Source organism: Labeo rohita, chromosome 5, assembly GCF_022985175.1.
Source record: "Labeo rohita strain BAU-BD-2019 chromosome 5, IGBB_LRoh.1.0, whole genome shotgun sequence".
Lineage (NCBI taxonomy): Eukaryota > Metazoa > Chordata > Actinopteri > Cypriniformes > Cyprinidae > Labeo > Labeo rohita.
Window position 1 is genome coordinate 14,652,033 of NC_066873.1, and position 142,939 is coordinate 14,794,971.

Below are 142,939 nucleotides of genomic sequence, written 5' to 3' on the forward strand. Positions count from 1 at the left end.
AATTATTCTTTTGTTCATCATTTGCAACTTTCAAGTGTAGAATGAAAGCATCTTTCACTTTCTCTTTCTCTTTATATATATATTATTATTATTATTATTATTATTGTTGTTGTTGTTGTTGTTGTTGTTGTTGTTGTTGTTGTTGTAGTTGTTGTTGTTCTACTATTTGTTTTTACACTTTTAGACACTTTTAAGGAAAAAAAAAATATTATATTATATTATATTATATTATATTATATTATATTATATTATATTATTATGTATAATACTACTAATAATAATTAAAATTGCCTCTGAAATCATTAATAGTTGTTTACTACTAGTAGTAGTAAAAAACAACAATACCAGCATTATTATTATTATTATTATACTATTTATTTTTGCCAGACACTTTTGAGAAGATATTATATTATATTTATTAAGTATAATACTATTACTAATAATTACAATTTCCTCTGCAGTCATTAATCGTTGTTTACTACTGCTAGTAATAACAACCCCAGCAATTACTATTATTATTACTATACCATTTGTTTTTGCCATACACTTTTTAGAAAATATTATATTATATTATATTGTTATGTATAATACTACTACTAATAATTGTAATTGCCTCTGAAATCATTAATAGTTTTTTACTACTTTAAGTTTTTTTTAGTACTACTTAAGTAATAAAAACAACAATACCAGCATTATTATTATTATTATTATTATACTATTTATTTTTGCCAGACACTTTTGAGAAGATATTATATTATATTATGTATATTGTATTATATTATATTATATTTATTAAGTATAATACTATTACTAATAATTACAATTTCCTCTGCAGTCATTAATTGTTGTTTACAACTGCTAGTAATAACAACCCCAGCAATTATTATTATTATTATTATTATTATTACTATACTATTTGTTTTTGCCAGACACTTTTTAGAAAATATTATTATTTTATATTATATTATTATAATATTATATTATATTATATTATTATGTATAATACTAATAATAATTACCTCTGAATTAATAATAATTACCTCTACTAATAATAATTATTAGTAGTAATTATTAATAATAATTACCTCTACTAATAATAATTGGCTCTGAAATCATTAATAGTTGTTTACTACTAGCAGTAATAACAAGACCAGCATTATTATTATTATTATACTATTTGTTTTTGCCAGACACTTTTGAGAAGATATTATATTATATTATTATATATTTATGTATTAAGTGTAATACTATTAATAATAATTACAGTTTTTTCTGCAACATTAATTGTTGCTTACTACTACTAGTAATAACAACAACAATAGCAGCATTATTATTACTATGCTATTTGTTTTTTGCCAGATATTATATTATATTGATGCAAAATTGAATCCACGTCACAGACGGGTGGGTTGGAGAAGTTACAAATTTATTCAAAAGGTTTCAGAAATGCAAATGAATAACAGAATTATTAATAACGTAAAAATGAGAGTCAAATTAAGTTTCACTATGTTCAGTACATCTAATATATGATTCTTATGAGTTATTAATACAGAATAATATAAGAATAATTCATAAACATTTGCATAATTTGTTCATAATACATAACTTCTCATATGAGTATGCAAATGTCAAAAATCCCAACACATCATATATTATATTATATTATATTATATTATATTATATTATATTATATTATATTATATTATATTGTATTATATTGTATTATATAATATATTTATGTGTTAAGTATAACACTACTACTAATAATTACAATTTCCTCTGCTGTCATTATTGTTGTTTACTACTATAATAACAGCAATGCCCGCAATTATTATTATTATTATTATTAATACAAGTTCTCTTATGAGTTCTAATAGTTACACTCTAAGCCTAAAAGCATTATTTTAATTTTTTTATTTAAATCATTTTTTTGCCAAAATTGTAAATTGTATGTATCAAGTGTGTACAATGACATATTGACTATAAGAGAAATTGACCTCTTTGAACCATGTGTTTATACACAAACAAACAATAAATAAATATGTATGATATGATATATGATATGACATGATATGATATGATATTGTTAGCTATGTGATATATGACAATGTCAAGAAATGTTAAACAAGAGGTAAAAGTCACAGCATAACAGGTTTAAACATAAAGTACAGGCCCCTTTAAACTGTCAGTTTGCAATGAATAATAAAGGACTGTACGTAATACAATCCTCCAGTGCAGACTGCTTTTCTCAACACCTGGCTGGCACATAAAAGAAATAAAAGGCTACTCTCATAACTACATCCACATTTGTGAATACAGGATGTACCACAAGGATGAGCTGTGAATTATAACTTGTCAAACACAGAGTTGTGCCAGCGCTCGTCACAGTACCTGCTTCATTTCAATAGAGGGTGATGTTACAGGCTTTCCAATCATTTGATCATGCAGGGCTGTATCCACCTCCTGACGCTCATAATTAATTTACACCAGGAAGCTGCAAGCATACACCAGTCCTGCCAAGTCACCATGGCTGCAGTAGAAGAGGTGAAGGGGAGGGGCCTGGTGTCTCTGGGGACCTGCTGCTGAAAAAGACGCACCAAAAGAGATGCCTCGCCCCAGACGCGCACAGCACTGCTGCAGGGAAACGGCACTCTTCTCCATGGCTAATGTCAGACATCTCATCTTACTACTCCTCTACTGTGATGGGATGAACACAGGTATGTGCATGTCTGCTTTTTAGTGTACTGCAGCATTTATGAGGCCTTGTTGTTGTTTTTTTCAAGCTCTGACCTTGTTATCAGTTAGTCTGTATTTAAGTCTCCTGATCTGTTGGTTTTTCCAGCATTTCTATGGGATGTTAAAGTGATTGTACAATTTTTGTAAGTAATTGTAAAATCATTCCTCATTGTTTTTAATATTAAGCTGAATTGAGGCTTCTAAGTAATACAAGTTTCATTTAACCTTGACTAGGCCCGTCTCTGTAATTGAATGGTGAGTTAGCAGTGTTGTTTTATTCAGTGCAACATCATATGGCATGTCTTTTTTTTTCTCTTTTTTTCTTTCTTTCTTTTAGAAACAACCCCTTCCCCGCCGTCTGATCCTGTATTTACAACACGAAAAGCTGTATCGAAAGGTATGGTTATCCTCTTCATATCTTATTAGCCAGCACAAGTATTCATTTGACATTAATAGATGTATTTATAAGTGTACAAATTATACATTTATTACAGGAGTAGCTATCCAAAAATGAAAATTTGCTGAAATTGTACTCACCCTCAGGCCATCCAAGATGCAAATGAGTTTGTTTCTTCATCAGATCAGATTTGGAGAAATTCAACATTATTTCACTTGCGCACTAATGGATCCTCTGCAGTAAATGGGTGCCGTCACAATTAGTGTCCAAACATCTGATAAACACAATAATCCACAAGTAATCCACAATTAACATCTTGTGAAGTGAACCGTTGCATGTTTGTAGCAAACAAATTCATCATTGAGGCGTTTTTAACTTCAAATTCTTGCAAAATATAAGCCCTCTAACCAAAATATTTGCTTCTCCAGTGAAAAAGTCATCTCATCGTACAGATCAAAAACCCCAAAGCTCATTATTTTTGTCTTTTCTGAGGTAAATCAATCACATGGCTAATCACAAGCTCTTTTACTGACGGCATAAATGCTTGGAAATAATATTTAATGTTTTCAGGTCTGTTCATCAATTGTAGCGCATCAACCACACAATAAAATAAAATAGTTTAGAGTTGGGGTATAGGTGTAGATGTTAATAAAACGATATAAAGAATTGATTTAAACACAAACTCATGATTCAAATCCAGTTCTAAACGAAAATGTTTGTGGATTTTGATGTGAGAGGATAACAACTTGTCCACTGCAAGAAGCGTTATGGATAGAGTAGTCAGCCAGAAGTTGACGGTATGAATTTCAAAATGCTTAATAATGGATTTGTTTTATACAAACACAGCTTTTCGCTTCACAGAATATAAATCAATGGAGCCATGTGGATTACTTGAAGAGTTTAGATGCAAAAGCCCCTAAATCCATCTGACGTATTTCTTTAAAATTAGCATTTCTTTCTGGCTACTTTGTATAGGTTTCTATGTAAGTACTGGTACTTCTGATTGGGCTGAGGCTGGAATTTAGCGAGTTTAAAGTAAAAGTCGGGAGCATTCACTCACTATCATTATCTCAGTTTTGACCGAGATGGCTTTTAGCTGGTTTTGCATCTGAACTCTTCACTTGTAGATTACTGTGATATTTTTATCAGCTGTTTGGGCTCTCATTCTGACGGCACCCATTCACTGCAGAGGATCCATTGATGAGTAAATCGTGTAAAGCAAAATTTCTCCAAATCTGTTCTGATGAAACAAACTCATCTACATCTTGGAGCATAGCATGAGGGTAAATAAACATCCAAACATAAACAACATTTTTTTTTCCTTTTTTGGGCAAATTATTTTTTTAAAACATGAATTTATCATTTTATAGTAAGGTTATCAAAAATAGCTTAATTTACTAGAGACAGTTTATTGAATTGTACATAATTACAGAGGTTTGTTTTGCTGATTGGGCTACAATTTCTTGGCATGCAGGTCAAAATCAAGTCATTACTGAAGAGCTTGCAATCCTGACACCCCAAAATATTGAGCTTTTATGTAACCTAACTGATATTCCAAATAACCCTCCAAACATTACTGGATATTGGGCTAAAGATGGACAAGAAATTGAAAACTCTGAAGAAACTGTAAATAGAATCAATGAACAGTATGTCCTTAAAAAGACGTAAGTGGATGCCTATTTCAGAAAATAATTGTGTGTAATTTCTAATGTCAAAATAATGCAAATAAGACTTGTTAAAGAAGTATAAAATTCAGCAATTCAGTATTACTAAACAATGATTTGACATGGTTTTAACTTGTTTAACCTTCTTCGTAGTTTCAGTATACAGGCCAGAGACCTGGGAAATTATTCATGCATCTTCAGAGAAAATAAGGCACAAGTAACATTTGTTTTAGATGGTATGTTGTCATTTTATGCACATATTGTGTTGTTTTATATGGTGTATATAATCATATTTATCACTTTGATTTATCTTAACCTGATGTATTTTGCGTTTGTTCTCAAGTTCCTGTAATAAAGGACAAAAGAGACAAGCCGGTAGTGAGCTACACCAGAGATTCAGTTGTACTGGAGTGTAAACTCAAATACACACCAAACACCTGGAACTGGTACAAGGCAAACAACACTGAAAAGGTGAAGGTTTTTTTTTTTATCTAATATAAAATATATTTTAGAATTTCATTATCTGAGAAATGATTTTTAATAGTTGTAGTTAAAGGGAACATCAGATGCAAAATTCATTTTTACATGGTGTTTGCATATACAGTTGAGGTCAAAAGTTTAACTTGCAGAATCTGCAAAGAAGGTTCAAATGATCACTGATGCTTCAGACAGAAAAAACGATGCATTAAGAGCCTGGGGTGTAAACGTTTCAACAGAATGAAGATGTGTACATTTTTCTTATTTTGCCGAAATATCATATTTTTTTCATTTAATACTGCCCTTCTAAAGTTACAGAAGGTGCAGACATGTTTCCTAGAAGACAAAATAAGATAAATTTACCCTGATCTTCAAAAGTTTTCACCCCCCAGCTTAATGCATCATGCTTCCTTCTGAAAGGAGAACTCCACTTCCAGAACAACAATTTACAAATGATTTACTCACCCCCTTGTCATCCACGATGTTCATGTCTTTCTTTCTTCAGTCATAAAGAAATTATGTTTTCTGAGGAAAACATTTCAACATTTTTCCCCATATAATGGACTGCTACGGTGCCCGATTTTGAACATTTCTAAACTGCAGTTTAAATGCGGCTTCAAACGATCCCAAATGCTGTTGTAAATGATTCCAGCCGAGGAAGAAGGGTCTTATCTAGCGAAACGATCGGTTATTTACATTTACATATTTTATTTTCAAAAGCTCGTCTTGCCTTGCACTCCTTGAACTCTGTATACTCTGGTTCAAGACAGTTAGGGTATGTTGAAAAACTCCAATCGTATTTGTCTCCTTCAACTTCAAAAATCATTTCAAAATCACCGACCACCAATCACCAAGTCCCGACCCAGTCTTTGCAAAGTGAACATGCAAAGATGATCAAACACCCTTAATAAAAAAGGTAAAACAGCGATATAGGACGTTTTTGATGTTGAGGGAGAACTCGAGATGGGAGTTTTTCAACATACCCTAACTGTCATGAACCGGAACAAAAACAGTCCAGGCAGAGTAAGACAAGAGGAGCGTTTGGCATTAAAAAGTATAAAAATTGTATTATTTTTATTAAAATAACCAATCGTTAAGCTAGATAAGACCCTTCTTCCTAGGCTGGGATCGTTTGAAGCCGCATTTAAACTGCATTTTGAAAGTTCAAAATCGGGGCACCATAGCAGTCCATTATAAATGTTTTCCTCAAAAAACAAAATTTCTTTACGACTGAAGAAAGAAAGACATGAACATCTTGGATGACAAGGGGGTGAGTAAATTATTTGTAAATTGTTGTTTTGGAAGTGGAGTTCTCCTTGAAGCATCAGTGAGGAATTTAACTTAAGTATGTTGCAGATTTTTCATGAAGACCCTAAAGAATCATACCAGCAACTTGTGGAAAATAGGCATCCGATGTCCTCTTTAATATTTAGTCAACAATAACACTGTTCAATCTTTTTCTCTTCACAGGAGCTCATCAATGTTACTGCAAACCCTCTGAACTATAAGATCTTTAATAATGGAAATCGAACAAAACTGACTATACTGAATCTGTCTGAGGAACATTCTGGAAAGTACATATGCAGCGCTGTGTTTGATATCAAACCCAGCGAGTCTTACATAGAGCTAAAGGTCTTGTCATACACTGAGCCTCTCAAACCCTTCATTGCCATAGTGGTTGAAGTCATTGTCCTGGTCACACTGATTTTGCTGTGGGAAAAATGCAGCAAGCCACAGCATGACAGCTCTTCTGCAGGAGGTACATTTAACTTACATGAATAAGCAGAACGTATGAGGAATAATTGTGCATATTTCAAAATTAACAATTTACTCATTTGCAGAAAATGATGTCTGCTCTGAACAAACCACCAAACTGTAAGTGTTCAGATCAGTTCATATGATTTTAAAGATTCACTAAATATATTTGGTAAACATTAAAATAGTTATACTTAATTGGAGGTTCTTCAGACACTGGCATTGACGGTGTTCATTTTTGTTCTAGCACTCGTGACGAGAGCAACGGAGTGGAGAACAACACAGCAAGACGAAGAAAACTGGACGACTGAGGTTTTCATTTTAACAGATGAAAAAAAAAAAATGTGTGATGCATATCCCTTTTATTCTGCTTTAGAAACTTGTGGCTTGAATCACAGTAATAAGCAATAAGGATTTTTGCCTAAACTAATTCTGTCACATATCATATATATTCTTATATAAGTAGAATATAAGAATAAGGCATCTAAATATAACCGTATAAGGCATGTTTTCATAATATTCAATATAGTGTTATTGTTAAAGTTGAAGTGTTCATATGACCTTTTGAAAATCAATTTAATAAAGGTCAACTATAGATAAAACTGATTCCTTTTCTGATGACTTTATTAAAAGACTTAAATCGCTTCATATAATGTAATAATATAATTTATCTTTTATTCATATATAAACATTGATTAACACAGACACAGAGGTCAAAGGAAGCTCAGCATTGCTTGATGCATGAGAGCCAATGAGGTTTTTCTATCATATGAAGCAATCGTACATCTTCAGAAGATATGAATCAAACTGCTTGATTCATAAGGATTACCTTAACTTTTTTGGGGTGAGCTATTCCTTTAAATACAAAAATGACTGCATTGTTGATTTTTCAACAATCTTTTAATTTTCTGTTCTATTTTTGGCACTTAAGTTCTTAAACTTAAATGAAGACAAAAATAACATGCAGCTGCATATATTATGTTTATTGACACGCAGAACAGTCAAATCATATTTCCATTCTTCAGCATTTTCAACACTGTGGTTTGTTTAATAAAAACTGCAGCAGCAGTTTAAGAACGGCATCATTCAAGCCCACTATGTCTCCGTCTGTGATTCTCTCATACAGACGCATACTTTCTGTGCCCCAGCATAAGTTCTTCCTGCTATTGTTGACATCAGCCCTTGGACTCAAAGCCAGAGTATTGAGCTGATAGCAGAAAAATGAGAAGAACTGCCCATCCGTGATGACAGCCTGAGACACGAATGGCCTGCTCACATCCTCTTCACTCCAAAAACCTGGGCAGAACAAAACCCATTTAGTTATTAATGAAGCATGCATGAGTTGATTGTGAAAACAATGAATCAGTTCACTTGAAAAGTGCTTTTAAAGGAGAAGTCCACTTCCAAAACAAAGATTCACATATAAAGTACTCACACCGCCTTGTCATCCAAAATGTTCATGTGTCTCTTTCTTCAGTCGTAAAGAAATTATGTTTTTTGAGGAAAACATTTCTGCATTTTTCTCCATATAATGGACTGATATGGTTCCCCCGATTTTGAACTTCCAAAATGCAGTTTAAATGCAGCTTCAAACGATCCCAAATGTGGTTGTAAACGACCCCAGCCGAGAAAGAAGGGTCTTATCTAGCGTAACGATTGGTTATTTTCATTAAAAAAAAATAAAATTTAAATACTTTTTCATCTCAAATGCTCGTTTTGCCTTTCTCTCAGAACTCTGTGTATTCTGACTCAAGACCTTTAGGGTATGTCGAAAAACTCCATTCATATTTTCTCTTTCAACTTCAGAAATCATGTCAAAATCATGCTACATCACTGCAGCAGTACCGACACAATCTATGCAAAGTGAACATGCAAAGATGATCAAACACCCTTAACAAAAAAGATAAAACAGCGATATAAGACGATTTCGAAGTTGAGGGAGAACATGAGATGAGTGTTTTTTGACATACCCTAACTGTCATGAACCGGAACAAAAACAGTTCAGGCAGAGTAAGACAAGACAAACGTTTGGTATTTAAAAGTATGTAAATTGTATTATTTTTATGAAAATAACCGATTGTTTCGCTAGATAAGACCCTTTTTCCTTGGCTGGGATCGTTTACAACCACATTTGGGATCGTTTGAAGCCGCATTTAAACTGCATTTTGAAAGTTCAAAATCGGGGCACCATATCAGTCCATTATATGGAGAAAAATCCTGAAATGTTTTCCTCAAAAACATAATTTTATGGCTAAAGTAAGAAAAAAACATTAACATCTTGGATGACCACAGGGGTGAGTAAATTATTTGTAAATTGTTGTTCTGGAAGTGGACTTCTCCTTTAACCTGTTCTTTGGGACAATTCTGTCACCATTTTAAAAAAAACCCCCAAAGCTTACAGAAACACTAACCTTGATACATAGCCTGTGCACCCGTCCATGCGAACAGGCTGGCAATACTGTTGGCTCTCAGTGACACCTCAACCTGATCAGAGAGGCCTCTCTTGCTCATTTTGTCCCTGCGGAACCTATCAGGGACCATGTGAAACTGTGTGTGACCATAGTCGCATGGATCTTCCAGTTTGGCACCTGTGGGGTAAAACAACATGCACTTAATTTCAGCGTAATGTCATGGATTTAAACTACAAACTTCTGATATACCACTAGCCACAAGAGGCTGTACACTACAGCAGCTGCATTTTAATTTTAATATTAATACTTATTTTGTTAATATTTAAATCATTTTTAAAGATTTATGAGGGTCCTTTGGATGATTGATGGGGTCTCCTACTGCCCCCTGGTTGAGTGTTCTTATCAGTTGCTTTTGTACAACTGGCAACAGCAATGTGATACAAGACCAATGCTCAAAAAAATCTTTTATTTTTATTAAGGAACTTATATTTGAATTTTAATAGCAAACACTTCTTTCTCTACGTAACAGTTCATTAGCCTAAATTTACATTAAGTCCTTACAGTTACCAAGCAACATGGCGACTTTCTCCATAATATAGAATGTGCAGCAAATATGAATGTGGCTCATCCAATCGGAATTTAAATATCTGTTGCATCATGGGAGCAGTGTTGATTCTGTTAAAGGTCCAGTGCAGCGCTTTGAAACACATTATTCTGTACCAGACTTCTTTCTTCCAATGGAAAGCATATTTACACTTTCTGAATCTGTCCCTTTCCCCTACATAATAAACTATGTGCCATTCACCATACAGAAAACATGAATTCTATGAACAAGTGACCGATTTTAGCCATAGCTTTATCGTCTATTTATAGTGAAGGGGCGGGACGCTTTGGATTCTAAAGAGCATTTGATTGGACAAACAGTTGAAGCGCAGGGTGATGCCATCAAAATCATTGATTCATATTGGCGAAAGCTAGAGACTGTAAGTTTTGAATGCTTATATCTTGTAAATGCAAATTTTGTAATTGTTTTGAAACACACTAGCTTATAGATAAACTTAAGACTAAAAATGACAAAAAAAATAAAAATAAATAAAAATTACATTTTGATTTCATGGGGGCTTTAACTAAAACTATTAAAATAATATCTGTTAAAACTAAAAGTTGAAATAAAATAAAATATAAACATTTGATAAAAATAACATGAAAGCAAAAATTAGAAATGTTGTTTTGGCAACTGAGACTAAGTACTAAAAATGAAATATAAATACATTACAGCTAAATAGAAATGCTGCACTGCTAAAACTTAAATGAAAACTAAAAAAACGTAAAAGTATATTTAAAATATTAATAAATACTATAATACAATATAATAAAAAAAAAAAAAAAATGCTAAAAACACCAGAATACACCAACCTATGAAGATGTTGTTGTCATACTGTCTCCTAAACAACGGGAGCTGGTCAGGAGCCAAAGTGATATCAGGAACTTCAGCAGAGATCTCTGCCTCAAGAGGAACAAACTGCAGGAAATGACATCACCATTAAGCATATAATCACACATTAATGCTATTTATAGCTATTTATTCATGTCACACACTTACAGCAATGCAAGAAACTTTCCTCCACTTACTGCTGGTTATTTTCACATGGTTTGCATTCAGTAGTAATGCAGCAAGACACTCATAATAAAAGACCAAAATCAGTATAACCTTATTGGTGATGCATACTTTGTACAGGCAAGCTGATGAATATAAACGCAAAGTGCAAAGTTTCACATTAAGCGTTTTCCCACAGAAAAACATTATAAAGCAAACATTAAGCATTTAGCACACTGCGTTCATATTCCGGGCTCATCTGCTTGCCTATATATAATAATGATGTTAAGTTCTGTGCTGGGGCTTTTGAGTGTGTCGAAATCCCAGAAACTTTCAGTGAAGCATATATCGAGGCTTGTATCACTTTAGAGCAATGATGTCACTGATGACGTCCAAAGCCTTGCTTCCCCTCTGACTAGCTTAGGAAGCGGTTTGTATCTTGCAAATTCACAGTCCTCTGCCCAGTTAAACTGAGCCACTTTCCAGTGTAATATAACCTAACCTAACCTAACCGGGCTGTCAGTTTAACGTGTTAACTTAATTAATTAGTTATTAAAAAATTTTGATTAAAAAATTTTAACGCAGTTAATGCACTAGCCCCCCCCAGACCCTGTACATCATCTTATATTTCATATAGTTGACTGTTGACAAATATAACACAGGACAACAACTCCATAAATGCAGTTATGCCCTAAAATTGAATACATTGGTGCAAAATAAAATTGTGTGTGTGTTTGTGTGTAAAATATTCCTTTCTAAAGCTACAATTTTTATGTTTACTTGACACGTTCTCATTTAACACAAGCCTTTAATCTTTTTTGGGCATTTTCACAGTCAAATTTATTTTGCAATTAAGTAATCGAAACATCATGTTCTTAGATTAAAAATTTGAATTGACTGACAGCCCTAATAATATATTTACAAGCCTTAACTGGTGCAAAATACAGCGCATAGCAGATCACATCAAGTCTTCTGTAATGCACCGCTTGTTTTACACTCTTCGGCCACCAGGTGGTATTGTGAGCAAATGAAGCCTCGAAAAAGAGAGGGGGTTCAATCTTCAACTGGCTGGCGGGAGCCGTCACTGGCAGGTCACGTGACCTGCCAGTGGCTGGTGGCAGCTGTCAGTCTGATTTTGGGCGGGCTGACTGGCAGCTGCCAGCTGGCAGTATGCCTCAACAAGTTTCAGCAACAACAGATTTTCGGCAGATTTTGTGTTTTGTGCTTAATTTCTTATTGTGAAACTGTTCAGTTCTTTATTTTTAGCGCGATTAAAAATAAAATTAAAAAAATAAAATAAAAATAATTTGGTTAATGCAGCTTCTACTGGTCGCTCAGTCAGCCGCGAGAGCGCTCCGAGGTTAACGCGTTCTCTGCCACTCTTGCTACAAGGAAATATATAATTTCACGATCATTAATATATTCTTATGGGTCTAGTCTTTTAGTTTATCAACATTTCATGGAGTTTTATTATGAATAAAGTGTTTAAATGGCCGTGGTTTCAACTGGCAGCTTATTGTCGCTTCCACTTCCAGTTCAGTCAGACAGCCGCGAGAGCGCTCCGAGGTTAACGCGTTTTCTACCACTCTTGCTACAAGGAAATATATAATTTCATGATCGTTAATATATTCTTATGGGTATAGTCTTTTTATATGCCGACGTTTTATGCAGGTTTCTTACAAATAAATGGTTCAAATGGCCGTGATTTCAACTGGCAGCTTATTGTAGCTTCCACTGGCAGCTCAGTCAGCCGCGAGGGCGCTCCGAGTTTAGGCGAAGCGTCAGTAAGCAACCAGTCGCGATCACGTTCATTTGACCGCTTTAGTTGTGGAAAAAAAAACAAAACTAAAACGTCAATCATACTAAAGAACAGAGTCATAAGAATACATTCATAACAATAAAATAGTGTATTTCCTTGCAGCGAGAGTGACAGAGAAGGCGTTATACTCACAGATCTAAAGCGGTTGAGACTGCCAGCCACCAGCCCGCCACTGGCAGGTCACGTGACCTGCCAGAATCAGACTGGCAGCTGCCACCAGCCACTGACAGGCAGACTGGCAGCTGCCACCAGCCACTGACAGGTCACATGACCTGTCAGTGGCAGCTCCTGCCAGCCAGTTGAAGATCGAACCCCTACTGTCGAAAAATGAACCCTTGTATGAAGCACTAGGCTGAAAAGCTTCAATGTTTTATCCACCTCATTTTTCCCATAAGAGTGGGTCAGCCATTTGTACATTTTGTGTGTTTGGTTTCCGGTCTCATCCACTTCCAGCTATTTTTAGCTGCACAAAAAAGCTTGATATTGCAATCTGGTGTGTCTTACCATATTATATATGTATATATGTATTATCTTAATTATTAACACACGGGTTTGTAGTGCAAACTGTTTTGCCGTTTAATGCACTTCGATATTCTTCTCGTTATTTCTCTATGGTGAATTATGAACCGGACGTCTAACACATTACCAGAAAACAGCTTACTGCCGCACTGAAAAATAAGGCGGATAAGTCTTCATCTTGCCACCACTACTATATAAACTACACATCATTAATAAGATGTAAACTGAATTTGATCTTTTAATACATTAATGCACTTTAAGTGTTTTGCACATTAAACGTTTTAGAACGTCCTGCTGTTTTTAGTGATTGAAATGTTGCAGAAGGTGCTTTATGAGATTTGCAAATGGCCAAAACTTGAACTTTGTTCACAAATCTTTGTTTTTTTTTCTTTTATTCATTATTTTGAGAGATGATCTAAATATGTGTATATTGGAAACAGAAAATTGACAAGCTTGTGCTACAGTTCTATGGATTCAGAACTATGAATTCCTTAAGTGTTGCATGACAACATTGCAAAATGTGACCCTGGACCACAAAACCAGTCATAAGGGTCAATTTTCTCAAACTGAGATTTATACAACATCTGAAAGTGGAATAAATACGCTTTCCATTGATGTATGGTTTGTTATGATAGAACAATATTTAGCCAAGATACAACTATTTGAAAACCTGGAATCTGAGGGTGCAAAAAAATCTAAATATTGAGAAAATCACCTTTAAAGTTGTCCAAATTAAGTTTTTAACAATGTATATTACTAATCAAAAATTATTTTATGATATATTTACAGTAGGAAGTTTACAAAATATCTTCATGGCACATGATCTTTACTTAATATCCTAATGATTTTTGGCATAAAATGAAAATCAGTAATTTTGACCCATACAATGTATTTTTGGCTATTGCTTCAAATATTCCCCAGCGACTTAAGACTGGTTTTGTGGTCCAGGGTCACAAATAACATCACCACAGACTTTTACATTGTCTAACAAGTACATTTAAACTGCCTGCAGTCATGGTTAAAATAATGCGCACAAAATAAATTCATCATAAACCAGGGGTGCTCAACCCAGGACCTGGAGATCAACTTTCCTGCAGAGTTCAGCTCCAACCCTGACCAAACACACCTGAACCAGCCAATTAGGATCTGAAAGAGCCCTTGATAATTACAGACAGGTGTGTTTGATTAGGGTCGGAACTAAACTCTGCAGAAAGGTCGATCTCCAGAAACAGGGTTGGGCACCCCTGTCCTTAACAATACCCTAAAATTACAGCACTCTACCTCAGGAAGTTGTTGTGGGATTCTGATCTGACTGTGAGGTTTGTCATCAATCTGGAACCTCATAGGCTCGACCCGTCCTCTTCTGTGGCCCTCTGGGATAGTCCTTTCTCCCCGTAACCAGTAATAGTTAACTTGGGGGTCAAAATCTTCAAACAATAAACAAAAATAAATAAATGCATACATAAAAACCAGAAAACACATTATATAAGCAATATAGGTCAAATACAGGTCAAACTCACCTAAACTAGACTGACTCAGCACTGAGTTTTCTTTGGCCAGAAGGTTTTTCAGACCACACACAATGTTCCTTAACAACGGAGTGACGAATTGCTCTTGCTGTTTATGGGTGAAAGCCTTCCCTTTCTTCACGTACCAGTGTTCCTGTAAGAGGGAGTCGCAGACTAAAGATTTCACCTCAGACAGCACAGACTCACCAACCACCGCTGCCGACTCCGCATTTGTTGACGCGGTGTATTTCTCGGGCAGACCGCTGACATATGCCGTTTTGGTGTAGTGCTGATACCATTTGTCCGCGTTGAGAGCAAATGTCTGTGGGTAAATCACGTACTTCTTGCGCTGAACGCGAGTGAGCGCTCGGATCTTCTCCTGTGCCGTGCACGCGCGCAGCTGCTCGAAGAACTCAACGGCCACACGCCTCTTTGCAGACTTACTCTTCGCGGTTCGAGAGGGCAGAATGGGTGGATACAAACTCTTAGCTGTGGAAGCTTCGACCTGGACATTTCTGTTACAGACGAGGCGTGCTGATGTACTGGAGAGGAGAGGATGCAAGGGCAACCTGCTGCAGGACGCCATGTTTCTCCCACATGTTATTCTTCTGTCATTCAGTGCCGCTGTGTGTTTGTCTACTGCCGTCTGCTGGAGTGGATGAGAGGAGAAGATCAATCGTATGACGGCGTTAATCTCTTATAAACAGATTTTTATTCAGAGTAAACCAGTATTTACAGAAATAAAAAAATTAAGATAGACTAAAATACGTTAATATAAACATATTTTTGTAATAGCTATCATGAAACTGTGTGCTATACAAAAAATTTATTAATAAAAATATACATTGTTCAAGACCTCTCTCACTTTTATGGGAAAATAAACTTGAATTTTCTAAATATATTGAATATTCGAAAAAAAAAAATGAAAATTTTATTAAATTAACCCATCCACTTTATTTTTCAATGCGTAAGCAAGCCTGTGGGCGAGACTTCCGGTTCCTTAGCCACTATAATAGCGAGAAGAATAACAACGTGCAGCAAACGGTAAAACTGTTTGCACTACAAACTAGTGTGTTCATAATTAAGATAATACATTATAATATGGTAAGACACACCAATTTGCAATATGAAGCAGCAAAATGAGCTGTTTTGTACAGCTAAAAAGCTGTCGATATTTGAAAATAAGGTGAATATTTTAATTACATTTACATTTACATTTATTCATTTAGCAGACGCTTTTATCCAAAGCGACTTACAGGTGGGGAATACATCAAGCGATTTGTCATAAAGAGGCAAAACGACCTACGAAGTGCTCAAATTACCATATAACAGGCATTGTTCAAATAAGTACGGGAAAAGAGTAAAAAAAATAATTTTTATTTTTATTTTATTTTATTTTTTTTCAAGTAGTGTCGAAAGAGATGGGTTTTCAGCAGTCGCTTGAAAGTTGTTAGGGAGTTGGCTTTCCGGATAGCGGTGGGAAGATCATTCCACCAGCCAGGAACGGTGTAAGAGAATGTTCTGGAAAGTGATTTTGTGCCTCTTTGTGATGGTACAATGAGGCGTCGCTCACTGGCGGATCTCAGAGTTCTGGAGGGAGTGTAGATTGGTAGCAGCGAGTGGAGGTAGGCGGGCGCTGAGCCTGCGGCTGTTCTATATGCAAGCATCAGCGTCTTGAACTTGATGCATGCTGCAATTGGGAGCCAGTGCAGGGTGATAAAGAGAGGTGTGACATGGGCCAGTCGTGCTGCTGCATTCTGAATCATTTGTAGAGGTTTGATTGTGCATGAGGGAAGACCGGCTAGAAGAGCATTGCAGTAGTCCAGCCTGGAGATGACCAGGTTTTAAGTTTATTAACCTAAACTTAAACCGCACATTCTTAAATGCATAAAAAGTTTACTAAAATAAATAAATACATACATAAAAACCTTGATTTAGGTTAGGCTCTACATAGACAGTATTAGAAACTCTTGAACATGAAAGGTATACAGACGTTTGCAGACGACACCACACTCATCGGCCTCATTCAGGATGGTGAAGAGTCTGCTTACAGACAAGAGGTTGAGCAGCTCGCTGTCTGGTGCAGTCTTAACAACCTGGAGCTCAACACGCTCAAAACAGTGGAGATGATCATAGACTTCAGGAGAAACCCCCCTGCACTCCCCCCTCTCAGCATCATGGACAGCACTGTGGCTGCAGTGGAGACATTCAAGTTCCTAGGGTCCATCATCTCCTGGGGCCTGAAGTGGGACACTCACATCGACTCCATTGCAAAAAAGGCCCAACAAAGGTTGTACTTCCTTCGACAGCTGAGGAAGTTCAACCTGCCATAGGAGCTGCTGAAACAGTTCTACTCAGCCGTCATCAAATCTGTTCTTTGCACATAAGTAACTGTCTAGTTTGGCTCAGCTACAAAATCAGACACCAGAAGATTACAGAGAACGGTTCGGACCGCCGAGAGGATTATTGGTGCTCCCCTGCCCACCCTTAAAGAACTGTATACATCCAGAGTGAGGAAAAGGGCTCAGAAAATCACTCTGGATCCCTCACACCCATGCCATCCCCTTTTCGAACTTTTGCCATCTGGTCTGCGCTACAGAGCCACAAATACCAGGACAGCCAGACATAAGAACAGTTTCTTCACTCGGGCAATATACCTAATGAACAGTTAAATGTTCCAGACCCCCCCCCCAATTGTGCAATAAAAATATGTGCAATAACCATTATTTGTTACCACCTTCATCTCAGTACATCCCGGCATCTCATTCTATTCTACTCTACTCTAATCTATTCTGTTCTTTTTCTATCATCTGTAGCACAACTGTATATACAATTTATTTATTTTCTTAAATCTTATATTGCAATTTTTGTCTATTTATATTTACATATGTGTATTTTTTTATTCTCAACTTATATTATTTTCTCTGTGTTGTTGTTGTCGTCTCTGTACACTGGAAGCCTGTGACACCAAAACAAATTCCTTGTATGCGTAAGCATACTTGGCAATAAAGCTGTTCTGATTCTGATTCTGTAAAATGTAAAAGTTCATGAGCTTTACACAGTATTTAATATATTTTAATACCATATTGTGCCCAATGATCTGTAATAGAGATCTGTGGTTTTACCTTTATTTATTTGTTTGTTTTTTTGTAGTTTTTTTCTCCCTTTTCTGTATATATGCATACAATTGTGTAATGTACAATATATGCATTTGAACATAAGTATGTTATGTGTTTATTCAATATGCAATACATTACCAGTCAAAAGTTTTTGAACAGTAAGATTTTTCATGTTTTTTAGATTTTAGAGAAGTCCCTTCTGCTCACCAACCCTGCATTTATTTGATTTATTTATTCCATTTGAATTTATTTTGAAATGTAATTCATTCCTGTGATTTCTATGCTGAACTTTTGTACCATTACTCCAGTCACATGATCCTTCAGAAATGATGTTGAAAACAATCCATTTCTTGAAGTTTCTTTGATGAATAGAAAGATCAGAAGAACAGCATTTATCTGAAACAGAAATCTTTTGTAACATTATAACCCCCCCGCCCCCAAAATTGAATCTTTCTTTATATTTAATCCTGAAAAAATGTACTCAACTGTTTTTAATAACAATAATAACGATTATAATAATAATAATAGGTTTCTTGAACAGCAAATCACCATATTAGAACGATTTCTGTAGGATCATATGACACTGAAGCCTGGATATTTAGTAATATTACTGCTTTTGCTGTATTTTGGATCAAATAAATGCAGGCTTGGTGATCTTTAAAAAAACATTGAAAATATATGTATGTAAATCTGGCGAATATGTTAAGGGATACTTTTCACCTAAAAAAGCAACATTACGTTTTTCTTTATTCTGTAATTCAAAATAACGGAACTGTGAATAGCTTTGGAGACTTTTATTTTGAAATCCGCATAACTTTTGAGCACCGGATGTAAACAAATGCTCAGCAACAGCACATGAGAAGTGAAATTCCATGGAATATGGACGCTGTTTGTCCTTAAACTGCAATGACAGCCCGCAGTATTTTACTAGCCCGGCAGGTTTTGCCACTTGGACATCATTTACGGCGTGTCTTAACGTTACCTGTGAAGGTGTTTAATTCTTAAGTTAAAGTTTCATGCACACGCTGTCTGAGTTTATGTGCGCGAAAGACTTCATCTGCCGTTGACCTAATCTGTTGTGTACATGTTTTAGATGCTGTTGCTGAGGTTTTGTTTGTTTGCTTGTTTGTATCAGACCTTCTGCTCTTCGACGCGTGATGAGGTTCACTTGGCAAAGGAGGCCAGCAGGAAATACGGAAAACCTGAACCCACTATATTTTCTAAAATAATTGACAAAACCATCCCTGCAGTTATCATTTATGAGGATGACAAAGTAAGCCTTTAGGACTACTTGCTTAATATATTAAGTAACATTATGACATATTTATCTTTTAATTATTTTTTTGTAAACAGTTTCATGTGTTTTAAAATGAACAGTTTGAATATCAGTTTGCATTTGCTTTTTGCAGTGTCTAGCCTTCAGAGATGTAAATCCCCAGGCTCCTGTGCATTTCCTGGTTATTCCAAGGATTCCCATTCCCAGGATCAGTGAAGCGCACGATGATGATGCTTCGGTTTGTCTGTCTATATACATTTGGTTAATTTCTAGTTACATAATAATTACAGAGGTTCACACCTCTAAAATCTTGACATTTTCCATCCAGCTCTTGGGTCATCTCTTGATAGTGGCTAAAAACATAGCAAAGAAAGAAGGACTGGATGAAGGATACAGAGTTGGTGAGTGAAATATATATTTTTATTGAAACGAGAGAAAACATTTTTTTTTACTGTCATATTTGACACATCAGGCTTTCATGACTCAAATAGTATAATGTATAAGAATATGGAACTTATAACTGAGGTGGAAAAAACACCTCAGACACTTAAGTTCAAAAGTACATAATTGTTTTCTATGTGAATATATTTTAAATATATTTATTCCTGTGATGCAAAGCTGAATTTTCAGCATCATTACTCCAGTCTTTAGTGTCACACGATCCTTCAGAAATCATTCTAATACACTGATTTATTATCAATGTTGAAAACAGTTGTTTTGTTGGAACCTTTGATACTTTTTTCAGGATTCTTTAATAAATAAAAAGTGAAAAAAAGAACAGCACTAAGTTAAAATAGAAATCTTTTGTAAAAATATAAACGTTCAGTCAGTAAATTTTATCCTGTCTTTTTTTTTTTTGAAAGAAAAAAAAGTATTAAGAAATTAATACTTTTATTCACCAAAGATGTGTTAAATTGATCAAAAGTGATAGCAAAAACTTGCATTATTAGAAAATATGTCTATTTTTCATAAATACAGAATGATTCTTTCTAACTTTTTATTCAGCAAAGAATCCTGAAAATAGAATCATAGGTTCCAAAAAAAAATAAGCAGCACAATATTGATAATAAAAGTAACAAATCAGCATATTAGAATGATTTCTGAAGGATTGTGTGATTACTGGAGTAATTATGCTGAAAATTCACCTTTGCTTTACAGGAATAAATTATATTTTAAAAGTAAGTGGATATTCAGGTAACTAGTAATGAAATCAATGAGGTCTTTTAGACAGTCTAACAGACTACTTACATAAAATGTTTGTGTACAAAAAAAGATTGTGTACAACAGGTTTTGAGTGTTCATTTAAAATACAGTAGGATTTATTAGGGTAATATCTGAAGTATATTTAGTATATTACACTGTAATAGCAACATGTCATTAGCTTTAAAGAATGTGTTATTTGTTTAACTATCTGTCGTTATTATTTACAGTCATTAATGATGGAAAAAATGGGGCGCAGTCCGTGTATCACCTTCACATTCATGTTCTTGGAGGACGGCAAATGAAATGGCCTCCAGGATAAATGGACCACTGTCAGAATAACAGTAATGTTCTGCATTTTTAGAGATAAACATAACTGATATACAGTACAAAATGGAAAAATTGTTGGATATTATCAAAAGAAATGTTTGTCAAATAATGAGAGAGTGGCAAAGTGTGAAACAATTTTTACATTAAAAGAATTTTAATGGTTTTCAGTCTGGAGTTGATGTTTACAAGCTGTTGAATAATCTGCACTTAACTGGGTTGGGTTACTTTTACTGTTGTTTACGGTCATCGCTGGGTAATAAAAATGTTCGGGTGAGATTTGCAGGTTTTATAGGTTGATATGTGTTCAGAATATGCAAAATGCAGCATATGCAAAAATGAAAAATAAATGGGAAGTAAGTGCACAATGTGTTTTAGTCATGAAATGCAAGCAGAACAAGTGTCTTGCTTAAATTGTGGCATTCAAGTCAATGGGGCAATTTACATATTAATGAATTTAGTGCACACATTCCTTCTGCCCATGAATAAGGGCCTCTGTGTTTATACCATGATGACATTTCAGGATGTGCTGAAATACAAACACACAACCTGAAATATTGTATTAGACCTGATCTGACTTCAGCTAAGGTCATGCTGTGGAGCTATTAACTGGTGATAGGTGGTGTGATCAAGTGACCTTGGTGGCCACCGGGCCGGTTTTTATGGGTCACTCGTGAGTGTTAATATTAACTGAACTTTCATCCTATTTGCTGAAACATCAGATGCATCTGTTCAGTTCAGGCATCAAATCGTGCTGACTAGAAGAAAAAAATTCAGTTTAAAACATTAACTTAGAGTATAAAACATTAATTAAAACACTGGGATGAGTGTAGTAAACAGGCTATATAATAGTAATTTTTGACTGGCATGTGTTATGGATTTTTATTAAGTGAAGGTTGCAGAATGGTAAATGTCCACAATTGTCTTATCAATAATGAGTTTTGCATTATCTTATCCGTTTGAAAGCTTAGTGGAGTCATAATCGCTCAGCTTTAAAATTATCAGCTATGTGGCCTTGAAGTTTACGTAACAGTCTTAATGAACAACGTGTTAATCGATAAACAACTCTGAATTTAGGTCGTCTCATTATCACTATAACCTTAAATATCAAAAGCAGATCTGCAAACATGAATGAATGAATATTAGTACAGACGTGCTGTTGAAACATCGTGCAAACTTCGTTCAAATGCCACACAATACAACTTGAATAGGAAGTTATTTTAGAATGCAAATTTTATTGAAATATCAGCTGTAAAATATTTACATGATATCCCAGTTATGGTCAAATTTCTTTAGTAACAGTAGTCTGTGACAGATATTCATATAGTGTTTGTGTATTACTGAAAAAGAAAAAGTCATCAAACGTCAGCATTCAATTTCGTTGACATTTTATTTTTATATTTATATGTATGTATTTTTTTAAAGTGTATATATGGTGTTGTAATGATGAAATCGTTTGTTTAATGCTAGAAATGTGAGCCCAGACTCCAGCACTATGAAGTCCTATCACCTGCTCCACACACATCACGTGACATGTCCCGTACCGTGAGTCCACAGGTTTGAATGGAATAGCAGGTGCATTATTGAGCTCTTACTCCACCTGAGGAACAGATGTAGTTGTACACAGGACAAAAGCTGTGTTTCATCCACTCCTGCAGCTACACTATTTACAAGCCTTCAGATAACAAGCAGTGACAGGAAAAAAATCCGTTTGAACACGTAAGTCATCTTTTATCACTTATTTTTTCGTTAACATTAGTAAATGACTGCTATATTTGCAAACTAGTCATACTAATGACATTTCTCCAAGTGTCCTTGAGATAAACCGTCACGTTAAATTTAGAGTTTCAATTTCAATTTTCTAGAAACTGCAGGTTGAAATGTAGGTCTTTAAATGAACCATAGTGATGATGTTTTGAGGTAAATATTCAGTTTTCAATATAGCCTAGTTGGTGGACAAGGTGGATTTTATTTTATTTATTTTATTTTTTATTCATAAAATGTTCTAATGACATTATTTGTGGGCCAAAACTATCTTTTGTATGCTATTTACCTGTTTGTGGTATCATTCATTGTTTTTAGCAGCATAATTGATTTCTACTGTGATTTACCCCATATAGTGTGACATATGCCTGCTGTGCATATGTGGTGTATATTTATTTTCCTGGAAAGTGTAAATGTAAATATATTTTTTCTTGTCTAAAGGTGCGCCTATACAGAAATTGACTTTAAACTGAAACCCAACTAGCTCCAGTCTCTGTTATACTCTTCAAATAAAAAAAAATTAAGTAATTTTAGTAATTTAAGTAATTAAGTATTTTTAAAGCATAATGCTTTGATTCAGTAGAACAGTACCATGGTATTTTGTGAAAGGCTGCCTGTGTAAATGGATGATTATTGAACCTGACACCTCTACTCCCACACCTTTAGGTACAGATTAGTATCCAATTTCTCAAAACCGTCAAATTATTTTGCAAGATTACTTAGGTCTATATCATTGTCCTTGTCGGTAATGAACTATGTCAGTCTCAGAGGTTTTTTCTCATCTGTGGACAAGTTCAGTTGGACACAGATCATGATGTGGCCACACTTATGTTGTAATTAACATGAACTTTGTCCTTTCGCAATCTTGAGTAGTCAAGTTACGAACCTCTGCTCAAGGCATCATTCCCCAGAATTTTAAATTTGCTCATCGGGCCAATATATCTCAATCACAAATCTAAAAAAATATGTCTCATAAAATTGCAATATGCAATCTACTCAACTTAAAGGAATAGTTCACCCAAAAGTGAAAATTCTTTTATCATTTACTCACCCTGAAGTTGTTCCAAACATATATATAAGTGTTGAACACAAAGAAGAAGAATAATGGTAACTAAAGAGTTGATGGTAGCCATTGACTTCCATTGTATGGAAAAAAATTGTAGTTAATGGCTACCGTAAACAGTTTGGTAACTCACTTTCTTCAGAATATTTTGTTTTGTGTTCAGCACCTGAAGGAAAGTCATACAGGTTTGGAACAACGTCAGGGTGAGAAAATGACAGAATTTTCATTTTTGGGTGAACTACCCCTTTAAATGTCAAATAATTACTTCGACCTACTCTAGATGGCACACTTGTACAAATTTCACACACGCACATGTTTTATGACTATATACACGCATTTCCTAGGTATATTTCTGGAGTTAAAGATATGCACATTTGCACATTAGACTATTTAGCGTAATACTGTCTTAATCTGAATTTCCTAATTTTGGTGAAAGGTTAGTCATTGACAGTAACCCCTCGTCTGCTGCTTTCATCATCTGGCACTCTATCCACTGGCACATATTGCTTAGTATTTTGCAAGAGCTGGGGTACATATAAAAGATAAATGACATTTTGAAACCACTAGTGTGACAGTCCATTGACTTAATAGAAGACATTAGACATATTTGGATTTATATTATAGATTTTCTTTATTGTATTTGGTTGCTGCTTTGTGAACGCAAGTTTTTGTAATAATAGTTTATTTTGTTGTCATCTTTAGACTCTGTACAATGTCTGCCGATGAGTTTATATCACAGAGTGATTCCAAGGAAATTCCTGTCTCTGGAAATGATGCTGAAGGGTATGTAGACTTGATCAATTAAATATGTCATTTCTGTCTTCCTCCAGTATTGTACTTCATGATAATTTACTGCTTATTTTCTTATTTGATGTATATATTATGATATCATGTAATAAGTCTTATTTGTCTTTATTGCTAGTTCTGTTAAAACTGAAGAATATCAGACCGTATCACTCCATGACTCCAAAAACCAACTGAATGGGGATTGTTCATCCTCTGCAATGAAGAGTAACACAGGTGAATGTTCACAACACATTTGCATATTAAAAATCCAACTATTTTGCATAAATTCTAAAGATTATTCAGTTCTCCTTTCTGACAAATATATCAATATACAAATATACAAATGTACAAATATATATACAATTTACCAAATACATTCTTGTAAAAATGACAAATTATATAATTTCTGAATGTCACTTTTTTCATCTTATAATTAGAAACATACAGAAATTAGGCAGAACAAAATATATGTAATTTATAAATGCAGCTTCAGCAGAAAAGATTTTTTGAAATTGTAAATAACATTTTTTTTATAAGAAAAATATATAAATATATAAAAAAAATATAATTCACCAAATACATTCTTGTAAAAAAAATACAAATTATATGATTTCTGAATGTCACTTTTTCATCTTATAATTAGAAACATTAAGAAATTATGCAGAAAAAAGTATAAAATGTGATTTATAAATGTAGCTGCAGCAGATATTATTTTTTTGAAATTGTAAATAACATTTTTTTTTTTACAAGAAAAAAATATAAATATATAAAATATATAATTCACCAAATACATTCATGTAAAAATTACAAATTATATGATTTCTGAATGTCACTTTTTTCATCATATAATTTGAAACATTAAGAAATTAGGCAGAAAAAAAAGATAAAATGTAATTTATAAATGTAGCTGCAGCAGAAATGATTTTTTTTTAAATTGTAAATAAAACTGTTTTGTTTTGTTTTAAAAGGAAAAAAAATATAGAAATATATAATTCACCAACTACATTCTTGTAAAAAATACAAATTATATGATTTCTGAATGCCACTTTTTTCATCTTATAATTAGAAACATTAAGAAATTATGCAGAAAAAAATTATAAAATGTTATTTATAAATGTAATTTATAAATGCAGCTGCAGCAGAAATGATTTTTTGAAATTGTAAATAAAACAAAGTTTTTTTTTTTTACAAGAAAATATGTTTTAATGGTTATATTTAATTTAATGTGACACTTGCTGTTACTTAGTAATTATTTGTGAAATGTATTAGCAAAGTCATTTTTATTAAGTAACATCTATTAAACCATACTAGTTAACAATAGATACAGAATTTGTTTAGTCCATTTTTTTTTTTTTTTTTTTTTTTTTTACCTGTTACACCTGATTGGTGAGAAACACATACCATATCCTGTCAGTAACCTGACCTATTTCTCCACTCTAGTTAAGCTGTTAGTTCCTCTGTGTTTTTCTGTGTGAGTGTGTGACAGGAGACGAGGGCAGGTGCCTGAAAGGACCTATCTCTTCTTGCTCAGACAGCATGCAGAAGAAGCTTCATCTATAAATTTACAAAACCTTTCAGAAGCACTTCTAAAATACAATCATGTCTCCTGTGTGTCCTTGCTGTCCCGATCATAAAGGTGAGGAACCGGCTATACCGTTGACGCCTGGAGATGTGCGTCTCGCTCCAGCCCAGGAGCTATGGAGCACAGAGAGAGACAAGCCTGTTAAACTGAGGATGGAGACGTCGGGACTCGGCTCAGAACCTCCGATGACAGTCCATCAGATGTTCATGGCTACGGTGCAGAAGTACGGAGACTGTCCGGCCCTCCGTTACAAGAAAGATGAAACGTGGGTCACTCTGACTTATAAGGAATACTATCAGCAAGCAAGAGCGGCAGCCAAAAGTTTTCTAAAGGTTCGAATTCACACCTTTTCATCTTTTAAAATAATTTCAAAGGCTTTTCAGAAATATTCTTAATGGGTTGTTTCTTAATACCTGATAGCTGTTTACTTTCTGCATGGAATGTGCTGTGGAATAAACAATATTTGCTCTTTAAACACATTTAATGTTTGAACACAAACATATTCTAGAGTTTTTTTTAGTTTTTCTAGCGTGTTTGTCTTTGGAAGTTCTTTTGAATTACATTTCTGATTCATATTTGTATTAAAGCTCTAAACAGCTCTAGGGTGTGAATTGCATTTGCATATTCATTTTTTTTTTTTTTTGTGTGTATTCTAGCTTGGCCTGGAGCGATTCCATGGCGTCGGTGTTCTGGGCTTCAACTCTCCTGAATGGTTTATAGCAGACGTTGGATGTATCCTAGCAGGGTAATGATTGAGAATTTATTTAATCTTTTAAACGTTAATCTACATGAAGTTAGAGAATGAGGAAGAGATTTAAGGAAAACATTTTGATGGAATGTGGGATCTGATAGCCTACTTTTCTAAATGCATATCTTGTTTTGTCACAGGGGACTGGCCACTGGAATCTACACGACTAACTCTCCAGAGGCTTGCCAGTATGTCGCTGATAACTGTGAAGCTAACGTTCTGGTGGTGGAAAACAACAAACAACTGATCAAAATCCTCCAGGTAGTTTAAAAATGAAGAGTTTTGATTATTAATGCTTTAGATCAAGGGTGTCAAACTCAGTACCTGGAGGGCCGCAGCACACACACAAACACATAAACAATGTAGTTTTTTATAAGCCTGAAGAACTTGATAAGCTGGATCACGTGCATTTAATTAGGGCTGAATCTAAACTTTGCAGGAACTGAGTTTGACACCTGTGCTTTAGATCAGGGATAGGCGATGTCGGTCCAGGAGTGCCGAGGTCCTGCAGAGTTTAGCTCCAACCCTGAAAAAAAAACTAGTGATCCTGCAGACCCTGATTTGCTTGTTCAGGTGTGTTTGATTAGGGTTGGATCTAAACTCCAAAAGACAGCAGCACTCCCGGACCGACGTTAACTATCCCTGCAAAAGATTCACCCTGAATCATGATTCATCCTCTAAAGACATGAACATGAGAAAGACGCAATAAAAAAAGGTTCCAAAAGTACTAGTACAGAGATAATAGCATTCTTTCAATAACAAAAAGTGCATTCATAGTTATGAGTCAAGTTATGTGTCAAACATATTTGATACATTACTGATTTTATAATTAGATTACAAAATATTAGACCATCAGATGTAACAATAAACAATATTTTAACAGCATTAAATAATCCTTACTGATGTTAGTCTTGTTATCTTGTTATATATATATATATATGTATATATTCATTCATTCATTCATCTCCCAGTCACATTTTCTTGGTTAAATGTCCATTACTTGCACTACCAGAATAAAAATCTATATTGTATTTTTATATTAACAGTGTAATGCAATTAACAAGCTATTCTATTTATTAAAATGTTTAAAGTATTAAAAAGTACAAATCTCATAAGTTTAGTTTTTTAAAGCATTTTACATTTATTCCAAAATAATAATTCAATTGGTAACAATTGGGGCGGGACAAGTAAACAACAGACAAAGTGGGCGTGATGTGAACATAAAATAACCAAAAGTGTCTAAAAAGGGGGAAGAAAATTGTCCAAAATAAACAGGGGATCTGGTGTCCTCGTCGTGCTGGGGGTTCCGTGAAAGAGGGGCAGTGTTCGAAAGGGAAGGGTCCAGGTAAGGGGTGGAGTCCGGACTCCAGACTATTTGTATATTGATATATTTGTATATTGATATATTTGTCAGAAAGGAGAACTTCACTGATGCACACTAAATAAGGTCTGTTAAAACTCTGGGCTCAGGGAAGGTGAGACAGATGCGGACTCCCACTGTAACTTTACCTGAAGGTGTCACTGTTGGACAGTTTTACTTTAGAAAAATAAGTGATTTATACACTTTCGTCATATTTTGTAATATTTGCATTGTTTTATTTTTGTACTATGAATTCTTTCTTCAAATTAATTATCAGTTTTCTTTCACTGTCCTCACAGGTCAGAGATCAGCTGCCACATTTGAAAGCTATTGTTCAGTACAAGGGAGAACTGGAGCAGAAGTTACCCAATATATATACGGTATGTTTTTGCCATGAAAAAAATGCCTCTGAATGCCAAATTGTTGTACAAAACATGTAAGAAAATACAGATAATGCAGGTTTACTGATAGGTACAGATAAGTAATGTTTGTTCCCAAACAAGGAAGAATCAGAATGTACAGTGTTTTTTTATCTTTCACAAAAATCCAGTCAAGGAAAATGAATGAAAACTGCAATATTTATCTAGTATGTCTACAAATCAAATAATCAAACAGTGCTATTGATATATGCTCAATTTGATTATCTTTTAGTGGGCTGAATTTATGAAGTTGGGAGAGAGTGTCCCTAATTCTGAGCTGGATGCGGTGATAGACAGTCAAAAGGCCAACGACTGCTGCACATTAATCTACACATCAGGCACAACAGGGAATCCCAAAGGGGTCATGCTCAGCCATGATAATGTGAGTACCACTTAAACCAGGGGTCATCAAACGTGTTCCTGGAGGGCAGGTGTCCTGCAGAGTTTACCTCCAACTTTCCTCAGCACACCTGCCTGGAAGTTTCAAGTATACCTAGTAAGACCTTGATTAGCTGGTTCAGGTGTGTTTGATTAGGTTTGGAGCTAAATTCTGCAGGGACACTGGCCCTCCAGGACCGGATCTGGTGACCCCTGACTTAAAGTGTCACATAAAATGACTAGTTCAACACACACCAGATGTAATTAATCACATATAAAGCAAGTGTAATTGTGTTTAATTTGGTGGGATAAGTAGTGCTGTCCCTTAAAGTTTATGTAAAACATCCTTCTTCTGTCCAGATCACTTGGACAGCCAATGCAGCCGGTCTCACGGTCGGTCTGAAAATGGCTGAGGAGACACTCGTGAGCTACTTGCCCTTGAGTCACGTGGCAGCCCAGGTCCAAGACATGTGGATCTGCATGAGGTTTGCCGGCATAACCAATTTCGCCGAGCCGGATGCCCTGAAGGTTAAAATCCAGCTTTTATGCTGAGTTTTAAGATGTTTCAGAAAATATACATTTTTCTAGATTTATATTAATTCATTCACCCTTTTCTACAAATGAGGAAACACAACTAGCAGTGTCTTGATTTAAATCACCATAGGGCTCCCTGGCCAACACCCTAAAAGAGGTGCGTCCCACAAGCTTCTTGGGAGTTCCTCGAGTGTGGGAAAAAATGCAGGAGGCAATGAAATCCGCTGGTGCAAAATCGTCCGTCACGAAGAAAAAGATTGGAGACTGGGCCAAGGGGATCGGGCTTCAAGCCAGCTATAATGCCATGAATGGGTGTGTTTCAAAAGAACCATGGATTCAATTTTAAACTGAATCATCTGAAAGAATCCCAAAGTTCATTTTATTTCTTTGCAGTGATTCCTCCGTGCCTTGGGGCTTCACGTTGGCGAATGCCCTGGTTTTCAAGAACGTAAGAAAAGCTCTGGGTCTTGACCGCTGTACGGCCTGTTTCACAGGTGCAGCTCCCATCACCAAAGACACACTGGAGTACTTCATGAGCCTTTACATCCCTGTTTTTGAGCTGTACGGCATGAGCGAGAGTACCGGACCTCACTCCATCTCCTGGGCCGAGGGTTACCGCATTACGAGGTTAGAGGCATTATGTGCTTTATTATTCGCTTTACATTTTGTTGTTGCTATTATACTTTACATCAAAGAACAAATTTTTGTGTTCATATGGAAAAGAAAAATTACATGATTTGGTTTGGAATGACATGATTTTGAATCATAGATAACAGAATATTACCTTTTGGACGAACTATAGATGATTCAAAGGCACTTTTTGATTGTTCTGGTTTTGTAGTTACAGTGACCTTAAAGTGCTCCTATTATGCCTTTTCAAATATGATCTTTCATGTAGTGTGTCATGTATCTGTATGTGAACATAAACTGTCTGCAAAGTTGTGAAGCCGACAGTGCACGATAAATAAAGTTATTGTCTATCAAAAAAAGAGTCGGCTCACATTTGCCTGAACGATTCGTCAGGAATTCGAATCTTTTACTGTTACGGCCATACGTCATGAAGTAACACATTTGCATAATGTCCGCCCACGATCTGCGTCACGAACAACTTGCCCGCCCACAACAGTAAAATTTCCATGTGGTTTACGTCACATGGAAATTTACACGTACATTATACGGAAGACGCTGTATCCTACGCTGTGAGTAAAATTGTTTTATATTCACTTCCAAAAGATGAATCTACAAAGATTTTTTTCTAGCGATCGTTCAAAATATGTAGTTGTGTATGTTATGTTGTGTAACAACCCTGTACATGTCTTGCTAACTGGCTACCTCACACTTCTGTAGTTCTGTTGTTCAGCTGTGGACCCACTGTAGTCTGACAGTTTGTGATTGATGCAGCTTGACTGTCTGTCTCATTAGTTGGAGTAATGATAAAGGATGGCGCACAAAGCGGCTTTCACACTGAATGCGGAAAGCACTGTACTATGAAACCCATTCGTTTCAAATGCTTCCGTGCGAGGACAGCTTGTTTCTGCATGGACCAAAGCGCACGTGCACCGGAGCTCGCACGCCGTGGACAAAGTTCAAATGACTTGTTCAAATGAACTTTTGCCGCGTTCGGTGTGAAGGCCACCTTGTTGCATTATGCAGTGTTGAAGTTTACAACACAGAGGTTTGCTCGGTTCGCTTGCATAAGCAAATTGCAAGCACTTTCCACGGTAGTCTGTGCTAACTTGTCGATCAGCCACTTCAGCCGTTTCATCGTCAGACTCTGGCTCGAATTGGTATGGTAAAATCGATGCCATCTTTTCTATGTATTGACAAGTATCCAGGCCTGTCATTCAGTTATGGCAATGGGCGTTTCGTTTTACCGACACGCTGTACACGGTAGATCAATCATAAAGGACTGCGCCGTCTGACCAATCACAGCAGTGAGGGCTCACGGAAAGAAGGAGTTTAGAGAGACTGATTCTTCGAACTGCTTTGCACGAGTCGTTTACGAATCATTTAGAAATGGGGTAAAATTAAATCTATTTTTGGAGAAAACTAAAGTGTTTTTTGACCTTGCATACATGTAAACCTGTTTTGGGAGTCTATTAAAACAATATTAGCAACCTTTAAAATGGCATAATAGGAGAACTTTAAAAATTAATTGGACATTTAAAGAAGTAGTTCACCCAAAAATCATTTACTCACCCTCAAGTTGTTTCAAACCTGTATGCATTTTTGATTTAGTCTTAGTCTTTATCTTCAGACTAAAATGCTTAATAGTCTTAGTCACATTTTAGTCATTTGAGTCTTTCATAGTTTTAGTTCAGTTTTAGTTAATGAAAAGTCATTGCATTTTTGTTAACTTTTAGTCATTACTTTTTTAGTCAAACTGAAGTTACCAGTTACTATTGGTTGAAACTCATTGGTTACTTCTGAAAAAAGCTCTGGTAGTATTTGCAGATGACAGCTGTGTGACATTCACGTTTTGTTCTCCTCAAGTTGTGGTAAGGTGATGACTGGCTGCAAAACTAAGTTAGACAAGCCAGATCCAGATGGGAATGGGGAGATCTGTTTCTGGGGGAGGCATGTGTTTATGGGATACCTGAACATGCCAGACAAGACTGAGGAGGCGCTCGATGCAGACGGGTGGCTTCACTCGGGAGACCTGGGCAAACATGATAAAGACAACTTCCTGTACATTACTGGCAGAATAAAAGGTAGAAACACACATCAAATTCGAGAATTTCACATTTGTAAAATAAGGGTAAAACAATGCCTGTCAACTTTTTCTCAGATGGATTCAAAGGGATGTTTCCCCCCAAAATAAAAATTCTGTCATTAATTACTCACCCTAATGTCTTTCCAAACCCGTAAGACCTTCGTTCATCTTCAGAAGATGAATTAAGATATTTTTGATGTAATCCCAGAGCCTTTTGACCCTGCATAGACAGCAATGCAGCTGAAAGTAGTAAGCCCAGAAAGGTAGTAAGGGCATTGTTAAAATAGTCCATGTGACATCAGTGGTTCAACTGTAATTTTATGACGCTTCTATGTCAGAACGCCAGCTCCTGTGTCAGCGGCACTACACGTGTCGTGGTACTCTTGTGAACGCGCGTCGATTGACATGGATGAGAAGAAATAGTTGAATAGAGAAATTTTTTGTTTTCTTTGTGCACAAATAGTATTCTCGTAGCTTCGTAACATTACGGTTGAACCATTAATGTCACATGGAGTATTATAGAGTAGTAACAATGTCCTTACTATGTTCCTGGGCCTTTAACTGGTCAGTTGCATTGCTGTCTATGCAGGGTCAGAAAGCTCTAAGATTTCATCAAAAATATTTACATTTGTGTTCTGAAGATGAACGATGGTCATGCGGGTTTGGAATGACATGAGGGTGAGAAATTAATGACAGAATTTTCATTTTTGGATTTCACATACAAATTTTGCAAATTTGGATTTCGCATACAAAATAAAAGTTTGAGTTTGCCTAATATAAGTGTGTGTAATTATTATGTATATATACAAGCACATTCAAGTATATGTGTTTATTATAATTTTTATATATTGAATATATTAAATATTTTGTACATTAATAACATTTCTCTTAAATATATATATTGATTTTTGTATATTCATTTATACATAATAATTACACACCGTACACACACATATATAAGGCAAACTCAAACTTTTATTTTGTATGCGATTAATCGTGATTAATCGTTTGACAGCTCTAATTAACATGAGGGAACAAACTACAGTCCCATGGAATACTGTGAACGAAACATTGAAAATCGAAACATTCACAATTAAAATGATGCATAAATGTAAAAATGTCATTGATTATATTTTATACTGTTAAATACTGTTTACATTTCTAAACATTCATTTTGCCATTAATTGTAATAATCCAGTGAGATTTTTGTATGGAGCACAGGCTGTTGTCAGACTCCTTGTGCAAACAGAGATCTGATCTCTCCATCATTCAATCCAGTCTTTCTTAAGAAACAGAAAAAACGGAGACAGACTAAATCCAGAAGAACTGTGGCAACATCTCCAAGATGCTTTAAGAGACCTACACCTACAAAGCTACAGTACTGTTAACATTTTTAGGCAGTTAGGCACATAAAATGAGGATGCTGTCAAAAACAATGTCATAAATAGATTTTCTTTATCAATGAGCTTATATTAACTAAAATAAATCAGCATTTGATGTGAATACCCTTTGCGTTTAAAGCAGCTTTTGCCCTAGGTGCACTTGTGCATAGTTTTTCATGTAGCTTTGAAGGTAGGTTATTTAAAACATCTTGGAGATGTTGCCGCAGTTCTTCTGGATTTAGTCTGTCTCAGTTTTTCTGTTTCTTCATTCTTCTTCATTCCAGAGACAGACTGGATGATGGTGAGATCAGATCTCAGTGTGGAGCACTGACTGTTGTCAGACTGCCTGTGCAAACAAAAATCTCACTAGATTATTACAATGGCAATGGCAAACAAAAATGTTTGGAAATGTAAACTGATATTTTTTACTGACACACTACAGCAAAAGATAGAAATAACTTACTTTAAACCATTTTTTACCTGGTGAAAATACTAGTGGCCTAAAATTTTGCACAGTACTATATATATGTGTGTGTATATATATATATATATATATATACACACGCACACACACACACACACACACACAAATACTTAAGTTGTTTGAGAGCATATGTCAGTTGCAGTATCATGGGTAATTGGTAGTTTGTTTCTTTTTTTTTACCGGGCATTCAGCTGTTAAATTGAAATAAACATTTGTTTATACATGTGTATTTAATGACCTTATTCTTGTAGAATTAATCATTACTGCTGGAGGAGAAAATGTACCACCTGTCCCTATTGAGGACGCCCTGAAGGAGGAGGTGTCAATCATCAGTAATGTCATGCTGATTGGAGACAAAAAGAAGTTTCTCTCTATGCTGCTCACACTCAAGGTGAGTCTACATTTACTCAAAGAAATAGTTTACCAAAAAATGAAACTTTGCAAAAATGCACTCACCCTCATGAGTTTGTTTCTGTACTGGAACGGATCTGGAGAAATTTAGCGAGACGTAATGCTAAATTTCTCCAAATCTCTTGCAATGAAGAGAGTTTTTTTTTTTTTTTTTCCCAGCGAATTGTAATTTTTGTGTGAACTATTCTTTTATTAATGAGACCATGAAATATCCACATTTTACCAAATATTTACATTTATACTACCAGCTATCAAAAAATCTTTGCTAAGGCATCATTTTTTTCAGAAGGAATATTTTCTTTCATTTTTAGTGTAATGTTGATGATAATGGAGACCCCACAGATGAACTGACCCCATTAGCAGTGGAGTATTGTCAGCAGCATGGTGTAATTGCAAGCAAAGTCTCAGAAATTATTAACAAAAAAGAGCCAGCAATTTACAAAGCCATCCAGGAAGGCATAGACCGCATTAATAACAAAGCCACATCCAATGCCCAGAGAGTCCAGAAGTGGACCATCCTTCCACAGGACTTCTCCATATCTGGTGGAGAACTTGGTGAGTGTTATTTCTTTATATGGACAAGGGTATAAAACAGGAAAAGTGAGTTTACTGACAAACAGCGTCTAAAAAGGATAGCAGAAGTACCTTTATCTGTCATTGTAACTCAACTATGAGAAGCATTTGTCAATAGCTCTTGAATGTTTTGATAAAAGCCCTTTACAGAACATACTGAACATATACTTGCCTAACCGCAATTCCTAAACGCATAATTGTAGTAAACTATGTAAACAAACTGATGGATCTATTAGATGTGAATGTCAGGTTTTTTTGTTTGTTTTGCTCAGGTCCAACCATGAAGCTCAAAAGACCTGTCGTCAGTAAAATGTATCAAGACGAAATAAACAAATTTTATGAAGAATAACAGAAGAGCTCGAATAAAACTGTGGGAATTAAACAGCTGACTACACTGGGACCATATTATTTTTGCCATTGATCAGTAATTTGTATTTTGCTCACTCCAGGGCTTCTTGTGGACCTCACTATTATAACACATCTCAATGTCCTAAGTCAAACTGTCCATCATTTTATACTAACAGATTTATTACCTTCTACAAAGTTCCAATTAATCAGTTTTATATCTATCTATTTGTCATTACAACTGTATATTCTGTACAATATATGAAATTAGAGTTGATTGTATGTAAGTGACATTACTGTGCATATTACTGTTAATGTAAGTTCTGTGATGAAGTCAATTTGTCTAAATAAAAATAGGCATAGACTGAGTCTGTACAGATTAATAATGTTGCTTACACAGAGCATTGTTGATACTTCAAACAGTTACAACGTAACTGTAAAGAAACGTGTGACAATTGTTCTCTTGCTGTTCAAATTTCACCCAGTACATTGAATATTTATGAGAGTGAAGACTATATGTTGGAATATATAAATAAATAATATATTAGAACTCCATGAGTAAAGTATGCATTTGCATGCATTTGTTTGCCTCCTTTTATATATGACCACCCTATGGAATCAAAAATATAAAAAGTTAAGAGAGATTTCTGAATTGTGAGACATACTTAGAATTGCAACTGTCTCTGAGGGATATAAAAAAATCTGAATTGTGAAATATAAACCCATTTTCATTGTATGATTAAGAAACACCCAGCAGTTTGAAAACACCCAAAAAGTCAGAAAGGCCTACTTTTGCTCTGCAGAGACATACATTTTATTTTTTTTGGCACCTTTTTTTTTCACAAAACACTGAATATAGAAGGTTTGCACTTATGTCACGGTTTGGTCAGTTACCCAGATGTGCGGCCATATTGGAGATACTCGGATGTAAACAACAGCATGGATTGCACAGCTTATGTAGGGTGCTACTGAATACTTGTTCTGCTAATTTATGCGGCCTAAACCACGGAAAAACGCGTGGAAGCTGCAAAATCATATAGAGAAGGACTTAGTAAGCAGGAAAGCGTGAAATATTTTGACAGATTAATATGGTAAAGATAGTACGAGTAGTATTAATTAAGATATTCAAGTCAAGTCAAGTCGAGCTGTATTGTCATTCTGCTAAACGTGTGGACATATAGTGGAACAAGATGTCGTGTCTCACAGGACCACGGTGCTACATACTAGTTAATTAAGCATAATATAAACATACAACAGTACACGAAAAAGAAAAGCAATTATAGACTTATACAACAGCTAACAATCTGACTATACATATACTATAAATACTATAACTATAATAAATAGTTGACTACACATACAAAACTGAGACAACAAAAAAACTTTACATAAGTACTGTACATGACGTGATTTGTACATGAAATTGTGCAAAAGGGATATTTTGTGCATTAAATTGTGCAGAAGAGAGATTTTGAGGAAAGCAGCGCATAGTGCAATGCACAAATAAACATAGTCCTACTGAGCCTCTGTAGCATATTAGATATTAGATATTAGCCTAATACTTCTAAGAACAAGCACGAATGTTGTTAAGATTTTTGCCCTGGAAATTCTGGTTTAGTTTGGCCAACCACAAACACATTTTGTTCCTCCGTTTTTTGCACTTTTCTCTTTGATTTGTTATATCTTTTGGTAGTCTATGCTACTCTAGTTTTTCCCGGTCCGACAGATCTTTTGCTGGTTCATGCTGGTCCTTGACCAGCATAAACCAGCAAAGGACCAGCTTAAACCAGCATCAAAACATACCTACCAGCATATGCTGGTTTTTTCACCAGGGTTGATGGCGCTTCGTGAAAACACTCTATTAACGAGAACGGAGATTGTGTAATTTATTATGGCAAACTATTAAACTCCACTGGGAAAGTATTTATTGGACTCCATTTGTTTCGTTTCTTTTATGAATGTAGTTTTTGTTCTGACTATGGGAGTGTCATTTTTGTGAGTAGATGCAGGAAATCCTCCTGATAGTATGTTTATGTCTGCCTGTGTGGGTCTGTTTCCAGACAAAACAAAACAAAACAAAACAAAATGTCTCTTTCCGATAAGGTACAACACTAAAGTCACACTGTTGTTCAACTCCACCCCGCACCACAGGTTTTGTATATTGTCTTCCCGAACCAGTTTTGAGGTAATGCAGAAACGCGAGCAAGAAACATTATCCCTTCATAAAAGCATCCTCTTTGTTCGCTTTTTCAGACAGTTTCACTGAGACTGATCTGTTTGTGTGCGTTTCCAATTGTTGGGGTTCTTTCAGTATAATTAAACATGTCTGGTGTTACATGCAGCTGTAGAAACCAATGAACTGTAATTATTTAAAGTATTTTTTCTAACACAGATGAAATGTTAAGTATGTGAAGTACCTGAGAGATTAGATTTTAGGATATACAATGACATTTAAGTACAGCTTTTAGTCATTATTCGGTCTAATATGTACTTTTATAGGTTATATAACTACCTACATTGTGCTGAAAAAAAAAACAAACTTGTATTATTTCTTAGATCCTCCCTTTTCTAGTTTGTACTATTCTGAACAATGTCTGACATTATATATTAGCACTACTAATATTCATGTTTATTGCTTCTTTACGAGGAATCTCTTGATGTATTCCTCAAAAAGTTGCTTTGGATACAGGTATTTACTAAATGAATAAATATGAAAAATACATGAAAAATGAAACGAAAAATGAAAAATGAAAAATAAAACTTTTTATTTGAAATGTAAATCATTCTCATGTCCCCTATTTATTCAACTTATCTCTTCAACATGACACATTAATCTTTTTCTCAACAGCCTGGTTATTGCTTTGCTGATTATCGAACTTGATATCTGTCCATTAAGGACAAAGTCCTCAGATCACAATCTGCGTGCAGTACATTCAGTCAAATCAAGTCATCAGTTCACCTTGCATAACTTCACCAGTAATAAAAGAGCTGGAACTGAGTCATTTTCATTCACTATATCTCTGCTGGCCACTAGATGAACCGTCCATACTGGACTTTGGTCTAAACAAAGTATTAACTACAATATTTCAGTTTAACCCTAGAAACATTCTCATTGTCTTACATCTTTGTACTCTAAATGATAATAATACTCTAGGTCAAAGGTTGTGTATTTCATACATCTGACCTGAGCAGTTTTAGTGACTGATCAGACTGGCTCTGGATCAGTGTGGAATGTCCCCTTATGGGGGTGAGTTGACTGCCTTTGGCTCTTGCAACACAGACTGACTGGCTTAAAAACTTTGTCCCCAAAAATGAATTGCATTGGTTTTGGATTTCGCTCATTTATTTAGAAAATTACAACATACCTGTATACAGAGTGAAATCTTACACAAGTCTTAAAGGGATAGTTGACCCCCAAATTAAAAAAATTCTGTCATTATTTAGTCTTATGTTGTTATGTTATGTAGGTAAACCTGTGGTTTTTTTTATGTGCAAGAAAAAAGTAAATCTTTAGTAAAATGTTCAGACTGCTCTTTTAAAATGTTTATAAACTTTTTGATTTTGTCCTTTGGCCCTCACTTAAAGGGCTAGTTCAGTTCCAAGCCAAAAATTTCCTGATAATTGTCTCACCCCCTTGTCATCCAAGATGTTCATGTCTTGATTTCTTCAGTCAAAAAGAAATTATTCTCCATATAGTGACTTCAATGGCCAGCCAAGGAATGAAAATGCTCATCCTGCACTAGCTCTGCCATGTACACACGTGTCTTCACGCATTGCTTAATCACATTGGAAAGGTCATGTGCCATGTGCTTATTTATTTGTTTGTGTTTCGGTTCAGAAATGTAGGGTAGGGTAGGGTAAACTCTATCTCATTTTCTCTTTCAACTTCAAAGTCGACCCACATTGTTGTTTTACATTTTTGTCAAGGGATTTTCACTTTCTTTCCAATTTCGCTTTGTAAAGTGGGTTGGTACTTCCGTGCTTGAATAAATAATACCTGAGGTTAAGCTATCTTAAGACAAGCATTTGTGGTTAAAAGCAAGACGTCTGTTAAAAATCTCTTGATCTGGGTAGCATCTGCTGTCTGACAGACGTCTGTAAGATGTCAGTTTTACATACATTCTAAATCATAAACATCTTAAAGACATTTAATATACGTCTATTTGCCATCTGATTGGAAACGTCCAACAGGCGTATTGCAGATGAGCAAACACTGGTCTTGCAGATGTAATAAACGCATAAGTCTCTGTGATGTACGTGTGCTATCAGGGAATCATTTCTGTAGATAAGACCCATATTTCTCGATTGGCATAGTGTAGAGCCCTTCAAAGCTGCAATGAAACTGCAGTTTGGACCTTCAACCTGCTGTTCCTCGTTTAAGTCCACTGTATGTAGAAAAATCCTGGGATGTTTTCCTTAAAAACCTTACTTTCCTGATTATTTACTCACCCCTGTCATCCAAGATGTCCATGTCTTTCTTTCTTCAGTCGAAAAGAGTCCTTTAAACAATAAGAGTGCTTTAATTTTTTTAACCATACCTTTATTAACAAAATGTGAATGATAAAACACAAATCTTTTATTAATTTTATTGGGCAGCTGTTACCTTATGACACTTAATAAAGGACTTGATGACATATATTCTCAAGGTATAGGCAGGGTATGTAAGCGGTTTATTAAAAACTGTGCAACACTGCGCTCATGTGGTCATAATACAGACAGTTCACACCCGTTGCATTCATAGGAAACTACATCTTCATCTTAAAGAATAATTAAATTCATTCACCTGCTCAACAAAACACAATCAGCAATAATGGCAGAGAAGGTTATCATTCACTAAGTAATTGGTTCTAAAAACCGTATTTCTGTGTGTCCATGCTGAACTGGCTGTTTCACCAAATGCAAACCAGTACGTGCAGTGGCTTCTAGCACTGTGAAGAGCCTTGTAGTGGTTAATGGGAGGAACTACAGGTCCTCTCTAAAGATATTTTGATATTAGTAACTTGAGTAATGCTTTTTTACATTTTCATACATAGATTATATTTATGTGTTTAATAGTAGGGCAAAAGCAGTATGCTGATTACTATTTAACATATATATATAACATATATAAATACAATACGGGACGCTTTATCACCTGAAAGCTGAATAAATAAGCTTTCCACTGATGTGTGGTTTGTTTAGATAGGACAATATTTGGCCGAGATAAAACTATTTGAATATCTGAAATCTGAGGGTGCAAAAAACAAAATAAAACAAAAAAAATCTAAATATGGAAATATTTAAAGTTGTCCAAATAAAGTTCTTAGCAATGCATATTACTAATCAAAAATTAAGTTTTGGTATTTTTACAGTAGGAAATCTACAAAATATCTTCATGGAACATGATCTTTACTTAACACTCTTTATTACTCTTACTCTTTACTTTTTTGGCATAAAATAAAACTAGATCATTTTGACCCATACAGCGTATTGTTGGCTGTTGATACAAATATACCTGTGCTACTTATGACTGGTTTTGTGGTCCAGGATCACATATGTACTATTTAACATTCAAATGTAACCATAATTTTAACCTGAACATTCAATTATGTAGTGTAAAATCTGTATAAACTCCATATCAACTGTAAAACTGGTAAATCTGTAAATAGTGCACTGTAAAAAATGTATATATATCAATAGATAGTTAATACATAAAATGCTTTAAAAAAACAATACAAAGAAATTAATAACAACAGACCCTCTGAAGTGCATGCAAAATACAGTGCTAGACAGAATTATAGTTGAGAAAGTCAAGAACTGAATTTTTCCTAATGATGTTTATGTTTTGTCAGTAAAATATTGTGAAAAGTTTAACGAGACAAGTTGGAAAGGACAACACAATGCATTTTGTGTCATAAACAAATGTGCATAAAGGCTTGATATTAGTAAATTAATAATGATTACAAATGAGTAAAAGTTTCTTTGTTAAAAATATAGTTTACATTTAATTTCACATTTCATATACAGTATGTTTGAGAAGAAAAGAGTGCATGCAGCTAATTGTTATTTCATTGCTCTTCACTGTCATTTCACTACCCATTTACATCACAAATTGTTCGAAATGTTGGGTTTTATTAATTATTTTTTCTTGCAATTCTGCTAACATTACTTTGGTATTGAGAAACCCCTTAAAATCCTTTGCAATATATGAAAAATATGTATATGACAAACATATTATTAGCATATTATCTGCTAGTCTAACAGTCTTTGCCGACTGCTATGTGACCATAAGCCAGAACTGCTGTAGTGTGATTTAAAATGTAAAATGTTTTACCAATTTAAATGAAACAATTAAAAGCTCTTTGGCAAGTGATAAAAATGTAGTGATATAAGTGAAGTGCAACCTCATTTGGTGATGATAGCAACAGCTTTCTTCATCCAAGCATTGTTACTGAGTAGAGAGAGCATGAAACGAGCCACATCTCCTCTCGACACAGATGGGCCGATTGGCAGACCATTTTCATCAGGGACATAATAGCCTTCATGAGTGAGGAACTCATTGGCTTTAAAAACAACGAGAAAAAACAACACCACAAATTTAACAGAATACAAAAATACAGCTTGTTGTAATGTAATGGCAAAAGCAAACTTCCAATCATGATTTAGCAAAACTCGAAGAATAAACAAATGTATTACATTTTGCTTTTTATAAAAAATTACTATATGTATTCAAAATTAATTTTATGTATGATTAATAAATCCCACCTGTCGTTGGTATATTCTTGAGAGTTGGCGGCCGGACAACAGTCCAGTTGATGTCTTCATTCTGCTTAAGAAAGTTTTCCATTTCGTACATGTTGTTCAGAACACTTCTAATTATGGGAAGCAGCATGAAGCGGATGAGATAGGAAGAATTGCTGGCTGAATTAGCTGTGAAGAGTGTCATAGCAATCCAATTACTACATTCAGACCAAAAATACTGTGAGATAAAGACCCTTCAGTATAACAGCACTTACGGTCAGTGTACCATGAGGTCATGGTGATGATTCGATTGACTTTGACTTCACGCATTGCATTTAATGCTGCCTTCATAGACTGGGTGTAGCCAGTGACTCCATAAAAAAACGAGATTGGAAAGCCAAGACAGGACAGCACAGCATCCTGACCTTTGAAGTGCGGTTTCAGGCTGTCTTCTGAGAAAATGTCTGCTTCAACCACCTATCACATGAGGGTATGCGGTTAAACAGTACATTGTTAAAATGTGCATCATCTGGACTGAAACACATAAAATATATTATCTACAATGTACTGCCACAGCAGGCAGCTTAGTGTTAAAATTTCCTGATAATTTACTCACTCAATTTAATCACTTTACTGCACGTTCGCTTGTAAACACTGGGTTGGTACTTCCGCCTACGTGACCTTTCCAACAAGAGGAGAGGAGAGAGCGCTGGTTATTCACTCCCCCCACCTTCAATCCCTGCCGGACCCAGAACTCGAACCTGCAACCTTTTAGTTACAAGCCCAACTCCCTAACCATTAGGCCACGGCTGCCCCCAGCCAACCTGTTGATCCCCACTGAAGTCCACTATATGGAGAAAATTCCTGGAATGTTTTCCTTAAAAACCTTAATTTCTTTTTGACCGAAGAAAGAAAGACATGAACATTTTGGATGAGATAGAGGCGAGTAAATTATCAGAAAACTGATATTCTGGAGGTGAACTAATCCTTTAATCATATCTTCATTGCTGTGTCTGAATAACTGTCCTTAAAATCTTTACTTCCTGCAAAAAATGTAGGGAAAGCAAATCATGTGATGTTATAAATGAAATTTTATGCCACCCTCGTAATCGTTATGGTAAATTTTAGCCGTCTTCTACAGTGATACTGTACACAAACTCATAAAACAACTAAAATAAAGATAAAACAAAGTTTTGGATTAAAAAGTTAACGATTCTGACCTTGATGACTTAGAGAACTCTTTCATATTATTTAAATTCTAAAAGAAATAGTACAAATACAAAATAGTAATTACCAGTACCATTTACCATATTGTGCAGACTTGAGTCAACAATTATACTCAATCTTTATAAAATATTAATTTTGTCAGGTAGGACCTTGCAAAATGAATTCAAATGCATATTTATTGTGAATCCAATTACTTACACCTGGGAGCAAGTTCATGAACAATGAAAGAATATGAATGAAGTATTTTTCAAAAAGAATACCAATATATGTGACCCTGGACCACAAAACCATGTCTTATGTTGCACAGGTACATTTGTAGCAATAGCCAAAAATACATTGTATGGGTCAAATTTATCGATCTTTCTTTTATGCCAAAAATCATTAGGAAATTAAGTAAAGATCATGTTCCATGAAGATATTTTGTAAATTTCCAACTGTAAATATATCAAAACCTAATTTTTGATTAGTAATATGCAATGCTATGAACTTCATTTGGACAACTTTAAAGGTGATTTTCTCAGTATTTTGATTTTTTTGCACCATCAGATTCCAGATTTTCAATTAGCTGTACCTCGGCCAAATATTGTCCTATCCTAACAAACCATACATAAACAGAAAGCTTATTTATTCAGCTTTCAGATGATGTATAAATCTCAGTTTCAAGAAATTTACACTCATGACTGGTTTTGTGGTCCAGGGTCACTTATAACTTTGAGCTTCAACTTTCTAACTATTTACCTTGAGGTTCTCGTGCATTACCGTCAGTTTTCCCGGGTTTCTGACGATGGCCGTGACTGAGTGTCCCTGCTGGAGAGCCTGATTCACCAGCTGCAGCCCGGTTTGACCAGTCGCGCCAAGTACAGCAATCTTCATGATCAATCTGGACAAAACCTTCTATTCCTACTAAAACAAGAAAATGTGCAAAGCTGCCATAATATAGTCACGCTCGTTTGTACAACGCCCTGCAGAAAGTACTAAAAACTATGAACAGGGTTCCGGAACCTGCGCATAAGGTTGCGAAAAGTTAGTTTAGTTTTAACTATCTCCTTCATGTGATATAACCTGCTTACCAAACGTGCGGAAATGACATTTATTATTGCAAGACTCCTCCTCATGGACAACGACATTAAATGACTCTGCGGATACATTAAAACTGAACGTGTGTTTTTAGCCGAGGGAACATATTTGTAAATGATCCGAAGAATGTGAGCATCATTAAATTAAACATTTATACCTATTGTCAACGCACAAAACATCTAAGAAAACAACAAACTTAAATCACAACGCATGTCATATAACCGCACTGTGTAAACGCAATGATGATCGGCGTCATTTGTGTGCAAACACCTCAGTGTTCATTCTACATGGACTGCAAAAAACATATCAGTTAATATACTGCTAAAAATGAGCAAACTCACTCTAAAATCGCTCCTGATGGTGTGGGTGTCAACGCAACAGTAAACACATGCGCGCTCTCTGCTGTCAAACAGCTGCTGATATAACTTTCAACCTGGCTGACTCTAGTGCGCACGCGCACTGCGAGTATTTCACGTAAGAGTCCTGTCAAGTCCAAACGCTTGTTTCTCAAAATAAATAAATAAATAAACAAACTACAGGCATTATTAATACATGAAATTATAATAAAAAGTCTGGTTGGTTCCTTTTAAAAATTTCTTAAAAATGAAAGCTGTTGAAAAAATATATAGATTTTAATCAACTATCGTTATTGTAAATTGTAACTTTTATTATACTTAAAAGCAGTTATGCTTATTTTTTCTGTATGTTTGTAATCAGTAACAGACAGGTAGATAGATAGATAGATAATTGATAGATAGATAGATAGATAGATAGATAGATAGATAGATAGATAGATAGATTTATTTAATATTTTATACCTTCATTTGATAACCAGAAAAATAAACAACACAGAATTCCATTTAAAATAAATAAATAAATGTAAAAATAAATAAAAGTTGTTTTTATGCATTCAAATAAACAGACATGCTAAAACATATCTGGTAACAATAAAACGTAAGGTGAAAAAAAATGGGGTCCTAAACATGTATTTTTTCTTAACTTTTGATAAATTCAAATTCAAATTTGAAATTGACGGTATTGATGGTTTTAATGAATTACACATGATTAATTACATTTTGATTAGTAAAATTAAATGTAACCATTAAAAAGAAGTCCAGAAAAATGAAAACGAAAAACGGAATTTAAACAAACAAACAAACAAAAAAAAAACAAAATTTGGGGAAAAAATAGGGCCCTGTTTTTGCATGCAACTATATATGTTTGCTATTTGCAGTGATTACTATTTACTATTGTTCATATTGTGACATAGTCTTTAACCTTCAGTTTAACGTCTCGGACCCAATCCACGTTCAACCACCTGTGTCTAACAAAATCTTATGTGAGCATGACGTGAGCCCCCACCCAACACCGCTAGCACCTGATGTTTTGGCATCAGCCCCAGATGTTTTAAAATCCTAGAAACGCCCCTGGATAGATAGATAGATAGATAGATAGATAGATAGATAGATAGATAGATAGATAGACAGGTAGACAGACAGATAGACAGAGAAAGAGAAAGACAGAGGTAGATAGATAGAGGTAGAAAGAGAGAGAGAGAGAGAGAGAGAGAGAGAGAGCGAGAGAGGGACAGACAGACAAATAGAGACAGACAGGCAGAACATTAAATATTTTAATTACCCTATACGTTTTTCTTACTTTCTAGACTTTGTTGAATCAGCATGCTGAAACTTGGATGAAGTCTGAATAAAGAAGTGAGAGCAACCATCACCAACTAGATCACACACACACACACACGCCCTACATCAACTCTATACCTAAACCTACCTGTCACAGGAAACCTTCTGCATTTTTACTTTCTCAAAAAAAAAAAAAAAACTCATCCTGTATGATTTATAAGCTTTTGTACCCATGGGGACCTCAGTTTAGGTCCCCACTGTGACACGAGTCCCCATGAGTGTGTGTGTGTGTATGTGTATTCAGTTTTAGGTCCACACCAGGATATACAGTGGGTACAGAAAGTATTCGGACCCCCTTAAATTTTTCACTCTTTGTTATATTGCAGCCATTTGCTAAAATCATTTAAGTTGATTTTTTTCCTCATTAATGTACACACAGCACCCCATATTGACAGAAAAACACAGAATTGTTGACATTTTTGCAGATTTATTCAAAAAGAAAAACTGAAATATCACATGGTCCTAAGTATTCAGACCCTTTGCTGTGACACTCATATATTTAACTCAGGTGCTGTCCATTTCGTCTGATCATCCTTGAGATGGTTCTACACCTTCATTTGAGTCCAGCTGTGTTTGATTATACTGATTGGACTTGATTAGGAAAGCCACACACCTGTCTATATAAGACCTTACAGCTCACAGTGCATGTCAGAGCAAATGAGAATCATGAGGTCAAAGGAACTGCCTGAGGAGCTCAGAGACAGAATTGTGGCAAGGCACAGATCTGGCCAAGGTTACAAAAAATTTCTGCTGCACTTAAGGTTCCTAAGAGCACAGTGGCCTCCATAATCCTTAAATGGAAGACGTTTGGGACGACCAGAACCCTTCCTAGAGCTGGCCTTCCGGCCAAACTGAGCTATCGGGGAGAAGAGCCTTGGTGAGAGAGGTAGATAAGAACCCAAAGATCACTGTGGCTGAGCTCCAGAGATGCAGTCGGGAGATGGGAGAAAGTTGTAGAAAGTCAACCATCACTGCAGCCCTCCACCAGTCGGGGTTTTATGGCTGAGTGGCCTGACGGAAGCCTCTCCTCAGTGCAAGACACATGAAAGACCGCATGAAGGACTCCAAGATGGTGAGAAATAAGATTCTCTGGTCTGATGAGACCAAGATAGAACTTTTTGGCCTTAATTCTAAGCGGTATGTGTGGAGAAAACCACAGTCCCAACAGTGAAGCATGGTGGTGGCAGCATCATGCTGTGGGGGTATTTTTCAGCTGCAGGGACAGGACGACTGGTAAAGATGAAAGACTGGTAAAGGGAAAGATGAATGCGGCCAAGTACAGGGATATCCTGGACGAAAACCTTCTCCAGAGTGCTCAGGACCTCAGACTGGGCCGAAGGTTTACCTTCCAACAAGACAATGACCCTAAGCATACAGCTAAAATAACGAAGGAGTGGCTTCACAACAACTCCGTGACTGTTCTTGAATGGCCCAGCCAGAGCCCTGACTTAAACCCAATTGAGCTTCTCTGGAGAGACCTAAAAATGGCTGTCCACCAACGTTTACCATCCAACCTGACAGAACTGGAGAGGATCTGCAAGGAGGAATGGCAGAGGATCCCCAAATCCAGGTGTGAAAAACTTGTTGCATCTTTCTCAAAAAGACTCATGGCTGTATTAGATCAAAAGGGTGCTTCTACTAAATACTGAGCAAAGGGTCTGAATACTTAGGACCATGTGATATTTCAGTTTTTCTTTTCTAATAAATCTGCAAAAATGTCAACAATTCTGTGTTTTTCTGTCAATATGGGGTGCTGTGTGTACATTAATGAGGAAAAAAATGAACGTAAATGATTTTAGCAAATGGCTGCAATATAACAAAGAGTGAAAAATTTAAGGGGGTCTGAATACTTTCCATACCCACTGTATAAACCAATACATACCTAATAGCCTAATTAACGCGAACTGTATCCGAAAAGATTCCAGCATTTGGACACATTAATCAGACGGGCCAGACTTCATGATAAACAGAACCTATATTCACAGCAAAGCTATTAAGCCTGAAGCACGTTAATTTGATTTGATTCACACTGCAACAAACCAAAAAGGGACTTCAGTTAAGCACAAAAGTGTGCGTGGACAGTGGACACCACTCCCCCTTGTGGTTAATGTGTTAGTCACAACAATCCCTTCAGTTCCTTGTTTTGAAATACAGAAGTTGGGCAGCGTGTGAAGGAGTCTTTGGTTTCGCATATTCAAATGTCACCATCTCAAGGACAGTTATTGTTCAGTATTCACCATGAAGCTACAGATTTGTCTCTTACTCGGCGTGACAGTTTTCTGCGTGTCGGCAGCTGATTTCTCTCCTCCAGTGGTCAACATCAGTCTGGACGTGCCTGCCAATCAGAGATGGGCTCCTCTGAAGAACCTCTATGACATCGATTTCTTAAGAAAAGCTGCATCTGAAGTTATCGAGTAAGTATCAGACAGTCTGATAACCGCACGCAAACTCTGAAAAAATGTTGCTTTCGTTTGGCATTCTTGCCATTTTTACCAAAACCGTGTTAGATTTTATGTAGCTGACAAGTTTGAGTATTAGTGTTCAGATATCACAGAATATCACAACATGTTTAAGTTTGCAACGTATATAAAAATGCAAATGATAAAAATAAAGTGCTTCTGGCATTCCCCCTTGCTTTTTAAAGCGGTAAAGTTTATTGTTTGTCATCAATGAACCACGACACATTTACATATTAAACATCCTCTTTTACAGCTCAACTGTTCCCAAATGGGTTCATGAAGCAGTTAAACCTATAGTGAAGGCTCTGGAGAAATACATCCCACAGCCCTATGCTGGTGAAATACAGGGCATGGCAGCCTTCTATGGCACTGACATTTCAGATGTTGTGCTGTTGAACTTTGCCTATGAAGTATCTGCGTAAGTACTGTATAGCTGTTGACTTACTGTATTGGTACAGTACCTCTCTTGTCAACTTTTTTTTCAAGATTCATTGTGGCTGCTTTGGTTTTTTCAGCTTTTGCACCAGCATTGTAACTCAGGATACAAAGGGCAATATATACCATGGCAGAAACCTGGATTATCCGCACGATGTGCTCAGAAATCTTACTCTAGACGTAGTTTTTATTAAAAATGGACAGGTATTAGTCATATATTTATTAAATATAATATAATATTATACAGTACTCTTGAGTCTGAAAGTAATTTCTCCCTAGGTGGCATATAGAGGAACCACTTTTGCTGGTTATGTTGGGCTGTGGACAGGACAGAGCCCTAACAAGTTTACAGTGTCTGGCAACAAACGCAGTAGGTTGCTATTTTTTAAAAAAATATACAGTCTAGTGAATTTTTTTGTGGTTTTAATTAATATCTATAATATTTCTACAGACAAGGGACATTGGTGGGAGAATATAATTTCAGCAGTTTTATTAAAAAGTTCTCCGGTTAGCTGGCTAGTGCGAGAGGTGAGAGAACAAATGTATATTAAAGTCAAAATATAATTCTGTATTTCAAAATACATTTACTTACTGGTGCAAAAAAGACTTTTGCATTAAATTAAACTGTATATTTTTGTTTCTCTTTAGACTCTTGAAGCAGCTGTGGATTTCCAGGATGCAGTGGTGAGACTGGCCAAGGTGCCGATCATCACAGATGTTTATTACATTTTGGGTGGTGTTCATGCTGGTGAGGGTGTGGTCATCACTAAAGACCGGAGCGGATCAGCTGACACCTGGCCTCTGGATCCACTATATGGAAAGTAAGCACCATCATTTTTAAATGGCATAATGAAAGATAAAAAGTGATGAGACAGACACTAGACAGAATTATATCTGAGAAGGTCAAGAACTGAATTTTTCCTAATGATGTTTATAATGTTTTGTCAGTAAAATATTGTAAAAAGTTTAACGAGACAAGTTGGAAAGGACAACACAATGCATTTTGTGTCAAATCATAAACAAATGTGCATAAAGGCTTGATATTAGTAAACTAATAATGATTACAAATGAGTAAAAGTTTCTTTGTTAAAAATGTAGTTTACATTTAATTTCACATTTCATATACAGTATGTTTGAGAAGAAAAGAGTGCATGCAGCTAATTGTTATTTCATTGCTCTTCACTGTCATTTCACTACCCATTTACATCACAAATTATCCAAAATGTTGGGTTTTATGAATTATTTTTTCTTGCAATTCTGCTAACCTTACTTTGGTATTAAGAAACCCCTTAAAATCCTTTTACAATATATGCAATATATGAAAAATATGTATATGACAAACATATTATTAGCATATTATCTGCTAGTCTAACAGTCTTTGCCGACTGCTATGTGACCATAAGCCAGAACTGCTGTAGTGTGATTTAAAATGTAAAATGTTTTATCAATTTAAATGAAACAATTAAAAGCTCTTTGGTAAGTGATAAAAATGTAATGATATAAGTGAAGTGCAAACTCATTTGGTGATGATAGCAACAGCTTTCTTCATCCAAGCATTGTTACTGAGTAGAGAGAGCATGAAACGAGCCACATCTCCTCTCGACACAGACTGGCCGATTGGCAGACCATTTTCATCAGGGACATAATAGCCTTCATGAGTGAGGAACTCATTGGCTTTAAAAACAACAAGAAAAAACAACACCACAAATTTAACAGAATACAAAAATACAGCTTGTGGTAATGTAATGGCAAAAGCAAACTTCCAATCATGATTTAGCAAAACTCGAAGAATAAACACAAATGTATTACATTTGCTTTTTATAAAAAATTACTATATGTATTATAAATTAATTTTATGTATGATTAATAAATCCCACCTGTCGTTGGTATATTCTTGAGACCTGGCGGCCGGACAACAGTCCAGTTGATGTCTTCATTCTGCTTAAGAAAGTTTTCCATTTCGTACATGTTGTTCAGAACACTTCTAATCATGGGAAGCAGCATGAAGCGGATGAGATAGGAAGAATTGGTACCTGAATTAGCTGTGAAGAGTGTCATAGCAATCAAATTACTACATTCAGACCAAAAATACTGTGAGATAAAGACCCTTCAGTATAACAGCACTTACGGTCAGTGTACCATGAGGTCATGGTGATGATTCGATTGATTTTGACTTCACGCATTGCATTTAATGCTGCCTTCATAGACTGGGTGTAGCCAGTGACTCCATAAAAAAACGAGATTGGAAAGCCAAGACAGGACAGCACAGCATCCTGACCTTTGAAGTGCGGTTTCAGGCTGTCTTCTGAGAAAATGTCTGCTTCAACCACCTATCACATGAGGGTATGCGGTTAAACAGTACATTGTTAAAATGTGCATCATCTGAACTGAAACACATGAGATATTGTTTACATTGCACCGCCAGAGCCGGCAGCTTAGTGTTAACATTTCCTGACAACTTACTCATCCCCATGTCATCCAAGACATTTATTTATTTATTCAGTTGAAAAGAAATTGAGGTTGAGGAAAACATTCTAAGACTTTTCTCCATATAATGGACTTCAATGGGGATCAACAGGTTGAGGGTCCAAATTACAGTTTCAATGCAGCTTCAAAGGGCTCTACACAATCCCAGCCAAGGAATAAGGGTCTTATCTAGCGAAACAATCTGTCATATAAAAAAAAAAATAATAATACAAATTTATATACTTTTTAACCACAATTGCTCATCTTGCACTAGTTCTGCGATGCACGTGTATTCATGCAATGCGTAATAACTTTGGAAAAGTCACACACCTTCTGTGTACTTCGATTTAAAAAGTTGTTTTACCTTTTTTTTGTCTTTGCATGTTCGCTTTGTAAACACTGGGTCATGACCTTTCCAACGTGACTAATGTGTGAAGTCTAGCTAGTGTAAGATGAGCATTTATGGTTAAAAAGTATATAAATTCAATTGTTTTTAGAAAATGACAGATTGTTTCGCTAGATAAGACCATTATTCCTGAGCTGGGATCGTGTAGAGCCCTTTGAAGCTGCATTGAAACTGTAATTTTGACCTTTAACCTGTTGATTCCCACTGAAGTCCACTATATGGAGAAAATCCCTGGAATGTTTTCCTCAAAAACCATAATATCTTTTCGACTGAAGAAAGAAAGACATGAACATTTTGGATGAGATAGAGGCGAGTAAATTATCAGGAAATTGCTATTCTGGAGGTGAACTAATCCTTTAATCATATCTTCATTGCTGTGTCTGAATAACTGTCCTTAAAATCTTCACTTCCTGCAAAAAATGTAAGGCAAGCAAATCATGTGATGTTATAAATGAAGCACATTGAAATTTTATGCCACCCTCGTAATCGTTATGGTAAATTTTAGCCGTCTTCTACAGTGATACTGTACACAAACTCATAAAACAACTAAAATAAAGATAAAACAAAGTTTTGGATTAAAAGTTAACGATTCTGACCTTGATGACTTGGAGAACTCTTTCATATTATTTAAATTCTAAAAGAAATAGTACAAATACAAAATAGTAATTACCAGTACCATTTACCATATTGTGCAGACTTGAGTCAACAATTATACTCAATCTTTATAAAATATTAATTTTGTCAGGTAGGACCTTGCAAAATGAATTAAAATGCATATTTATTGTGAATCTCATTACTTACACCTGGGAGCAAGTTCATGAACAATGAAAGAATATGAATGAAGTATTTTTCAAAAAGAATAACAATATATGTGACCCTGGACCACAAAACCATGTCTTATGTTGCACGGGTACATTTGTAGCAATAGCCAAAAATACATTGTATGGGTCAAATTTATCGATTTTTCTTTTATGCCAAAAATCATTATATTTACAATATTTTGTAAATTTCCAACTGTAAATATATCAAAACCTAATTTTTGATATGCAATGCTATGAACTTCATTTGGACAACTTTAAAGGTGATTTTCTCAGTATTTTGATTTTTTTGCACCATCAGATTCCAGATTTTCAATTAGCTGTACCTTGGCCAAATATTGTCCTATCCTAACAAACCATACATAAACAGAAAGCTTATTTATTCAGCTTTCAGATGATGTATAAATCTCAGTTTCAAGAAATTTACACTCATGACTGGTTTTGTGGTCCAAGGTCACTTATAACTTTGAGCTTCAACTTTCTAACTATTTACCTTGAGGTTCTCGTGCGTTACCGTCAGTTTTCCCGGGTTTCTGACGATGGCCGTGACTGAGTGTCCCTGCTGGAGAGCCTGATTCACCAGCTGCAGCCCGGTTTGACCAGTCGCGCCAAGTACAGCAATCTTCATGATCAATCTGGACAAAACCTTCTATTCCTACTAAAACAAGAAAATGTGCAAAGCTGCCATAATATAGTCACGCTCGTTTGTACAACGCCCTGCAGAAAGTACTAAAAATTACGAACAGGGTTCCGGAACCTGCGCATAAGGTTGCGAAAAGTTAGTTTAGTTTTAACTATCTTCTTCATGTGATATAACCTGCTTACCAAACGTGCGGAAATGACATTTATTATTGCAAGACTCAAGGACAACGACATTAAATGACTCTGCGGATACATTAAAACTGAACGTGTGTTTTTAGCCGAGGGAACATGTTTGTAAATGATCTGAAGAATGTGAGCATCACTAAATGAAACATTTATACCTGTCGTCAACGCACAAAACATCTAAGAAAACAACAAACTTAAGTCACAACGCATGTCATATAACCGCACTGTGTAAACGCAATGATGACAGGCGTCATTTGTGTGCAAACACCTCAGTGTTCATTCTACATGGACTGCAAAAAACATATCAGTTAATATACTGCTAAAAATGAGTAAACTCACTGTAAAATCGCTCCTGATGATGTGGGTGTCAACGCAACAGTAAACACATGCGCGCTCTCTGCTGTCAAACAGCTGCTGATATAACTTTCAACCTGGCTGACTCTAGTGCGCACGCGCACTGCGAGTATTTCACGTAAGAGTCCTGTCAAGTCCAAACGCGTGTTTCTCTAAATAAATAAATAAATAAATAAACTACAGGCATTATTAATACATGAAATTATAATAAAAGTCTGGTTGGTTCCTTTTAAAAATTTCTTAAAAATGAAAGCTGTTGAAAAAATATATAGATTTTAATCAACTATCGTTATTGTAAATTGTAACTTTTATTATACTTAAAAGCAGTTATGCTTATTTTTTTATGTATGTTTGTGATCAGTAACAGACAGGTAGATAGATAGATAGATAGATAGATAGATAGATAGATAGATAGATAGATACATTGATAGATAGATAGATAGATAGATACAGGGCGTCGCTAGATTAAAAATTTCTACCATTTTTTTTTACACAATATTTCTTCCATGTTTTAAATTTGAATAGTAAATCCCCTTTATTTGTCAAAAATAAAATATCATTTTCATTAGAAGATCAGTTTATTTAATATTTTATACCTTCATTTGATAACCAGAAAAATAAACAGCACAGAATTCCATTTAAAATAAATAAATAAATGTAAAAATAAATAAAAGTTGTTTTTATGCATTCAAATAAACAGACATGCTAAAACATATTTGGTAACAATAAAACGTAAGGTGAAAAAAAAAATAAAACATTTCATGGGCTCCTAAACATGTATTTTTTCTTAACTTTTGATAAATTCAAATTTGAAATTGACGGTAAATCGTATAAGATTCATGGTTTTAATGAATTACACATGATTACAGTTTTTCTCAGCCGCTTTGGTGCATTTCTCAGATCAGAAATGAAATTCTCAAAGCTACTTGTTCAACCTCCACATCATCTAGTCACTTGTGCACATCATAATAGCAGTTTCTCATTCTTTTGAACAAGTTGCGATTGTTTTGGTACATTCATGCAATTGATTATGTACATTTGACTGTCCTACATTATCAGTTGCTAATGTCATGTTGCTCAAAATGTATTATATAGTTCTCTGTGCAATAGTCTTACCTCTCAAAACATCTAGTCATTAGTTCATCATACAAGTCATTACATGCAAAGTGGTTGATCTAGTTGTCATAAACTGTCAAGTATATTTTCTACACATTTTCTATTAGTCTTTTTGTAAATTTGCCATGCACTGTGCAGGTGAATCTTGACTTTCACTAATAAAGAGAATGTAGATCAACCCATGACAAACCAGTTCTCTGAAATTCCTCATACAGTACTGCATGCAAAAGCAAAGTTCTGCCTAAGGGGTGATTCCTGTGTTTGCCTTTCTAATTTTGTATTTTTGTTTTTGTGCCCATCCCAGATAGCACACATATATCTGTTAAAGATCACTCGATCTGAAAAGCATCTGCAGTGTACAAACATCTGATAGACGTCTGTAAGATGTCAGTTTTACATACATTTTAAATAATAAACATCTTACAGTAAAGACATCTAATAAATGTCTATTTGACACCTGATAGGAAACGTCCTAAAAGTACTCCAGATAAGCGAACACTAAAAAATACATCTTGCAGATGTAAATGCAGACGTCGAATAGTATATCTCCGTGATATATGTGTGCTATCAGAGATATATCACAACTGTAATGTGGTTTTTTTTTTTTGTGTTTGTTTTTTTTTTTTTTTGTCAGACCGCTAGTGATAGTGTAACTGTGAATCCTATCTAGTCTATTTCAATCAATATCTCACATACAGTAATATATATTGCATACATAAGAAATGCAGCCTTCTGCGTTTTAATACAGTTACTGTCATGCAAACTATTGCCATAGTGTTATATTGACAACATGACTAAGCATTTTGACTATCTTGTTTGTGAACAATGACAGAAGGACTTTTCATCCTGATGGCACTGATATGTTCATTGACATAAATACTTACTTTTGATAGATGAACTAAAGATTTTGAGTAAGTTACAGGCTTTTGCAGGTAATCCATTGTGTTGTGCTGTTTGTACAAATTGTTTTGAGAAATGCACATACTTCTTTGCAAATATTAAGGATGATTTGAGAAATGCACCAAAGCGACTGAGAAAAACTGTAATTACATTTTGATTAATAAAATTAAATGTAACCATTAAAAAGAAGTCCAGAAAAATGAAAACGAAAAACGGAATTAAAAAAACAAACAAACAAACAAAAAAACGAAATAAGGCAGAGATAGACAGATAGACAGATAGATAGATAGATAGATAGATAGATAGATAGACAGACAGACAGATATATAGACAGATAGATAGATAGACAGAGAGAGAGAAAGACAGAGGTAGATAGATAGATAGATAGATAGAGGTAGAAAGAGAGAGAGAGAGAGAGAGGGACAGACAGACAAATAGAGACAGACAGGCAGAACATTAAATATTTTAATTACCCTATATGTTTTTGTTACTTTCTAGACTTTGTTGAATCAGCATGCTGAAACTTGGATGAAGTCTGAATAAAGAAGTGAGAGCAACCATCACCAACTAGATCACACACACACACACACGCCCTACATCAACTCTATACCTAAACCTACCTGTCACAGGAAACCTTCTGCATTTTTACTTTCAAAAAAAAAAAAAAAAACAACAACAACAAACTCATCCTGTATGATTTATAAGCTTTTCCCCATGAGTGTGTGTGTGTGTGTATGTGTATTCAGGTTTAGGTCCACACCAGGATATATAAACCAGTACATACTGCGTTTCCTCAATCTGCGACCGCAAAAAAACTGTAAATGAGAATCCAAAATACACGTAGCCTAATTAACGCGAACTGTATCCGAAAAGATTCCAGCATTTGGACACATTAATCGGACGGGCCAGACTTCATGATAAACAGAACCTATATTCACAGCAAAGCTATTAAGCCTGAAGCACGTTAATTTGATTTGATTCACACTGCAACAAACCAAAAAGGGACTTCAGTTAAGCACAAAAGTGTGCGTGGACAGTGGACACCACTCCCCCTTGTGGTTAATGTGTTACTCACAACAATCCCTTCAGTTCCTTGTTTTGAAATACAGAAGTTGGGCAGCGTGTGAAGGAGTCTTTGGTTTCGCATATTCAGATGTCACCATCTCAAGGACAGTTATTGTTCAGTATTCACCATGAAGCTACAGATTTGTCTCTTACTCGGCGTGACAGTTTTCTGCGTGTCGGCAGCTGATTTCTCTCCTCCAGTGGTCAACATCAGTCTGGACGTGCCTGCCAATCAGAGATGGGCTCCTCTGAAGAACCTCTATGACATCGATTTCTTAAGAAAAGCTGCATCTGAAGTTATCGAGTAAGTATCAGACAGTCTGATAACCGCACCCAAACTCTGAAAAAATGTTGCTTTCGTTTGGCATTCTTGCCATTTTTACCAAAACCGTGTTAGATTTTACGTAGCTGACAAGTTTGAGTATTAGTGTTCAGATATCACAGAATATCACAACATGTTTAAGTTTGCAACGTATATAAAAATGCAAATGATAAAAATAAAGTGCTTCTGGCATTCCCCCTTGCTTTTTAAAGCGGTAAAGTTTATTTATTGTTTGTCATCAATGAACCACGACACATTTACATATTAAACATCCTCTTTTACAGCTCAACTGTTCCCAAATGGGTTCATGAAGCAGTTAAACCTATAGTGAAGGCTCTGGAGAAATACATCCCACAGCCCTATGCTGGTGAAATACAGGGCATGGCAGCCTTCTATGGCACTGACATTTCAGATGTTGTGCTGTTGAACTTTGCCTATGAAGTATCTGCGTAAGTACTGTATAGCTGTTGACTTACTGTATTGGTACAGTACCTCTCTTGTCAACTTTTTTTTCAAGATTCATTGTGGCTGCTTTGTTTTTTTCAGCTTTTGCACCAGCATTGTAACTCAGGATACAAAGGGCAATATATACCATGGCAGAAACCTGGATTATCCGCACGATGTGCTCAGAAATCTTACTCTAGATGTAGTTTTTATTAAAAATGGACAGGTATTAGTCATGTATTTAATAATATAATATTATATTATACAATACTCTTGAGTCTGAAAGTAATTTCTCCCTAGGTGGCATATAGAGGAACCACTTTTGCTGGTTATGTTGGGCTGTGGACAGGACAGAGCCCTAACAAGTTTACAGTGTCTGGCAACCAACGCAGTAGGTTGATTATTTTTTTAAAAAGATGCTGTCTAGTGAATTTTTTTGTGGTTTTAATTAATATCTATAATATTTCTACAGACAAGGGACATTGGTGGGAGAATATAATTTCAGCAGTTTTATTAAAAAGTTCTCCGGTTAGCTGGCTAGTGCGAGAGGTGAGAGAACAAATGTATATTAAAGTCAAAATATAATTCTGTATTTCAAAATACATTTACTTACTGGTGCAAAAAAGACTTTTGCATTAAATTAAACAGTATATTTTTGTTTCTCTTTAGACTCTTGAAGCAGCTGTGGATTTCCAGGATGCAGTGGTGAGACTGGCCAAGGTGCCGATCATCACAGATGTTTATTACATTTTGGGTGGTGTTCATGCTGGTGAGGGTGTGGTCATCACTAGAGACCGGAGCGGATCAGCTGACATCTGGCCTCTGGATCCACTATATGGAAAGTAAGCACCATCATTTTTAAATGGCATAATGAAAGATAAAAAGTGATGAGAATCCAACATTAGACTTTAATTCATATAACACTAGTGTTTTTCTTACGAATTTTACATTACTAAACCTGTGATTTTTACTGTTGCTTATTTTAGCTGGTATAGAGTTGAAACCAATTATGACCACTGGCTACCTGCTCCTAAAAAAGATGACCGAAGGCAAGCACACAATATATATATATATTTAATCAATAACATGAAAGCACAAATTATTGATTATTTGGGTAAACAATGTAGGGATTGTTTTTAACATTTTCTGATATTTTTTCAGAGATGCGGCCATGAAAGCATTGAATGTCACTGGTCAAAACAACATTAGGATGGATTCTTTGTATAAGGTATATGAACAAATCCATTTTGGCTGACTATTATTGTCATAGGTTATGGCATTTATTTTTGTCCTACATTGTTAAAGGAGAAGTTCACTTCTAGAATCAACATTTCCTGATAATTTACTCTCCCCCATGTGATTTAAGATGTTCATGTTCTTTGTCTTCAGTCGCAAAGAAATGAAGGTTTTTTGAGGAAAACATTCAGGATTTTCTCCATATAGTGGACTTCAGTGGGTTGAAGGTCCGAATTGCAGTTTCAGTGCAGCTTTAAAGGGCTCTACACGATCCCAGCCCAGAAAGAATGATTTAGCGAAACTTTTTCTAAAAAAAATAAAAATAAAAAAAATTGTATAATTTTTAACCACATATGCTCATTTGCATTAGCTCTGCAATATCCCTGCACGTCTTCACACATTACGTAATCACATTGGAAGAGTCACGTGTGGTTAGTTCCCTGTCTGTGTAATTTGGTTCAAAATGGTAGGGTGGGGCAAAAAACTCCATCTCATTTTCTCCTCCAACTTTAAAATCGTCTGACATTTTTTGTAAAGGCCATTTGACTTTCTTTGCACATTTGCTATGTAAAATGACCTTTTCAACATGATTACGTAATGTGTGAAGTCAGGCTGGTTCAAGACAAGTATTTGTAGTTAATAAGTATAAAAAAATTTTGCACGATCGATTCACTAGATAAGTCCCTTATGGTGCGTTTCCACTGCGTGGTACGACACGGCTCAGTTTGCGTTTCCACTGCAGTTTAGTACCGCTTTAGAGGGGGCGGGATTATACACAATGCTGGATCCGCTCCTCTGCTATCAACAAGAGGAACATCTGTACAGACGAACAGACCACGAAACAGCCATTTTTGGGTTGTAAAAAAAAAGGTGTGCTTGTTTAAAACAGTTCTGTTCATTCAAAAAAAGTTACGTTTGATCCTTCGCTGGCTGTGATGATTTAAATTTAACGGGTCCGGTGGCTCTTGTCGCAAGTTTAAAGTTTGATTCTCTCCAGCCAATTAGTCATCAACAGGGTTTACACATCACATTTTGGTAACGGTACAGCTTGCTTGGAACCTAAGCCACAGTGGTACTGAAAAAAGTACCAGGTACTGTACATAGTGGAAAACCCCCCAAAAGTGAGCCTTACTGAACTGTACCCTGCAGTAGAAAAGCATCATTATTCCTCATCTGGGATCATGTAGAACCCTTCGAAGCTGCATTGAAACTTCAGTTTGGACCTTCAACCTGTTGATCCCCATTGAAGTCCACTATATGGAGAAAAATCCTGAAATGTTTTCTTCAAACACCTTAATTTCTTTGTGACTTAAGACAGACAGACATTAATAAGTTGGATCACATGGGGGTGAGTAAATTATCAAGAAATTTTGATTCTGGAATTAAAAACATATTCTTTAATGTACTATAAAAATGTGTATTTTAAATCTTAAATGTTTTCGGTATGTACATAATTTCTGAATTTGGATATTTTTCTTCAATGAGACTTCCACTGTGTTTGTAAAAGGATGCACTTTTGTTACATAATTATTGACTGATGTGTTAAGTGACCATTTCATTCTCATTGTTACAGGTTTTATCCGTGAATCCAGTATGTAATCGGTAAGGAGGACATTAATGCAGCGTTTTACCTGTCACATGATATTTTATGGTTGTGTAATGGCCTCACATAGAGTGGCCATTTCTCATATGTGGTAAAGAGTAGTACAAATATAATCATACTTCCTCATGGAGGTTATAATATTAGTATCTACCCGTGCCAAGCAGAATTTAGGAGTTTTCTGGCGAGCAGAAACCAGTCATGTGAAGCCTCTGCCTATTCACACTTACAACTGCACAGACACTCATTGTTTAAACCACTCAGCTGTAAGTCAGAACAGTCCAAGCATTGATCTCTATTGAACTCTCACCCTCTTTTATGTCTGGTGCCCAACAACTCAACACTGATTCTATACTCATCTTTGCTAACATATTTATCACTGTGTGTCAAAGTTGTTATATTGTCATGTGGTCCTAGTGGGTTCTTTGTAACTGTATGATGATATTAATTTAGCAGAAGTTTTTTCCAAAGCAACTCAGTTTAAGGTTTTGGGGTTGTTCAGTGTTTGTGAAAGAGGTGTGTTCAGCTCACTTTCTGTAATAAAGCTTTTTAATGGCAGTATGATCTTCTTTCCAGAATCACTGTTTATACAACCGTCATGAGTGCGGCCACTCCTGAGAAGTACACAACAGTTGTCAGAAATGTAAGAACAAGCCATAACACTACATAATTTGTAAAACATATTTGCATAAAACATATGCAGCTTGAGAAACATTTACATATGTTACCACAATCATGTTATGTGCTATCCTTTCATGAAGTCTAGTTGGATAGTTTGGTAACACAAGTGTTTTTGTTGAATGAAACAGCATTTTTGTCATAATGTAAGAGTTTGCTAGAGCTTCTCTGATATCATTTTGACATTTAGGGAATTTTGCAATACTCAGTTGAGTGTCAGCTTTTCCAAGGAGCAATCACAAGAACTAGGTCACAAGTCTTTTCTATGCTTTGGAAACTTTTGTCTCTTGCAATCACTAATGAAGGAACAGTGACTGTTCTGTCTTACTGACAGTATATTTAAAGTTTTAGTTTTTTTATTTATATATACAGTTAATGGTCTTTCCTTTCTGTTCACAGAAGTGCATGTGATGGAGTGAGCCGTTCTCTTAAACCAGCTCATCTAGAATTTTCACCCAGCTTAGTTCTGAAATACCCAACAAATTTTGCTTCTCTTCTTCAGTGGAAATGAGTCTTTTTTTAATATGTGACCCTGGACCACAAAAGCAGTCTTAAGTAGCACAGATATATTTGTAGCAATAGCCAAAAATACACTGCCAAAATTATCCATTGTTCTTTTATGCCAAAAATCATTAGGATATTAAGTAAAGATCATGTTCCATGAAGATATTTTGTACATTTCCTACCATAAATATATCAAAACTTAATTTCTAATTAGTAATATGCATTGCTAAGAACTTAATTTGAACAAATTTAAAGGCGATTTTCTCAGTATTTTGATTTTTTTGCACCCTTAGATTTTCAAATAGTTGTATCTCAGCCAAATATTGTCCTGTCCTAAATCACAAGATCACATCAGTGGAAAGCCTATTTATTCAGCTTTCAGATGATGTATAAACTCAATTTGGAAAAAAACAAAAAATACCCTGATGACTGGTTTTGTGGTCCAGGGTCACTTATCTGAAGATCAGGGCTGTACGCTATTGGAAAAAACTGACATTTTTCTGTGATATAGCCTACAGTCTGTTGCAATAGGAAAAATACAAGATTTTTAATAGATCTACTTGGAAAGAATTAATCATTCTAAAAGATTTTCCGATATATCAGCGTAACTGCTAATCTACTATTGATTTTAAGAACTGTTCAATAAACAAGAAGTTAATATTAATTAACTTACATTTTAGAAATAACATTGTCAACACACAAATGTATACTTATGTAATATATTAGTGCATACAAAATTGTATGTTTATAAAACATGGTTTATACATTACAAGCATGTATGATGGATTATACACTTGAACTGACTGTACTGAATTCAACTGAATGCAATACATTAAAATTCACTGTAATTATTGAGGGATTTCTGGATCTGGTGCACGTCAAAACCAATACAATGCTCTCGCCTCAAATTATTTATTTTTGTATCTTGCATTATTTAGGATTTGTTACATATGCTTTACACAGCAACTTCCTCCGTACTTCTCCTTATGCTTCCTTTGAAAGTGGCATTTCCTATACAGAGTTCAGTCAAGTCGCGTCAAGCTATTACCCTAATCCCTTCGGGGCTTGTTCACTTAATTCAGCTACACAGATGAAGACTGTTAAGACGCAGAGAAACAAACACCTACTGAAGGCCTCAGGAGTGTGAACATAAAGTCTTCTCTTATTTTTGAATGTTAATAGTGGATTTTTGCTCAGGACATTGAAGGTTTTTCAGGGGACATGGGGAAGCGTGTGACTATGGTTTCTTGGTGCCCTCACAAGTTGATTTATTTGCATTTTAACTATACGCATTGACTAACTCAAGCACCGATGGGGTACACCAGGCGGATACATTCCTTTGGGTGACATGTTGTGGAAATAAAGCTTCTGGGATTTCCTTGATTAGAAGAGAAACCCACCAGGTGAGTTTTACCCACCTTGATTTGATCTCTTGCTGTGCTTGGAATTTTAAAGACATGATTTACACGTCATTAAATTCAAAGAAATCCACAGAAAAGATACTAAATACTAAAACTAAATTAATGGTGATGTATAGCGAGATAGCGAGAGTTAAATTATGTTAAAAATATCATGTCTACCAAGAAAAATTCTTCATTTTGTAGAATTCTAAGAAAATTTTTAATAGCAGAAGTCTTATTTAACTTAACTTTGAGCGAGATTCAAAGCACACGTCACATGAGGTTTTGTCAACAGCTCTCTTAAGAGGTTTAACCTCAAAACGAGCATGTCTGTTACACTACGCTAAATTATTGTGATGTCTGGTGAGGTAATGAATAACCTTCCTTACAAACAAGTCTATAAATCCATAGTCCATAATCCCTAGTTGTTCAGGATTTCCTCAAAAAAATAAAGTACCTTAAAATACCCTACATTCATCTCTGACGCTTGATGTTTTTAAAAATTCTGAGATGTTCATATGTTTGTAAACTTTTTTAATGAATAAGATGATTTCAAGTGAAGCAGGGCCATCACTGAGGGTTTGAAGCTTGTGGTTTTTCTCAGAGACACAGGTGCGTGTTGACGTCGTCTGCTCTATAAGAAGGATTGAGGCCAGTGCAAGAGAGCAATGAACCCAGATTAACTCGCTCTCTGGATCTCATTAACGTGTGCAACAACATGACATTTGCTGTAGCCTGTTTTCATATCAAAACCTTGAAAAAATGTTGTACAGTATTTTCTATTATCATCTATTTTGTGGTATGATTTACTAGAGTAGATCTATTGTTCTGAATTAGTATTTAATGTATAATATAAATAATGTGTTGTGTAAATTATGTATTACTGAATTTTACATTATTTTTTTTTTACACAGTGGTTTCTTAACCATTAAAATTTTTGTGCTATACTTTTGTAATGTGATTTGTATTTAACATACATGTAAAATACAATTAATTGTGCATGATTCATAAAGTTGAACATTTCAAAATTGATAAAAGTACTTGCTATACTGACTTTCACATTTTCTACCATCAGGAGCAGCCATGGGGTGTGGTGTCACAAAAAACAGTGAATTCAATAAAAGATTTGATAAAGGTGAAATGTTTACAGTAACATTTGTATGAATGGCAAGTGTCATTCAGAAAATGATGTATGTATGTATGTGTGAGTTCTGTTTAATTGAAGACTATTTAATGTGAATATAACTTGACCTAAATGACTTCTTCTTCTTATAACAGATGGAAATGCCATCCCAGGTGAGTATTTACCAGTCCACCTGGTATTTACCAGGTTTGCGTAAAACCTTATTTATCTCTTGCAGATATTGAGTTAGTACACAGTTGTCAATTATTTCTGTGTGATGTCAATATATAAGTAACTCATTTTCAACACATCTTCTTTTTCATGCATGTCTGCAGCGGCCATAAGTAAGCAAAATTCATCTTTTATGACCACTATGATGTTTATTTGAGTGGTGTTGGGTAGCACATACTATACAGAGTTATAAGACTTACAGTACACTGCAAATGTATATATATATATATATATATATATATATATATATAGTATGTGCTAACTTATAAAAGAAAGACTTATTATTTAAAATTCCACGTTGAATTCAGTGTGTTAACTGCTGTTTCTTTGTAATGATTTGTGAAATTTACTAGCAATATAGCAAAACATATTTCATACTAATTCTATTTTTCTATTTATTTATTTATTTATTTATTTATTTGTATAAATAATAATCCCTTAGATGCTGTTGAACTGGGTGTAATTCTAGAAGCCTGACATGAAAACTATTGCATTTATAATCTGTTTAATTATAGTTATTAAAACAATAAAAGAAAAAACCTTTCTCGTGTTCCCTTGAAAGCAATGAAGGCTGCGGTGCTGATCCAGCGCTGGTACCGAAAGTCTGCGGCTCGCATGGAAATGAGACGAAGATACACCTGGAACATCTTCCAGTCTATGGAGTATGCAGACTTACAAGACCAGATCAAAGTAAGAAATACAATACACACTATTTTTAACGTAAGAGCGGGCGCGACCATTTGTAATTTCAATGTGTGAGGCGCTTCCGGTGTCATGCTTGTTATTTTACCTGTACAAAAACAGTCCGCTTTGCAAATTTTTATTTGTTATCATGTTATTTTTATCAAATTATTTAATTCATTATAATCATACACACGCTGGTTTGTATCGCAAATTATTTTATCCAATATCCAAAACTTGAATGAATGAATAAATGGTCTTAATTTAACTCTGAAAACAGTGAACAACTATAACGATATTACAAATATTTTTTCTCACTTTCTCACACAGTTATACAACTTTCTTGGTTACCTGATGGATAACTTCACTCCATCCAGCAGTGAACGTAAAAGAACCTGTTACATATTAACACATAACATATATACAGGTTTCCCCTGGATTTTATCCATGCTAAAAACATCCTGTATGTTCCACCACGTAGGAAAGCTGATCTCACATATCTTTAGGGAAAACGAAGTTTGCAGAGATGCAGAGTGGGAGAGATACTTCAGCTACACCAATATCGATGTGCCAGACATCTACTCTGGCCCACGGCTAACCTTTCCTTTAGATATGGATCAGGCTGCTGATCTTCTAGAGGCCTTTAAAAACAAACAAGTAGGTGCTCCATGACTCATGAGGATGCATTAAATATATGTTTTAGGTATATAATAGTCAGATAACACTAGATGTGTTTAACCATGTACACTTCTGGTTTCTCCAAGCAGCAGCTTCACTCTCGATACGTTCTTCAGCTTCTTCTGGAAACATGGAAGTTGCTCAGAGTGTTGCCAAATATCAACCGAGTCTCTACATGTCATAGCAAAGAAATAACCATTTGTGGTGAGAGCTGCTGACACAGCATTTCACATTTTAATTTTATTTATTGAGCGTCCCTTCTAAATAAAATTCTGAGCTTTATTACAGGTGATTTACATGGACAATTAGAGGACTTGCTACTAATATTTTACAAGGTAGGTATTAAATCATTTCACACACAGCTACAAGATTGTTAGCCTGATTAATGCATGTCCTTACGTATATATCTGTTTGCAGAATGGAATGCCGTCAATGGAGAAACCCTACGTTTTCAATGGAGACTATGTGGACCGAGGCAAAGACTCCATAGAGGTTCTGCTCATATTGTTTGCTTTCTTGCTTGTGTATCCTGGAGATGTTTATCTTAATCGAGGAAACCATGAAGACCACATCATTAATTTGAGGTAATGGAAATGTGCTGAACACATGTATTCACTAGCACACAATATAAGATACTCTTAAAACGTTGTTCGTCACATTATTTTGCAGGTATGGCTTCACCAAAGAAGTACTGAGCAAATACAAGGTAGGACCATAATTATCCTGCATCTAATGTCTGTGTGCTTTAATTCCTCAGGATCCTAAGAATTGGTTTACCAGGTGTTAGCTGTTTATCTCCATTATGAAACAGTGAGGGCTACCTGACACGTTCTTTCCAAGAACAGCACCTATTAGCGGCAAGTGGCCTGCTCAGACTTACAGTTCAGCTCAGTTCTCCTGCAGTTATTTTCACAGTGATTGTCAGCCAGTCCTTGATAAGAGGATTACAACAAACAGGCTTCAAGACTTTTTGTACTCTGTCACTAGTGGCTGTTAACTAACCAGATGAACAAACCTTTGACTGCATATGTCACACCTTAGTAGGAAAGTGAATATATGGATATTTTTAGTTTTTAACATAGGAAAGATAGTATATTTATGAATACATAAACAAATACATTTTTGATTGTCGTTTGATTAGTAAGGAATTTAAAGGGGTCCTGTTATTCTCTTTTTCAAAGTCTTGGTTTTGTTTTGGGGGTGTACTAGAACATGCTTGGTGGTTCAAAAATGCATTATTTTTTAAAGTAATTTACATTATTACAATACCTTTCTCCCAGCCTGACACAAATAGCCCGATTAGTTCCCGGTTTAGTGAAGGCCAGCCTTCTGAAAAAAGAAAATGTGTTATGATTGGTTAGCTGTCCCACTGCGTTGCGATTGACGAACAGCTTAGACCGTGTTTCAGTACTACCAAGGACCGTATCGCCAATACATGATATTATCGTGCTAATTTATTTAATTATATTACATACTTAGTTTCATTGCCCGAAACCAGCTCCAGCATAAGGCTAAAAGCAGCCTAACATTATCAAAAAACATCATCACTGATGAGCCTAGTCTATTCTAGTGCAAGTTTATGTATTTTAAAAAACACTCACGTTATAAGTGAAGCTATCTACACCGTATGATGAATAAATCTCTTACCACACACTGCACACGTTACGGCTCCGATGCGGCAACGGGAGCGGATCGTGGCTTTGGCATGTGTTTCGACCCCCTGTACTGCACACGTCTGCGGTGCGTTATAGCTCTGAAATGGCCGCTCTAGTCAGTGCTTGTGTTTATACCCACCGCGCTGCATCTCTAAAGTTAGGCTAATCCCCCACCTCGTCCCTACACCCCCCAACAATTAGAATTTCCATAGGCAGGATTTAATTTAATGATATTCTAATGGACCGCGTTGTGACATCATTGCATGCGGAAAGCAAATGCTGTAGTCCAAAGGAGCCGTTTGTTGTAGTTCTTGAAAAGAGATTTTTTAAAACCAAATATCTCCCTTTGGGATTTGTAACTTGTGTAAGATACACACCACACACTGACTAAAGGTCAAATAGTGAAAAAGCATAATAGCACCCCTTTAATATACGGTTCAGGGTCGGAAATTAACAGAAATGCCACCAAAATGAACAAAAATGCCCCATAAATTCAAGACAAAGAGGCAAAAAATGCCCCTGCAGTATTAAACAATGTTTTACGGCTGTTGCGATTAAAGTGAAATGTGAAAAAGATTGAAAAGTGTCAATTCGCGAAATTACATTCAGATTCGCTCACACTGCATCAGATTTTAGGCGCAGTTTTGTGCAGCATTGAATCTTATAACCAATCAAACGTGTTTCTTTTGGATGCATTAGCCAAGATTAGTCAGCGCTGAAAATGCCGGAGCTGTTGTTGAGTGCGCACACTTGCGAATTCCCTCATCATAAAAAACACAGCGCAGATACGACGTAAATAAAAGATTAATTGATTATAACGGGAGTTTTCGCATAACTTGTGCTAGACTAGACTAATGTCATGGACTGACATGTTTGTCTATGAAGCCAGAATGTGACGTCCCCAAAATGAAAACTGTTTTATATTGTTTTCTATATCGATATCAATAATCATTGTTACAATATAAAGAGCAATAATGATTTTTGTCATAATATTCCAGTCCTATTAGCTCCTGTTTTTTTTATATGTAATAATTTAAATACAATTGTAAACAGTCTATTGTTATTGACAACAGTTACAATATTGATTAAAGTAACTGGGTAAATTTTAAGTATTTGACATTGGTTTTTATAATAATAAAGTGTTTATAAAAATTGCCCTCACAAATGTAAAAAATGCTCCTGGAAATCAGTTCCGGGGGAGCAAATGTTGCCTCTTAATGGAAAAGTTAATTTCTGACCCTGATACTGAAGATTATATTATAGTATTCTGAAAGTCCATTTTTTGGGTAACACTTCACTTAATGTCTTTAAGTATAATGCATTATAAAGGTATTCATAACGTACGTTGTAGTGCATTATATCTTTTCATAAATAACTGTATCCAAAATTAAAATGCATTATAATATTTGAAGGTTTGTTTGTCTAGTATAATGTTGTAATCCATTATACTTTCTAAAGGTATAACAATGAATAGATAAGTATTATAATGTATTATAATTGTGGTTACAGTTATTCATGACATCTTACAATTATGCATTACAAGGTGCATTATTAATGCATTAAAACTACTTTTATAATGCATTATATATAAATGTTTTAAGTAAAGTGTTACCGAAAATTGCAGCTTAAGCAACTGGACAATAGGATGATCTTTAGTAGTCTAGTGTTGTTTTCTTGGCAGATTTAGGGTCAGTGGCATTGGTTATAGCTTTCGTTAGTATTTTCTAATATTTTCAGTGTTTTTTTTTTTTTTTAGTTAAGTTAAAGTTTTAGGAATTTGTTGTGTGTTCTGTCATTAGTTTTATTATTAGCTTCTGTTTTATTTTTAAATATGTCTACATAGTTTTCATTAAGTTGTAGTTTTTGGTTTTAGTTATTTTAGTACACTGCAGTTCAAAAATTTGGAATTAGTACGATTTTCAAAGTTTTTTTTTAAGAAGTTTCTTATGGCCATCAAGGCTGCATTTATTTGATCAAAAATCCAGAAATATTATTTCAATGTAAAGTAACTGTTTTCTATGTGAATGTATTTTAAAATTGAATTTATTTCTGTGATGCAAAGCAGAAATTTCAGTTAAAGTTGAAAACAGCTGTGCTGCTTAATATTTTTTTGGAACGTGATACTTTTTCAGTATTCTTTAATAAATAGAAAGTTTAAATAAACACCATTCATTTAAAATAGAAATCTTGTGTAACAATGTAAACTACCATTTAAAAGTTTTTGGTCAGTCAATTTTTATTCTTTCTTTTTTTTTTTTTTTTTTAAAGAAATTAATACTTTTTTTCACCAAGGATGTGTTCAATTGATACAAAAAAAGTTGCAAGGACTTTTTTGAATAAATGCTTTTCTTTTTAATATTTTATTCATCAAAGAATCCTGAAAAAAAGAATAACACGTTCCAAAAAATATTAAGCAGCACAACTGTTTGCAACATTGATAATAAATCAGCATATTAGAATGATTTCTGAAGGATCATGTGACACTGAAGACTGGATTAATGGCTGATGAAAATTCAGCGTTGCATCACAGGAATAAATAATATTTTAGAATATATTAAAATAGAAAACCATTATTTTAAACTGTAATAACATTTCACAACATTACACGTTTTTTCTGTATTTTTGATCAAGTAAATGCAGCCTTGATAAATATCTTACTGATCCCAGAATTTTGAACTGTAGTGTACTTCAGCTTAAACTAAACCGTATGAGTATGGTTGACTTGGAAGCTAGATGAAGTAAAATTATTTTTTTATATTTATTTTATTTCAAATATTGTTTATTTTATGGTTTGAACTGTAATTAATGATGTATTATGCTCTGTTCTTTTGCTATAAGCTTCATATTATGAAATAATTTCTTTGATGTGTATTGTTACCTCAAATCTCTCATCTCTTCAATTGCTTTAAGCTGCATGGGAAGCGTATCCTCAAGTTGCTGCAGAAGATCTTCAGCTGGTTGCCTTTGGTGACAGTAATCGACCAACGGGTGCTTATAGTCCATGGAGGAATCTCAGATACCACTGATCTCTCTCTGATAGCTCGAGTGGACAGACACAGAGTGAGTCAAACAAATGGTTAATATGTTGTTAAAGCAGGAATATCTCCTCTTTTATTAACTGATATTAAAAAATGTTGTCTTTTTTTTACAGTATGTGTCTGCTCTGAGGCCTCCTAAGAGGAAGACTCCATCACGCGCTAATGTATATGCAGATTCAGAGCGTTATGATGAGATGCTCATCTGTAAGAACAGAAGAGGTTCGCTGACCTTTCCCAAAACGTTTGGTGCTCGAGAAAGTTTTCAGAGACGCTCCCTTCAGGACTTCTCAAGCACCGTGGCTCGGACGCTTGAGCAGGAGCTCGAGGTTCGCCATAGACAAGCTGAGTTTAGCCTGTCCAGCTTCAGCAAGTCCCACCGCATCCTGAGCTCTACTCTGTCGTCTGACTCTGAACCCGAGTCATCAGAGTTCGCCGACACCAGCAATGATGAGTGGAAACAGGTGGGCTTCATTGATCATTTTGTGCTTTACTGTATGCGGTTTGACTGATTTGCAGTAATAAATGGTAAAACAGTAGTTAAATCCATTTCGACTTCCATCATCCATAATAATATTTGAAGGCATAATGGATTTTCCAGTTGTTTGTGATTTTAGTTTAAGCTGAAGTACACTACAGTTCAAAATTCTGGGATCAGTAAGATTTTTTAAAGAATTTAGAATTCTGTTATGCTTAATAAGGCTGCATTTACTTGAGCAAAAATACAGAAAAAATGTATTTTTGTGAAATATAATTACAGTTTAAAATAATGGTTTTCTAATTTAATATATTCTAAATTATTATTTATTCCTGTGATGCAGTGCTGAATTTTCATCAGCCATTAATCCAGTCTTCGGTATATATATATATTACTTGTTGCAGTTATTTGTGATTTATATATATTGCTTACAGTTTCTACCTGATAACATGTTTTTGAGCTTAAAAATTAGGTTTGGATTTTTATTTTTTTTTTTGCGGTGCTATACAAGAACCGTTGTTTTTAAGAGTAATTAAGAAAAATGTTCATAAAATGTATAAAATGCCAAAGGAGATTTATTAATTTATATGATTTTTCCATGTGTAAAAATAGCTTTAAAAATAGCTTTTATAAATCTTCAAAGAAGAAAGTTGTTGAGAAGGTGAATTAATATAAAAAAATGCTTAATTGTTCAGTTGTTTAGACTTATTTTTATGTTTTGACAACTTGAGGCCCCCTAGTGGACTTCCACCCTTGAGAAAAACTGTACTAATACAATCTGTATAAATAATTTTGTTAAATTACAAAAAACGTATAAGAAAGTAAAAAGGTTGCGAAAGTATAACTGCTGTTGAAAAGTTTGGGATTAGTAGGATTTTAAATCTTTCGTAAATCTTTCGTTTCGTAAAGAAGTCTTTTCTGCTCATCAAGGGTGCATTTATTTGATTAAAAATGCAGAAAAAATGGTCATATTGTGAAATATTTTTGCAATTTATAATAGTGATTTTCTATTTGAATATACTGTAAATAAGAATTTATTCCTGTGATGCAAAGTTGAATTTTCAGCATCATTACTTCAGTGCACATGATCTTTCAGAAATCATTCTAATATGCTGATCTATTATCAGTGTTGGAAACAGTTGTGCTGCTTAATTTTTAATTTTTTTTGGAACCTGTGATACTTTTTTCAGGATTCTTTGATGAATTAAACTTTAAAAAAACATTTATTTAAAATAGTAATATTTTGTAACAATATATGCTCTCGTTGTAAGTTTGGGGTGAGTACATTTTTTCTTTCTTTCTTTAAAATTCAGCAAGGATTTTAAATAAATGCTTTTCTTTCACATTCACATTCTACATTTTATTCATCAAAGAATCCTGAAAAAAAGTATCACACGTTACAAAAGATATTAAGCAGCACAACTGTTTCCAATATTGATTATAAATCAGCATATTAAAATGATTTCTGAAGGATCGTGTGACATTGAAGACTGGAGTAATGGCTGATGAAAATTCAGCTTTGCATCACAGAAATAAATTATATTTTAAAAGAATATAAAAATTATGTTAAATTACAATATTATATCATAATATTACTTTTTTTCTGTATTTTTTATCAATTAAATGCAACTTTGATGAGCATAAGAGACTTCTTTAAAAAACATTAAAAATCTTACTGATCCCAAACTTTTGAATGGCAGTGTATTTGCAAGAAATTTTTTATCATTTTACATGCTAACATGAGACTAGAATGATAAATTTAATTACTAATCTGGAACATTCCTTTTAAAAGCAAAGCATATAGTTTTTTTTTTTTTTTTTATTCCCTTTATGTAATTATAAAAGCCCCAAAATAAATTAAAAAAAAAAAAAACAGTACACAAAAAATCAAACAAAGTACATGAGACTAGTATAATAAATTGGTATGGAACTTTGTATTTATGTTTATACATATAACAGATCACTTATATGAAGTCAATTGTAAGAAACATCTAATGTTTGCTATCTCTTCTGTGCCATAAGATTTTGGACCTGCTGTGGAGTGACCCCATGTCTCACAGTGGTTGCATTCCCAACGAGGTCCGTGGTGGAGGCTGTTACTGGGGTCCCGATGTCACAGAGGATTTTCTAAACAGACACAATCTCCAGCTCATCATCCGCTCACATGAGTGCAAACAGGACGGATACGAGTTTTGCCATAATCGCAAGGTCAGGAATGCCATGACCTGAGGTCTCAGACAGACTTTTGAGAAGGAAATAATAATAACTTTATCAGTTAAAATTGAAGCAGTGTTCTTTTTGGTAGTGTTTTTTTTTCTAAATTTATTACATTTACCTTCATGTACTTATGACTGCTCATGTTAATTTAAAGCAGTTTTTAGGACACTGTGTCCTGTGAGTAATGTAGTAATTCTCTAGCTGAGCTCAGAATAAAATTATTCTTCAGAGGTTGCCCTTTCATAGCTCAAGAAATGCAAGTTCTCATTTACTTTACAGTATGTTTCATAAGCATTGTCTCAAATTCTTCTCCTAAAAAATTTCAAATAGACATTAATACATTTTTAAGTGTCGCTTAAATGTCCAAATATTTTTTGCATCTTTGTAGAAATGTTCTTGACAATTTTTAAGGTTGATTTGATTCATGTTTCTGTATGTATCATGTATTCTTTTCAGGTCCTGACCCTTTTTTCAGCCTCTAACTACTATGAGGTTGGCAGTAACAGAGGAGCATTCGTCAGGCTGGGTCCAGATCTCGTGCCTTACTTTGTTCAGTATCAGGCCACCAGTACGACCCGAGGACTGAGCTTTCCACAAAGGTAATCAACACACACTTTACCATCAGCCATTTGACTAACTAAATCAGTGCTTGTCAACCTTTTTTGACTCCGGTGGCCCTCACTGTCCACAACAATATTTGAAGATTCAATGACTTTTCCAGTTTTTTACAATTTACTGCATGGAGATGAAGGATAAAGATTTTTACAAATATTTTTCACTCACAAATTCTACATGCTTAAATAATTTGGAGCTAATTTAGAAATGTATAGTTATAAATTGTGTTAATTTTAGGTGAATAACACATTTAAAATTAGGCTTATGTATGCAGTTTTTTTTTCAAGACCATGAGAATTCTGGATCTTCACATAAAAAACTACATTGAATAAAATGAAGGCATTTTTTTTATTTTAAGTTGTTTATTTCAGTGCTTGTTTTGAATAATTTTAAGACATCCTGAGGTCATATTGAAAGTTTGCTGAGGCCCCTAATGAGCTCCAGCCCCCTGGTTGAGAACCACTGAACTAAGGAAATGATTTTCATTCCCAATTTTAAATGTATTGTTCGGTATTGATTTGTTGGAAAAACTACATCAGATGTTGTGTTGTAATCATTTTGGATATGAATGCTGGCATTGTTGTTACAGTGTTTCATTGTCATGTTTTTGGCTCATTTCTTGATGTTCTTTCAGTGTAAAACGCACAGAGCACACAGCTCTCAAAGTCCTACGAGAGCAACTGTTTGTGCACAAGTCCGATCTCCTCAGTGCCTTTCAAGAGATTGATAAGGAGAACACAGGTACACACAACTCTATGGAATGAAATGCATACTTTAAAGGGACAGTTCACCCAAAAATGGAAATTCTGTCATTGATTACTCACCCTCATGTTGTTCCAAACCCATAAGACCTTCGTTTATCTTCAGAACACAAATTAAAATATTTTTGATGAAATCCGAGAGCTTTCTGATCCTGCATCGACAATAAAATAACCAAAATGTTCCCAGGCCCAGAAAGGTAGTAAGGACATTGTTAAAACAGTCCATATGACATCAGTGCTTCAACCGCAATTTTATGAAGCTACAAGAATACTTTTTGTGCACAAAAAACAAACAACAAAAAGAATGACTTTATTCAACAGTTCTTCTCCTCGCAGTCGTAAAGAAATGATGTTTTTTGAGGAAAACATTTCAGCATTTTTCCCCATATAATGGACTGATATGGTGCCCCAATGAACTTCTAAAATGCAGTTTAAATGCGGCTTCAAATGATCCCAAATGCGGTCGCAAACGATCCCAGCCAAGAAAGAAGAGCGTTATGTAGCGTAACGATCGGTTATTTTAATAAAAATAATAAAATTTATATACTTCTTAATTCCAAACGCTCATCTTGTCTTACTCTGCTTGGACTGTTTTTGTTCCGGTTCATGACAGTTAGTGTATGTCGAAAAACTCCCATCTCATGTTCTCTCTCAACTTCAAAATTGTCCTATATCGCGGTTTTACTTTTTTTGTTAAGAGTGTTTGATCTTTTTTGCATGTTCACTTTGCAAAGACTGGGTCGGTACTTCTGCAGTGATGTAGGATGATTTTGAAATGATTTTTGAAGTTGAGGGAGAAAATACGGTCTGAAATTCAAAATTGGGGCACCATATCATTCCATTATATGGAGAAAAATGCTCAAAAAACATAATTTCTTTACGACTGAAGAAAGAAAGACATGAACATCATGAATGACAAGGTGGTGAGTGAATTAATCGTACATTGTTGTTCTGGAAGTGGACCTCTCCTTTAATACAGTACTGCAGTATTCTACCACCTACTGCTATGATGATATCACTACCACTACTTTACTAAATAGCTAAAGAATATAAATGGAATTCAGACTATTCAGTATCTGAAAACAGTCTGCTTGTTAAGTCTGGCTGATGTTACTGTTTCCAGGTCCAAACGCTCTATCAGATGCCAAAAGCAAGCAATAAATGCGTCTAATATACACTCACTGAGTGCTGTAATAATAATAAAAAATCATGATCTTAACCTTTATCATCAAACTGAAATTTCAGATGGCCAGACAGTGATTCATATTTTATTAAAATACTGGTGTCTGGGACTTTAGTGTACATTGTGAGTTTTTTAGTTTAGCTTACGTGTATGATAAGAATAAATAGTGCTCATAAACATTGTATGAAATGAGATACTCTCAGCTGAAATGAGTAGAGGCTTGGACTCAGAACCAGTGTTCCTTGTATCATGACTTGACAAGCATGTGGGATTTCTGGTAATGTCAATGCCTCTTATGAGCAGAAGTGCAGATAAGGTCAAAAGTTTACATACACCTTGCAGAATATGCAACATTTTTTTGTGTATTTGAACTCTTTCCAACTATGATTGTATGATTTTGAGATGCATCTTTTTACACGGATGACAACTGAGGGACTCATATGCAATTACAGAAGCTCTCAAACGCTCAAAAAATATTACGAACGCTCACTGATGCTCCAGAAGAAACACAATACATTAAGAGGCGGGGGGTGAAATCTTTTTGAATTTGAAGATCAGGGTAAATGTAACTTATTTTGTCTTCTAAGAAACATGTAAGTATCTTCTGTAGCTTCTAAAGGGCAGTACTAAATGCAAAAAAATAAGAGAAAAGTACACGTCTTCATTCTGTTCAAAAGTTTTTCCCCCAGCTCTTAATGCATTATGTTTCCTTCTGGAGCATCAGTGAGCATTTGAACCTTCTGTAATAGTTGCATATGTCCCTCAGTTGTCCTCAGTGTGAAAAGATGGATCTCAAAATCATACAGTCATTGCTGCAAAGGGTTCAAATACACAAAAATGCTGAAAAACCAAAGAATTTGTGGGACCTGAAGGATTTTTCTGATGAATAGCAGGCAGTTTAACTGTTCAGGACAAACAAGGGACTCATGAACAACTACCACTAAAAAAACACAGCTGTGGATCATTCAGGTAACAACACAGTACTAATAATCAAGTGTATGTAAACTTTTGAACAGGGTCATTTTTATAAATTCAGCTATTATTTTGTGAACTATATGTAAACATATTTTATGTGAAATATCTTATTCAGGTCAGTACTAAATAAAACATAACATGCATTTTGTGTGATCCTTCTTATTTTGGTAAAATAATTAACATTTTGCTGATTTTGCAAGGTGTATGTAAACTTTTGACCTCAACTGTATTTAAAGTCAATTTTTTGACCTGACAGGTCTGATCTGTTTGACGGACTGGGCGAGTGCAATCGAGCGAGTTCTTCATTTGGATCTGCCCTGGCAAGTGCTTCATCCTCAGCTAGTGTCCAGCACCACTGATGGGAAGCTGGACTACCACCGCTGGTTCCGTGATCTCGCCCTAAAAAAGCCCAGCTCTGAGGTAAAGCAGATCACTTGATCACCGTCTGTTGTGTTAGTCGATATGCTGCAGAAACCACTATCCTCTGTTTTCACTACAGCACATTGAGCAGTCTATGCTGGAGACACTTTATAGACATCGCTCCACACTGGAAACCATCTTCAGAATAGTGGACACAGATAACTCAGGTATGAAAAAATACATGCAGGCAATAATAATAATAACTCATTTACATTAAACCTATTGTGTGAATGTGTTTATAGATCTTATTGTGAATTATTCATCCATGTATACATTTCATATGTTGGATGGCTTTGAATAGCACACTCTTATGACATCTGAATCTCTGTTTCTCTCAGGTTTCATCACTTTTGAGGATTTTCGTCAGACGTTGAAATTGCTCAGTGCCTATCTGAAAATGGAGATCTCTGATGAGGTCATCAACGAGCTGGTTATCAGCACTGACACAAATAATGATGGCAGCATTGACATCGATGAATTTATGGAGGCTTTCCGGCTGGTGGACAAAAGCAGACTTGAGAGAGGTAAAAGTCTATTAAAGCTCAAGCAGGACAATCAGAGCCTTCCTCAGGAAACAGAAACCCCACAGACTGTCGACTCGACATTTCCACAGACTTCACAGTGTCCAGCTTTACAGACTGCAGATCCACCAGCTTCAAATACTGCAGATTCTGCATCCTCACAGACCGCAATTCCTCCAGCTTCACAGACTGCAGACCCTCCTGGTTCACACACTGAAGACAGTTCAGCTTCACAGACTGAAGATCTCTGCCACATTTCTCTTGTTGTTCCACCACAATAACTGTTGTAAATGTTGCAAGCAGTATCCTTCCCTTGGTATTTAACCCTCCAGATTAACCTTTTTTAGACTTTAATCTTCTTCTCTTAACCAAATCTACTTCAGGTTCGGGTTTAGATGTTCAGTAATCAATAATAGATGTTCTCCATGCTTCGTTTCTGTACATTGCATTACAGGCTGCTATTTCAAGGATTTCTGGTCCAAGATAAAGAAGCTTCTAGAATTTGCCTTCATTGCCTCTGACAAATTTCTTCACAACTTCTGTATCAAAATGAGCCATCAGTATCTTGATAATACTCCATTATATACACTACCAGTCAGTAAGTTTTTTTTGTCTCTTCTACTCACCAAGCCTGCATTTATTTTAAATAAAAGGTTTGTTTTATGAATAGAAAGTTCAGAAGAACAGCATTTATCTGAAATAGAAATCTTTTGTAATATTATAAATGTCGTTATCATCACTTTCGGTCAATTTAAAGAATACTTGCTAAATAAAAGTATTAATTTCTATAATTTATTTACTATATATATATATAAAACAAAAGCTTTTTATTTCTGCTAAATGCTCATCTTTGGGTCTTTCTGTTCATCAAAGAATCCTGAAAAAAAAATTTCTGAACTGTTTTAAGTATTGATAATATTACTAATTTCTTGAACAGCAAATTAACATGTTAGAATGATTTCTGAAGGATCATGTGACACTAAAGACTGGAGTAATGATGCTGAAAATGTAGCTTTGATCACAGGAATAAATTACATATGAAAAGATAATAGACAGCAGTTATTTTAAATAGTAAAAATATTTCACAATATTTCTGCTTTTGCTGTATTGTTGTATTTTGAATCAAATAAATGCAGACTTGGTGAGCAGAATAGAATTCTTTAAAAATCTTTCTGTTCAAAAACTTTTGACTGGTAGTGTAACGGTAGGCTGTATGTTGTTCGTAATGTATTAAATGTGCGTACATGTGCTAAGTATGCAAGTAAATGGGTATAGACAGAGATTGAAAACTTTTTGTCTGCAACTTAGAGCTATTTTTTCATATAAGACATGTTGAGGTTAAGCTCAACGTGCTTTTATTTGCTGTGAGCAAATAAAAGGGCATTGTCCTAGAAAACAGACCAGCCAAAAAGCGGACTGATGCTTTCCTTTCCACCCACACTGACTGAGGGAGATGGTTTTGTTATTAAAAATAACACGGTTGAGGGAGTATGTTCGCATGTAGTCGTAATGCTGTGACGAACCACAAATCCACCTCATACGTTTTATGTCATATTTGGTTACCAACGCACATGTCTCTCATATAAAGTATTTAGCGAAATTTCCTCAAAGCTTATGATTATTAATAACTGTGATTCACCACTAGGAGGCGGTGCTGTGATATGTCTGTTACGACTGCGGTTTTCAGAAGAGTTTATAGCCGTATCGCTGTCTGTTTGCCCTCACTTCTTTTGTTAAACTGAAGAGGGCCTGTGTGGGCGGTGGAAGGCCTGGACAAGTACAGCTATCAAAAAGTGCTAGTCTTCACATGTCTGTTGAGTCACTGTATATCACGAAAACTTGTTGTTTTTTCCTTTCCGTCAGGTTTCGTCAGATCTCCCACTCTATACCTTACTTTCGCATCAGAGGTTATCATCACCACACTAGTGGTTTCAACACTTTCCTGTAGCTGTGGCCAAATGAGTTTTTTTGTTTAAACGGCCAAGACCTTATTTTTACAACTACGTTATTCAAGTGACTGACGCAGGACACGTGTTGCTTCATTTCATCTGATGCCAAAAACCTTGAAAAGGCCATCAGGTATAATGAGAGACAAAACGACAGAGTCCTTCAACTGGGTTCAGTGTCACAAATCATGACATTAACAACAAATTAAATCTTCAGCTTTGGACAAATATGCAGATTTAACAATTTGGCCATGCTGTTCCTCAATAAAAAGGTCAACCAAAAATGAGTGTTAATCATTTGTCATAATTTACTCACCAAAATGTGAACCCAAACCCACGTTAGGTGAACTACTTTTTTAACAGTTGTTATATGTGACCTTGGGCCATAAAGCCAGTCATAAGTAGTGCGGGTATTTGTAGCAAAAGCCAACAATACATTGTATGGGTCAAAATTATAGATTTTTCTTTCCCAGCCAACATTGATATGTGGGCCCCATGTGGGTTATATCTGGGCAGCATGGGCTAAAAATGGGCAATTTATGTGGGTCCCATATAGGTTTGAAAATATGGGATCTTTATGGGATCTATGTGGGCAAAATTCTTTCACACTTAAAATACATCATTATTGCTTTTTTGGTTACCAGTCACTTTTTAACAAAGGATATAGATTTTATTGATCTGATTTTTAAATGAAAAATGCATTATTTTCTATTGTGATGTTTCTTTTTTTTTTTTTTGGAATATTCAATATTACAATGTTAGCCTGCTTATGCATTCATCAAAATGCATTTGTTTTCTTTTACTGTAGCCTTCACATTTCGACGATCACAAATTACAGAATTTAAATGGGTCTCACATGGGAGCTACAGTTGTCTTGACAGAAAGAAACAAGATACATCTTTAGTTTTAACATTAATTGTTCTTCAGAAATCCTCCTTAAAAGAAAAGATGTTTCATATTTTTGCAAACTGACCCACATTTGGATTTTGACCACTGAAATGTGTACATTTTAACTATTTACTTGAAATTCCAATATCTCTGGAACCGAATCTCATAGGGCATTAAACAGATGCCACAATGATAGTTTGTTAAGACCCGATATCTAAAAGGGCATTAAAATATCTTTAATACTTTTTGAATTACAGGCAAACATGCAAACTTCTGAGAAAAAAATAGAAAAGTGCTGTTTCCCATTTTTGAATGGTTACCATTGGCACATAATGCAACTAAGATTGCTAAAGTCAACAGATTTTACTAATAAAACTACCAATCTCTGTGTAAAAATGAGATAATGATACTGCCATCTTTCTAAAGTTATTTATACTCCTTGTAACTTGACTTTGAATATAAGGATACAATTGCCTCCCTCTACAAAATAGTGGATTACTCAGTAACTATTCATCAATTCATCAGGAGCTATACTATTCCAAAAACACATTATTGTGCTTAATTACAGAAGTTATTCAGGCAAAACCAGTGAGTGAGACATATATATATATATATATATATATATATATAGTACTGTGCAAAAGTCTTAGGCCACTAGTATTTTCACCAGCTAAAAAATGGTTGGTAGAAAGTTATTTCTATCTTTGCTGTAGTGTGTCAGTAGGAAACATCAGTTTACATTTCCAAACATTCTGTTTGCCATTAATTGTAATAATCTAGTGAGATTTTTGTTTGCACAAGGAGTCTGACAACAGTCAGTGCTCCACACAGACATCTGATCTCACCATCATCCAGTCTGTCTCTGGAATGACATGAAGAAACAGAATAACTGAAACAGACTAAATCCAGAAGAACTGTTTCAACATCTCCAGGATGTTTCAAGTAACCTACCTGCAAAGCTACCTGAAAAACTCTGCACAAGTGCACCTAGGGCAAAAGCTGCTTTAAACGCAAAGGGCGGTCACATCAAATGCTGGTTTATTTTAGTTAATAGAAGTTCTTTGATAAAGAAAATCTATTTATGACATTGTTTTTGACAGCATCCTCATTTTATGTGCCTAACTGCCTAAAAATGTTAACAGTACTGTAGCTTTGTAGGTATAGGTCTCTTAAAGCATCTTGGAGATGTTGCCACAGTTCTTCTGGATTTAGTCTGTCTCCGTTTTTTCTGTTTCTTAAGAAAGACTGGATTGAATGATGGAGAGATCAGATCTCTGTTTGCACAAGGAGTCTGACAACAGCCTGTGCTCCACACAAAAATCTCACTGGATTATTACAATTAATGGCAAAATGAATGTTTAGAAATGTAAACTGATATTTCCTACTGACACACTACAGCAAAAGACCGACTTTAACTGACTTTAAAACATTTTTTAGCTGATGAAAATACTAGTGGCCTAAGACTTTTGCACAGTACTGCATATGTATATATATATATATATATATACTTATATATACCTTAGATGTAAATCCCCCTCTTTGTCTTGTACTGCTGCTGTGCAACAATTGCACCAATGTCAATGTCACCAAAAATACACTGCATGACCAAACATTTAGGTTAGATAAATATATTTTTGAAAAATGTCTAAAAAAACTATGCCCCCTCCACCCCTCAAATAAAAAAAATCCCCTCTCACAAGAGTCACCTAAGAGGGAAATTCATTTTCAAAAATAAAATTTAGGCCAAAAATGTCTAAAAAATCTTGATTGGATCATCACTGTAAATAATTCTACATGATAAAAAGAAGGCTTTAATAAGATTGGTCAGCAATCAGTGTTTGGCCTCCAAAATCCTGAACGAAGCGCCCCTAATTTAAAGTGGGTTTTAAGCAAATACATGAATAATTACATGACTGTAAATCAAGAGTAGCTTGATGCAATTTGTACCTCTAATTATATTTTAGGATGTATTCTTGTAAGCATTATAGATAGTTTGTGTTTCTGGTGTAACACCAAACTTTATTTATCTTAATTTAATGCTGTATATTGAGCAGCAAATGTTAAATCCATGTACGAGATACATATCTGAGGTAAAATGCATTGTTGGTCGGCACAAATTAGCGTGTAGGCGTGAATTAGCAGAACACAGTCGTTTGACGCTCTTTTGTTTGATGTGTGAAAGCACATTCGTCAGCGATTCACATCGCTTTTTCGCATCGTGCCCAGTGTGAAACGGCCTTAAAACTGTCAATATATTGTAGTCGTGTTCATATCTTGCTCAAGCTTGTAATGTTAGTGAGACGTAAAGCATCAGTTTGTTAATATTTGGCTTGTTATTCTCTTTTGTACAGCAGTAAATATTAACAAATATGCGTAACACTCTATTTTATAGTGTTCATGTTACATTTTACACGTACACTGTAAAAAAAAATCTGTTTGCCAGTAACTTACTGTAAATGTACTTACAGTAAAAATACTGTATTTATATTTACAGTTAACCTGCTGTAAATGTATTTACAGTATTATTCTGTACTTGTACATGTAAAATATACAGTAATTTTATGGTATTTTCTCCAGTAATATATTGCAATACAAGAAAAATAAATAAATAAATAAGCAATGACAACTGTGTAACTTTTAATGTTTTTAATTGTTCAATTGTTACCCTTGCAATAACATTAAAAATTTCAGATTCAGTTAAGACTCAAACAAAATATATATATATATATATATATATATATATATATATATTACAGCACAGACCACAGACCACAACTATTGTAGCTAGAAAAATTCTTAAAATTTATTCTAAACACAACATACTGTAATAACCGTAAACAGCAATAACAGTGAAGCTTCAAATAAAAATCAAACTTTTGTTACACACAAGAAGCATTTTTCAAAAACATTAATTATTCTTCAGACATTCCTCTTTAAAAGAAAAGAAGTTTTATATTTTTGCAAACTGACCCACATGTGGATTTTGACCACTGAAATGTGTACATTTTAACTATTTACTCCTGGAGCCATTTAAATTCCAATATCTCTGGAACCAAATCTCATAGCTCATTAAAAAGATGCCACAATGTTAGTTTGTTAAGACCCGATATCTAAAAGGGCATTAAAATATCTTTAATACTTTTTGAATTACAGGCAAACATGCAAGCTTTGGAGAAAAACTAGAAAAGTGCTGTTTCCCATTTTTGAATGGTCACCATTGGCACATAATGCAACTAAGATTGCTAAAGTCAACAGATTTTACTAATAAAACTACCAATCTCTGTATAAAAATGAGATAATAATGCTGCCATCTTTCTAAAGTTATTTATACTCCTTGTAACTTGACTCTGAATCTAAGGATACAATTGCCTCCCTCTACAAAGTAGTGGATTACTCAGTAACTATTCATCAATGACATTTAATATTTTGGCTTTCAACACTATACATGTCCATCTTTTGACAGAAAAAATAAAGTAAAATCAAACATTTGAGCCAGGGAAGTTTTTGAAATTTGGTTGATTTGACATGGAATGACCCTACTTTTTAAATGAAAATGTGTGAATTATCAATATTACAATGTTACCCCTGCCTGATTTGTCAAAATGCATTTTTCTTTTACTTACACATTTTAGCAGGGACAATCACAAACTCTAGACTTTTTTTCAACCTCTAGATCCGGTCTTACATGGGACCTAACGTTACTCTCAAATGATCTTCTGACAACGCACCTTCCCCTTGACCAAGTAGTCCTGTTGCATTAAATTTTTAGTTAGTTTTCTTTCACATAATATCATATCATAACGTCACTGTTCTTGGTTGAAAATAAGCGTTTATTTAAATTTATAACTAAAGATTTTATATATTCGAAGTTTCGAACAAAAGGAATTCCCGCTCTGGCTCAAGGATACAGTCTCTCTAAACACAGTGAAGCGGCAGCACGGCCGGATAGTACTGTGTTTTGTGCTCGTAAATGTTTTTGTTGTTGTTTTTTTTTTTGTTGTTGTTTTTTTTTTTTTACAGACACATATGCTGCAGCAAGAGCTAAACTTAGCAGGGCAGAGGATACCTCAGATTTACTGTGCCAATGAAGCACAAAAGATTGTAAGTAAAAACTTATTTCTAAGTGATGCTAGTTGGGGTTAGGAGCTACACTATTACACTATACACTAACTACAGAGGTTATTCAGGCAAAACCAGTGAGTGAGATATATATTCCCTCTTTGTCTTGTACTGTTTGAATAAAGGGTTACTTTACTCAAAAATAAAAATTCTGTCATTAATTATCTTAATTTAATGCTGTATATTGAGCAGCAGATGTTAAATCCATGTACGAGATACATATCTGAGGGTCTGAGAACAGTCGTTTGACGCTCTTTTGTTTGATGTGTGAAAGCACATTCGTCAGCGATTCACATCGCTTTCGCATCGTGCCCAGTGTGAAACGGCCTTAAAACTGTCAATATATTGTAGTCGTGTTCATATCTTGCTCAAGCTTGTAATGTTAGTGAGACATAAAGCATCAGTTTGTTAATATTTGGCTTGTTATTCTCTTTTGTACAGCAGTAAATATTAACAAATATGCGTAACACTCTATTTTACAGTGGTCATGTTACATTTTACACGTACACTGTAAAAATATCTCCTGTAGCAATTACAGTAACTTAATAATTTAAAACAGGGTGATACCATCCCAACAAGTGGTTTTTAACATTTAATAAAAACTGGGAAAAAAAGAAAAGAAATCAACAGTCAAGAAATGAAAACATTGTCATCTGGCAACGTGGGTGTTTAATACTTTACAAACACGTAAAGTTTTATTGAAAACGTCTTAATTATAATCAAGTATTTGATATACTGAACTTTTACATATTTATATAGGCTAATTCAAAAGGTTCCAAATGGAACCTGCGGACAAACCTATCTTGGCCCCATATTGGCCCAACATTGGATTGTTGGCTGGGTTATAAGTGGGACCAATATGGGTCTTATACGTGTTGCCCAGTTGGGCCCCACATTAGCCCCAGTCAGGCCCCATATGAGATTCAAATGGGCTAATTCACATGGGGCCCACATGGACAAATGTACAGCCCATACGGCGCCCACACGGGCCCCATGATAGAATTTTGGCTGGGTTTATGCCATAAATCATTAGGATATCAAGTAAAGATCATGTTCCTTGAAAATATTTTGTACATTTCTGGGGGCTAACACACACGTTTTTGGCGGCACTCCCCTGGTAAAATTAGCATTCCAGAGACTAAATATTATGTTACTTGGGTTGCTTCAACTCGCAGCAACAGTGTTAAAGTAGCCCAAATCTGTGGTAAAACCATGGGCTTGGCAATAAATGGATTTGGGGATCTGTGGAGAAGATACACTACAGAGGTTTTTTTTTTTTAAAGACATCTATAATGTTACAGAAGATTTTCTATTTCAAATAAATGCACTAGAAAGTATGCACTAGAGATCACCCGTCACCCGAATCCGCAGCTTTTCTGCCCACCACCCACCCGCACCTGTATTTTTCTCTAATTTAGCTAACCGCACCCGATCGACATTTACGATTATTCTAATTTTTAGTTTTGCATGATGATATGATGAATGGATGGCTCGTTTTTAACTGCAGATTGATTCAGATGATCTGCACCTTGCTGCATACTTATATAAGCCCAATCACTCTTGCTATTAACCCAAACCCACGCTAATAACTTTAACTGACATCTGGAGCGTGACTCTCCGCAATCTCTGATGAAATCGGTTGGGTGTTTGAATGCCTACTGGATCCTTGGACCAAAGTTTACAGGGGTTCACCCAGTTTAAGAAATCTCTGATAGTAAAAATCTATTTTTTTTTTCATTTGTAATGTATTTTCGTTATAATGTACTGATTCAAATTAGTAATCAATAATAATTATTGTTTTACTACTGGGCATGCCTCCCTTGACATGCTCTCACATATGAACAGACAGCAAATCAGGTGTGGGCGCATCAGGCGCAATCATCAAACATATTTCAAAGGAAGCTGGCGCCACGGTACTTACTGTCTTTTCTGGGTGTTTTGAGTGAATATTTGCATTTATTCACATAAGATTGAATTAGAAATGGTGGCCTGTCCTGATTTTGGCTAATGCAGGACACTACTGAATGATGCGCATCAGAGGGGATTTAGAAGTGGGTATACTCAAAGCCCACTGATAAAGAAATGGGTATACGCAGGTACTCCATTACACCACTGCATATTACCCTACTCTATAGCCTATAGCATTAACACAGGTGTAACTCCCTTCTGGATTGTCACCTTTTCTGTCATTGTAAATTCTCGAACAGGGAAGAACACACACACACACACACACGTTTGTTTTTGTGAATTGTGGGGACTTTCCATAGACTTCTATAGATTTTATACTGACCAAACGATATTGTCTGTCCCTAACCCTAATCCTACCCCTTACAGAAAACATGTTTGCATCGTTACACTTTCAGATAAACATAATTTACTATTTTTAATAATTTTTTTAATTTCAAAAATTTCAGGTTTTACTATCCTTGTGGGGACATTTGGTCCCCACAATGTAGCAAAAACAAGTACACACACACACACACACACACAAATGAAATAGTTTGCCTGAAGAAATTAGTATTTAAAACAGGTTCATATTTTAGAAAATGTACTTAATATTTGCGTCATTATTGATTTCCATCTCATCCACCCGCAAATAATCAGCATGCATCTTTTTATTATCATGTTTCAACATATTGAACACACTGGTTTGTAGTGCAAAAAGTTTTACCGTTTACCTCATGTTGTTATTCTCATTATTTCCCTATCCACCTCATTTTTGCTGTAAGAGTGGGTGTTTCCATTTTGTAAATTTTATGGGTGTGGCTTCTGGATCTTATTTGCTTTCAGCTATTTTTATCTTTACAGAACAGCTTGTTTTGCTGCTTGGTATTGCAAATTGGTGTCTTACCATATTATTTCAACGTATTGTTTTAATTATGAACACACTGGTTTGTAGTGCAAACAGTTTTACCATTTACATTTCATAGTTACGCTTCTCATTATTTCCCCATTCACCTTATTTTTGCCATAGGAGCGGGTGTTTCCATTTTGTAAATTTTATGGGTGTGGCTTCTGGTCTCATCTGCTTTCAGCCATTTTTAGCTTTACAAAACAGCGTGTTTTGCTGCTTGATATTGCAAGTTGGTGTGTCTTACCATATTATTTCAACATATTGTTTTAATTATGAACACTGGTTTGTAGTGCAAACATTTATTGTTACTCATCTGCTTATTTCCCTATAGCGGCAAAAGAACGGTGTTTTACTGTATTTTAATCAAATAAATGCAGTCTTGATAAAACTTCAAAAATAATATAGTGTTAAAAATTCAACTTTTGTATATTTAGTCTTTCAGTCTGTTAACACGGAAAGGAAAACAGAAACATGACAAGAACTTCAGAATTCAAGAATTTCAACATTTTTTTTATTTTTTGCAAATAACACTAAAAATGTTTACAAAAGCATTGTAGAAAGATCTGTGCAGTGTAAATTATCAAAACTAAAAATGAATATTACTTGAAATGATTTTGCACCTAACATGACATAAGGATTGTCATTCTCAGCAGCAAAAAACGCAATGCATCTCAGGAGGACACGATGAAGTGTTCAGTGTTTTTAAAACCACCCTCAATGATGTTGTGAGGTATTCACCAGCCCTGAAATAAAGGCAGAGGGGGGCAAAAAAACAAAACAACAAAAAACAAATTCTACACTGCTTAAACATGTTGCTACTAAAGCAAGTGAAATAAACAAGGATGATATGGCACTAAAAGCTCATCCCTGAAGGAGGGCGTCATTCATCTAAGAAAAAAAAAAGATTAGATTGCAATTGGAAATTTCCCTTGTACCCAACATGGCACTATGGCAATCCTCCAAAGTGGAATTCAAAGACACTCAGCCTTCCCTTTGTTATTCCAGTTGGACAAACAGTGTGTTGACAGCTTGGGAGAGTTGTATAACAGGAGATCATTACACACGATAGGCTCACACCTTACAGATACAACACAAGCCTTTCTCCATTAAAGTTAACCGTTTTTACAATCACATACACCGTTCCATCTCCAATTTAGAACAATATTCACTGGGTACTACTTCAGAAATGTAAAGGAAAACTAAATTTAAGAAGAAAACAGAAATGTGCTTGATGACCCCACTTGTAATATTACAAAATAATTAAAAAACAAATACAGAAATGAACAAGACCAAAGAAAAGACCTTAGAAATTCAGATAATGTACATACCATTGAACATATGAATACATAAATATTTGTCTGTCTGATTACAAAACTTTTTTACTTTGTTATAAAATTTGCTTTGTACATATCACTGTATTGCTGTGTCAATACATAATACTGAGAGTTTCTTTGCAGTTTCTCTGTGGCAACGCTTTATATCTCAAGTTCTTTGCTGTATTAAACACATTATAAACTCTGGAAAATATTTTGTGACTTCAAATTGTTTTCCTTCTTATTTGCCCTTGTAGACAACGAGGTTCTAATGATCTTGTAAATGGGAAATCGATGGCACTACAGCTATCTGAGTGGAAGGCAAACAAACCAGTTATCTACCAAACCAATGTAATCTTTGGTCAAGCGTATAGGGGCAAAAGTCACCATAAGCAATTTGGAAACTGTATAGAAATGGCTCAGGTTCATTGATCTTTCATACTCAAGTCATCCAACATTAGTCCAGCGGGGTCTTTGACAGACCATTTTTAGGTGAATGTATATACTAATGGCCTAATCGCCACTGTAATGGACTAGTAGTTAATTACACTAAAGCTTGAATTACTTTCCCTCAGTTTTCTGTTCACATACAGCTGCATAAGACACTGCAAGTACACAGTGTTTCCAGTTTAAACCTTGCGCTAAATCTTCAAGATGAGCTAAATCCATGGCACAGGCAAATACGCGACAACGTCCGCCGCAATCCACGTAAACCGCGGACGCAAGAAGTAACAGATGGTTTACGCCAAGTAACAACAAACGTCAATCATTCCAGCAAGTGTCACCAAAATGGGAATGATTTACAGATACATACACCTTTAAAACAACCGAGTGTAACTGTACAAACAGGTTATGGCAACTTCAGACAAACAGATGCATTTGGACAAACAGAGATGCATGCGTCGACTCCTCTTTAGTGATACTTTGTCAAGTGTGCAACTAACACATCCTGATTTAAAATATGGCCTCAATTGTTTAGCAACAGCGAAGGCTACGAACATCAAAGATGGAAAAAGCGAAACGAAAATTAACACAAGCAGTGATTCAAGTCTCTTTCGCCCACAGAAGGTTATGCAAAGTGTGCAAACTTCACTGATGACCCCTCAAAAACCCTCCGATTCGACTGTGGGCTCGGTGGACTGTAGTTGTGCTCTAGATATTACAGAACAAAAAAAATGATATTTGTCCGACATAGTTCCACCGTGTGCCTGCCATTACCGTGCAGCAGAATCACACTGTGTTTGTAAGTATTTGTAAGGCAGAAAAATTCAAGTCTCGCTTGTAAGTGTTCTACGTCTGTTGTTCGTTCATTACGAAACGCTAGTAATACAATGCCTTAAAGGAGACTGTCTGACCTCTTAACAGCCATCACCTCTGAAATGTTTCTGGCGTCAAAAAAATGTGACTCGGACACTATGAAATGGATAGGACCGCTGAAGTCACTGGTTTCCACTTGTCGTCACACTGCATCGTGCAAAACGGTGGACGGTGACCCACCGGAGCAGTTCACCACAGTGTGACAAAAACCATGCAAGCGTTGACACGCCTGCTGAAATACACACACATATAATTACACACACTCACATCGGTATGTACAAACACACACACACACACACACACACACACACACACGCATACATAAGTTCTGGATAAAATCCATCTTTTTTTTTTGTTAGCATATTAGACCTTTTAGCTCTCTAATACTCTTAGAGGAGGTAAATCAATAGTTTATCTGCTCATTATCAAAAGGTTTGACGTATGAAGAGCTGTGTTAGTTCAAGGTCTGCCTGTGTAGACCTGTTTACAGTAGTGTGGGAAGAGATCTGAAACGCTTCAAGAGCACAGGCTGTGAACTTTTCACGCTCTCTCATGCTGAAAGGGTTTATGACCCTTCAGGAACTATGGACTCTGTGAGCATGCAATGCATATATGTGTTTTTAAAAGGCAAGAGAGTGTGTTTCAGGCCTCGCAGGACTAGGCAACAAAGCCTCTGGGAACCCAGAAACTGAAGTGGGTGCTTTGAGTTTACATGTGTTTTGACTGAACATATGGCAGTTTGAAAGGCCATGCTCAAGGAAACGAGTCAAGCGACTCTCGGCAAACGGTGGTGAGCGTGCGGGGGCTGGCCCCCGAAGACGAATCGCACAGTGAAAACTAACATAGAAAAGGTTGAGGAGGATAGATGTCCTCAAGGTGAGACTCCACCAGTCGTCTTCATCAACACTTTTGCGCCTCTACTGGTGACATGGCGATGTAAGATCCGTTTCTCAAAGGCTGATTGGTACGGTTCTCTGGCGAGTCCTCTGCTTGGTTGCTCACTTGGGTATAAGCCGTTTCGTCCTTCGTCGTCTGTGCAGAACATGTGGGAACGTTAGCGTGTGCATTGTTAAAAGCATCAATGTGAAATGTAGTGTGTAGGTAAACAGCTAATCTAATGCTGTGAAATACTGCATTATGATCAACATGCAGGAAAAGCAATGAACATAATTTGCAGAAACTCAAAACTAACAAGGTATTCGTATAAAAACTATTAAACTTAAACAGTCACTCGTAATGCTTAAAATGACCAAGTACAATGCTACAAGCACAAAATGAAAGCAAAATGTGTGTGTAAGGGAAAAATGAAGACTTACAGCAAAAGAATGAAAAGCTTCAGTAAAATCAATACGTTTTACTTCATTCTGAATTGGAACAAAAAAAGGGGAGGAAAAATGTTACTGGAAATGAAAAAATAACAGCATTATGCATCATAGGCAGATTTCAAGTGATAAAACAAATTCTATAAAAGAACTTTTAAACATTAGTATATAAACGTGCAGAACAAAAGTTTTTCCCAACTGAACTATAACATAATAGTAGGGCCCTATGAAATCCACTTTACGTTTTCCCCAAATTCAATTTTATTTATTTATTTAGTTCCAAATTCCGTTTTAAATTTTTAAATTTTTCTGGATTCCGTTTTTTTTCTAGACTCTTTTTTAATGGTTAAATTCAATTTTATCAATCAAAAAGTATGTCTAATTAACTGAAATCATGAAGCGTACAAAGGTTCACTTTTAAATTCTGGATGCCCTTGGCCGAAAACCAAAACCGAAAATGCTGTGTAGTAATTATTTACTATTTTTTTTAAATAATAGAAAATAATTTTGACTTTTTAAAGTCTAACTTAGTAAGTTTAATGATATTAAGTTAAAAAAAAAAACAAAAAACAAAAGCCAATAAAATAACCACACTTTTACTGAAAATAACACAATAAATTTGGACAGAAAAAATAAAATTAAACAAATTATCCAAATATTCAGTTTATTGCTGTTTTTCTCTTTCGGCCAAAAATGCCATTTTCGGTGCATCCGGAAAATTCGGTGCATCCCTACTTTCATTAAATTTTAATAATAAAAAGCATCTCTAAATAATTGATTTTATATAAAAACCTAATTTATTACTAATATATATATATATTTTTTTCAGAAATACCGTTTGTACTTACATTTTTCTGGTAAATAAATTCTGGTAAATATTTTTTTGGGTAAACATCCCTCAAAAATAATGTTCTGATAATGATTATATTAGCAGTAGTAGTACTATCATTACATTAAGTAATACATTTCTGTCACAGTTTCTTCAAATTAAACCAAACTTTTGATGGGTTGCTGAAGACCTTTATGTTTCTGTTTGTATATTATATGATGGTAGTTTTGTTTTGGTTTTTTTCACAAAAAAAACAGTAAAATGCTTATGAAGTGCGTCTCAGAGCAGTTCTAGAGATTGTTTATGTGTTTATGTACTCGTATGTTTTGGCGGCAGAGGCTGAAAACACCGCAAGCATCACACATTCTTCGGTATGGGTGTGGTAAAACCGCGTGTCTGCGCCATTCATTCACACAGAGACTCGCAGAATATGCAGGATTCATATTCAAATAGTACTTTTGCGGCTTAATCTTCACAGAAACTAGTCCATAGCGTGTTTTGATTTGAGTGTGCCAACCTAATTTTGATTTATTCATTCAAAATTTGGCAAATTCCATGACAATTAATTTCAATTTTATGACTGGATTCCGCCATTTCAGTTTTTTGCATCGTGGAAATCATAGGGCCCTACAATAGTTCTGCAACCCAACTGATAATTACTGTATACTGCAAAGAAAAACTGTATAATAAAAGAACACTTCATAAAGTAATACGTGCACTATAGCACATGCATTCCCTCAAGCAGGTGCATGCATGGGTATCAAAGCTAGGGTTAGTGTCGCCAAGGTGAGTGACACATTTAATTGACTTCCAGGTCAAGGGTGTGTAAGGTTTCATTAGAATTTATGGGCTTTTCCAATACTGGCATTTCTAGAGAACGTTAACTGTTACTTCATTAATATTTTTCCATGGAAATCTACTGTTGACTTACAAATGACATTTTTACTTTTAACTAGGCAATATATAAGTTTACAAGCACACACCTTTCTCTGGCGGTTCCTGCAGACAAGGAAGATCAGGACTACAAGTAAAATGGCTCCCAGTCCCACAATGATGACTGGAAAGTTGGACACCACTGTTACAATCAGCAGAAGCGTCTTCATCTGGGCTGCAGACTCATCATCGATAGTTGCCGTCTGAAAATTCAGCAGGAAATTAATTAACTTTGAACAGAAATATTTACTTTCTGAAGGAAGCACGAATGACACGAGAACTCACCTCATTGACATACATAATGGGGAAAATTGTCTCATTGAGGAATTTTGTTTTGCTGAAAAGGAAAAAGTGGAAATCTCATTAGCCTTTTTTTTACTCCAGAACATTCTTCAATGGTTTTTGAGGCAGTTTTTTTACTTACGGGAAGCCAGGGACTCTCTTCAGTATGACGTTAAGCTGAGCTCTCTTACAGGCACGAATGGGAACCCCTGTAGTCTGAGGGAAAACAAAAAAACAAAAGGACAATTTACTATTAAAAGTCAACCAATGTTCACCACATTACACACAGTTTTTGCTCGTTTCCACCCTGAAACAACAACAAGATGAGCCCAGTAATGAGTAGATTTTCCATCACGACATGCTACAAAAATAATCGCTGGGATTCTAGGTAGAGTTACGTAGAAGTGGTTTCACATTCACTTGTGGTTACCAGAGTGAATCACCTTATTTTTTCCTGCCAGGGTTAGGATGGGTGCGTACTACTATCAGATTATAAACCACAAGGTCAGAGCTGTAAAACAGTAAAAATCACAAAGCATCTGCATTGCTTACCGGGTTGATGTCGAGGTATGTTTCGTGTTCTTCCTCATTTGGGTTCATTCCATCAATGGCATTGATGTACCGCTCATCGGCTTGGTAGAAATGAGGGAATGACACAACAATGGGTGCACCTGTACAGTGAAGGGTAAATAGAAACAGGAATTGGGCATTAGCTGCTGTTCCTTTATTCAGATTAGTAGTTGACAATCAGGTATAGAGCACCCATTTAGGAAAGCACAACGATGAATATGCAATAACAACAACTTCTTTATCAGCTACTGCATTTATAATGACTAGTCATAGACTGATTAAAATCATGTCAAGGATGCTTGATGCTTGTCCATCAAACCAGGCAATAAAATTAAAAAATAAATAAATAAATAAATACATAATTGTAAAATAAATGTTACAATTTGATTAGTGCTGGGCAGCGACTAATTGTGATAAATGAAATCCAAAATAAAAGTTTTTGTGTACATATAAATACACACACATGCATGTATACATTTATGAAACATATATATATATATATATATATATAGTTTTCTATTTAAATACATTTTAAAATACAATTTATTCCTTACTACCAAATAAAAGCATTAATTTCTATAAAAAGAAATCGTAATGACCTCAAACTTTTGAACGGTAGAGTGAATATTTCCCGAAACGCAAATGCTTATATTTGTAAGTCATAAAAACATGTAAATGATCAATGAATGCAAAGAAAGCAAAAACACATCAGTGGCCTCACTGAAGCAGGTGACAGTTCAGATTGCAACTGTGCAGTTTTTAGCTTTTACTTCTTTGGTTTCCTGACATTTTCCATTAGCTGAATTAATGCCCCCGAGGCATTTTCTGGGGCTTTTTGGTTTTTTTATGCACACTAACAGAAAATGAAACTTCCTCTTTTGGTGGCATGTTTGCAATGACAAGACGGCAAGTACCTGAACACCCACTGAGAACACAGAATACCACTACTAAGTGCCAAGACTATCGTTAGCTAAGAATAATATGTGCGTATCGCTGATTTATATCCCATTTCCCATTCCTTAATAACACTCCAAATACAACCATTAACAAACGGCCATGAACCCTTCTAGGTATGATGACTAATCAAAGCATGTGCACGTTTTGACAGCTGTTTCCTATCATCAGCCCTCACAGGATAAATGCGAGAGTTTACATACGCTCGATAACAATATTAGCCTGCTAGTTTAAGGCAGAAACAATAGAGGATGAAATAGAGTAATCAGTTGAAGGACACCTACAGAGAATCAAGTGCTTGAGTCATAAATTTGCACTGAAAGTTATTCATTAAGCACTGAACCCTGATTTCCCTATCATAGTCCAAGAGTATGCAAACAAAAGCAGAGCGATTTAACTTGAACTTAGGTTACGAGGCCACCAGTCAGTAATGGGAAACCCTGAAATTCAGTACTATTTACACATGCTTTGTTTGCTTTGGTTAAATGTCAGTCTGGACCAGCAATTCAGGGCACCAGGGGTGCCTTGTTAAACAATTTACCACATTTAAAAAAATGTTAGCCTGTTTCCCCATCCAGTTCAAGGAAACATCCCACATCTTTCCCAACAATCACAATAAAGCCCTGAAGCTAAGGTGGTATGGTGTGACACAGAACCGGTTTACCTTCCCGACAGACGCTGACTTTGAGGACTCCTTTTCCCAGACAATCTCCAGCAGGCACACAGAAGCCAGCATTACTGGGATTCTCATCTGGGGGGGCCAGTACATCTGAAGGAGGGGCAAAGCGGAAGGCAGGGATGCCCTTCACCTCTGTGTCAGCCACGTAACCCAAATGAATGGATCTGCATGTAATGAAGAACCTAAGCAAACACGTACAAGTAACAAAAATTCCTTGTAAATGTTAAAACGCATTGCTTACCGACACAGATCTGCAGCAAAGATGTAGAGGAGCTCTTTCCTGGACAGGAAGGTGTGGAAGACACTGCCATCGGTACCATTGATCATGTTGCTCTGGTTCGACGACCACCAGTTCATCCGACTGTGAATGAGAAAATGAATAAATGTAGATTTATTATGGATTTTTCTCCGCAGTTCTTATTCAAATACGTACACTACATATCAAGTTTTGCATAATTACAATGGTAATGTTTTTGTCTCTTACGTTTACAAAGGCAACATTTATTTGATTAATACAGTAAAAACATATAATTGTAAAATATTAGAATTTAAAGGGAAAGTTACCCAAAAATTTAATTCTGTCTTTAATTACTTCCCCTCATGTCGTTCTAAACCTGTAAGAACCTATTTTTAGGACACAAATTAAGATATTTTTGATCAAATCCAAGAGACTTCTGACCTGACAGCAACGCAACTGAAATGTTTCCAGGCCCAGAAAGGTAGTAAAGACATCAATAAAATAGTCCATGTGACATCAGTGACTTAACTGTAATGTTATGAAAATTCTAAATTCTTTTTAAAATTACCATATTTAAAAAGTTACCCTATTTTCCCCAGGCAATTCACATCTTTCCCAACAAACACGCTATCAGGGAAGCTATCAGCGCATATTAACTAATTTCTATAAAAAGAAATCTTACTGACGTCAAACTTTTGAACGATAGAGTAAATATTTCTCCAAATGCAAATGCTTATGTTTGTAAGTCATAAAGACATGTAAATGATGAACGAATGCAAAGAAAGCAAACACACATCACTGGCCATATGAGTGATTTAACCGTAATGGTATTAAGCAACGGGAATACTTTTGGTACGCAAAGGAAACAAAAATGACGTCTTCATTCAACAATTTTTTCTCTTCCGTGTCAGTGATTTAAAACTGCAGTTGATCCACTGATGTCGCACAGACTATTTTAACAATGTCCTTCCTACCTTTCTGGGCCTTGAATGTGTTGCATTTCTGTCTATGCAGGATCAGAAAGCTCTCTAGGATTTCATCAAAAATATCTTAATTTGTGTTCTGAAGATGAAAAACATTTGCAGGTTTGGAACAACACAAGGGTGAGAAATTAATGACAAACTTCCTAAGTTTTCCAAACTTCGACTCATAGTGTACATGCAGGATACTCTGCAAAGCGATTTATTGGAATATGGGTCAATTTAAAACAGGACATGGGGTAACTGAGAGGCACAGGAGCCCTTTTTTTGGACTTTATACTGTGATATTGACTTTTCTACCATCTAATGCAGGCATGCTGTGTGTTTAACCCAATTTCCTAAGGTAAAAGAGCAGACGCCAAATGAGTGTGCAAGAATTCTCACTATGTCAGGCAATGCAGATTATGCAACTATTGAGGTACCTGATGCCATTCCACGTGTCAATCTTGCCGTAGTCCATGTAGTTCTTCTCTCCAGTGTGGAAGACAAATTCACCCTCATGGGTGCCATTTTTCTGTAAATAATACATCAATTAAATCTAATATAATGCTACAACCATTAGCAGAAAATAATCACATGAGTCACATAAGGGTAAGATGACTAGAAAGTCATCGGAAAGTAGGTTGCTTGGCGGCCATGATATGAATGCAGAGTGAAAGACTAAATGTTTTATTAACGTAAACCGCTTACTCGCTGATTCAAGGCACTGACATTATACCTACGATTGCAAGAACTGCAGATATTTAATATCCGCCCTAAATTTAATACATATATAATCCCTAAAGAAAGTCTAAAACCTATTAGAGCAAACCAGGCCACTGTGTCAAGCCTGATGCACTGGTCAACATCTGCAGTCTACGGCAGACAAAGTCACGATAGCGTCACTTGCTTATCCTGTTCTGACCGTATACATGCGCTTTAGAGGTCTGCGTCGGTTGCACAAATATATGACCGCACTGAAGCACTGAATATGATGAAACTGCAGATTCTTACATTATACATAAGGCCAAAATTCTCATTCACTTCTGGTCTCATGGCGTGGATTTTAGACAGCAGCGGGTCTTTGAAACCCCACAGGACCTCATGGACTGTACGATTCATAAACACCTCGATGCCCATGGATCCCATCCACATCGACACAGCAGTCCTCAGAAAGAAGGAGTAGGAGTATAACTCGTTCATCACAGCCTGAAACAAGAGAGAAGGAATTCAGAGCGAACTCTTTGCATTTGGATCAAAGATAATCAGATTAACAAATGCTATGGGCAGACTAAATTTAAATGATTCGTTGGCAATGCAAAACAAAACCCTTCTTACAATGAATGGAATGTTAACCGTTATCACACGGTCGACCTCAGGATCTCCCGATGACATGTTGCGAAGAAACACGAAGCTCTTGGGATTTGTGGCAAAGATTTTCGTCCCGTTCTCAAGGAATGTGACATTTTCCCTTGGTCGATATTCCCTGATAACAGAAAGCAGCATTTCATTTAGTATCAAAATCGGCAACTCTTTCTCATGCTCACCATGCCTGCACATATTTGATCAAAAATGCCGTAAAACAGCAACTCTGTAAAATACTACAATTTAATATAACAGTTTACAAGCTTAATATTTGCTCTGATGGCAAATTCATGTCTAGAATTGATGTACTGTCAATTTTAATCTTTTTAACGCATCCTTGCTGAACAAAAGCATTCATTTATTTAAAAAACACATTTTTTACAAATGCATTGACATTTAGTTTAGTGTGTAGGTAAATGTTTCCTGTTTTCTATCTAGTAAAAGCATGAGTCATTTCTAGACTTATGTGCCAAACTTGTAGTCACTGACAACAGACAACATAGTTTAGAAAACAAAACACTTCAGACGGCTCAGAATTATGAATGTGAACAGCTGAATACTGAGACTGTTAATTCATCACATTTAAAGACATGTAAATCACCTGTAGGTGTATGGCCCTATTTGAGTCACTTTTGCCTTTTCCCTCCCAGCCAAAAACGCTTCTGAATTGGTCACGTTGAAGAAGAAATACTGCATGTAAACAGGTGGTGGTGGATTTATCCATCCATCCAATACTCTACTGTTTTCCCCCAGCGTGATCTCCTGTGAACGAAACAGAGTCAGAGGTCAAGAGAGAGCACCACAAGACTAAAAAATGCTGGGTCTGGTTAAGCTGAGTTTCAATAAAATTTAGGTATGCTGACTGATGTAGAAGTTTCACGTGAAATGTCAATGACCTGCTATGACAGAAACACAGCAAACGTGAAGTAAAGTGAATGCTGGAATGGGGGGGGGGGAAGAGGAAAGACCTCAGCAGACAGTTGAGCTGATTCAGAGTTACAGAAGAGGAAGAAAAACATCAACATCAGCGATCCACGACATACAAGAGCGACAAACTCGTTTGTCTGCTATTTGAATTTTCCATCAGACAGTAGGTTCAGCAGTCCCACTTCTCAATCAGTGTCATGATGTGAACTCGAAAGGAGGAACAACATTTATTTTGAAATGACAAACTACCTTCAGAACGACGTCATTCTTGGCTACATGTGACAGTACAAAATTGTGTAGTAATAGACAAAACGAGGCTCTAAAGAGTGACTCGTGACAAACTCATAACAAGGGCTTTGCTTCAGAATGCTGCCTTGAAATGCAGATAACGCTATCTATAATCAAAAGCCATGACTTGAGCAGTGTAGCAGAACGGACGGTTCAAAACAACAAACATCACGACCCCCTTCACTGGACCTTCAGCCTCTGAAAAGTCCTTTCAAGAAAGTGTTTTGCTAGAATCACTAAACAGATGGTTACAGAAGTGCCTTAAGCTAAAAAAAAAGTAGTTTGTTTCAAAATCAGTCATTCCAACACACAGTCCATGTGAAAACTGCACATTAATTTATACTTCTCTGATCCAGAGAAAAAACATAAAGACGTCTTTGTTAAAACAGGTCAGATTAACTAAGAGAACACCTGTCTTTTGAACAAAGTTTTTTTTTTTTCCCACATGTAAGGTCTGAATGGGATCTCTATCATTAGGAGTAACCCTGTGCTTTACCATAAAGTACTGGTATGAAGCACTAAAGCTATTCAACTTGTTCAACCATGCGTAGCGAAATTAGACTAAAGCTCGTCTTTAAAGTAAGATTATGTTGCGTCACACCTACTGACTCTTTTCTAATCTTTCAAAGATTCTCAGGAGGTTTGTCGGGGCATATTTTCTTTAACCCATACTGACAACAGTTGTTAATTACACCTGGTTAAAAAAAAAAAATAAAATAAGGATGATTTTATTCTTAAAAGCAGCAGTGCATTTTAGCTTACAGACACCAGTTAAAGTTTAATTGGCTGAAACCACCACACCTTAACATGTACACACAAGATTCTTTTGTTTAAGTCTCTAATGCTATTCAAAACAGCATTTATTTAATCAAAATGATTAAAATAATATATATTTTAAAAACAGTTTTCTATTTGAAAATATTTTAAAATGCAATTTTTCAATCACACGATCCTTCAAAAATCATTCTGATATGCTGATTTTTTATCATCAACGTTAAAACCGTTTTGTGGAAACCGTTTCTCAGGCTTCTTTGATGCATAGAAAGTTTGTTTGAAAAAGAAATCTTCGGTTATAATGTAAAAGAAATCTTACTGACCCCAAACTTTTGAATGATTGCATTCAACATGATTATGTTCTTTACAGGGAATCCACTTTGAATATAACCAATTATTGAAAAAATAATTATACAATTATTTCGATGAATCAAAGAGAAAAAAACGATCACAGAAACCAAATTACTGCATTAACCTCTCCACACAACTGCTGTGCTCAACAACCTTGAGAAGATCTCTGAAGGTCCTAATAGACATCAAACTAGTTAAAAAACATTCAAAGCCTTGATGGAGCAACTACAGCCAAGGTAAGAAAAACAACAAATGTTTGTATTTAGATAGTGAGCTCATTTGTCCTTTACGTGGAAGTAGTTAACGTTACAAAATGCCAGTAAACCAGACAGCTGGTCTTCTGCGCATGATGGTACCCGCAACTGGAAATGATATTTTACGTTGTACCAATGTCCTTACACTGCCAAGAGGTGCAGATTTTAATGAATTAAATGCAAACATTAATTCACAGCAGGCAATCAATACAATAGCCTATGTCAAAGCCTGGATTTTAACTTTAGCTGCGAAAGCAGTACGCAAAGTAAGTTTTAACTGTCAAAAGTGATAAAACACTCTATAGAAAAACTGCCTCAGAGCTACACACTGCACCACATATATAAACTCCTTAAACATGCCACCCATTCCACGCCCTACTCAAAAGACACACATCACCTGAGGGCTTAAAAAAAAGTTGTTTTGTCTAGAGAACTTGTACCTAAGGGCTCAATGTGACATGTCTGAGTGCCTGAGATGACTTGCTGAATATGAAAAGTGACAGATTATCATGAAGCTCTAAGGCAAGGCATTTCTAACTCAAGTTGACTTCACCCACAGAGCGCCACAGACACCCACCCATGGATTCCAGGTTAAGAGAATCCATTGAAGACTGAATACTACACTTGGTTAAAAATACTGAGGGTGGAGGTCAGAATTCCAAGTATTTTTCCAAGGAGAACCGGCTGAGACCCTCCCCCACAGCTACACATATAGCACACCTCCCCCTTGCCATATACATGATATGTGAATGAACAACCTTCCCCGTTACATTACAAAAATAAGGGATTCACTCCTCCAGTATTTTGCAACGGAAAGCATTTCATTCACAGATAGACAGTACCACCGCTGAGGTGGATTAATGAGAGAGACGGAGGCAAAAAAAAAAAAGTCTTTTCCGCAATATGATAAGCTTCGTGGTCACAGACAGCGACCAGCCCACTTGAATCAGGGTTACTAACAAGCCCACATTTACATCACGGTAATTTAATATCATGTTTGGACCACCTACACGCTAAAAAAAAGGGGCATTAAATGGCAAAAGACAGGTTTTTAAGTGACATAACATGAAATTGTATAGTCTGGGTCTCCCACGTATAAAACCATTGAGAAGATTTACATGACAGTATTTCGGCTTGTTTGTTGTATGATTTCGCAAAGCTTACATTACATCAAGCAACTCTGCGTGATGCTCAACACCGCACAAGAAGCCTCGTGTAGCAGCAATGAATCATTTTAAAAGCCGGTTTATATCAGAACATGAGCTTTACGTCAAATGAAACACTTTATATAAGACTTACCTTTTTTATCCGTTCTTGAATCATTGTTTGGAAGACTTGAGCCACCAGAAGGGCGATTCCCAAAATGAGCAAGTGAGCGCACACGATCCCGGTGGCGTAAATGGCACAAGATCTCCTAGTCATGTTTGATATTTCAAATTGGCTAATTTGTAAAAAAAACAAATAACACTATTATTTCTTTCTATTTCCTTTTCTCTACTTCCGAACTTCTACTCGAGGAGCTCCCGGCGTGTCTCCGTTTTTCTGATAGTCTCAAAGCCAGAATCGTTCACTACCCTTCAATGATTGGGAAACCGGCGTACACGATCCCGATGATGTGCGATTAGCGGTAGTGTTTCTCGGATGCTGAGATAAGAGACTATCAGCTCTAACGCAAAGAAACTGAAGTCTTGTCCTCCTCCCTCACTCACTAGATTCAAATGAGCCAGTCATGCAAGAGAAACACACTTTTAGGATCGAGGGGCGTGTTAAACCTCCCTCAGAGCTGAGGTCACAATTTAAAGGGGTTTTTAAGACGGATTTATGTGTGTGAATGTCAAAACGACCAAGTAAATATGCAGCACACTTTTACTGCCCTGACGTAATTTATAGGTTAAGATAAATAAAGTGTTTTTGCTAACAACAAACGTACAGAACGACAGAAATAATTCATGTTTCGTTTTAGAAAGTGTATAACTTCGAATTTAATGTAGTAATATACTACACAAAGTGTTTCATTAGAATATGTGCGGTTAAAATATACAAACTCGTTATATAAACAATCAAACAGACGTTACAACTCAGCGGGACGTTTTTGTGTTTTTAAAAACATCAACCGTCAAACCGTTAGGTCTTAATTTGAGTTCCGCTATCTACTGTCGTGTCTCCTTAAATGACTGGTGAATGAACATGAATAATGGGCGGCTCGCAAGGTAAGCGATGATTGTCGCATCGCTTTTGTCCGAGGAACTCGCAATTCTATTGGATGACGTCTTCCCGGACCACCGTCCTAAGACCACCCCTGGACGAACGTGATTGGCTGACGCCTCAGAAGTGTGATGCCGAATTTGATCGACTGATTTCGGGGCGGAGTTTATTTAAAGGGAGCCCGCAGCGCTGAAGCACGCTAGATATCTGATGGTCTCACCCGCGCATGAGTTTTAATAGGATGGGAGTGGGGTTTTTTTATTTTTTATTTATTTTTATTTTTTTCACACTTTCCTCAGAAAATAAAGCTCTGTGTAAGATGTTAAAGCTGTTTGGCAGTTATGATTAAATGTATATTTTCAATAAAAACATTTTAGGCATTTAGGCAGTCACTAGTAACTCCTAACCCCAAAGGGTTGTTTGTCCATATTTAATTTGCATTTACATTTTTTCTTGTTGATATTATGTTGCAACAGTTAAGTGTAACTATTATTTAAGTACAATACCGTCAGTTCATGAGTCAGCATAACTCATAAGGAAATAGGTGTAGTTTGAAAGACTGCTGATTTAAAATCACGCATCACTGGCGTAACGTATGACTAGAAGAAAACAACTGCGTAACCTAGGAATTAGTACATTAGTACCTATTTTGACCTTTAAGAGGGCTGTAAAATACCTCAGGGACAATTACTTTATTGCTATAACGTGTTACAGATATCAGCACACCTCGAGGTCATTGGCCTTCTCACAACAGGCTGCCATGTTGGTGATAAAGATGGTGAGCTGATGTTGGAGTTGTTAGTAGACCAAGACCCTAAAATATCTTTCAGTGAGAATTCTTTGAAAAACTCATGTTTTTCTTAGTGTGAAGAACATTTTAACTCAAAGAACCCCTTTTTTTCCAATGGAAAGGTTTCATCAATGTTAAAGATTCTTCATGAAACCATAGATAGCTTTATTTAAAAGAAACCCTCCCCCAGCCTCAACTGTCTGCATCCCCCAGTGTTAAACAAAGCTTTATTTTACAAATGTGACAATATGTCCATTTGACAATATCCCTGTAGGACACATTTAAGCTTCTGAGTGCATTATCATGGTAAAAAAAAAATCTTCCTCAGTATAGTTAACCAGTCAATGAGTGCACTTCTCATAAAGATGAATTTATTGTATGCTTTATATGTTTTGGTAAAGCCACACCACACAGCACAAAGTAACTATAGGCCTGCGATATAGTAAAATCCTAAAGCTTTATGACTTTAATCATTACTTCAACTTATGAGAACATATTGATAAAAGATGAAGTTAACTGTAATCTAAACTGAAGGCAAAGACAGTTATGCCAAACCTGATTTGCCTAATACTCCAAGCGGGTTAATGTGACTTTTATCAAAGCTCTCTTGGGGGGTTAAGGATGCTCAGGCCAGAAAGCATCTGTGAAAATAAGAGAAGTGAAAACAAACCAGTATAAGCACCAGGAGGTAGAGGAGAAAATTGCTCTAACAAGACTGTATGCCTTATATCAAAAGTAGAGTACATTTCAGCGATCTTTTATGAATGGACTATGTCATTCAAGTACATTCATTCAGTTTCTTATTACCCACAATGACCATCCAAATGTATATAATGTATTTATTCAACTACTGTTTATACCACTATATATGACAACAGATTACTACCACTGAACAACTCTCAAAACTATCTCAAAACTAAAGGTTAAAGAGTAAAAAATAAGGTAATTTTAAGGTTTTTTTTATATTTCACAATTCTGATCTCTGATTTTTTTCTCAGAATTTCAAATAAACTAGAAATTCTGAAATTTTTATCAGCACTGACCGTTTTTTCTAAATTGCGAGACAGAAAGTTGCAATTTCCTTTTTAGTTTTAACTTCCTTAACTACAAATGTCCCCAATACAGACAAAAACATTACATGACAAATGAATAGCATGACTCTGTGATCAGAATGTACTATTTTAAACTAAAGAAACATGTTTTTTTTACATTACATGCTTGACTCCTGTGCATGTCGTGTGTGTCGATGACGCAAACTGCTTTCAGTTGCATCCTGTTGAGTGCAGGAAGAGGAAAGGGTTTGAGAGCGTTATGTAAACATTTCTTAATTAAACATCTTAGACACTGCTTATTTATTTGTTTAGTGTTGTTTCGCTCTACACATTTAAAAATGTCCACACTTTAAAGTGGAAAAGAAAGAATAACAAATACATCACAAAAGCACGACTGCCTTGCAAGAGCTGAATGAAAGTTTAATTTTCACTCAAAGAATGACATCTTGTACTTCAGCAGGTTTCAGCATGTTCACTATAGAAAACATTTATCTAAAATCACTTTTATATCATCCTGCTTAGCAGTAGCAAGCAAAGCCTTTCCATATCTTAACTGTTTAAATGAACTGGATAAATAAATCACTAATTACCTGCAAAGCTTCACTAGGACATTGTAAAATCTCAACAGTGTACAGAATAGTATATTATATTTACATTGCATGTTGCACTTTTCCTTGACATCTATTTGTTGCAATGCAGTAAACTACATATATTTTTGATGCAGTATCTCATACATTTTTAAATCTGCTCTTTTTTGCTAAACCTACTTGAGGGAGAAGCTCGAAACATTTATTTTTTTTTGTTCTAACCTGAACTGTACAAATTCAAATTGTGAATAATACAACTATTCAGATAATACAAAGGTCTTTTATGTACAGATGGGTTTGAATATGTTCTGCTATGGATTATGACAGAACATCATTTTCTTACGTATATTGCCTTTGATGAAGATACAGAGCTTGTTGTTGTTGGTCTGTTAATATGACCTCTGGCACAACAGTGAGAGAGTCACGTTCTCTGTTTGCCCCTCCTTTCACAAAGATGCTTTTATACAGTATATTTCACTGGGCGCTGCACTTCTGCATATGGAAAAAAGGCAGGAGAGTTTGAACAATAGGGAGAGAACAGCAGTTAAGTTTAATGCCTCATAAACTAGATTTTACTAATAGTCCTGCTGTTTGACATCCGCCTTAGTATTTTGTAAGCCTACCTGAAATGATGAAAAGCTGTTGGTCCACTTTATCTTTATGACTTCTTTCGTCTGTGGGACACAAAAGAAGATAAATCTTAGTGTTTTTGTCCATAAATAAAATCTAATGTTGTTTTAGACTCCACTGACTTACATTGTATGAACAAAAACTGTTACATCTCATAGCAATTCGTAACTAATTCTTATTGTTTTTATGTATGATGCATACAGTCTGCTTATGCCCAGTTGATAGTTATGTTTAATAATTATGATTCACATCATACAAATTCATACACAATTGCCACCCCATAAAAAAGTAAAAAAAAATTTCCTGTGAAATCAGATTGGTTAAGACAATCTTCAAAATATTTTTAGAATCTTGCTAAGGATAATAAAAGGTTATTGCAATTTTTTCTATCACAATTCATACTTTTTCTTGCAATTCTGAATTTGTATCTCACAGTTAAGACTTTTTTTTTTTTTGCAATTCTGAGAAAAAAGTCAGAATTGCAAGATATAAACAGAATCATGAGATAAAAAGCCGCGATTATCTCATTTATATTTTCTTCTGGGAAGGAAACAAAAACAGCAAGCCTGTAATTCAGTGGTTTAAAGAAGCATTTTTGGCAAAACCAGGTAATTTGCCATAGAAATATATATATATTTTTTAACTTTTTTGACCGTTATAGTGCCAGCTGTAGTCTGATCTCCTTAAAACTTTGCATGCTTGTTTAGAATCACTTGTTGCATGTGCTCAAAAGGTTTGGTAAAGTAATGATTTTTCCTTTAGACTTTGTAGGATTTTGGGTAAATTGGACATTAAATTCAAGATTTTTTTTTGCTAATTACTGGCCTAGAGAGTCCAGAGAATTGTACTGCAGTGTTTTTTTCCATATTGAGTGAAAAAACCTAGGACTAGTTGGCAAAAGCAGTTTTTTTTTTCCAACATCTTCTCAATCATTTAACAAATGATTTGATTGACAGCAGTGATTCTAGTGGCTCGTATGATGCAAATATTGTGTGTATGTGCGAAAAAACGCACAATATACAATCGTTTATGCCCTTAAAAAAATGCAATATCGCCCCCAGTGGCCGATTTCTTTAAATTTTTTTCACAGACAGTTGGGGTCGTGAGTCAAAGAGGCCCTCTCTTTATGATTGGCCTCTGTTAACTTGTCTAATGGGTGCTCAAACTTTATCGGCCAATGGCGACCATGTTTTTTTGAGATATGCAAATGTCCTTATAGCCACTTGTGGCACTTTGGACAAAGACCGTGCACACCCATATTGATAGGACAAATGGTTGTGTACACTGTAAAAAGTTTCTCCAGTTTCAACTTAAAAACTTAAGTTCAGCTGCCTTAAAATTTTAAGTAAAATCAACTTAAAAGTACAAGTAATTTCAACTCACTACAATAAAATACTTTTAAATGACTTTTAAGTTGATTTAACGTATGAGTTGAAATTACTTGTATTTTTAAGTTGATTTAACTTAAAATTTTAAGGCAGCTGCTAAACTTCAGTTTTTAAGTTGAAACTGGTAAAAACTTTTTTACAGTGTAGGTATGCCCATTTTTATGTTTTTTTCCCCTCTTATAGCGCCACCAAGTGGCCAGTCTCATCGATTTTTGTCCTGTGACCTCAGATTGAGCTCTTACATTAGTGTTCTGAGTTTGGTGATGATATCTAATTTTAGGCATTATACTATGTGTATACTAAATATAGGCATTTTACTAAAAGATGCCCTGCCCTTTTCGAACATTTTGGCATCCCTTTGCGACAGTGAGTCAAAAGTTTAACATTTTTTTATTGATCTGTTTTTTTTTTATCTGCACTGGCTTGGTTCTAATCGGGTGAAAAATCCAAGACTCATTTTTTTTTTTTTAAATATCTGAAAATTACGCCAGACAAATCTGGGCCACATGTTTTGTTATGCATGAGCCAAAGATTCCAAGGACATAATATACTTGAGCCTGCCACTAATGGTTTAGGAGTTATGAGCGATTTGGCTTTTGATCGCTGTAGCGCCCCTGTCAGGCCAACTGGGGTGAGCCTTGGTGAGTGCGGAGTCTGCGGTGTAAGTACTACCATCCCTCCAAGTTTCAAGTATCTATGACTTACAGTTTGGTCTGCACAATCAGTTTTACGTTGGAGATTGCTGATCCTTGGCCATTCATACAATAGGGATTCAGCTCTACACGCCTGAACAACAAACAAAACAAAACAGAATTACGAGACGTAAACTCATAATTGCAATATATAAACTCGCAATTGCTAGATGTTAATTCAGAATTGAAAATCCTGACTTTATATCTCAAAGTTTTTTCCCAGAATTCCGAAGTGGTAACAGGCTTCTATACTTATGGGTTTGAAATGACATGATGGCGAGGAAATTATGACTGTATTTTCATTTTTGGGTGAATTTAACCAGTAACAGTCATGCCTGCATAACGTGACCGATTTAGTTTACGTTCGTGCTTGCTTCTTTGTGTTACATAAAAGAGGATGCACTTTGTACCATCCTATAAATTATTTATGAAAGGTGGAAAATTGTCTCTAAATGAGACAGCGGTCACCTGACAGCTGGATAGTCCTACATCATAAGTGTTGGGAAAACTATAAAAATACAAATATAAAAACTGTGGTTGAACCAGTTCCTCCACTCAGGTAATTTGGTTTGTAAATAACAAGGAAGCCACGGTATCATGCAAATGCGTCATTCAATCTACCATACAAAAAACTATTAACCTAATCTGTATTGTTATATATTATCTTCTCGTTGTTTTCTGTGTTTAAATGCTCAGTTGTTTTACTACAACCACATAAAACACTATTTGAAGTCTCATCAATCACTCAGGATTTTGCATTAGGATACAGCGAGGAAATGCAGCTCTGTACAGGATGGTACAATGTGTTTGTTTCAGCTCCTAACAGGCTCTTGTCACCGTCCAGGATGGGCTGGTGCAGACCACAGTTAAGGAATGACTGTGGGAGTACTGAGAAGAGCCAGACCTTTTCAGGAGATGTGATTGATGTTGCCTCAGACCATTAAGTACAATAGGAGGAAAAGAATGCTGAATTTATATTTGTGAGATTCTATTCTGTAGCTCTCTGAGGCCACAAACGGCCCCTTTAAGAACAGTGTGTAATTGTGGGTCTTTTTAGCTTGTCACAAAAATGAGAAATAGGAGAAGTCAGTATTGAGGGAAATAATATCACTAAGCGTTAAGATAAATTGTTCCCTAAACGTATAATATATCAATAAAATGGCAACATGGGTTTTATAATATTGGCCTACTATTAAACAATGTTTTCTTAGTCCTGTATTGTTCTTTGTTTAAGGTGTAGTGAATCTCTCATGGCTGAGAGAGAAGTTACACAACTACAACAAACCATTGTTTAAACATTAGGGACTGATGGGATTTGGTGGAGGGAGTGGATGTGGACTGACCACATATCCAGATGATTTAGTATAAAACTATCAGTTTTGTCTTACAGTATTTAACTAGTTTTGAAAAAAAACATTTATATATATGAAGAGTTCAGATGCAAAAGCCTCTAAATCTATCTGACGTTTTCCTTAAAATGAGCATTTCTTTCTGACTACTTAGTATAGGTTTCTGTGTAAGTACTGGTACTTCTGACTGGGCTGAGGCTGGAATTTAGCGAGTTTGAAGTAAGAGATCATGATACTGAGTTAATGCTCCTGACACATATTATACGTCCATCACATACTTTTAGTTAAAAATCGTTAAATTCCAGCCTCAGCCCAATCAAAAGTACCAGTACTTACATAGAAACCTATACAAAGTAGCCAGAAAAAATGCTAATTTTGAAGAAAAACGTCAGATGGATTTAGAGGCTTTTGCATCGGAACTCTTCATATATATATAGGGCTTTCAAGCAATTTATCGCGATTAATCGCATACAAAATAAAAGTTTGAGTTTGCCTTATATATGTGTGTGTACTGTGTAATTATTATGTATATATGAATGCACACAAACGAATGTATATATTTAAGAGGAATATGTTATGTACAAAATATTTTTATTTATATATAATCTAAATTCTATAAAAATGAATTTAAATACATATACTCGTAAATATTTCTTAAATATGTACGTGAATGTGTTTGTATTTATATATACATAATAATTACACACAGTACACACACACATATATTAGGCAAACTCAAACTTTTTTTTTGTATGTGATTAATTGCGATTAATCGTTTGACAGCCCTAATATATATATATATATATATATATATATATTGTGATACAGTCGATTTAAACTATCTAAAAATAGCAGTATTTTCTGCTATTTAAACTACTTATTGGAAATAGTGGCAAGTATCTGCATCTTAGTATTGTAGTACATCATAAAACAGTATGCAGTAATAAAATTTTTAGAATTGAGTCTAAATGATCATTTCTATTAAAATGATTACATTGATGCTGCCTAATTGGGACAATAAATCCCTTCCTACACCTAACCCAAACCTTACCTTATACTTTATTTTCAACTTTCGATTATTTCCTTAATTTTTATTGAAAATAAATGCTTTACTGATGTGACATGAGATTTGAAAGGGTAGAATAACGAATTCGCCAAAAGGCGGATTCGAACGCGTCAAAAACAATGAAATGATTTGTTCTACCTATTAGATTGTGTTTTTAACGTCTATACCTACCCCAACCTCAACTTTGCCCTTACTATAACACAAAAACAGTATTATTGTTGTACAGTGTGACAAAAATAACGTTAGACTGATGTGTGCATGCCCAGTAGCCAGAGCTGTATCCCTTCTAGCCTTTACCTTGTTTGGTAGCCATCTTTTGTTATGTTTTTTAGCCTAATCACATGATGGTGTGCAGAGTTTGTGTAAATGGCCTCTGCCAAGGTGGGCTATTTGCAAGGGGTCATGACATGGATTTTTTTTATTTTAATATGATCCTTGATGTTTACTTATAATGTTAATAAAATTTTATGCACAAAAAATAAATAAATATGTGGAAAAATTATTGTTTTCAACCCACATTCTGATCCTCTGACTGGAATGATCTGTTTTAAAGGGTGGGTCTCAGTAATCAGCCACTGTTATGACTGGCTAATGTTAGTGCATAGGAAACAGTATCAACGCCCCCTCGCTATTGCATGTGAGTGCTTTGATAACATGATAAAAAAACAAAAAAAAAAAACAACAAAACAAAACAGTAATTTCCAGGCAAACCATTATGAAATCATTTAGTTACAGTTTGTGATGCAGCTGCAGTCAGATCTAGTACCGCTTCATTTTCCAACAAATGTTTCTTTGTGAACTCTCCATGACACTGTCATTTACAAAACAAAATACTCTAAATAATGCTCTGACACGAGCCGGGATGCCATCAAAAAATAAACCATCTGTGCCGATAGCCTAACGGGCAAGTGCGCTGACATACAGTACTGTTGCACTACAGGTGTCCCGAGTTTGAATCCCAGCTTGAGAACCTTTCCTGATCCCACCCCCCTCTCTCTGTCCCACTTGATTTCCTGTCAGCTCTCTACTATCCTATCATAATAGAAGGAAGAAAAAAACACCAAAAATAAAACTTTAAATAAACCATCCACTTGTTCCTTATGTTGGGATCCTTCTGATATCTGTACAAAGATTCAAATGAACTGTTTAAACCAAACATGTCAAAGTGATTTTTTGGTGTTTTAAGTGTTTTTTTTTTTTTGTTTTTTTTTTGTGCTTGTCCTTGCTTGTTGTTTTTTTTTCTATGAAGATCTGGCAACACTGACACTTTACTGCAGGGCTTTTAAGAGCAAATAGCCCCGCGTTAAATTGTGGTAAGGTTTAGAATTTTTTCACTGTTATTTTTTGTATCTCACATACAGACGCATTTCTGGTGCATGTCATTAAAGGGGTTCACTTTTATATGTTGTTTGAACATTAATGTGTGTTGGCAGTGTATGTACACATCTACCCTATAATGATAAAAATCCATGCAGTGGTTTTAATTAATCTGTAAAAATATTATCTCCTTTTTCAAATCGAGCCGTTCTCAGATGCTGCTCTCACAATTTCTCTGAAATTAGACAAGAATATCTCCGACTGAGCAATTAAGGTGTTGTGTTGCTGGATGTAATAATGAACATAGTGGTTGTCATTTACTCCCGACATCTGAGCCGTTGAAAATGCAATGATTACGTTAGTTTGTGAAGGGAATGTGCCTCCCGATCTACATAAATGCATCTATGTTTGCGCAAATCATTCGTGATTCAGCTTCACCTACAGCAGAAGTGAGTACAAGGGTTTTTTATGAATCTCTGCAATCACATTTCCTGATATCGTGCTAGTTAGCAAGTTTCACGGCTAAATGCGCTAAATGCGGTAAACAATCTCTCAGAGCACAGTTCGTCAATCCACAGAGAGAAGAGAGGGGTGGGGCAAGCAGAGCTCATTTGCATTTAAAGGAACAATCCCTCAGAATGGGTTGATTTTTGCAGAGCTCATTTTGGCAAGGTAAAATGGGTGTTGTTTTACACAACCATTGAGAATTTTTAACCAAAGTATATTATAGACTTTTCATTAAGACCCTAAAGAATCATATCAACTTGTGGAAAATGGGCATCCGATGACCCCTTTTAACAACTAGTTCAGTTCATTTCTGTACATATTGTGTAGAATTTCTGTACTGTAACTGCGGTTGTCACTGCCTGTATTTTTTGGGAGTTAAGGTGGTTGTCAAACGCGGTTGCCACTCTCGTATTTTAGTGAATTATGTGTGTACAGAATGCGATTAAGGAGTAAAAGGTGAACTGACAACTGAATTTATTTACAGTGTGTACGTTGCCTCAGTGTATTCAAGTGATCAGCCGTTAAGCTACTGAACGTCAGTGAGTGGGGCCTATGGTGAAAAGATGACTACTGGTCGATGCCTTGCTCTGGAGGCGGTGTTTATGCAAATGTTTGTGCCTGGGTGACGTCACCTTGCACCTCAGATCCAAACAAGCCATTTTTGGAGCTTGATTAAATAAATTCTTTGTTTATAATGAGGATTAGGTCTTAAGCTATGAAACCTGTTATATGCCAAAAGTCACAATGTCACAATCCCTTTAATGTATACAGACACTTTACTAAATTGTTAGTAAATTTTACAAACATTTACAAAGAAATGGCAAGTAACACACTGAATTAAATGTGGAAAATCTAAAAGAAATTTTGGTTTATTTGTTTGTTTTTGATGATCCATTTACTGATTTAAAAATAACACACAAGTTCTGTTTAAGTGTTTGAATTCTCCCTAGAGTAAAGGTGCATGTTTTGGGAAGCCGGGAAGTCATTAGTGCAATTCCGCAACCTTGAATGTCTGGAAAATTCACAAGTACATTTCTGGGAGGACCTTTTGATTTCACAATAAACAAAACAAACAAAAAAGTGATTTGTGTGTTCCAATTTAAATGTTTCCTTTCCTTGTCTTTGTGTCGACTGCCAGCTAAACCTTCCCTGATGATTTGTGTTATCCTGTTACCCTGTCCTTGAAAGTTGTTTGCTAGTATCATTAGATGAATGCTTTTAATGTCAGCCAAAGTTTAGCCAAATTACAAGTAATAATAATAATAATAATAGGAAATATTTCTTGAGCAATAAATCAAAATATTACAATGATTTCTGAAGGAGCATGTGACACTGAAGACAAAAAATTCAGCTTTGATATCAATAAATTACATATTAAAATATAAATGCATTAATAAATGCAGGTTTGGAGAACATAAAAAAAGCAAATTCCTCTACGTGTTCTGTTGCAGTTTGGTGTCTATTCTACATTGGCTGTCCATTTAATGCACAAAGCATCAAAGGGAGCATTCCTCCTTTGTGTGCTTTGTCTCCAAACTTACATAAGGCATTTGTCCTTGGTGGGAAACTGGAGCTCCCCAGTTTCTGGCACATCACATGCTCGGATAAATACTTTTCATAGGGTTTGGCTCTGAGGAAATTCCATTGCCCCTGTGGGGCAGCCCACTTCTACCTGTCTCAGCAGCAGCAGTGAACCCTGGGGAAAACGACTCTATAAACAATTACCACCGTTCTTCTGTGTTTTCTGTTCGGCTAATTTCTCCTGAGTCTGTGCTAATGGAAGAAACTTCCCACTCAGGGGAAAATTCTCACATATAGTCAAATTTCTGCTCTTGCTGCTCCAACAATTTATATTTAAAGACATTTTACATATTTGACTAGTGCTAAACGATTAATCATGATTATGTAAAAGTATATACAAAACATAAAAGTTTTGGTTTACATAACATATGCGACCCTGGACCACAAAACCAGTCATAAATAGCATGGGTATATTTGTAGCAATAGCCAACAATACATTGTATGGGCCAAAATAAAAAACCTTAAGTAAAGATCATGTTCTGTGAGAATATTATGTAAATTTCCTATCGTAAATATATCAAAACTTAATTTTTGATCAGCAATATGCATTGCTAAGCACTTCATTCGGACAACTTTAAAGGTGATTTTCTTAATATTTTGATTTTTTTCCACCCTCAGATTCCAGATTTTCAAATAGGTGCATCTCGGCCAAATATTGTCCTATCCAAACAAACCATACATCAATGGAAAGTGTATTTATTCAGCTTTCAGACATAAATCTTGTATGTATAAATATATATGTATAAATCTCAATTTCAAAAAAGAATGAGTGGTTTTGTAGTCCAGGGTCACAAATGTGTGTGTACTGTGAATATTTATTATGTATATATAAACACACACACACACAGTATATATTTTGAAAATATTTACACTACGTTTATATTTAGATTCATGTCATTTATAGTATATAAAAATAAATTTAGGGCCAGATTTACTAACAGCTTTCGCCAGCTCAAACTGTCTTTTGGCGCTACAATAGTACTGCCAGAATTTACTAAAGACGCATAATATGGAAGCAGATTAGACTCAGGTTTAGATTAGAATTCACGCAAAAGACACGATGGACACATTTTGAATGTTTAACATTCACTAGTGTATCACGGACTGTGAGTGTGTGAAAACGCATGTGCGTTTTTGAGACTTTTCTGGCAGTGAACTCCTCCCACGTGGGTCACTCATACTCTTTAGCTAATCAGATTTGAGCCTACCTGTATGTTACGTCATCAGCGAGAGTCCATAGTTCCAGTTGTGATTCAGCAGACGTTTGTGCAGTTGATTGTCTCATTTAAGGTAACTAGCCTAGTAAAGGTGTATTGTTTTATCTTGCATACTTACTTAAAGGAGAAGTCCACTTCCAAAACAAAAATTTACAGATAATCTCACCCCCTTGTTATCCAAGATGTAATGTCTTTCTTTCTTCAGTTGTAAAGAAAATGTTTTTCTCCATATAATGAACTGATATTGTGCCCGAGTTTGAACTTTCAAAATGCAGTTTAAATGCGGCTTCAAACGATCCCAAATGCAGTTGTAAACGATCCCAGCCGAGGAAGAAGGGTCTTATCTAGCAAAAAGATCTGTTAATTTTAATAGAAAAAATACAATTTATATACTTTCTAATGTCAAATGCTCATCTTGTCTTACTCTGCCTGAACTGAACTTGTTCCCGGTTCATGACAGTTAGGGTATGTCGAAAAACTCCCATCTCATGTTCTCCCTCAACTTCAAAATCATCCTATATCGCTCTTTTACCTTTTTTGTTAAGGGTGTTTGATCTTCTTTGCATAGACTGAGTCGGTACTTCTGCAACGATGTGGGATGATTTTGAAGTGATTTTTGAAGATACGATTGGAGTTTTTTGACATACCCTAACTGCCTTGAACCAGAATACACAGAGTTCAGGCAGAGCAAGACAAGACTAGCGTTTGAGATTAAAAAGTATTTAAATTGTATTATTATTTTTTTTAGCGAAAATAACCACTAGTTTCGCTAGATAAGACCCTTCTTCCTCAGATGGGATCGTTTACAACCACATTTGGGATCATATGAAGCTGCATTTAAACTACATTTTGGAAGTTCAAACTCGGGGCACCATAGAAGTCAATTATATGGAGAAAAATCCTGAAATGTTTTCCTCAAAAAACATAATTTCTTTACAACAGAAGAAAGAAAGACATGAACATCTTGGATGACAAGGGGGTGAGTACATTATCTGTAAATTTTTGTTCTGGAAGTGGACTTCTCCTTTAAAAATTGGAGGTAAAATTGGTTGTTTAGACACACTCGTTAACGTGACCAGTGTAAGCCAGCGGCTGCTATGAAAACAAATAGTGTTGCCAAAGATGCATATGTCTTGTGTTAGCCACAATGTCCTGTATACTGGCCAAAATGAAGAAAGAATTCTGTTCATTGCCATGTTTTTGTTCAGCAATGTTAGGTGCCCAGACTGCCCAGACTGCCCAGTCTAGCTCCCACTTAGCATTGACCCTGCCTTTATTATCATAGCTTTATGTAATGATGAATAGACCTCACGAGAACTCAGTGTATGAATAACGGTGTGTTTGTACTTACCATTTGTGCAACTGGATACTGTGTTTAATTAATACACACTAATCATTTTCCTTGCATTTTTCAGGATTTAAACACTTTGGAACAACCACTGGATGACAGTTCTGACCTTTTCATTCACATTAATCTTTTATGTACTTTACCTTTATGCATTCATTTCTTAATGTAATTAACATTCATTTACTTATTTTTTTCATATTATATTACTATGATTAACCATTTTTAATCTTATGTTGAGTTGTGATGTAAAAATCTTTGAAATTACAATACACAAAATGATGTTGGTTAGCATTTGCTTGGTAACAGTTGTGGAATTTATACTGGTCAGACAAAGACAGACTGATCATAAAAAGGAAAGATTATTCAGTAAACTTTATTCAACTTCCGACTTGTTTTGAATGTTTTAATTCTGACATAAAACTAGAACATTTAACAATGCATAACAAAGCTTTATGCCCTAAGAAATACGAAGTCATAGGGTTCCATTCTAAAAGAAATGTAGTAATAATGCATGACTTAAAAAATCAGTTGAAACTGTCAAAATGGATGGGTTGCAGCATGACTGTTTTGAAAGTTACAGTTACAGAAGAGTTAACAGTTCCAAATGAAACTTCCAGATTCACATTAACTCTTAATTTGTAGTAGGGGTTGAATTAGGAGCAGCAGGGTCATGAGTGTCTCAGCAGCCACTTGCACATTATCAGCCTCACAATTCTGAAATAAACAGTATCTGCAGGCTGCAGCATAAACAAACTTAAATGAAATGTATATGGTTTACAATGTGTGAATGTTATTACATACATCGTCATCAGCTGAATGCGTGCCATCACAGGACTTGAGTCACAAAATAAGCTCTTCAAGTCTTCAATAATAATAATAAAAAAAAACACACACAAGAGACTGCTTGAAAAATATCCAAAAATTGTATTTTCATAATCTTCTATTTATTTACATGTCCCTTCTGTCAAAACCTAATTTTATGCTTTACATTGAGTTTACAGTCTTAAAGGAACACTCCACTTTTTTGAAAATAGTCTCATTTTCTAACTCCCCTAGAGTTAAACAGTTGCGTTTTACTGTTTTTGAATCCATTCAGCCGGGTCTGGTGGTAGCACTTTAGCATAGCTTAGAACAGATCATTGAATCTGATTAGACTGTTAGCATCTTGCTCAAAAATGACCAAAGAGTTTTGATATTTTTCCTATTTAAAACTTGACTCTTCTTAGCATCGTGTGCTAAGACTGGAGGAAAATGAAAAGTTGTGATTTTCTAGGCTGATATGGCTAGGAACTATACTCTCATTCCGGCGTAATAATCAAGGAACTTTGCTGCCGTACCATGTGTGCAGCAGGTGCAATGATATTACGCAGCGCCTGCTGCACACATGGTACAGCAGCAAAGTTCCTTGATTATTACGCCGGAATGAGAGTATAGTTCCTAGCCATATCAGCCTAGAAAATCACAACTTTTTATTTTCTGTCAGTCTTAGTACACGATGTAACTACAAAAGAGTCAAGTTTTAAATAGGAAAAATATCGAAACTCTTTGGTCATTTTTGAGCGAGATGCTAACGGTCTAATCAGATTCAATGATCTATGCTAAGCTATGCTAAAAGTGCTACCGCCAGACCCGGCAATCGGCTGAATGGATTCGAAAACGGTAAAACACAACTGTTTAACTCAGGGGGAGTTGGAAAATGAGCCTATTTTCAAAAAAAGTGGAGTGTTCCTTTATTATCTTAATGTGGTATGGTATCCACATGAATGATTCTTTATAAATAAACATAATCGATAAATATTAAAACATAATACACTCTGAACTATACTAAACTGCTGGCTTACACTGGTCACGTTAATGAGTGTGTCTAAACGATCAATTTTACTTCCAAATTTTAAGGAAGCATGCAATATGAAACAATACACTTTTACTAGGCTAGTTACCTTAAAGGAGAAGTCCACTTCCAAAACAAAGATTCACATATAATGTACTCACCCCCTTGTCATCCAAGATGTTCATGTCTTTCCTTCTTCAGTCATAAAGAAATTATGTTTTTTTGAGGAAAACATTTCAACATTTTCTCCATATAATGGACTGATATGGTGCCCCGATTTTGAACTTCCAAAATGCAGTTTAAATGCAACTTCAAACGATCCCAAATGCGGTTGTAAATGATCCCAGCCGACTTATCTAGCATAACGAACAGTTACTTTCATAAAAATAATACAATTTATATTATTATACTTTATTATACTTTGTAATATCAAACGCTCGTCTTGTCTTACTCTGCCTGGACTGTTTTTGTTCCGGTTCATGACAGTTAGGGTATGTCGAAAAACTCTCATGTTCTCCCTCAACAAAATTGCCCTATATCGTTGTTTTACCTTTTTTGTTAAGTGTTTTTGATCTCGTTTGCATGTTCACTTTGCAAAGTCTGAGTCAGTACCTGTGCAGTGATGTAGGATGATTTTGAAATGATCTTTAAAGGTTGAGGGAGAAAATACAATCAGAGTATACTATAACTGTCTTGAACCAGAATACACAGAGTTCAAGGAGAGTAAGGCAAGACAACCGTTTGAGAATAAAAAGTATATAAATTGTATTATTTTTATAAAAATAACCGATCGTTTCGCTAGATAACACTCTTCCTCCTCGGCTGGGATCATTTACGACTGCATTTGGGATTGCTTAAAGCTGCATTTAAACTGCATTTTGGAAGTTCAAAATCAGGGCACCATATCAGTCCATTACATGGAGAAAAATGCAGAAATGTTTTCCTCACAAAAAAATTCTTTACGACTGAAGAAAGAAAGCCATGAACATCTTGGAAGACACAAGGGGGTGAGTATACTGTATGTGAATCTTTGTTTTGGAAGTGGACTTCTCCTTTATATGAGACGATCAGCAGCAAAAACCTCTGCTGAATCATAACTGTAAATATGTATGTCCGCACTGTCAGTAAATCACATGCAGAATTTTCCCCTCTCATCAGCGCTTTTATGGAATTGCTCTCTAACGCTAATTTAATCTAAATCTCACCCTAAATATATAAACATAACACATTTTCCTTAAATATATACATGAATGTGTGTATTTATATATACATAACAAATATACACAGTACACACACATATATTATGTAAACAAAAACTTTTTTTGGATGCGATTAATCACGATTAATCGTTTGACGCCACTATTATTGACTGTTGCAATACAAAACATATTTAATCACAGAGGGACAATATGATATTCAAAAGTTTGTGGTCATGCTTTTGAAAGAAGTCTCTTATGCTCACCAAGGCTGCATATGTTTTGTTCAGAAATACAGTAAATATCGTGAAATATTATTACAATTCAAAATAACTGTTTTCTATTGTAATATATTTTAAAATGTAATTTATTTCTATGATGAAAAGCAGAATTTTCAGCAGCCTTTACTCCAGTCTTCAGTGTCACATGATCCTTTAGAAATTCTTTGATGAATAAAAAAAGTTCAAAAGAACAGCATTTATTTTTGTAACATTATACATGTCTTTACTGTCAGTTTTGGTCCATTTATTGCATTCTTGCTTAATAAAAGTATCAGTTGGCTGAAGGAGTGTAACTTCAAACAGATGAATAAACTATAGAGTGAAAGGGATTTGATCTAACTCCTTGCTGGCTGTATAGGAGTCACCGGGCTACACCCTCAAAACACACGGATTCCTGGAATCAGTCACGCCACCATGTTAATTCTAAACAGCCTGTGAAGTTTGCTCTACTGTAAGTGTGTTCTGAACAAATACACGGAATTTAAATTTACTTTGTGTTTACTCTCACAAACGTTTAAAAGAGCTTCCATTGTAGATGTGACGCATCAGTGTCACAATATTGCAGATGTCAAGACAAGCCGTTTTACTCGATTTGTTTAGAAGAGAAAATTGCTCCTTATCTTCCTTCCTTATCGGTTACTGGAAACCTGTTTTTCACAGCAATTACGTATATAGTATATTAAAGGAATAGCTCACTCTAAAAAAAAGGAGAGTTTGCTGGGAATTTACTCAACCTCATGCCTTTCAAAATTGCTTTATCAACAGATTTGGGGAAATGTAGCATTACATGACTTGTTCACCAATGGATCCTCTGCAGTGAACGGGTGCCATCAGAATGAGAGTCCAAACAGCTGATAGAAACTGAAAATAGAAAAAAGTAACGTCTTGTTTATAATAAACATGTAGCTTTTATCCATAAAATTAATCTTGTAAAAAGTAATCTTGTCTGAATCAGGAGAGAAATATGAACAGATCAAGCACCGCTTACAAGCAAAATAGTCCAGAACTGTAAACAAATATGCCAGTGGATTCTGATGTGAAATAACAACAGCTGATATACTTTTTTTTTACAAGAGGAAGTGTTATTATGGACTTTTGGCTGAAACGAATGTTTAAGTGATAGGTTTTTTGCTTACAAAAATGCTGCTTTTCACTTATCAAGTTGTTAATTGATAGACTTGCGATGTATAAATTACTTGTGGATTATTGTTATGTTTTATCAGCTGTTTGGACCCTCATTCTGACGGCACCCATTCACTGAGCATCCATTTGTGTGCAAGTGATGTAATGCTAAATTTCTCCAAATCTCTTCTGATGAAGAAGCAAACTCATCTACATCTTGGATGTTTTTATTTTATTTTTGTATGAACTTAAAAAATTCTGACAATCTAAACCTGTATAACTTTCTTTTATACCGATGAACACAAAAGAAGAAGGTCAAAGAGCCCCAAAAAACAACAACATCAAAAACACGCTGAGGCTCAAAATATCTTCTTTTGTTTTCCACAGAAGAAAGTCTGTCAAAGCAATTAGTGAAATAATGTTTTAAAAGAGTAGCTTTACGTGGGGTTTAACCTCAAAACAGCTAAACAGCTACGCGCGAGAAGATCCTGTGATCGAGGCACGTAAACCACATTAGAAATAAAGACATAAAATTCTGCTTAAGGGCTTTGGGCTCCTGCCAGCTCTGATTCATGTTATTCGTTCTTGGAGTTGATTCTCCACTCCCTGAGCACTTAATGCACTCATTTCCATATTTCAAAATATAAGCTGACCCATTGCCAGAATTTAACGATGATTTCTAACATCCGCTCTGCACTTTTCCCAAGGATCTAATGTAGAAAAACTTCTAAAGCTGATTAGATGAGAAGTTTTAATTACTCTAAAAGGGTGTTCTCCAGGGAATATTTAGATCTCCTCATGCTGAGGACATTACTGTAATGTTTGGAATAGCCTGACAGTATTTTTCCACAGCTGTTGCATAAACATCCAACTGCCTGAAGAACAGGGCATCCTCTGTGCCTCCCCACAGTCATTAACCGTCCCCTCTGATAATGTGTGAACTCAGACCAGTACCATGTGCCTAGTTTAAACATAGTTACTGTGAATTACTGTTATCTTATTTTGTCTGATGGATCATTGGTTTAATGCTATTTAAGAGTCTGGAACAAACCTCAGTGATGCCACAGAAGGTTCCCTAGGAGAATCTCACTGTTGTTGTTTCCACATCCTGCTTTGAGCAAATCATTTGTACAGGAAGTAGGTCCAGCAAGCTAATCAATGCAAAACTATTCAAAAATTCAAAGCCAAAATCATCTCTTTACTCACAAGTTCCACTGCCATCTCTTCCTGTTCTTTGCACTTCGTACAAAAAGGGTCATTGTTTTATACGACTGATAATATCAATGATAATAAACAAATCGGTACATTTATGTCAGCTCTTCACATTTAAATGAAAACTATTTAAGGGAGAACTTTATTCTACATATTCAGCAATTCAAATGTTTATCTATAATAAGCGTTTGGTCAAATACTGCTCCTTTCAGCTGTACTACACCGTTTCTTCTGTAATATTATCACAAAGCTCCCTCTTGTGGTTTAAACGCGCCCCTCGTCTTAAGTGTAGTCACTAAGAACTACAAGTACCAGAGCGTCTGTTTGTTGTGCTGCCATAGCAACCGAACCAACATTCCAGATTTTACCTTTTGTATTGATAAACTCAGCCACATCGGAGAGAAAACGAACGGTTTTAAACATAATATACAAGCATATTATACGAGCGAAATGTCTTTCAAAAATGGACAGGCGGAAAACATTAAGTTCCCCTGGTAAGTTGCACATTTTGCGACCGCGATCGTTTTGTTTTTCATTAATTGCAAAATCAGTACTGTGTAACTTACTCTCAAATTATATTGTACTAACATTTAACATGAAAATCTGACCATTTAAGAAGACTTTTCCAGGTTTCCTTCATTTTCCCCCTACATCTAGGCCACTCAAAACGTTTCAATAAAAAGTTTTTTGGAAATATGCACTTTGTTAACTTAATGTTAAACATTATGTAAGCTAATTCTCAAGTCTCTCCTGGACAATGTCTTTTTATTTCCATCATGTTAGGTTCAGTCCTGTTTGTTCATTTTCTTGTCATTGCCGTCAAGTTGCATAAATACATTCTCAAATTTCAATGTAAGTTTTTTTTTTCACCCAAAAAAGAAAATTTGTTAAAAATTTACTCAGCCTTTGGCTGAGATGCAGAGAGATTTAGCATTACATCACTTGCTCCACAGTGGATTCATTGCAGTGAATGGGTGCCGTGAGAATGAGAGTCCAGACAGCTGATAAAAACATCATAATAATCCACAAGTAATCTACACTTCTCCAGTCTATCAATTAACATCTTGTGAAGTGAAAAGCTGTGTGCTTTTAATAAAAAAAATGCATCCTCTATGCATAATCTTGCTTTCTCCAGTGAAAAAGTCATCTGGTCTGAATCAGGAGAGAAATATGCACAGATCAAACACTGTTTAGAAACAAAAAAAAAAAAGTCCAAAACAAATATGTTGGTGGATTTTCATGTGAGAGGACAACAGCAGATGGACTTTTTCACTGGAGGAAGCATTATTATGGACTCATTATTTTGGCCAGAAGCAATGTTTTAAAGTTAAAAATGTCTTGATTGATTTGTTTATACCAAACATGCACTGAAATGTAGATTACTTGTGGATCATTGTGATGTTTTTATCAGCTGTTTGGACTCTCATTCTGATGGCACCCATTCACTACAGTGAGCAAGTGAGGGAAAATTCCACTGGTGAGCAAGTGAGGGAAAATTTCAAGCTAAATTTCTCCAAATCTGTTCCATGAAGAAATAAACTTCATCTTGGACAGCCTGAGGGTCATTAGTTCATCAGGTACTGCATAAAATTTGTAACCACAACTTTTTTGTCTTTGTCTTTAGGTTTAAGGAACGGCTAAAGACGAAATATCTCAGGGATCTAAGGCAAAAGCAGCAGTTATCTGGGTCATTAGACAGTCGCAAATGGCGCTTTTTGTCCCAGGGCCTGGATGATTTTAGAGACGGTTACCCAACAGTCCATAAAGAGCTCTTCACTCAGTGTAAGAGTGGACCCTCCCCAGCAGTCTTTGGCATGCCGAATCACGCTTGTTCAGTGAAGTTCCCAAAGAAAAGACTGAGTAAAAATCAAGTGTGTTACTCAAAGCAGAATCCCCAGAATCAAGCTCAGCGTGAGTTCATTGACGCTGTTGAATACAAACTCAAACAACACCCTCTGGCCCTCTATCCTCATCTGGAGAGCGGTATGACTCCTGAGGTAACCACATTTATGGTCAATATATTTCAGTTATTTGCAGCATGTAAATACACTTAAACTCATGTTGAAGTTTCTGTTAGCAATTTCTTAAAATACCATTTATTACCTGGCAAATAACGCTGAAGCAGGGCACACTTTGAGAAACGACATCTTATTTCTGAATCAGAACACGGGCCGCGTCAATGGTGTTAGTATGAGTGGGAGCCGTTTTGATTTTAGAATCTTTTTGAATATTTAGTATCTTTTAAAGGTTTTAATATTTAAATTAAAAAAAATTGTGGACATTTATAATTTGTGTTATTTTATCCTCATATTAAACCGCAAAAACTAACAGTGTTGTAATGGGGTTTCTAATACAGGTGCTTAGATAGTGATGGTAACTTTGACATCTTTCTCTCATCTGACTGCACTGTAAAAAATAAAAAACAATTTGTTGAGTCAGCTTAAAATAATTTGTTACCCTGCTGCCTTAAAATTTTAAGTTTAGTCAACTCAAATAAGTTTATTCAACTTGAAATGTTAAGTTGTACTAAGTAACAACTTAGATATTTGTGTTTGCTAAACTTAACAGATGGGTAGGTAACCCAAGTTTTTTTTTTGAGTTGACTGAACTTAAAATTTTAAGGCAGCCAGGTTACAAATTATTTTAAATTGACTCACAACAAATTGTTTTTTACAGTGTGGCGTAATTTATTTCTATGTATTTTTTCCTTTTTTGGAAAGTCGTGGAAATTAAACAGTCAATTTCTCACTCCCCTGCGTTTCTGTTGTCTAAGCAATCGGGAACACAAAAGATTATATTAGTCACATTCATGACTATAAATCATTACTCAACAGTGACCACATTCTCTTCTGAGAACCATGAAAATGTGAAGTCGACTGAAAGCTGGGGGAGTTTTGGGGAAATCTGTTTAGAAACAGTCATTGTTCTGCAATTCCATTTGGTGCTTCTAGTAGTGCAGAAGTCTCTAACCGAGCTTTAAATACGAGAGAAGACAAAAGAAAAAAATTGTATGTGCAACATGGAATATTAATTGCAATGTAGAATATACAGAGAATGCATCCAAATGTATTCTGCTTTTTCAATAGCTATTTGATCAGGTGTTGTCAGTCCTGGATCCTGATATGTGCATGAAGGGAGAACTGTCCATAACCTCTCCATCCAAAAAAGTGGAGCATCTAGAAAAAAGCAGCGCACAATGTGAAATCTCAACTCCGGAAACCATAAAACCGTCCATCACCATCAAGTGATTTTCTTTTCTTCTTCTTTTGAGCACATGTTTCTGATTTTGGTTCTAATCTCATCCCAAAGGGATGAATCAGGTCACAATGTTAGGTTAAAAACAGTACTCCTATTTTAAAGAATTTTTTCTGTTGGTGAGTGATCATGTTATATACAGTTGAGGTCAAAAGTTTACATACACCTTGCAGAATCTTCAAAATGTTAATTATTTTATAAGATAATAAAGAGGGAATATACAAAATGTGTGTTATTTAGTACTGACACATAAAATATGTTTACATATTGTCCACGAGAGAAAATAATAGCTGAATTTATAAAAATGACTGTTCAAAAGATTACATACACTTGATTCTCAATACTGTGTTGTTACTTGAGTGATCCACAGCTGTGTTTTATTGTTTTAGTGATAGTTGTTCATGAGTCCCTTGTTTGTCCTGAACAAAATGTCAATTTGAACTCTTGAATTTGAAAAATGAATTTGAACTCTTTCCAACAATGACTGTATGATTTTGAGATCTATCTTTTCACACTGAGGACAACTGAGGGACTCATATGCAACTATTACAGAAGGTTCAATCACTCACTGATGCTTCAGAAGAAAAATGTTGCATTAAGAGCCAGGGGTGTAAACTTTTGAACAGAATGACATTTTTCTCATTTTGCCGAAATATCATATTTTTCATTTAGTACTGCTCTTCAGAAGCTACAGAAGGTTCTTACATGTTTCCCAGAAGACAAAATAAATTAAATGTACCCTGATCTTCAAATTCAAAAGGTTATCACCTCCAGGCTCTTAATGCATTGTGTTTCCTTCTGGAGCACCAGTGAGTGTTTGAACGTTCTGTAATAGTTGCATATGAGTCCCTCAGTTGTCCTCAGTGTGAAAAAAGATGGATCTCAAAATTATACATTCAGTTGGAAAGGGTTCAAATACGCAAAAATGCTGAAAAATCAAAGAATTTGTGGGACCTGAAGGATTTTTCTGAAGAACAGCAGTTTAACTGTTCAGGACAAACAAGGGCCTCATGAACAACTATCACTAAACAAAAAAATGTTACTATATGTAAACTTCTTTTATGTGAAATCTTTTTGAAGTCAGTACTAAATAAAGAAATAACATGCATTTTGTATGATCCCTCTTATTTTGATAAAATAATTAACATTTTGCAAATTCGGCAAGGTGTATATAAACTTATGATCTCAAATGTATATTGTAATACCATTTCTGATAATGTTCTTACATTTCTCAAGACCACAAAAGGAAAAATGTAAAGAGGCCAGACCAAGAAATCCTTATAAATGGCAGAAACTTAAAGAAACTTTGCGTGTCGAAGATCATATGGCGAGTGTTAAACACCTGCACTCCGTATTGCAAGAAGATGACAAGCAGATGATTACCAAGCTCTTCTGTGAATGGATTACTTCACTGGTAATACTTCTTCATGCACACATTAAAGCACACAAATCAGATATGAAGTCTAAAAGGTTATTTAACCTGTTAACTCAGGATGGAGAAACCAGTGATTTGACAGAGTCAGCCATCTTGGATTTGTTTAAGAGTGACTATGAAAAGAAACCCTCCTTGTCCCTACCTATTAACAAGTCTGATCCTAATCAAGCTCCAAAACCAAAACTCTACAGCTCTGTGGAAGAACATCATAAAGACCAGAGTGTTGAAGAGTTGACTCAGGTTGGGGATATTGCATTTGTTCTTAACATTTACATTTTGTGTTGTTTTCCCAAAACTGTGGATTAATAAGTCTTGTCAAATGTTTGTTTGACAGGTCTATAAACCCAAGAGAACCCAGGATGCCAATGATCCTCTAAGAGATATCACAGGAAGCCTGGACTTTGAAGAACAGCTGAGCGAGAAGGTGACTTATATAGCATCTACTAGTCGTGACAGCTGATGATGAGACAAACCAGTCTGAGCTCTATTTAGTTGTTTTGAGTTCCATTCATATTTTCCTATCATCTAGGGTGAGGAGCTAAAGCAGATTCATGGCATTCAGGCATTCAGAGAGTTCATTATCAACAAGGGAGTGAGAATGCCATGGGTAATGCAAGAGATTACTCTAACAGCTGGATATTTTATGAGTGTAAATTTGAATTATATTCATTATGATTAAGCATATTGTTAATTATATAAGAATTAATTATTTTATGTCCCATGTGTAGTTTCTCAGTGCTGTCTTCCCTGAAGATGAACAGAAGAACAGGATCAGAAGCTCAAACACCGCAAGCTCCACATCATCGTCATCTAAAGGGAGAGCTGTCCATTAAGATCTTTAAATAGTACTCCCTTATGTTGTTTTATTGAACATCACTTCACACATTCATGCATCAGCTGCTGAGTGCAGTCCCCCAGACTACAATTTTTGTGATCAAAGCAACATTTTACCCCAGGCCAGATTTCTGTATTATGTTGTTTTACGATCAAAAAAATAAAGCTAGGGCGTATTTGGCATGGTTCTCTCTTCCTCTAGTTTTCTTCATTCATTCATAAACTTTTCACTGAAAAACAAACACTGATTTCTCAGCACCCTGGTGGGAATTACAAGGGCTTTCTAAGGATTTTTAGGTAAACAGGCTGAAGTCTCTCAAGGCTCTCATGTATTCTGCCATGCTAATGAGCTGCACTTGGCTAAGTTCTACATTGTCTTCTAGTGCTTTTTTTCCGTGTTTAAGTGCTATATTTGGGTCACCAGTGCATCTGTCAACCCAAAATAAAGGACAGCTCAGTAACTTTGTTTTGGTAAGCCTTTTTCTGCAAGCTTATGAAAACAAGCCAGTCAGATTTTGCACCCCCCATAATGTGGCAAGGGGATATTATAATACTAGTGCCCTTTAATCTGCACATTTCCACCCACGGTGCTGCCGTTTTGTTTTCGCAAGCGACAACAGTGTACAGTTCTAACACCATAGTGAAAGTTCGAGCAAGACATGCTAACTGTTCGTCATTGGCTGCACAGACGAGCACAGAACACTATTTAGAGTCCCAGCCTCAGAGGAGACAAGAGAGCAGTGGATTTATTGATTTATTTACTGTATATGACACTGCTGCCACACAGATCTAATATAAATGTGATTTCTTTCCCAGTCATTTACCTTTACAGACATAACTGACGTTTTTTGTAACTCTTGTGTTTTTAACATAAACTTGTGTGTATTTGACAATTTAAGGGCAATAAGACATTAAAGAGAACTTAGTTTAGCACTCACATGCCATGTGACAGCTGCGTTGTGTGTGTGTGCTTCGGATGTGTGCGCTCAGAAAACCCTATATCAGAAGTTTAAACTAATGTGGCCTTAAAATGCTCAATTTCATCACGATAGACATGATAATCAAAACCAAACAGTTGTTTATTGGCTATGATGTAAACCAGGGGTCACCAGACCCGGTCCTGGAGGTTTGGTGTCCCTGCAGAGTTTAGCTCCAATCCTAATCAAACACACCTGAACCAGCTAATCAAGGTCTTACTAGGTATACTTGAAACTTCCAGGCAGGTGTGTTGAGGAAAGTTGGAGGTAAACTCTGCAGGACACCGGCCCTCCAAGAACAAATTTGGTGAGCCCTGATGTAAACAGATGTATCTGAGCTATGAACTGTAAATGCATAGACATGAACGAAAACAGCATGTTTCTGCTTCCACTCAAAATAGGCTTTTTCAAAATTATATAATTATGATCTGAGAAAAAATTTTGTTTTTTGAGGAAAACTTTTCAGGATTTTTCTCCATATAGTGGACTTCTACGGTGCCGAGTTTGAACTTCCAAAATGCAGTTTAAATGCAGCTTCAAAGGGCTCTAAATGATCCCAGCTGAGGAAGAAGGGTCTTATCTAGCGAAACGATTGATTAAAAAAAAAAATACAAATGACATACTTTTTACCCTCAAATGCTTGGTTCAAGACAGGGTAGGTCGAAAAACTCCCATCTCATTTGCTTCTCCAACTTCAAAATCATCCTACATCTCTGTTTTACCTGTTTTTGTAATAGGCGCTTGATCTTCTTTGCATGTTCACTTGAAGTTGGAGGAGAAAATGAGATCTGAGTTTGTCGACATACCCTAACTGTCATGAACCAGAATACACAGTTAATGCAAAGCTAGACAAGACAAGCATTTGAGGTTAAAAAGTATATAACTTAAACTGCATTTTGGAAGTTTAAACTCAGGGGCATTATAAAAGTCTACTATATGGAGAGAAATCCTGAAATGTTTTCCTCAAAAAACAATTTCTTTACAACTGAAGAAAGAAAGACATGAACATCTTGGATGACAAGGGGGTGAGTAAATATTTGTAAATTTTTGTTCTGCAAGTGAATTTCTCCTTTAAGGTTGAACCACTGATGTCACATGGACTACTTTAACAATGTCCTTAATACCTTTCTGGGACTTGAACATGTCAGTTGTGTTGCTGTCTATGCAGGGTCAGAAAGCTCTGTATTCTTTTTTTTTACATACAGGGGTTGTATTAAGCAGCACATAAAAAGTTTTGGGTTTCTACTTTTTTCAAAATTAAAATGTCTGACAAATATTACATGTAATCCACTTTGTTTGTGATGAAGAAAGCAAATAGTGTGAGCATGACTATATGTCTGTTCTGACAGATCCATTTTCGACTCCTTCCCCAAATACAAATGGCAAATTTTATCAATCAGTAAGGCCAGCCTCAGTCAAAGTCAGTCAAACGCACCTATTAAGACCAAAATGAAGAAAACAGTCTCATTCTGGCCATCATCCTGCAGTTTAAGATCCTTCATTCTTCCATGCTTGTCCTGTGGGCTCATCTTGATTGTTGGCATCTGATAAAAGACCAATAAAACTCCAGCTTTACAACTTAGCTTATTAATCACTCGCTATGATTTACAACATACAATAAACAAATGAAATCTACTGGCATATAGGCACTGTTAAACAAATCACCCTGCAGGCATCATTTATGTGTTTAAATTTCATAAAATGCCTCTAATTGTGTTTGAGGTGAAGCTCACATATCTGATTGGCACTGGCAGGGCGCTTTATCTCCAGCCAGTAGTTTCTGTCAGCGGGAAGATCAGAAGTGAGGAGAAGGTGCACAGGAGACCTGCGTCCTGTCGCACAAGCAGAGCTGGGACAGCATATCTGTCCTGCTTTATCTGTTAAACAAGAGACATTTTATTATATTTATACATTTTTCCAAATAATCATTTTTTTATCATTGATTAGTGTAGCAGCACAAAGACTCACTGTCAGCTGATAAAGTGCTGTTGCAATCCTGCTTGTTAGGTTCAGCAGTTCTGAAGGACATTGGCTCACTGCATCAAAGCACACATGCAACACAAGCAGTATATGCATTAAATGTGTCTCAGAGCACTAACTCTTGACTCAGAGAGTGGAGAACAAGCATAAATCACTGGCGAGAAGCACTTAAATGTTACAAAATGGCTTTATTGAGGCAAAGCAGCTTCTTGAGCATGAAGCATCCATGCATGTGTGGTTAAATGTTATGAAACTACTTGTAAGTGCACTTTTTTTCTCCTACCTATAACTGGTTATTCTCCCAATTGGCCTTGTGGTACTTTCAGAACCTTTAGTTCCTGTAGGTCTGCAAACAGAAAACGATCAATAACACTTTAGTGCTTTACAAAACTCTACTTGTACTTGTAACTTGTAGACTTCCCTTTCCTCTATCTTTTTTTTGTGAATGAGACTCACAGTCTAGATTTGTGGTCTTCCTCAGGTCTCCTTCTGAAGCTTGAGGTAGTGTGTGGCCCTTGCTCTTCAGCAATCCCACCACGCAGCTCTCTTAGAAAACTCTTCAGCTCCATGATGAGGTCAGAGCCTCTCATCTGGAAAGATTCCAGAGGAAAATCCGTTCCAGCACATCCTGTCAATTCAGATATTTAAGTGTGTGGGTGGTTAGCAGGGCTTTTTGCATACCTCCATTAGGCCATTAACGTTATGCTGAGCGATGGGAAGATGAGTCTGTAGGGTACGGCTGCTGGCTGGAGATCTGGACACGTTACGCCAGTTCTGGCTTTGCAATTCCTAAGCAAAAACATACACATGTAAATAAACAGAGAACAATAAACACTGACTAGAAGATGATATAAAATAATTACATTTTTACCTTTATCTCTAATGCATGTTGCAGTTTTAGCCTCATATGCTCCTGTTCCTGCTTCTGAATAAAGTCTTGGCATTCAGAAAAACTGTCAGACATCTGTAGATTATATATTGTAATGTTATGGTTTACATATAGAACAACTGTTCCATTTTTTGTTCAGTATTGTTGTACTGAAATAAGCCTCTGTTTAACATGACGGCACCTTGTATAAAGCTGCTTCCAGTCTCTCAGCTTTGCCTTTGAGTTCTCGCTCTTGTGAGCACAGAGTCTCCACTTCAGACTCCAGTCTTCTCCTGCTCTCCTTCTCTGACAGCAGCTCTTGTGTTTGTCTCTTAACCAGTAATGCCTGACGGTGCTTCTCCTATGACACACAAACACATACTTACTTGTACTTGCACACAAATATTCACAAAAGTGAAAACAAACATAAACAGACTATGCAAAAAACTGTGGGAATAAACCTAAGCCCAAGTGTTTTTGCTAAATTTATGTCTGGAAGACACATCAGTTTTAACTGTTATTCTGAAATGCTCTGCTATTATTTTCATTTATAATAACGAACTTCCAACAAATAGTGAAACACTTTCTTAAATGCAACTAAGAACTAATATTTTATCTATGTGATCCTTCAAATTAGCATATAGTTGAGTAAGAAATACACATAATCTGAAAGAGAACAATTTACACTGATTATTCTGTTCAAAAGTTTACACCCCCCCACTGTTAATGCATTATGTTTCCTTCTTGAACTTCAGTGTATGTTTGTAGCTTTTGTAATGGTTGTTTATGAGTTCCTCAGTTGTCCTCAGTGTGAAAAGATGGATCTCAAAACCAGTCACTGTTGGAAATGGTTCAAAAATGCTGGAAAACCGAAGAATGTGCAGGACCTTAAGTATTTTTCTGAAAAACGGCAGGCAGATTAACTTTGGGAAAAAAGGGACTTGTAAGCAGCAAAAAAAAAAAAAAAAAAAAAAAATACAACCAAAGAAAAATGTTGTGATGAATTCAGTTATTATTTTGTCTTAGGGTCTGTATGTGAACATCTGTAGTGTGAAATAGCTTTTTCAGGGCAGTACTATATATAAAAAAACAAATGCATTTTGTATGATCCCTCTTTTTTTTTTTTTTTTTTTGAATTGATAGCATTTTGTAGATTTTACAACGTGCGTGTAAACTTATGACTACAACTGTACAAGTATACACTCTAAAACTGTGGTTTGCCTGGAAAATGTCTCTTTTAAATGATTTAAAATCATTTCTAACAAGCATACCAGAGCATGCTGCACCTACATTCAGGTCATATTTCCCACTGTCTGTCTGATAGTCCACACCTATAAATATTTCATGAATATTGCTGGTAGACGAAGGGAATCCCTGACAGTGCTTTGTGAAAATAGAGAAGTGCTTGACGGTCAATAAAATGATTTCCCTTGGTCTCAAGCTTAAGGACACTGTTTCAGTTTGCTGTTTCATAAAGAAAAATATTAAAAAGTGCCATTTTTAGAATGCAGACACCATAAGGCTGAAATGCCAAAACTTATTTTACAGTGTTATGAAAAATCTGAGCTATAACTTTCCCCACAAAAGTTATTATCTGGAAAATACATAAGTATACACTTTTCTGAAACTTTTCTAACATTATCATATCAGATGTTATCTATATATGTGATCACAAAACCTTTTTTATATTTATACATCAACTGAAAAATGAATAAATAAGCTTTCCATTGATGTATGGTTTGTTAGGACAGGACAATATTTTGCTGAGATACAACTATTTAAATATCTGGAATCTGGGGGTGTAAAAAAAAATCAAAATATTGAGAAAATCGCCTATAAAGTTGTCCAGATGAAGTTCTTAGCAATGAATATTACTAATCAAAAATTAGGTTTTGATATATTTACCGTAGGAAATTTACAAATTCTTTACTTAATATCCTAATGATTTTTGGCATAAAAAAATCGATTATTTTAACCCATACAATGTATTGTTAGCTACTTACGACTGGTTTTGTGGTACAGGGTCACAAATATTTAAAGTGTTATTTTTCCAATTGTCTGTAATTTAATCTCCAAATTTTAATAGTAGCTAACTTGCTAACAGTTTGGGTCTGAACCTTTTTAACATTGCATACAGTGGTGGACAGTAAAGAAGTATTTTTACTTCATTATTGTACTTAAATACATTATTTCAAGTATCTGTACTTTATCAGAGAGTTTTTATTTTGGAAAACTTTTACACATACAGTGCTGTGCAAAAGTCTTAGGTCACTAGTATTTTCACCAGCTAGGAAATAGGTGGTAGGAAATATCAGTTTACATTTCTAAACATTCATTTTGCCATTAAATGTAATAATCCAGTGAGATTTTTGTTTGCACAAGGAGTCTGACAACAGCCAGTGCTCCACACAGAGATCTGATCTCACTATCATCCAGTCTGTCTGGAATGACAAGGGAAAAAGCTGCTTTAAACGCAAAGGGTGGTCACACCAAATGTGGATTTAATTTAGTTAACAGAAGTTAATTTGTAAAGAAAATTATTTAAGACATTATTTTTGACAGCGTCCTAATTTTACAGCATTTTTACACAAGTGCCCAAAACTTAGTTTTACAACAGTACTGTAGTTTTGCAGGTCGGTTTCTTGAAGCATCTTGGAAATGTTGCCACAGTTCTTCTGGATCTAGTCTGTCTCAGTTTGTTCTGTTTCTTCATGTCATTCCAGACAGACTGGGTTATGTTGAGATCAGATCTCTGTGTGGAGCACTGGCTGTTGTCAGACTCCTTGCACAAACAAAAATCTCACTGGATTATTACAATTAATGGCAAAATGAATGCCTGGAAATGTAAACTGATATTTCCTACTGACACACTACAGCAAAAGATAGAAATAACTGACTTAAAACCATTTTTTTGTTGGTGAAAATACTAGTGGTTTTTTGCACAGTACTGTACTTCACTACATTCCAAGGCATAATATGGTATTTTTTTACTCCACAATTCAAAAAAACATATCATTCCTTGTTATTTTAAACCAGAGAAATCGCCACCTCCTCTGAGACACAAGACTGATGTCAGATTCAAGAACAAGCTTCTTTTCAATGAGCCTGTTGAATTCACAAATCACACTGAAGTGTACAGTAATTTTTAAAATACTAAAACCATTTCTTTTATATAATACAATTTGTTTCCTTGAATTATCAGTAATTTACATTATATTTTATAAGATTAATATTTCATTGATGAGTGCCTATTCTTTTAACTAAGTATATTAAAAAGCAAGTACCTCTGTACTTTTACTAATGGAAAGACAGTACTTTTACTGGAGTTATATTTGATTAGTGTATCTATACTTGACTTATGTACTTCGTCCACCACTGATCTCATAGACACATTAATTAGTAACAGGGTGGTATTGTGATAAACAGAAAGGCGTTGTTAGTGATGCACCCCACCGTCTTGAGCTTCTCTATGGTCTCCTCCAGCAGCTGAATTCTGCTTTGCAAGAAATCAATCTGCTCCCTTTTAGCAGTGATCTGTTTCTGCATTCCCAGAGCGAACATAAGACCTGAAATACATACAAAACCACAGTAAGTACCACAAATAAAACTCTGAAAAATAATTATTCTCTGTCCTGTCATAAAAAAATGGAATATTGTGTTCAATGAGGTGTCGCCCTAATTGTGAAATGCTTGACATTCAAACAGAATGAACTCAGGTTGTTATGTTAGCTGTATCACATGTTCACAAGTGAATAACTTGAACTATATTGTTAATGCTTTGTCTGCTGTTCAAAAGACACTTTGTCCAGCGAACCAATGAACTGAACTTACGTCATATGAGACCATTTTCCCATTCTGTCCCTCTCACAATTGAATAGGACAAAATGAAACAATGGAGGGTTACAGAGGTCAGACCTAAGAAATCATAGCTACATTATGTAACGACCCACAACCACGGCACACAGCGAGAACAAATGTTCTTTAACAATGTCTCAATGCACTGACGGCAAACAGCTGAGAACATTGTAGAAATGGTAAAATGCTATACTTCGTGCAGATTAAGTGATGGAAACGTACATAGTGGAATAACAGCGGGAGAGCATGGACCAGATCTATAATCTCAGTATGCTGTCTTCCTGCCATTATCCAGAACGCAGAACAACAAAACGACGGCCACACACTGGCTCTCTGTAAAGAATGTAAATGAATCCAGTAACGCAGGGTGTGGTCTTCCTCCCTTTATTTTATATACACTTGGCCTAGTTCTGGTTTTTCCTGAGGTAACACTGTGAACGGTGTAAAAACATCCTCACTTTAAATATCAACGGTGCTATGAATGGGTACGGATGCCTATATTTATATTTGAGCGTAATTAGGACCTTCCTGAAATTTATTCTGAAAGCTTTGATCTCAGAGGCCAGTCCTGTGAGGTTACCGAGGGCGAATCGTACAGCTCGGCTAAAAGAATTGATCATTTTGCATTTAAAACAAGGCATTTCTGTGTGTGTTTGTATAGTACCATGACTGTCAGCTCCCCTCAGTGTTCTCAAGGAGCTGTTGGCCTGCTCCAGCTCAGCCTGTACAGTCTTCAGCTGGGTCTTGAGTTTCAGGTTCTCTTGTTCCAGCTCACAGGTTTTACTGCCGAGCAGCTCTTGGCCCTCTGATGAGTTTTAGGGACAAAGTAAAAAAAAAAAATGTCAGGGTGATACTGATGGAAAAAGCCTCATTAAAAGAATGAAATTCTTGAAAAGAAAATCTTATTAAATAGTTTTGGATAATCTTTTATTATTACTTATTCTCTACTTTTCAAAAGGATTTGAGATCTGTAATTTTTCAATCTGTAATCATTACTTATTATTTGATTGTTCATACCACAAGAGCTATTAAATTTTAACTTTTCCTAAAAATCATTTTCCTCTTCTTAACTGTGGATACTATAGATGTTATGTCATGTCATTAACCCATATGACATTTACTTAGAGTTTTTGTTTCTGCCAAGTAATGTATATTACACTACCAGTCAAGATTTGTAATGTTTTTTAGAGAAGTCTCTTCTGCTTATCAAGCCTGCATTTATTTGATCCAAAATACAGCAAAAACTGTACATTTTTTAAATATTTTAACTATCTAAAAAAAATAATAATAATGGTTTTCTATTTGAATGTATTTTAAAATGTAATTTATTCCTGTGATCAAAGCTAAATTTTCAGCACCATTACTCCAGTCTTCAGTGTCACATGATCCTTCAGATTTGCATTTTATTATCATTATTATTATGATCAATAATTTAAAAAGGTGACTACATTTTCAAAATTCATCTTTGAAATCACAGGAATAAATTACATTTTAAAATATTCAAACAGAAAAAAGTTATTTGAAATAGAAAAAATATTTCAAAAATTTACTGCTTTTGCTGTACTTTGGATCAAATAATTGCAGGCTTGGTGAGCAGACACTTCTTTAAAAAAAACATGAAAAATCTTCCTGTTCAAAAACATTTGACAGGTAGTGTATGTCATTGACCCAGATGACTTCTGCTTTTGAGTTTTTCTGCTTTGTTTTTGCCATATAATGTATACAGTAACAAAAATAAAAGCAAAAATTACTTGTTCAAATAGTTTTTGGGACACTGTACTATTAGGTCTGCAGTGTGTGATGCTATTTAGATGAATCTGTGTTTGTACCTTTCAGCTGGGTAAGCTGCATACGCCACACTCCCAGCTCAGCGGTCATCTGCTGTTTCTCTAAAGTAAGCTGATCAACATTGCAGACCTTTTCTGAGAGCGCAGCCTGCTGACAGGCCTTCTCTCTCTCCATTGTGCTGAGTCTGAGCTCTGCCTGTCTCAATGCAGCCTGTTAAACCAACCGGTATATGGATGACATGCAATTATGAGAAGCTGTTCAGTGTTAAACCCCTTAGCTTGGAGCAAAAGAAAATAATCACGTAATATACCTTCATAGCTCTTCCTGTTCCAGCCACTGAGCATCAATAATGCCCATGAATAGGGTTATTTAATCTATAATCAGTTTAATATTTGAACAGAAACTACCTAATAGCTAAGGTATCCTATATTTTTCTACTCAAAGATTCTTCCATAAATTTCCCCACCTTCAGTTGCTGATTCTCCCCTCTAAGCTGTTCGATCTGGTTAGTCAAGTACTGTTGCATGTCCACAGTGCAGCTGTGATTTGAGATAATATGCAGGGCATTTTTCAGTTGTGTGCTCATCATCCTGTCATCTGCCTCTTCCGTCATGACCTTCAGCAGACCCTGAACCTCTTCCAGCTGGACATGGACCTGCTGCAGTTCATGCTGCTTCAACAATGCCCGCAGATTCCTTCTCTCCCACTAAAATACACATAACAAAACTCAAGTAAAAGCACTGGATATCCAAACATTTTTTAAAGAACCTGTGGTTTTTCTCCATATAGTGGACTTCAATGAGGATCAACAGGTTGAAGGTCCAAATTGCAGTTTCATTGCAGCTTCAAAGGGCTCTACATGATCCCAGCTGAGAAATAAGGGTCTTATATATTAAACAATCAATTGGTGGCGAGTGCGCTCCAGTGTGGCAGCAGAGCATGGGATTCAGAACAAAAATGAAACCGTCACCGTTTGTTTTGCTATGTTTTAATTTTAAACCCAGTTTAAGCTACAGCGATCTATCACGCCACATTAAAGAGCGCCAAAACGGTATTTATTGGTTGAATTTTCTAATGAAATGGACAGAATTTGAAATCTGAGACTCATATCAAAAGTAACAAAGCACAAAGATTGCCATATTAAATGGGAAGCGCACTATGTACTGTTCATTCATCAACTGAAAACAGCACAGACCAAAAGATCGACTGATATTTAACAATGACGGATAAAGTTAAAGTCTAACACAACCTCTGCATGTCATGTAGGCAGAACTACCGACCCTGTGTTTACAATGCAAATGTGCAAATAAAGTCAAACACCTTTTACGAGAAAAGCGTAAAACAACGTCGGATGATTTTAAAATTGAGGTGAAAATGAGATGGAGTTTTTCACCCTACCCTACCTTTTCGAAGTACACAGATGAAGAACTAACCACGTATGACCTTTCCAACGTGATTATGTAATGTGTTAAGTCATAGATGCGCATTACAGTGCTACTGCAAGATGAGCATTTGCTGTTTAAAAATAAAAAATATATTTTTTTATTTACTTATTTTAGAAAATGACCGATTGTTTCACTAAATAAGGCCCTTATTCCTTGGCTGGGATCTTGTAGAGTCCTTTGGAGCTTCATTGAAACTGCAGTTTGGAATTTCAAACCACTGGCCACCACTGAAGTCCACTATACGGAAAAAAATCCTGGAATGTTTTCCTCAAAAAACTTAATTTCTTTGTGACTGAAGAAAGAAAGACATGAACATCTTGGATGACATGGGGGTGAGTAATTTATCAGGAAATTTATTCTGTAAGTGAACTAATCCTTTAAAAGCACGGATCCTCTGCAGTGAATGGGAGCCGTCAGAATGAGAGTAAAAACAGCTAATAAAACAACAAAATAATACACAAATAATTCACAACTCCAGTCAATCAATCAACGTGTCATGAAGTGAAAAGCTACATGCTTATATTAGAAATATCCATTAAGATGTTTTTAACTTCAAACCTTTGTTTCCATGTAAAATACGAGTCCTTTATCCGTAATATTGCTTTCTCCAAAAAGTTGTCATGTCTGAGTCAGAAGAGAGATATGCACCGATCAAGCACTATTTACAAGTGAAAACAGCCCCAAACAGTTCTAAACAAATATGCTGAGTGGTATTTGATGTGAGAGGACAACAGGGTATGAACTTCTTCACGTAAGAAAGCATTTTTATTGATTACAGATTTGTATTTTTGCCAGAAGTGATGGTTTCAAGTTAAAAGACCTTAATAATGCATTTGTTTTTTGCATAAAGTGCAGTTTGCCATCTTCACAAGACATGTATTAATGGACTGGATTACTTGTAGATTATTGTGATATTTTTATCAGCTATTTGGTGTCTTATTCTGGTGGCACCCATTCACTACAGAGGATCCATTGGTGAGCAAGTGATGCAAAGCTAAATGTCTCTAAATCTGTTCTGATACTGAAAGACACTTATCGACATATTGGATGGCCTGAGAATAAGTAAATTTACAGCATTTTTTGGGGGTGAACTATTCCTTTAACATTACTGTATATAGTTAGGATGCCAAAAGAAATCACCTTATGAACTTTTAAAAGTGTGCAGAACACATTTATTGCATCTTTTGTCTATAATATGTTAAGTTCATGGTGATATTTATACATTTGCTTTATTTGAAGGAGTTTTTTATTTACTTTTGTAGGATAAACAACTTTGCTACTTTGTTTGGTGGGCACTTAATGTTCAAAGAAAAACTTGAAGCATAACCACTGTTATAAACAATATGAGTACAGATGATGTCACCTTATGTCAACAGTCATTTGTCAAGTTAAAAATGAAGAACATTCATCTTTGAATGATTCTGAACAAACTCAGTGAATGTGGTAAATCCTGTAAGCCAAGATGCAACTGCAGATATTCCTGTTGGAGTCTAAGGCTGGTACAGGCTGTGCCGACCCACAGTTGAGCTCCCTCTCTCTTAGCTTGCTAAAACTGATCTCAAATCACTTCTATTTCCCTGCACAAATCTGACAGCTCAATCAGAGACTCATGCTGTTCTGTCTCTAACAACAGCTCACAAGTTTAATAAACATACTGTAGTTCGAAAACGCCATTCTTTAAAATTAGTGCTGTTTAAAACATTTTGTGGCATCAGTGATTCTGTCTTCTGATCACCTTTTACTTTTGACAACACATTTCTTAAAACTAAATTGTGTCTTTTTTGCCCATTTGTGTCAAGTGCACAATACTTTCCTAAATGGAAATGCAACAATAAAGACCACTCCCCTGCCTATCATTGGTCAGTCTAACAGATAAGCCCATCCAAATCTCACGCCATTGGTTGAACCAACATTGTGGTGTGTTTGGGCTAGTCTGAATCCTTAAACAAACTGATCAATGTTTTGATAGTATCACAGAGACAGTGTTTAAAAATGTCTCATCAACATGTCTCTAGCAGTTGTTATTAATATCCTTTTTTCTGGAAAAAAAAAAAAAACTGAAAAGAAAAAGCAAAATATCAAAACAAACTAGTCTTAAGTAGCCTACACTGTTGTTTATTACTATAAGTTGGCAGAGTTTCGTATGTAATTGGGCTGAGAGGTCTCTTCCTCTCACGGCCTTCTTGGCCTGGGACTGGGATTGAGCCAACTCCTCCTCCACAGGCCTGAACCAGCAGCCAACTCAATTACGGCCCAACAAACCCTTCTCTCATTGTAGAGTACAGGCACATTGAGCATACGAAGGCTATCGAGCATACCAGATGCATCAGTCAGACAGTGCTAATGTGAAACATCCATAATCCCAGCATCCAAGATATCCAATTTTGGTGTAAACACAAGAAGGAGCTGGAAAACTCGTCTCATTACCTTGTTGTTTCTCTGACTCCAGCTCTTGTATCTTTCTCTGGTGTAAACAGGATATACTTCCAGACTGAATGTCAAACAAAACCATTTTAATCAAAACGTTACAGAAAGAAAAGGAATACCTTTCAGCTGGAAGGACATGTATAGGATGGGAACTTACTGTAATAACTCCAAAAGAAGTTGCAGACTGGTGGAATTAGTCTGTAAGCACCAAAGTTTCTCAGTCAATATCGCCACCTCCTGGTAATGACTGGTAATGAGATGCTCTTGTCTGTAACAGAATATAATGCAATGCACAATATTCCAGTGAAGTTCTGATACTGAGTGAACTATAAACTCAGTTTATCCATTCCATTTACATTATGTAGTATACTTCATAACAATTGTTTATTGTTTCGTATAGTGTATGCACTGTTCATATTGTGACAATCATTTTGTCATGGTTCCAATAAACAGGATTAAAATAAACATTATTTTGAAACAGGTAAGTATATACACTAAGACGGACAACTTCCTTAACTGGCCTCACTGAGCTGATTCTGTCTAATAAATTAAAGATAAATGTTTTGATTTCTTTGTGTGTTTTGTGAGTTATCCATAGTATATTTTTGACCTGGTTAATTTCCTCTCAGTTCACTCAGCTACTTACTTCAACACCTGAATGTTACTTAGATTTATGTGTATTTAATTATTTATTGTTGTTCAATAAATAATTTAACTGTGAGAATCAACAAATTGTGGACTTTTATTAGAACCATGAAAAATCAAAAATACGTTTTATGATCTTTGTTATAGAGTAACGTTAGATAAATATATACAATATCGCTGCATCCTTTCCACTCTGTTTATTATTAGCTGGCACGCAGGCATTGATATAAAAAGAAAGCAGTGCATATTATTTACATATAAATATTTGTAACCAAATTAACTTGTCAACTCACATAGCATGGCAGATGTTTGTTCTTTAGAAACAGCGCGCCGAATCTCTTCCGCTAGTGGACAGCAGGTGGTTTAACCAGAGATTGGTTTAAGTCATGTTTATCAGCTTTACTTTTGATAGCCAGAAAGCGTCCTGTATAACTGTGATATTCGCTTTCGCTACAAATTAAAATTGGAAGCACAACCAGTTTTAAGTTTAAAGTAAATCTATTTTGTTTGCATCTGCAACAAGATTTGACCAAAGCTACCTAACATGCTAGCTAGTGAGCAAACAGACACGGTGAAGCCATCGTCGTCACCATAGCAACTACACAGCTCGTAACAAGCTAACCAATTAGCTGGTAAAACGTCACTCCTTATGACTTTCCATTCATTCAGGTTATTGTAACATTTAAACATTGATTTCACTATGTGTGATATAGTCTTTGTAACATAGAATATTAAGGAAATTTATTTTATTGACAAAATATTATATTTCATAAATGTAAATTTTCTTCAACATTACCCACATAATTACATTTTCTTTATGACTTCAACTACGTAATTATAACACTTAAAAACATTAACAACAAAAAAAATTGTGAAAATGTATAATGATTAGATGAATTTGAGTTACTGCCTCTGTACCTTGTTTTACGTTTTTCCCCCCTTTATTGTTGTATTGATTTGTTGTAGTTATTCTGGATTATACTTGCATTATACTTGCAAAAAATAAAACAGGTCATTGTAACAATTCATTGGTGTTTGTTATATAAAATAATCCAGTGCACCTTTACCACATGTATCAGAAACATGCCATTCACTAAAATCGATGTTTGTCACAATAATCAATATCGAATATAAAAATGTTAATTTTAACGAAAAAAGTAAGAAACATGCTAATTAGTTAAGGTTAAATTGCCTTGCCATAATTGGTAAAAAGTATCATAGACTA

General features: G+C 35.5%; 10 protein-coding genes across 20 annotated transcripts; 6 read left to right on the forward strand and 4 right to left on the reverse strand.

The window, feature by feature from the left end:
- The first annotated feature begins 2,477 nt into the window (after positions 1 to 2,477).
- emb (embigin) lies at positions 2,478 to 7,578 on the forward strand. Its single transcript, XM_051111061.1, has 8 exons — positions 2,478 to 2,717; positions 3,074 to 3,133; positions 4,608 to 4,797; positions 4,951 to 5,033; positions 5,141 to 5,268; positions 6,745 to 7,033; positions 7,116 to 7,149; positions 7,277 to 7,578. The coding sequence occupies exons 1-8, from the start codon at positions 2,606 to 2,608 to the stop codon at positions 7,338 to 7,340; spliced, it is 960 nt and encodes a 319-aa protein (XP_050967018.1). The 5' UTR covers positions 2,478 to 2,605; the 3' UTR covers positions 7,341 to 7,578.
- mrps30 (mitochondrial ribosomal protein S30) lies at positions 7,362 to 15,536 on the reverse strand. The gene is made up of 5 exons (XM_051111060.1): positions 14,896 to 15,536; positions 14,657 to 14,802; positions 10,857 to 10,962; positions 9,441 to 9,617; positions 7,362 to 8,325 (listed from the first exon to the last, which is right to left on the reverse strand). The coding sequence occupies exons 1-5, from the start codon at positions 15,467 to 15,469 to the stop codon at positions 8,060 to 8,062; spliced, it is 1,269 nt and encodes a 422-aa protein (XP_050967017.1). The 5' UTR covers positions 15,470 to 15,536; the 3' UTR covers positions 7,362 to 8,059.
- Positions 15,537 to 18,822: 3,286 nt separating this feature from the next.
- Positions 18,823 to 20,975, forward strand: hint2 (histidine triad nucleotide binding protein 2). 2 transcript variants are annotated; one of them, XM_051110615.1, is made up of 5 exons: positions 18,823 to 18,992; positions 19,096 to 19,275; positions 19,412 to 19,516; positions 19,607 to 19,679; positions 20,709 to 20,975. In XM_051110615.1, exons 1-5 carry the CDS (start codon positions 18,909 to 18,911, stop codon positions 20,798 to 20,800), a joined length of 534 nt encoding a protein of 177 aa, XP_050966572.1. In that variant the 5' UTR covers positions 18,823 to 18,908; the 3' UTR covers positions 20,801 to 20,975. The 2 variants fall into 2 exon arrangements, with proteins under 2 accessions (XP_050966572.1, XP_050966573.1); XM_051110616.1 differs by having other exon boundaries at positions 19,138 to 19,275.
- A 1,388-nt stretch (positions 20,976 to 22,363) lies between these two features.
- On the forward strand, positions 22,364 to 35,897 carry LOC127165731 (long-chain-fatty-acid--CoA ligase ACSBG2). Of its 2 annotated transcripts, XM_051110614.1 has the most exons (15): positions 22,364 to 22,524; positions 24,335 to 24,415; positions 24,555 to 24,652; positions 26,055 to 26,332; positions 26,657 to 26,745; positions 26,889 to 27,009; positions 28,408 to 28,488; positions 28,760 to 28,909; positions 29,266 to 29,433; positions 29,570 to 29,751; positions 29,833 to 30,066; positions 31,933 to 32,150; positions 34,270 to 34,409; positions 34,741 to 34,984; positions 35,275 to 35,897. In XM_051110614.1, exons 2-15 carry the CDS (start codon positions 24,345 to 24,347, stop codon positions 35,349 to 35,351), a joined length of 2,151 nt encoding a protein of 716 aa, XP_050966571.1. In that variant the 5' UTR covers positions 22,364 to 22,524; positions 24,335 to 24,344; the 3' UTR covers positions 35,352 to 35,897. The 2 variants fall into 2 exon arrangements, with proteins under 2 accessions (XP_050966571.1, XP_050966570.1); XM_051110613.1 differs by lacking the exon at positions 22,364 to 22,524 and having other exon boundaries at positions 24,191 to 24,415.
- Positions 35,898 to 39,994: 4,097 nt separating this feature from the next.
- On the reverse strand, positions 39,995 to 53,924 carry LOC127165200 (flavin reductase (NADPH)-like). 5 transcript variants are annotated; one of them, XM_051109559.1, is made up of 5 exons: positions 53,820 to 53,915; positions 44,033 to 44,197; positions 42,343 to 42,544; positions 42,092 to 42,256; positions 39,995 to 41,889 (listed from the first exon to the last, which is right to left on the reverse strand). In XM_051109559.1, the coding sequence occupies exons 2-5, from the start codon at positions 44,165 to 44,167 to the stop codon at positions 41,732 to 41,734; spliced, it is 660 nt and encodes a 219-aa protein (XP_050965516.1). In that variant the 5' UTR covers positions 44,168 to 44,197; positions 53,820 to 53,915; the 3' UTR covers positions 39,995 to 41,731. The 5 variants fall into 5 exon arrangements, with proteins under 5 accessions (XP_050965516.1, XP_050965515.1, XP_050965512.1 ...); XM_051109558.1 differs by lacking the exon at positions 53,820 to 53,915 and adding an exon at positions 44,713 to 44,841 and having other exon boundaries at positions 44,033 to 44,194; XM_051109555.1 differs by lacking the exon at positions 53,820 to 53,915 and adding an exon at positions 44,713 to 44,828.
- Positions 48,148 to 61,718, forward strand: LOC127165199 (N-acylethanolamine-hydrolyzing acid amidase-like). 5 transcript variants are annotated; one of them, XM_051109553.1, is made up of 11 exons: positions 48,148 to 48,482; positions 48,781 to 48,945; positions 49,043 to 49,166; positions 49,242 to 49,332; positions 49,414 to 49,490; positions 58,351 to 58,523; positions 58,668 to 58,730; positions 58,843 to 58,909; positions 60,491 to 60,519; positions 61,094 to 61,160; positions 61,595 to 61,718. In XM_051109553.1, the coding sequence occupies exons 1-11, from the start codon at positions 48,307 to 48,309 to the stop codon at positions 61,604 to 61,606; spliced, it is 1,044 nt and encodes a 347-aa protein (XP_050965510.1). In that variant the 5' UTR covers positions 48,148 to 48,306; the 3' UTR covers positions 61,607 to 61,718. The 5 variants fall into 5 exon arrangements, with proteins under 5 accessions (XP_050965510.1, XP_050965509.1, XP_050965507.1 ...); XM_051109552.1 differs by lacking the exons at positions 49,242 to 49,332; positions 49,414 to 49,490 and adding exons at positions 57,982 to 58,072; positions 58,154 to 58,230 and having other exon boundaries at positions 48,156 to 48,482; XM_051109550.1 differs by lacking the exons at positions 49,043 to 49,166; positions 49,242 to 49,332; positions 49,414 to 49,490 and adding exons at positions 57,784 to 57,907; positions 57,982 to 58,072; positions 58,154 to 58,230 and having other exon boundaries at positions 48,165 to 48,482.
- Positions 61,719 to 62,718: 1,000 nt separating this feature from the next.
- ppef2a (protein phosphatase with EF-hand domain 2a) lies at positions 62,719 to 79,883 on the forward strand. Its single transcript, XM_051109560.1, has 19 exons — positions 62,719 to 63,102; positions 64,175 to 64,234; positions 64,378 to 64,395; positions 64,558 to 64,566; positions 65,016 to 65,143; positions 65,465 to 65,519; positions 65,616 to 65,791; positions 65,902 to 66,016; positions 66,101 to 66,147; positions 66,230 to 66,396; positions 66,482 to 66,518; positions 70,378 to 70,527; positions 70,619 to 70,966; positions 73,003 to 73,188; positions 73,654 to 73,796; positions 74,447 to 74,553; positions 76,988 to 77,151; positions 77,231 to 77,318; positions 77,490 to 79,883. The coding sequence occupies exons 2-19, from the start codon at positions 64,183 to 64,185 to the stop codon at positions 77,951 to 77,953; spliced, it is 2,454 nt and encodes an 817-aa protein (XP_050965517.1). The 5' UTR covers positions 62,719 to 63,102; positions 64,175 to 64,182; the 3' UTR covers positions 77,954 to 79,883.
- An 8,085-nt stretch (positions 79,884 to 87,968) lies between these two features.
- On the reverse strand, positions 87,969 to 102,573 carry scarb2a (scavenger receptor class B, member 2a). The gene is made up of 13 exons (XM_051109617.1): positions 102,134 to 102,573; positions 98,842 to 99,002; positions 98,214 to 98,361; positions 97,890 to 98,084; positions 97,319 to 97,410; positions 95,920 to 96,039; positions 95,664 to 95,842; positions 94,028 to 94,146; positions 93,618 to 93,691; positions 93,479 to 93,530; positions 93,244 to 93,396; positions 91,426 to 91,473; positions 87,969 to 91,141 (listed from the first exon to the last, which is right to left on the reverse strand). Exons 1-13 carry the CDS (start codon positions 102,254 to 102,256, stop codon positions 91,010 to 91,012), a joined length of 1,596 nt encoding a protein of 531 aa, XP_050965574.1. The 5' UTR covers positions 102,257 to 102,573; the 3' UTR covers positions 87,969 to 91,009.
- Positions 102,574 to 122,555: 19,982 nt separating this feature from the next.
- Positions 122,556 to 128,171, forward strand: zgc:158260 (uncharacterized protein LOC571389 homolog). Its single transcript, XM_051108894.1, has 8 exons — positions 122,556 to 122,699; positions 123,830 to 124,202; positions 125,292 to 125,449; positions 126,697 to 126,874; positions 126,953 to 127,135; positions 127,230 to 127,319; positions 127,425 to 127,502; positions 127,624 to 128,171. Exons 1-8 carry the CDS (start codon positions 122,656 to 122,658, stop codon positions 127,726 to 127,728), a joined length of 1,209 nt encoding a protein of 402 aa, XP_050964851.1. The 5' UTR covers positions 122,556 to 122,655; the 3' UTR covers positions 127,729 to 128,171.
- Positions 128,172 to 128,296: 125 nt separating this feature from the next.
- Positions 128,297 to 142,287, reverse strand: LOC127164812 (coiled-coil domain-containing protein 158-like). Its single transcript, XM_051108893.1, has 15 exons — positions 142,008 to 142,287; positions 141,227 to 141,337; positions 141,070 to 141,133; positions 137,664 to 137,903; positions 137,239 to 137,407; positions 136,074 to 136,214; positions 135,008 to 135,120; positions 131,757 to 131,915; positions 131,558 to 131,650; positions 131,368 to 131,475; positions 131,143 to 131,276; positions 130,970 to 131,032; positions 130,675 to 130,742; positions 130,440 to 130,583; positions 128,297 to 130,250 (listed from the first exon to the last, which is right to left on the reverse strand). The coding sequence occupies exons 4-15, from the start codon at positions 137,808 to 137,810 to the stop codon at positions 130,195 to 130,197; spliced, it is 1,395 nt and encodes a 464-aa protein (XP_050964850.1). The 5' UTR covers positions 137,811 to 137,903; positions 141,070 to 141,133; positions 141,227 to 141,337; positions 142,008 to 142,287; the 3' UTR covers positions 128,297 to 130,194.
- Positions 142,288 to 142,939: the final 652 nt, after the last annotated feature.

What these genes read in the sequence shown, in the direction of transcription:
- LOC127165200 (XM_051109559.1), bottom strand. Translation starts at nt 44,167, where the DNA reads ATGAAGATTGCTGTACTTGGCGCGACTGGTCAAACCGGGCTGCAGCTG. An exon ending in GACCTCATGGTACACTGACC is followed by an intron (nt 42,257 to 42,342) that starts GTAAGTGCTGTT and finishes CACTCTTCACAG; the next exon opens with CTAATTCAGCCAGCAATTCT. An exon ending in CAAGAATATACCAACGACAG is followed by an intron (nt 41,890 to 42,091) that starts GTGGGATTTATT and finishes TTGTTTTTAAAG; the next exon opens with CCAATGAGTTCCTCACTCAT.
- mrps30 (XM_051111060.1), bottom strand. Translation starts at nt 15,469, where the DNA reads ATGGCGTCCTGCAGCAGGTTGCCCTTGCATCCTCTCCTCTCCAGTACA. An exon ending in TGACAACAACATCTTCATAG is followed by an intron (nt 9,618 to 10,856) that starts GTTGGTGTATTC and finishes TTTACCCCACAG; the next exon opens with GTGCCAAACTGGAAGATCCA. An exon ending in TGCACAGGCTATGTATCAAG is followed by an intron (nt 8,326 to 9,440) that starts GTTAGTGTTTCT and finishes TGTTCTGCCCAG; the next exon opens with GTTTTTGGAGTGAAGAGGAT.
- hint2 (XM_051110615.1), top strand. Translation starts at nt 18,909, where the DNA reads ATGACAGCCCGCAGTATTTTACTAGCCCGGCAGGTTTTGCCACTTGGA. An exon ending in TCATTTATGAGGATGACAAA is followed by an intron (nt 19,276 to 19,411) that starts GTAAGCCTTTAG and finishes TGCTTTTTGCAG; the next exon opens with TGTCTAGCCTTCAGAGATGT. An exon ending in GGATGAAGGATACAGAGTTG is followed by an intron (nt 19,680 to 20,708) that starts GTGAGTGAAATA and finishes TATTATTTACAG; the next exon opens with TCATTAATGATGGAAAAAAT.
- zgc:158260 (XM_051108894.1), top strand. Translation starts at nt 122,656, where the DNA reads ATGTCTTTCAAAAATGGACAGGCGGAAAACATTAAGTTCCCCTG. An exon ending in AAACCGTCCATCACCATCAA is followed by an intron (nt 125,450 to 126,696) that starts GTGATTTTCTTT and finishes ACATTTCTCAAG; the next exon opens with ACCACAAAAGGAAAAATGTA. An exon ending in AAGAACAGCTGAGCGAGAAG is followed by an intron (nt 127,320 to 127,424) that starts GTGACTTATATA and finishes CCTATCATCTAG; the next exon opens with GGTGAGGAGCTAAAGCAGAT.
- scarb2a (XM_051109617.1), bottom strand. Translation starts at nt 102,256, where the DNA reads ATGACTAGGAGATCTTGTGCCATTTACGCCACCGGGATCGTGTGCGCT. An exon ending in ATAGGGCCATACACCTACAG is followed by an intron (nt 98,362 to 98,841) that starts GTGATTTACATG and finishes TTCTGTTATCAG; the next exon opens with GGAATATCGACCAAGGGAAA. An exon ending in AGTCAGCGTCTGTCGGGAAG is followed by an intron (nt 94,147 to 95,663) that starts GTAAACCGGTTC and finishes TTCACTGTACAG; the next exon opens with GTGCACCCATTGTTGTGTCA.
- LOC127165199 (XM_051109553.1), top strand. Translation starts at nt 48,307, where the DNA reads ATGAAGCTACAGATTTGTCTCTTACTCGGCGTGACAGTTTTCTGCGTG. An exon ending in TTAGCTGGCTAGTGCGAGAG is followed by an intron (nt 49,491 to 58,350) that starts GTGAGAGAACAA and finishes GTTTCTCTTTAG; the next exon opens with ACTCTTGAAGCAGCTGTGGA. An exon ending in GTGAATCCAGTATGTAATCG is followed by an intron (nt 60,520 to 61,093) that starts GTAAGGAGGACA and finishes TCTTCTTTCCAG; the next exon opens with AATCACTGTTTATACAACCG.
- LOC127165731 (XM_051110614.1), top strand. Translation starts at nt 24,345, where the DNA reads ATGTCTGCCGATGAGTTTATATCACAGAGTGATTCCAAGGAAATTCCT. An exon ending in AACTGATCAAAATCCTCCAG is followed by an intron (nt 27,010 to 28,407) that starts GTAGTTTAAAAA and finishes CTGTCCTCACAG; the next exon opens with GTCAGAGATCAGCTGCCACA. An exon ending in AGTTACCCAATATATATACG is followed by an intron (nt 28,489 to 28,759) that starts GTATGTTTTTGC and finishes ATTATCTTTTAG; the next exon opens with TGGGCTGAATTTATGAAGTT.
- ppef2a (XM_051109560.1), top strand. Translation starts at nt 64,183, where the DNA reads ATGGGGTGTGGTGTCACAAAAAACAGTGAATTCAATAAAAGATTTGAT. An exon ending in GCAATGATGAGTGGAAACAG is followed by an intron (nt 70,967 to 73,002) that starts GTGGGCTTCATT and finishes CTGTGCCATAAG; the next exon opens with ATTTTGGACCTGCTGTGGAG. An exon ending in TAAAAAAGCCCAGCTCTGAG is followed by an intron (nt 77,152 to 77,230) that starts GTAAAGCAGATC and finishes TTTTCACTACAG; the next exon opens with CACATTGAGCAGTCTATGCT.
- LOC127164812 (XM_051108893.1), bottom strand. Translation starts at nt 137,810, where the DNA reads ATGACGGAAGAGGCAGATGACAGGATGATGAGCACACAACTGAAAAAT. An exon ending in GCAGCTTACCCAGCTGAAAG is followed by an intron (nt 136,215 to 137,238) that starts GTACAAACACAG and finishes AAAACTCATCAG; the next exon opens with AGGGCCAAGAGCTGCTCGGC. An exon ending in GAAGACCACAAATCTAGACT is followed by an intron (nt 131,033 to 131,142) that starts GTGAGTCTCATT and finishes TTCTGTTTGCAG; the next exon opens with ACCTACAGGAACTAAAGGTT.
- emb (XM_051111061.1), top strand. Translation starts at nt 2,606, where the DNA reads ATGCCTCGCCCCAGACGCGCACAGCACTGCTGCAGGGAAACGGCACTC. An exon ending in CTGTGATGGGATGAACACAG is followed by an intron (nt 2,718 to 3,073) that starts GTATGTGCATGT and finishes TCTTTCTTTTAG; the next exon opens with AAACAACCCCTTCCCCGCCG. An exon ending in CAGTATGTCCTTAAAAAGAC is followed by an intron (nt 4,798 to 4,950) that starts GTAAGTGGATGC and finishes CCTTCTTCGTAG; the next exon opens with TTTCAGTATACAGGCCAGAG.